Genomic DNA, 110,307 nt, shown 5'->3' on the forward strand with positions numbered 1-110,307 from the left:
GGTGAAAGCACACAAAAGACCAGATTTCGTGGTCTATGACGTGATTTTCACAGCCGTGAATTTGGTAGGGCCCTGCCCGTGGGCCTGCCCGTTTCCCTGTGTTTGAATTCCCTGCCATTATTCCCATCAGTACCCTGTCCAGTCTGTCTCCTCTTTCTAGAGGGTTGCATCCCACTTGGCCCCATGGGATTACCATCCACACTGAGGGGATCCTAGGCCCAGACTGGGGAGAGGGGGTGGAGCTGCACTTATGTGCAGAGCTATGGGTTAAAGCAATTCATCATGACAGACGGCAAGGCATGGTGGCCTGTAACTGCAGCTGGGGGAGCACTGCAGGTCCCTATCACCCAGCAGGGGTGGACTGAGCCCTCCAGGGCAGCTGCTAATGCGCCTCTGGAGACAGAGCCTGCAGTGACACTGGCTGGAAGGAGAAGTAAAGGGCTCCCCCATGCTCATGCTCCAGGGCAGAGCAGAGCAGCTCTGAGGAAGGCCATTTCTGTCCAGGAGACAGTGTGGCAGTTAGCTTCTTGTGGGGCGGGGGTGGTGCTATCACATAAGAATGGCCATACTGGGTCAGACCAAAGGTCCATCTAGCCCAGTGTCCTGTCTTCCAACAGTGGCCAGTGCCAGGTGCCCCGGAGGGAATGAACAGAACAGGGAATCATCAAATGATCCATCCCCTGTCGCTCGTTCCCAGCTTCTGGCAAACAGAGGCTAGGGACACCATCCCTGCCCATCCTGGCTAATAGCCATTGATGGACCTATCCTCTGTGAACTTATCCAGTTCTTTTTTGAACCCTGTTATAGTCTTGGCCTTCATAACATCCCTGGCAAAGAGTTCCACAGGTTGACAGTGCATTGTGTGAAGTACTTTCCTATGTTTGTTTTAAACCTGCTGCCTGTCAATTTCATTGGGCGACCCCTAGTTTGTGTGTGATGTGAATAGTAAATAACACTTCGCTATTCACCTTCTCCACCCTAGTCATGATTTTATAAACCTCTGTCATATCCCCACTTAGTCGTCTCTTTTCCAAGCTGAACGGCTCTAATGTTTGGAGTCTCTCCTCGTATGGAAGCTGTTTCATACCCTGATCATCTTTGCTGCCCTTCTTTGAACCTTTTCCAGTTCCACTGTATTGTTTTTGAGATGGGGTGATCACGTCTGCGTGCAGTATTCAAGGTGTGGGCATCCCATGGATTTAGATAGCGGCATTAGGATATTGTCTGTCTTCTTAGCTGTCCCTTTCCTAATAGTTTCTAAAGTATTCTTAGCCTTTTTGACCGCTGCTGCGCATTGAGCTGAAATTTTCAGAGAACTATTCACTGTGACCCCCAGATCTCTTTCCTGGGTGTTACCAGCTAATTTCAACCCCGTCACTATGTGTATGGTTGGGATTATGTTTCCAATGTGCATTTCTTTGCCATTTTGTTGCCCGGTCACCCAGGTTTCAGAGTAACAGCCGTGTTAGTCTGTATTCGCAAAAAGAACAGGAGGACTGGTGGCACCTTAGAGACTAACCCATTTATTTGAGCATGAGCTTTCGTGAGCTGCATCTGATGAAGTGAGCTGTAGCTCACGAAAGCTCATGCTCAAATAAATTGGTTAGTCTCTAAGGTGCCACAAGTCCTCCTTTTCTTTTCACCCAGTTTTGTGACTCTAACTCCTTGCACTCAGCTGTGGACTTAACTATCTTAAACAACTTTGTATCGTCTGCAAACTTTGCCACCTCCCTGTTCACCCCCTGTTCCAGCTCATTTATGACTATGTTGAACAGGACTGGTCCTGGTACAGACCCCTGGGACCTGCTATTTACCTCTCTCCAGTTACCGATCCAGGAGAGGACCTTCCCTCTCACCCCATGACTCCTTAGTTACCTTAAGAGCCTTTGGTGCGGGACCTTGTCAAAGGCTTTCTGAAAGTCCAAATAGTTCCTAAAAACATTACAGGAAATTCCTACTTCATCCCCATGCTATTCCCTGAGGCCCCAGTGCCAATCTGCACTATCCCCTGCGGGATCCGTAGCACACCGAGCAGCTGTGATGTGAAGTCAAAACGCCCCTTCGGCTTCTTGAGAAAGAACCGCTGGCCCATGTAGCCAGGAAGAGGCAGTGTGGCTTAGGGGTTGGAGCATGGGGAACTGGGAGTCAGGACCCTAGGATGTTCTTACTGTGTCCCCCCACCCCAAAAAAACCCTTCTCAGCCTCAGTTTCCCCACCTGCTCTGCTCCCCCCCGCGGGCTGTGAGACTTGGCTGGCTGTGTGCTAAGTGCTGGCAGTGCTGGGCTGAGGCAGATGAGCCAGTTATCCTGCCAGCCCCCAGCGAGGAGGATCGCACATGAGTCAGAGCCTGGCTCTTCCCTCTGCCAGCATGTGGGAGGGAGGAGAGGCAGCAGACAGGGCTTGGCTGGGGAGATGCACCTGAGGGAGGGTTTGGCTTGGACCGCCCATGGTTAATGTGTCATCAGGCGGGGCGGGCTGCCTCCAAGGGGCCCTGCGGCTAGGCTGGAGGCCAGGGAGCCCCACCAGAGAGTGAGGAGCGGAGCGTGGCTGGGCACAGGTAGGTCGGCTCTGCGCCAGGGGACAGAGTCAGGGATGTGGGGGGAAGGAGTCTGGCTCTGCATGGCAAGGGGAGCTGGGGGCTCCTGCAGCCAGTGATTCTGGGGGAGGAGAGTGCAGTCATTTCAGTCTGATTGCTGCGAGTGCAGAGGAGCAGCTGCCAGCTTGCGTGTGTGGGGGGGTGGGGGATAGTCCGGACCCTGGCACCAGTGGGTGCTTGTGTGTGGGGGGGGAGGGCGCCTGCATGTAAGATCTAGGGAGCAGTGGGGGGGTCAGTCTAGGGAGATGGGAGGGGCACCTGGGCATGTCTTGGCATGGGTGTAGACACGTGTCATCTGTGTCTCTGGTGCCAGGCTGGTGTCCCTGGCCCCAGCAGGCCCCGCATGGGAGCCCTGCGCAGGGCACTACTTCTGCAGGCGTTTCCTTCCCGCTCACCCTCCCTTGCTGACTTTTGCCTTGGAAGGAGCTGGCCCCTTGCTGGGCTCACCTGGTGGCTCCACAGGCCCCACCCCCAGTAGGACTCGCTGTGCTGTGCTCAGCACCGGCAGGGCTGGGGGTAGAGCCCCAACCGTGCCCTCTCCTCCCTGAGCACCCCCAGGGCAGGGAGGGTGTCTGGGAGCCGGTGTGACGTGGGCAGGACAGTGAGGGCAGCTCTGGCTGTGCAGGAGCCGGCCTGGGCCCAGCCCTCACCCCTGGCTGCCCGGCGGGCCTGGCTGGGAGGAGCAGGAGCCAGGCTGGGAGATGTCTGAGCAGGGACCCCCAGGCCCAGCTGCCCACCCAGTGCAGCTGGGAGCTGTGCACAGCAGACACAGCTCAGGGCCTGGAGGGACGAGCTTTCCAGCTTTGAATGAAACCTCCTGTAAAGCAAGTGCCTCATCCTGGGGGCATCCGGGGTCTCCCGGGACCCGCCAAGCTGCACATGGCCTCTCCGGTCCCCATCAGCCACACACAACCCTGGTCAACCGCCACTCAACCCTGGCCAGGACTGTCTGCTCCAGGGCCAGCAGCAAACCTCCTTTGGTCCCAGCTCCACTGCACCGCAGGCTCCAGTCACTGCTCCCAGTGCCTTGAAATCCAGATCCCCAGGCCAGGTGGGCACAAGTTGAGCATCGGGTTGGAGCCCTGCCCAGCACCAGCAAGAGACCTGCCCCAGCGCCGTTCCCAGAGCAGCCAGGCTGGGTGGAGGCACTTGACGGGAACCCCCCTGGCCTTGGGTAATTGTTAACCACTGACACCCATTGCCGGCCAGATGTGGTCCAGTGTCAGATGTTAGGGGGCTTATTCCTTCACTCACTTACTTCCCTGGTCCTCGCATGAACAGAGAACAACAATACCCAAAGTCCAAAGGTGCAAACAATTCAATGTTTATTGGGGTGAACTTCCAGCAAGAATGATTCCAGTTTCCTTCCTTAGTGTCCCCCTTCCCAGCTCTGACACCACAGAGCCTTACACCTGTGTCCCTGTTCCCATTCGCCCCTTAGCAAAACATGATTCCAATTTCCCCACCCCCATTCCGTTCCCATTCCCCTACCTCACTTCCTGATTGACTGCAGACTATGTAGTAAAACTTGAGTTCTGCTTAGCTATACCTTAACCAATCATTTTCCTGAAATTACCTAACCAGTCCTAACATATTGTAACATGATTAGCTAACCCATTATATCCCACCACCTTAATTAGTTTACACCCAGCAAAATTAATTATACAGCAGACAGGAACAATCACAGAACCAGACAGAGACCATGCAAATAAACAACAACAAAGTGGAAACTATAATGACAAAACAATACAGAAGTGAGGATTTCACAGCTACATCTATAAAGACATAAGGGTTTCCCAGCTGTGTCTACTGATAACAGAAAACTATCAAACTAAATGGTCCCCCGGCGCTGTGCTGCTCGCTGGCTATGCAGACCTTGTGTGGGGGGCTCTGTGCCCCCCCAGGCCCCTCATCTCCAGACCCTCCAGCACTGGGCCATCCCATGGCAGGTGTGCAGGAGGGGTCCCAAGACAGACATGGGGCAGGCAGTGTGGGGCAGCCGGCATGGGGCAGGGGTCCTGAGGCAGATGTGGGGCAGACATCCCAGAGCAGGTGGGGGGCACCGTGGGGTGGGTGTGGGGCCAGCAGACAGTGCCTGCAGCAGGGGAACAGCTGAGAGAGCTGAGGCTGGAAGGGCCGGGAAGGGCTATTCCTGGCCATGTGGGGAGCCAGGGAGTGAGGCCACTTCAGAGGCAGGGCAGACTCAGACAGGGGGATCAGGACTTGGCCAGGGGGTGTGGAGCTCAGGCTGGGGCTGGGCAATGGGGCTTAAATAGGAGGGATCATGGATCAGGCAGGGGGCTGGGTGGCCTTGGGCAGGGGGCTGGGGGGCAATGGGGCACAGGGCTCGGGGAGGGAGCTGGGGGGGCATGGGGCTCAGGCTGGGGGGGCCATGGGGCACAGAGCTTGGGCAGGAGGCTGGGTGGCCGTGGGGCTCGGGCTGGGGGGGCCATGGAGCACAGGACTTGGGCAGGAGGCTGGGTGGCCATAGGGCTCGGGCTGAGGGGGCCATGGAGCACAGGGCTCGGACAGGGGGCTGGGACACAGAGTCTCTGTCTCTGGCTGCCTCAATCGTTTAAACTCCTCAGTGATCTCGGGCACATGGGTCACGTGCCCTGCAATGCTGTGTCCTCTGCAGCCTCCATCACAACAGCCCCCCATGGACCGCCCCGTCCCTGGTAAAGGAGTGGTACTTACTAGTAGTACTTACTGTCCTTACTAGTGTCAATGCCACCACAGGAACATTTAATATGACCACAGTATAATTAAATTTAACATCCCTGTGGTGGGAAGAACACCTCAACAGCTCAGCACTGTGGCCTTTAATTTCAGAAAGGGGAACTACACAAAAATGAGGGGGTTAGTGAAAGAGAAATTAAAAGGTACAGTGACTAGAGTGAAATCCCTGCAAGCTGCATGGACACTTTTCAAAGACTCAACTTAAATGTACACTCCAAATTAAAAAACATAGTAAAAGAACCAAAAAAGAGCCACCGTGGTTAAATAACGAAGTAAAAGAAGCAGTGAGAGGCAAAAAGGCATTCTTTAAAAAGTGTAAGTTAAATCCTAGTGAGGAAAATAGAAAGGAGCATAAACTCCGGCAAAGGAAGTGTAAAAATATAATTATGAAGGCCAAAAAAGAATTTGAAGAACAGTTAGCCAAAGACTCAAAAACTAACAGCAAAATGTTTTTAAGAACACCAGAAGCAGGAAGCCTGGTAAACAACCAGTGGGCCACTGGACGATGGAGATGCTAAAGGAGTACTCAAAGATGATAAGGCCATTGCAGAGAAGCTAACTGAATTCTTTGCATCTGTCTTCATGGCTGAGGATGTGAGGGAGGTTCCCAAACCTGAGCCATTCTTTTTACATGACAGATCAGAGGAACTGTCGCAGACTGACATGTTGTTAGAGGAGGTTTTGGAACAAATGGATAAACTAAACAGTAATAAGTCACCAGGACCAGGTGGGATTCACCCAAGAGTTCTGAAGGAACTCAAATGTGAAATTGCAGAACTACTAACTGGTTTGTAACCTGTCCTTTAAATCAGCTTCTTTACCACATGACTGGAGGAGAGCTAATGTAATGCCAGTTTTTAAAAAGGGCTCCAGAGGTGATCCCAGCAATTACAGGCCTGCATGCCTCACTTCAGTACCAGGCAAAACTGGTTGAAACTATAGTAGAGAAGAGAACTGTCAGACACAGAGATGAACACCATTTGTTGGGGAAGAGTTAACATGGCCAGGGCCAGATTTCCACTTAGACATAATAGGCACGTGCCTAGGGCCACTGGCGTTCTAGGGTTGCCCCACCTCTGTAAAGTTGTGCAACACCAAGCATAGGTGCCAGCTTTCCCCGACGCCGATGGGTGCTCACCCCCCCACCCCAACTCCAGTCTTTCCCTGCCCTTGCTCTGCCCCCATTCCAACCTCTTCCCCAAAGTCCCTGCCCCAACTCCGCCCCCTCCCTGCCCCGATTGGACTCTTTCCCCAAATCCCTGCCTCAGCCCCGCCTCTTCCCCGAGCGTGCCACGTTCCCTCTCCTCCCCCCTCCCTTCCAGTGCTTGCCGTGCAAAACAGATGTTTCGCGGCGCAAGCGCTGGGAGCTAGGGAGAAAAAGTGGGCACTCGGTGTGCTTGGGGGAGGAGGCAAAGGTGGAGCAGAGGCAGAAGTGAGCTGGGGCGGGGGGAGCTGACGGTGGGTGCAGAGCACCCACCAATTTTTCCCCATGGGTGCTCCAGCCCTGGAGCACCCATGAGTCGGCAGCTATGACACGAAGGTCAGTTGTAGGCAGGGGGAGGGGATGCTACTGAAGATGCTGTACCTAGGGGTGCGTAAGGTGTAAATCTGGCCCTGAACACAGCTTTTATAAAGGGAAATCACGCCTCACCAATCTACTAGAATTCTTTGAGGGGGTCAACAAGCATGTGGACAAGGGGGATCCAGTGGATATAATGTACTTAGGTTTTCAGAAAGCCCTTGACAACGTCCATTACCAAAGGCTCTTAAGCAAAGTAAGCTGTCATGGGATAAGAGGGAAGGTTCTCTCATGGATCAGTAACTGGTTAAAGGACAGGAAACAAAGAGTAGGAATAAATGGTGTTTTCAGAATGGAGAGAGGTAAATAGTGGGGTCCCCCAGTGCTCTGAACTGGGACCTGTGCTGTTCATTGTGATGGGTTCCCCCCAGAATGCCACCTGGAACTGGGGTACCACTGAGCCCTCTGACCCACCAGCCTGGGCTCCCTCTCACACTGTGCTGCTGTGACAAGCTGCAAAGCCTTCCAGCCTGCACTTTCACCAGCATTCACACAGGTAGGGACACACCCAGCTGCAGTTACATGCAGGCTCTCTAACCACCAGCTTTCCAGCTTGGGACCCTGGAGCAGTACCGTCCTGCCCTGGTCCAATCTGGCCAGTATACGGGTTTAATACCAGTCCACCTCTCCCTCAGTGTAAAGAGGACCATGCACACTTGTGGAAACCAAGCTGAGATTTTCCCCAGACACCTTAGTCAAACACACACTGGTTTGGATTAAAACATAAAATAAGTTTATTAACTACAAGAAGATAGATTTTAAGTGATTATAAGTGATAGCAAACAGATCAAAGCAGATTACCTAGTAAATAAACAAAACCACAAACTGAGCTTAAGACACTGGATAGGTAGGAGATGAATTAGCAAATTCTCACCCTGAGTGAAAAGAATCTGCCATCTGTTTAAGGCACAAGCTGCCTTTGCTTTGCAAGCTTGGGTGTCCCAGGTTTTCATACACAGGCTAGAAATACCTTTAGCCTGGGACCATCACTTCCCCCAGTTCAGTCTTTGTTCCTGTGGTATTTCCAGGTGTGGTGTTGTAGGGAGAGTGAGGTACCATCATGATGTCATTGTCCCCCTTTTATATCTTCTTCCCACGCACTGGAAAGCTCTTTTGCTGTGACCCGGGTCAAATAGATCCCATTGTGCAGTGCTGTCTCCGAGAGGTTTCTATTGTACACAGTTCCTGGGGAATCCTTGTGCTTGTGCATTTCCTCCATGAGCCATTCACATTGTTTGGCCTTTTTACTGTTGTACCTGAAAGGCTGCTTGTGGGTGTTTTCAACCTCACAACAGGTTCCAGTAACACCTACAGAGCCCAACTTCATAACGTCACACACGACCGCTAGCACACACAATCCAACGAGATATTACTGTCTAACAGATCAAGACTTTTAGAATGATACCTCACAAGGCACACTGTGTGCAAAACACATCCTAATTATCTGACAGTGGAGAATAAGGGGGTGCCAGGATCTCACAACCATACTCATAAATGGTCTGGAAGAAGGGGTAAACAGTGAGGTGGCAAAATTTGCAAAAGATATGACACTACTCCAGATAGTTAAGCCCAAAGCAGACTGTGAAGAGCTACAAAGGAATCTCACAAAACTGGGTGAGTGGGCAACAAGATAGCGGATGAAATTCAGTGTTTATAAATGCAAAGTAATGCACATTGGAAAACATAATTCCAACTCTACATATAAAATGATGGGGTCTAAATTAGCTGTTACCACTCAAGAAAGAGATCTCGGAGTCACTGTGGATACTTCTCTGAAAATATCCACTCAGTGTACAGTGGCAGTCAAAAAAGCAAACAGGATGCTGGGAACCATTAGGAAAGGGATAGATAATAAGACAGAAAATATCATGTTGCCTCTATATAAATCCATGGTACGCTCACATCTTGAATACTGCATTGCCCCATCTCAAAAAAGAGATATTGGAATTGGAAAAGGTTCAGAAAAGGGCAACAAAAATGATCAGGGGTCTGGAACGGCTTCCGTATGAGGAGAGATTAATAAGACTGGGACTGTTCAGCTTGGAAAAGAGATGACTAAGGGGGGATAGGATAGAGGTCTATAAAATCATGAGTGGTATAGAGAAATTAAATAAGGAAGTGTGATTTACTCCTCCTTAAAACACAAAAACTAGGGGTCACCTAATGAAATTAATAGGCAGCAGGTTTAAAACAAAGGAAGCATTTTTTCACACAATGCACTATCAACCTGTGGAACTCCTTGCCAGAAGATGTTGTGAAGGCCAAGGGCTAGATTAGTGGTCACCAACCCGTCAATCGTGATCGACTGGTCGATCCTGGAGCCTCTGCCAGTCGATCGCGATCTCCAGGGTGCTAAAAGTCCGGCAGCACAGCGGGGCTCAGGCAGGCTACCTCCCTGCCCTGGCCCCACGCTGCTCCTGGAAGCAGCTGGCTGCTGGCATGTTTCTGTGGCCCTGTCAGCAGCCAGCCAGTGCCACACAGTAGGGCTCTCACTCATTTACTTCAGGGTTGCTTAGCTAAGGTGTGGATCCAAGAATTCGTTCCCATGTATGTGTGGTAGGGATGTATCACAATTAGGAGATGGGTAAGAAGTTACGGCACATAAAGCAAAGAGAATGTGGGCAGTTGGTAAGATTTGATGAACCAGCTGTGTGACTCAGTTTCCCCACTCCCCAGGTACTGCTGCCAGCCCCTGGGGGTGAAGCATTAATTCCTGCTCTGGGATAGGAGGTGTGAGCTGCTGGGATCTCTGGGAGATTCTGTTCGGGTTCCTGATCCCCCCTGGCAGTTTCAGCAGGACTTGGGATTCTCTGTCCTATGGGTGGCGTTGCCATGTGGCAGGATCCAGGCAGAGACAGCTGCCATGCCATGCCGAGGTTCCCTGGGTGTATGTGCGGCTGGCCGTGACTAGGCCAGGGAGGGTAGGATTTGCTCCGTCCTGCTAGTGCATGTCCCTGTCTGTCTCCAACAGCCCGAGGACGGCGTGGGACAGCTGCCCAGCCCCTGCCCCAGGCTGGGAGATGGACTACCAGGTGCGAGAGCGGTGGCTGCAGGAGGAGCGGGAGTATCTGCAGAGCATGGCGAAGCAGAGGGGCTCGCAGGAGCAGGGTAAGGGGGATGGGGCGCCCGCCGGGGGGGTGGGCACATGGCTTTCCCTGCACCCTGGGGGGGTGGGCACATGGCTTTCCCTGTACCCCAGGGGGGCAGGCATGTGGCTTTCCCTGCCCCTCAGTGTACCAGATATAGACTGACTACAGGGCTTATCTCTGAGCAATAGGTGCCAACTCCATGGGTGCTCCAGGGCTGGAGGACCCACGGGGAAAAGTTAGTGGGTGCCCTGCACCCACCGGCAGCCAAACTTCCCTTACCCCCACCCCAGCTCACCTCTGCCTCCTCCCAGCCTGCTGCATCCCCGCTCCTCCGCCAAGCACTTCCCACTGCTAAACAGCTGTTTCGTGGCATAACAAGCTGTGGGAGGGAGGGGGAGGAGCGGGAATGCTGCACGCTCAGGGGAGGAGGTGAGGAAGAGGTGGGGCCGGGGCGGGGATTTGGGGAAGGGGTTGGAATGGGTGCGGGACAGGGGGTGGAGTCAGGCGGAGCCGGGGCAGAGGGGGTCGAGCGCCTATGCTCTGAGCAAGGTACCCCCTGGCTGGGTTCATCACTGGGCCCTGCCATGCTTGGCCTGGTCTGGCTGAGGTTCCTTTACTAGGTATTTTGCACATAGCGCTGCCTAATGGCTGAACAGTGAAACACAGTGTGACATTCGATTCCCTCTGAGCCATTGGCAATTGTCTTCCAACAGTCGTGGAAGACGGCAGAGATTCCAGAGGACTGGAGGGGGGCAAATCTAGTTCCCATCTATAAAAAGGGAAATAAGGACAACCCAGGGAATTACAGACCAGTCAGCTTAACTTCTGTACCCGGAAAGATAATGGAGCAAACAATTAAGCCATCAATTTGCAAACATCTAGAAGATAATGAGGTGATAAATAACAGTCCGCATGGATTTGTCAAACCAATCTGAGAGCTTTCTTTGACAGGGTAACAAGCCTTGTGGATGGGGGGAAGTGGTAGACATGGTCTATCTTGACTTTAGTAAAGCTTTTGATACTGTCTCGCATGACCTGCTCATAAACAAACTAGGGAAATACAACCTAGGTGGAGCTACTATAAGGTGGGTGCAAAACTGATTGTAAAACCATTCTCAGAGAGTAGTTATCAGTGGTTCACAGTCATGCTGGAAGGGCATAACGAGTGGGGTCCTGCAGGGATCAGTTCTGGGTCCGGTTCTGTTCAATATCTTCATCAATGATTTAAATAATGGCATAGAGAGTACATGTGTAAAGTTTGCGGACGATACTAAGCTGGGAGGGGTTGCAAGTGCTTTGGAGAATAGGATTAAAATTCAAACTGATCTGGACAACCTGGAGAAATGGTCTGAAGTTAATAGGATGAAATTCAACAAGGACAGATGCAAAGTACTCCACTTAGGAAGAAACAATCAGTTGCACACATACAAAATGGGAAATGACAGTCTAGGAAGGAGTACTGCGGAAAGGGATCTGGGGGTCATAGCGGATCACAAGCTATATATGGGTCAACAGTATAACACTGTTTCAGAAAAAGAAAACATCATTCTGGGATGTATTAGCAGGAGTGTTGTAACCAAGACATGAGAAGTAATTCTTCCGCTCTACTCCACGCTGATTAGGCCTCAACTGTGTCTATTGTGTCCAGTTCTGGGCGCCACATTTCAGGAAGGGTGTGGACAAATTGGAGAAAGTTCAGAGAAGAGCAACAGAAATGATTAAAGGTCTACAAAACATGACATAAGAACGGCCATACTGGGTCAGACCAAGGGCCCATCTATCCCAGTGTCCTGTCTTCCCACAGTGGCCAATGCCAGGTGCCCCAGAGGGAATGAACAGAACAGGGAATCACCAAGTGATCCATCCTCTGTCGCTCATTCCCAGCTTCTGGCAAACGGAGTCTACGGACACCATCCCTGCCCATCCTGGCTAATAGCCATTGTTGGACCTATCCTCCATAAACTTATCTAGTTCTTTTTCGAATGCTGTTATGGTGTTGGGCTTCACAACATCCCCTGGCAAGGAGTTCCACAGGTTGACAGTGCGTTGTGTGAGCTATGAGGGAAGACTGAAAAAATTGGGTTTGTTTAGTCTGGGGAAGAGACTCACTCACTTTCACCAGGCTGGGGCAGGGGGGTTGGGGTACAGGAGGAGGTGCAGGGTGTGGGCTCTGGGAGGGAGTTTGGGTGCAGGAGGCAGTGCGGGCTCTGGGAGGGAGTTTGGGTGCGGGATGGGGTGAGGGGGTGTGGGCTCTGGGCTGGCAGTTTGGGAGGGGGTAAGGGGTGCAGGGTGCTGGGCTGGAGCAGAGAGGTGGGGTGTGGGAGGGAGTGAGGGGGGCACTTACCTTGGGCAGCACTTACCTTGGGCAGCTCCCAAAAGCGACCGGCACATCTCTCTGGCAGCGGCTCCTAGGTGAGGGGCCGGAGGTCTCCATGTGCTGCCCCTGCCCTCCGGCACTGCCCCCGCAGCTCCCATTGGCCGCAGTTCCCACCCAGTGGGAGCTGTGGAGTCAGCACTCAGGCTGGGGGCCACGTGTGGAGACCCCCTGCCCCCTCCCCTGCCCAGGCCGCAGGGATGCGCTGGCCACTTTTGGGAGCGCGGACCCAAGGTCCCCGCTCCTCCCCCTCCCTCCCATCAGCTGTTCCCTGGTGTGAAGGAGGCTCCGGGAGTGAGGGGAGGAGTTGATCAGCTGGGCCTGTGGACTCCCTGCAGACCCCCTGTGGACCCCCTGCAGTACCCCAGCTTGAGAAACACTGGTCTAGATAATACTTGGTCCTGCCATGAGGCAGGGGACCGGAGTAAGAGACCTCTCGAGGTTCCTCCAGTCCTGTGGTTCTGTGACCACCTCCTCTGAGTTCTCCATTTCCCACACCCTCACTGCAACGGACCCTGGGGATCCAAGCCCTGTGTTCAGTACAGCCAGGGGTTCGTCAGAGTGCGAGGGGGATGGGCACAGCGCCTCTGGCCCGGGAGCTGACAGAGTTGACAGGAGCTCTCAGCCCCCCACCGCAGGAGCTGGGCTGGAGGTGGGATCCAGGGACCACGTTTGCTGTAGCCCAAGGTTCGCAATTGCCAGGGTCTCCTGTCGTTCTGCTCGTGCGCTGCCTGGGGAGTTCCATGCTGATCAGTCTGTGAGGAGTCTCCGAATCATGCTGGGTTTCTAAGTGCACGGAGCGATCCCGTAACAACTGGGTCGTCTGGCTGCCCATAGGTTCAACGGCTGGCTGGGGTTGGTCTAAATCCTCGAGTCGTCATGGTGTTCTGCCTCCGCCATCTGTAGGGCTTGCTGGTTACTTGTTCTTTCCGACCCCGACGGCAGGTGCCGATGGTTTCTGTGGCGCCCTCCGGCCGGTCTCGATCCCACAGGCTCTGGGCACCGAGTTCTTTTTATTTTGTGATAGTTGGGGCTCTCCAGCCGTTTCCTTCATCCAGTTTGACATGAACGTGGCCACTAGCTTCTATCCCCGCAGGTCTCTGAGTGACGCCTTAGGCGCTGACTTCCCCTTTCTCCCCGGCCCCACCCCCACTCCACCCCTTCCGTCAGGTCCCTGCCCCGCCTCTTCCCATCCCTGCCCTGTCTCCATTCCAACCCCTCCCCCAAAGTCCCCACCCCAACTGCGCTCCCTCCCTGCCCCATTCCAACTCCTTCCCCAAATCCCTGCCCCGGCCCCGCCTCCTCCCCTGAGCACACCATGTGTCCCCCCCCGTGCCCCCCGGAGCGTGCTAACGCTGCCAGACAGCTGTTTGGCAGTGGCCTGGCAGGAAGCGCTGGGAGGTAGGTGGAGAAGCAGGGATGCAGTCCGCTCAGGGGAGGAGGAGGAGGTGGGGCGGGTGGTGAGGGGAGCTTGGCTGCCAGTGCGTGCAGAGCACCCACTAATTTTTCCCTGTAGGTGCTGCAGCCTCAGAGCACCCACGGAGTCAGCGCCTATGAATGACGCCTGTTGTAAAAGTGTCCACAAGCTCCTGTAGCTGTTTTATCTGATTTGGCTGCTCTCTTTGTGTCTGGGCACTTTGTGGGTAGGAACAGTATTTCCCAGTTGTCTTCCCATCAGGAGTTGTGCTGGACTGTATCCAGTAGCTGCTCTTGGTGTTTATCTGTAGCTCAGAAGAGCAAGGAAGGGATCTTCCTGCTGTGGGTTTTCTTGGCTGTCTGCACAGCTCTCTCAGCCTCTCCATTCGCTTGTGGGTAACGTGGGTTGCTAGTAATATGATCAAAGTCATATTTTGTTCCGAATGACTTAAATTCCACTGCAGTGAGTTGTGGTCCGTTGTCCATCACCAAAGTGAGCAAAAGTGCACTTCACTTTCTCGGTCTCACTGCAAAATGTTACGTCTTTCAAGTACATTATCCCTATGGACCTGGGAAACTAGTCCATGGTGACCCAGTAATGATGTCTTCTGAATCTGCATAAATCTGCAGCTAGTCCCTTCCCAGGTCTGTCTGGCAGAGGTGTTGTCATTAAGGGTTCTTTGTGTTGTGCTGGTCTCATTTCTCAAATGATCACATGCAGATATTTTGTTCTTAACGTCCTTGCTGATGGCCGGCCCCTGCACTGACTGGTTGGCCCTTTCATGGCATTTAGCTAACCCATGATGTCCTTCATGGAGGAGGTTTAGGATTTCCTCTCTCATTTCGTTTGGAGTTACAATGCAACCCCCTTTAATCATGAATCCATCTGACTCACTCAATTGTCCACACACCACAAAGGAGTCTCTTGTCACTTCCTTAGTGTCCTTTAAACACATAAGCTGGTCACTCCACTGTAACTTAGAACTTCCTGAAGTTGCGTGTCTGTCAGGGTTACTTTTTGTCTCTGAAGTCATCACTTTTCTCTCACTGGTCTGTATGGGTCCGCGGCATCCGTGTACCCCTCTAAGTCATCTTCCAGCTCATGGTTATTTGAGTGCGATGCTTGGCTCCAGGACAGAGTGTATGTACTACCAGATTGTTCCCAGGAACATATTGAGCAACTGGATTAAATCACATTAACCTTAGCAAGAGACATTGGCATGTCAGTGGTGCTTGATCTGGGTCTTTTCTGTTGATGAGGGTTACAAGTGTTGACTTGAATTTATGGGCTAGTTTATTACATCTCGCCACTGATCTGACCAGAAAATATTTAGGTTCTCATCCCAACTCAGGCTACAGGGTTAGAAAACACAGAAAGTTCAATGTCGTGAGATCACCCTCGGGTTGTGTGGCAAGGATACATATCCTGAGGACAATACCAAATTGATAAGATCTTTATTAAAATGAATGAAAAAAACAATAAACACTATTAAACACAGAGTCACAAAGAAGTAATGCAATTCTGTGACCCTGATGGTAACATCTCTATTCTAAAAGACTACTTAAACTAGCAAACTTACCACCTTCCCTGAAGTCCTGTAGTGGGAGACAGGACCAGCCTGGTCTCTGGCATGCCTGATGAATTCGATGGTCTGGGGATTAGGTTTGAGTGTTGAGTAGCGAGGCTGTGTTGCAAAGCTGAGCTGATAGCTTGATAGAAGATAGGAAAGAGCACCCTGTCCTGCATGGGTGTTTGCCCTCTTATAGGGTCCTGGTACTGCCTTAATCAAGGCCCAATCTACCATGCCCAAATCTTATTTCCTCACCCAGATCAATCTTTGGGTGCACTTACTCTATAGATTAACATATTATGACATATATTCATACGTGTGAGGATATAGATATTCAGGCCTGTCTGTAAAGGCCTAGACTCTAAGAATTTAGGTGTATTCTTATCACTTGGCTAGTGATAGAGAGGTATAAAAGAAAGAATCAAAATCACTGTCTGCCGGTGTAAGGGCCTTCTCTTACTGTGACAGTCTGAGGCCCTGTGCTTAGGCTCAGGCCTTAGGCTAAGCAGCAGAGGCAGCCATAAGCTGGGAAGCGACCGGTCACATCCTCACATTCCAAACTAGTCACATTGAAATAAGGTGCTATTGGGCTGTTAGGCACTATCAGGACAGGATTGTATTCCTATCACCTCCAGAGAAAGGGAAGTGCCTAGAAAATGTAAAAGGAAACTTAGTTTGATAGCATCCTGTCTGGCAAGAACTCACTTATCAATAGCTGGGATGTGAAATCCTCACTTCTGTATTGTTTTGTCATTATAGTTCCCACTTTGCTGTTGTTTGTCTGTATAATCTCTGTCTGGTTCTGTGATTGTTCCTGTCTGCTGTATAATTAATTTTGCTGGGTGTAAACTAATTGAGGTGGTGGGATATAATTGGTTACATAATCATGTTACAATATGTTAGGATTGGTTAGTTAAATTTCAGGAAAATGATTGGTTAAGGTATAGCTAAGCAGAACTCAAGTTTTACTATATAATCTGTAGTCAATGAGGAAGTGACTGGGTGTGGGTGGGGGTGGACATGGGCATGTGGGTGAGGGAGATGGGAACAGGGAATGGGGGTAAGAAAATTGGAATCATGTTTTGCTAAAGGGGGAAATGGGAACAGGGAATGGGAGTAAGGAAGCTGGAATCATGTTTGGCTAAGGGTAGTAATGGGAACAGGGACACAGGTGTAAGGCTCGGTGGTGTCAGAGCTGGGAAGGAGGATATTAAGGAAGGAAACTGGAATCATGCTTGCTGGAAGTTCACCCCAATAAACATCGAATTGTTTGCACCTTTGGACTTCGGGTATTGTTGCTCTCTGTTCATGCGAGAAGGACCAGGGAAGTAAGTGGGTGAAGGAATAAGCCCCCTAACACGTGTTAATATAAATTATCTCATGCCCAAAACCATTACCCTTGGCCTAACTTACTACTTCCATGTTCTGCTCTGTGCCCTGCAGTTACTGGTCTGTGTCGGTCTGTTCCAGACCTACGATAAACATACTCAGTTCTTTGTTTGGTTCCCCATTCAGTTCCCCAAGGTCAAGAGGAGCAACCGGTCAGCCATTTATCTATGCCAAAGGTTACAAACACTCATTCTGACTTGCTCTAGCTAATCATACGGGCCTGTAGGTTGCTTGCCTTACAGCCGACTATTATGAATAACCATGAATAATTATTACGAATAACATATACTGGAATTTGGCATAAACAAAACCCAAGAAAGTAATATGATCAATCAAACTAGTGAAGAAAACACATTATGCAATATAGCAAGCTAGCAAACTGGCCTTATGGGCTACGCAATCAGCTTATGGTCTGTTATGTGATCGTGATACATCTTGACTTTAGCAAAGCTTTTGATACGGTCTCCCACAGTATTCTTCCAGCAAGTTAAAAAAGTATGGATTGGATGAATGGACTATTAGGTGAATAGAAAGCTGGCTAGATCGTCGGGCTCAACGCGTAGTGATCAATGGCTCAATGTCTAGGGGGCCACTGGTATCAAGCGGAGTGCCCCAAGGGTCGGTCCTGGGGCCAGTTTTGTTCAACATCTTTATTAATGATCTGGATGAAGGGATGGATTGCACCCTCAGCAAGTTCACAGATGACACTAAGCTGTGGGGAGAGGTAGGGATAGGGTCCAGAGGGACCTAGACAAATTGGAGGATTGGGCCAAAAGAAATCTGATGAGGTTCAACAAGGACAAGTGCAGAGTCCTGCACATAGGACGGAAGAATCCCATGTACCACTACAGACTAGGGACCGAATGGCTCGGCAGCAGTTCTGCAGAAAAGGACCTGGGGATTACAGTGGATGAGAAGCTAGATATGAATCAGCAGTGTGCCTTTGTTGCCAATGTCAAAGTTTGACTCAGACTCACAATTTATCAGACCACTCTGTTTTATTAGCAAAGCTGCTCTGCTAATACATTTAGAAGTGAGCCCCCCGAGTGGGGCTTGTGTCTCTTAATTTATACAGTTTTTTGGAGAACAAGTTACAGAGAAGTTACAGACAAAAGAAGAAAAAGATTTTAGTCACCACCCTTCAAGATCCCTGAGACCAGTCACGTATCTTCAATTACCTGCCACCTTTAACAATCTCCTTTAACAGCTTCCAGTTAACCTAACTAATTGCCCTTCACACCTTCCATTTTGATGCCTGCTTCTTAGATGTGCTGGGTCTATCTTAATTGCTTCTCCATTCAAAAGCTAACTGTCCCTATGTGTGCTCCCTCAGATACTTTGTAACATGTTTTGGCCTGCCCTCTCATATACAATGTATCCAGCATGTCCCCTTATACAACGTTATACTTATACAATGTTATACTTCCACAATCCCCCCTTTTGGTCATGGCTACGCCCATGACCAATGACTTACTGGATTCCATACATCAATTGTTCTTTCTCATTACTTTCACTGGTGACATTTAACAACATTAGATTAGCACTCTGGTTAGGGGTAACCTGATGGATGGTGTGTCTTGTGCAGTTTTGGATACAACAAGAAATCAATTGAAAACACACAAAGATTATTTTTCAGAGTAGCAGCCGTGTTAGTCTGTATTCGCAAAAAGAAAAGGAGTACTTGTGGCACCTTAGAGACTAACCAATTTATTTGAGCATGAGCTTTCGTGAGCTACAGCTCACTTCATCAGATGCATATCGTGGAAACTGCAGCAGACTTTAATATACACACAGAGAATATGAAACAATACCTCCTCCCACCCCACTGTCCTGCTGGTAATAGCTTATCTAAAGTGATCATCAGGTGGGCCATTTCCAGCACAAATCCAGGTTTTCTCACCCTCCACCCCCCCACACAAATTCACTCTCCTGCTGGTGATAGCCCATCCAAAGTGACAACTCTTTACACAATGTGCATGACAATCAAGTTGGGCTATTTCCTGCACAAATCCAGGTTTTCTCACATCCCCTCCACCCCCATACACACACAAACTCACTCCAAATAGGATAGTCAGGATTCCTTGAAACAACCAGTTTCCCAGACTAGAGAAATTGAATAAGTTACTTATCCATTTCCACAAGGAACTTGGTTCTTCGTGGGGAAGGTATGCAATTTGCTCCAGATGGCTAGCACGATTTATTACCTCATTAGTATTATCAGGTATGTATACACAGCTTTCTGTTCCAATTAGAGCACAGGTCCCTCCTTTGGCTGCCAGTATTATATCTAATGCCCCACGGTTTTGGAGGGCCACTTGTCGGACCGCTCCCGTTTCTTTGGCTAGAGCTTTTAAGCTCTCTCCTGTTTCATTGGCCATGATCTCAACCACCGCTTGTAACCTTAAAAGCCTTTTTGTATGGGGGATTACCCCCCCCTACTGGGACTAAAGAAATGCCAACAGCTTCTTCCCAAGTTAGGGGGCTTATGTTATCCACATACCATTTAGCATCTGGCAAGTCCCTCCTTTTTCACCTGAAATTACGGAGGCAATTTCGCGAGAGGGATTGAAGCACCCGGAATTGTGGGAAAAGCTGAGCAGGATAACAGATACCTGACCAATTTGCTGGTAACACAGTGTAAGCATTTTCCCCACAAACCCAATGATGTCCCATTAAAGCTGGGAATGGTTGACTGCAACCCTTTGACATGTAAGAATTTACAAAGGAGGAATAGTATAACCCAAAGGGCACAGGATGATTTTCACTGGGAGAAGAGGTAGCATTCACATGACATTTGTAGATGGTGCTGTTTTTTTCAGGGAGGCTGTAGAGGGAGCAAGAGATTGAATCTTTGGTTTGATCCCAGGTTGAGAGGAAGTTTATCTTTCCATACCCGGTTTGCCACTCTCCAACCTTGTTTGAATAGTCCCATACGCCATGGGACACGATGTATTGGAGACAGCTGCTCCTCCCTAGATTCAGCCCTGTCCCATTACGCACCCAGTACCAGTGGCCCTTTCCTTTCACCACACTTATAAGTTTAGGAACATATGTTTTTCCCAGCCCCCAAGTGTCATTTTCCTTCCATGTCCTTTTAAGTGGATAGGGTTCTCCAGCAAGCTCTGAGGAATTCACAGGGATTGCCATGGTGGGGATACTAGCTTGTGAGTGAGCTGGGATGTGGCTGCAGACCCAGCAATTAGAAATATTCAGGATCTGGGCTATCTGCACTGTTGTTGGATGAAAGAATTGTCACTGTCACTCTGGATTCCCCAGACCCTCAGGACACAGGAGCTGAGGATTAAGCTTCTCAAAGGACACATGTTGGAAGCAGGACCCTTTCTGGTTCCGACAACCCCTTTCGAGGGAACCGCAGTCACAGTTTTACGTCCACCCGGCAGCAGGCGCTAGGCTCACTGCTGCTTCTTGTTTGTTGGGTCCTGCTGTCTGCTTACCCTCTGCTTCTGGCAACCCTTACGAGAGCGCAGATTGTAAGGTATTGCAGGCTGTTCCTCTTTGTCTTCTGGGGTTGAAGCTGGTTCGGCGTGGTTTTGCAGAGGTGCTTGGTCCCCGTGAGGTGGCGCTGGCTTACACTGTGAGGCGTGGATCCGTGCAGCGATGCCGGATAATTTCACTGCTGTCTGGGTGGTGAGCAGTACCTGGTACGGACCCTCCCACCGGGGTTCCAAGGCGGGCTTCTGAAGGTGGTGCCGCAGGCAGACCCACTCACCAGGCTCAGGAGTGTGACAGGCAGCAGAGGTGGGTTCCGTCGGCCAAGCTGCTCCCACCTGCCAATGGAAGGAGCTCACCGCTTGCATTAACCCTTTGCAGTACTGGAGGAGCATGCTGTGAGTTAGGTTTAGGTCTGGGGCTGGGGTAATAGTAGCCATTGTTCGCATAGGGCCTCCCATGATGATTTCAAATGGACTCAATTTGTGTCTCTGGGATGGGGATGACCGAATTTCCATAAGGGCCAGTGGTAAAGCAGCTGGCCAGTTTAACCCTGTGGAACTACAGATTTTTGCCAGCTTATTTTTAAGCACACCATTTCGCCTTTCAACTGCCCCTGCACTCTGTGGATGTTAAGGGCAGTGCAACAGGTGGGTGACACGTAATACCTGGTTTAGATGTTGAACAATTTTTCCAGTAAAATGTGTTCCCCGGTCACTAGACAAAGTGGCAGGAATTCCCTTGGTAGGGATAATGTGGTTTAACAGACATTTTGCAACCGACAATGAATCAGCTTTGCGACAGGGAAAGGCTTCAATCCAACCCGAAAACAGACATATTATAACTAAAATGAATTTATATTTCTGACACTTTGGCATTTGTACAAAATCAAGTTGCCAGTGTAGGAAAGGTGCTTGAGGCAAACCCCAGAACCCTTGTGTTACTTTTACAGATTTGCATACATTGTGGCTTTGACAAGTAACACAAGCGGCACAGTGGCGGGTTGCAAAGGAGCTGAAATGGGGAGCCCACCACCCCGCCTTACTCATAGCAGAGACCATCCCCTCCTTGCCGACATGCGAAACACCATGTAGCAGGGCGGCTAGAGACGGGTAGAATGAGGGGGGGCTACAAAGGTACCGGTGGGCGATCGCCAAAGGGAATCAGAATGCAAAGAGCAACCCAAAGCACTCCAGGAGTCTTTCTCTGTTTCTGGGACAGAATCCTGGAGCTGAGCGAGATGAGACAGGGATGGTGGCGTTACAGAGACAGAGAGGGGACCAAGAAACGCTTCTGGTGAAGGTTTTATAGTGGCGGCATGTTTTGCAGCAGCATCAGCAAGTGCATTACCTTTTGACACCTCGGTGTCTGCCGCTGAGTGGCCAGTACACTTAACAATTGCCAAGGCAGACGGTAGTAAAACTGCCTACAGGAGGGTGGCAATGTAGGGGCCATTCTTGATAGGGGTACCAGTAGAGGTAAGAAAACCTCGAGCCTGCCAGAGGGTGCCAAAGTCATGCACAACCCCAAAGGCATACCGAGAATCAGTAAAAATAGTGGCAGAGAGCCCCTTGGCTAGAAAGCAGGCACGGGTTAGAGCAATCAGTTCAGCCACCCGGGCAGAGGTCACAGAGGGTAAGGGCACAGCTTCTATGGTCTCCGAGAGAGAGACCACAGCGTACCCTGCAAGAAGGTGGCCTTGGTCATTTCTATAACAGGACCCATCAGTGAATAATACCAGGTCAGAGTTAGGGAGAGGTACATCTGAAAGGTCGGGGCGCGGGACAGTGATAGCGGAGACAGTTGCAGGGCAGTCATGGGGTTCACCATCACTAGGTAAAGGAAGGAGGGTAGCAGGGTTTAACCGGGAGCAGCGCTTAATAGTGATATGTGAGGCTGAAAGCAGCAGAAGTTCATACCTAGTGAGGCGAGCAGAGGAGAGGTGAGCCGTGTTGTGTTGCAGAAGGAGAGTTTCCACAGAATGGGAACCATGAGAGTGAGAGGAGAGCGGAGGACAAGGGACTCAGACATCTCAACCAGGCGCACTGCAGCAGCTACAGCGCGTAGGCAAGGGGGTAAACCCTGGGCTACAGGGTCCAAGGTTGCAGAAAAATAAGCCACCGGGCGATTTCTGTCACCGTGCTCCTGAGGAAGAACCCCAAGGGCACAAGCAGATTGTTCGTGACAGAAAAGGGTAAAAGGCTTGTCATAGTTAGGTAACCCTAAGGCAGGGGCAGAGGCTAAATTCTGCTTAAGGGAGATGAAAGCAGCATTTGCTTCAAGTGGCCATAGCATGGGGTTAGGTACAGAGGATCGAGTGAGTTCTTGGAGTGGTTTAGTCAGAGAAGCATATTGGGGAATCCATTGCCTACAGAACCCTGTCATGCCTAAGAATTTTCTCACCTGGCGTGGAGAGCAAGGCTGGGGAAAGCTAAGGATGGCTTGTACTCGGGCTGGAGATTGTGTACGGGAGCCCTGGGAGAGAAGGAAGCCTAGGTATGTGACTGAGGTTTGGCAGAGCTGCAATTTTGTGCGAGAAGCCTTATGACCCTTGTTCACTAAAGCTGTGAGAAGTGTTAGTGAATCAGTTTCTGAGGCAGACAGAGAGGGGGAGCACAGGAGTAAGTCGTCCACATATTGGATCAGTGTGGATCCTGATGGGAAAACCAGATCAGCGAGATCCCTGGCTAGGGCTTGAGAAAAATAGGATGGACTCTCTGTATACCCCTGGGGAAGGGTAGTCCATGTATATTGCTGACCCTTGTAGGAGAAGGCAAAGAGATACTGGGATTCAGAGTGAACTGGGACAGAGAAGAAAGCGGAGCACAAATCTACAACAGTAAAGTGGGTTGCATTTGTGGGAATAGACGCTAGTATTGTAGCAGGGTTAGGAACCACTGGAAAAGAAGGTATGACAATACGGTTAATAGCTCGAAGGTCTTGAACAAATCGCCACGATTTGCCATCAGCCTTTTGAACTGGGAGGATAGGGGTGTTACAGGGGCTGGAACAAGGGACAATAATTCCTTGTTCTTTTAATGCAGATATAACTGGAGCAATCCCAGCCTCTGCCTCAGGATTCAAAGGATACTGAGACAGGCGAGGCAGAGGTTTGGAATTGTCTACAGTAATCTGAACTGGGTCAGTATTTAATCGGCCCACTTCAGATGAGTGAGATGGCCATAGGGAGGAAGGAACCTGAGAGATTAGGTGCTCTAGGGACGGAGTTAAGGGACAGCCAGGGACCGGAGTGGAGAGGGAAGTTTCAGACAGCAGGGAGGCTACAGAATCACATAAGGAAGACTGAGGGATTTGCAGATAGACACCATCTGGGGAGCAGTAAATAGAACAGCCAAGTTTGCATAGCAAGTCCCGTCCCAGAAAGTTTGCAGGGGTGGAATCAGAGAGGAGGAATGCATGCTCCTCAGAGAGGGAACCAACCTGAACAGACAAAGGTTTTGAGAGGGGAAAAGAGGTAGGGATCCCTGTAATGCCAACAGCAGACACAGATTTTCCAGATCGGGGAACCTCAGGCAAGTCAGTGGTGCGGATTGTAGAAAGAGAAGCTCCAGTATCAACAAGGAAAGGGAGAGAGGGATCATTTACAGTCAGGACACATTCTCCAGTAGGGGACAGAGGTAATAAGGGAGCTAAAACTTTGTGAGGTTCCCCAGCATCCTGTCATTGTTGGGGTGAAAAATAGGGTTGGGGATCAGCTGGAGGAACCAGCGGGGGGTTCACTTGATTTCCCATACAATTATTAGGTCATCTTGGACACTCTTTTTTTCAGTGTCCAGGCTGTTTACAGTAGTTACAAACCCCAGTTAATCCAGCCCCCCGCCCCCTTCCGCAATCCCGTCCCTGTCCCCGGTGTGGTCTGCTTAGTCCTGAATAATGCTGTATCTGCAGAGCCATTAACTTTTGGGAGGACTGTTCCTCCTTTCCTTTTAAAGTGCGGTGGCAATGCTCTGCTACTGCCAGCAATTTGTCCATGGTTTCAGTCTCCCATCCCACACTTATTCGTTTTAACATGCTGCCTGTGGCAGGGAGAAGACCATCAACAAATGCATGTGCCAAGGCCCCCTGCCCATTTACATCGGGCTCTTGTATTCCTGAATGTTGTAGGAAAATATCAGTTAGCCGGGACCTATAGTCGCCTGGGCTTTCTCCTTGCCCTTGCTTACAGCAACGTATTGCTGTCCAGTTTGTTTTAGGAGACCACACTTTGGGAATGGCTTGATGCAGGCGCTTCCAAAGAGCCATACACTGGTCTCTGTATGCCGAATCTGGGCCAGTACTTTTTATGGTTGAGTGGCGTGCCTCAGCTGGCCAGTCTGCGGCAGCCAACCATTTTTCATAATAACTGGCAGGAGCTAACAATTTACACAGTTGGAGGAGATCTGTCTCAGAGGGTTCATAGGTTTCACAGATTAACAGAAACTCCTCAGCAAATTTGACAGAGTTTTCCTGTGGTTTGGGAAAACTTTTAACTATAGATAAAAGTTCTGTACGAGTCCAGGGCTTATAATCCCATATGGACTCACTTTCTCCCATCTTAAGGACTCGTAAGGGTGCCACAACAGTTTGATCAGAGTCTCTCATTAACCTCCCATCAGGTTCTCTTTTCCAAGAAGAGATGTCAAGAGAATCTTTGCAGTCTGCTTTGGATTTCTTCTTCATAATATTTTGCAGAGCTGCGAGGCCAAATGCGAGGCCAATGAGGGTATCTTCTTCACTTTCATTATCTGTAGTCACTGAAGATTTTTCCTTTTCTGATTTCTTATTTGCGCAGGAGTATGGTGGAGGTCGGGTTTGATCCGGATCATTGCACAGGACTGGGCAAAGGGGAGCACTCGGACTAGTGGTGGGAGAGACTGCATCCAATTGAACTGTTAGTTTTTTGATAGAATTTTTAAGAGAGATGAGTTTTGACTCAGTCCATCTACGATTTGCCTCTTCCCACCACTGCATGAAGCAGTCTACTTCTCCTCTCTCCAATTTGGTTTTTGGGAGGACGAGTTTGCTTTTTAAAGCGTCCACTCGATCCTTGTCCCAAGAACCTAACAGTGGCCACTGTAATTTGGGACACTGTTAGGTTCTCTAGAGCTAATTTGGACCATTTTTCAAGAAACCTACAAGAGTCCGGACCCCTCCTAAAATACATAAAATAAGCTGGAGTTCCCTTAGGGAACTGTTCTACTTTAGACTTCTGATTACCCATCCAGGAGGACTTCACACAGCACTCACACAAGAAGGAAATTCAGGCTCAGCAGAGCGGTACCTGGTGCGACACACAGAAAGGAGCTCACAGGCTACTGCCTCAACTGCCCTTGCTTTCACACCAGGGGTTATACCCAAGGCATGGTGCGGCTGCAGCTGTGCAGATTCCACTTATTCAGACCGTGGGGACGGGGACCCAGCCAGTCTCCGGACAGAGATGGCTCCCAGATTCACACACACCATGGGGAAGACGGATAGACACAAAGACAAGACAGTCCTCAAACCGGTTAAAGCACAAAAATAATAATTACCTGAGACGTCTGATTCCAGAAGCTGGATCCAAAGACCCCTACCCGAACAGAGTGGGAACCAACAAGTTCAATGGCGTAGACTGCGCTGCTGCTGTGTACCTTTCTGTCTTGTGGAGGATCGCTTGGACTAAGCGTCCAGGCGCCGGCTGCCACGATCGTCCTGCAAGGCAGTCAGGGATCACACAGCCTCAGTGAAGCCGCTTGCCATCTCGGTAGAACCTCCAAATTGTCAAAGTTTGACTCAGACTCACAATTTATCAGACCACTCTGTTTTATTAGCAAAGCTGCTCTGCTAATACATTTAGAAGTGAGCCCCCCGAGTGGGGCTTGTGTCTCTTAATTTATACAGTTTTTTGGAGAACAAGTTACAGAGAAGTTACAGACAAAAGAAGAAAAAGATTTTAGTCACCACCCTTCGAGATCCCTGAGACCAGTCACGTATCTTCAATTACCTGCCACCCTTAACAATCTCCTTTAACAGCTTCCAGTTAACTTAACTAATTGCCCTTCACATCTTCCATTCTGATGCCTGCTTCTTAGATGTGCTGGGTCTATCTTAATTGCTTCTCCATTCAAAAGCTAACTGTCCCTACATGTGCTCCCTCAGATACTTTGTAACATGTTTTGGCCTGCCCTCTCATATACAATGTATCCAGCATGTCCCCTTATACAACGTTATACTTATACAATGTTATACTTCCACACCAAGAAGACTGACAGCATAGTGGGCTGCATTAGTAGGAGCATTGCCTTCAGATCGAGGGAAGTAATCATTCCCCTCCATTTGGCACTGGTGAAGCCCCATCTGGAGTACTGTGTCCAGTTTTGGGCCCCACACTACAAGAAGGATGTGGACAAATTGGAAAATGTCCAGCGGAGGGCAACAAAAATGATCAGGGGTCTGGGGCACATGACTTATGAGGAGAGGCTGAAGAAACTGGGCTTGTTTAGTCTGCAAAAGAGAAGAGTGAGGGGGGATTTGATAGCAGCCTTCAACTACCTGAAAGGGGTTCCAAAGAGGATGGAGCTCGGCTGTTCTCAGTGGTGGCAGATGACAGAACAAGAACTAATGGTCTCAAGTTGCAGTGGGGGTGGTCTGGGTTGGATATTAGGAAAAACTTTTTCACTAGGAGGGTGGTGAAGCACTGGAATGGGTCACCTAGGGAGGTGGTGGAATCTCCAGCCTTAAAGGTTTTTAAGGCCCGGCTTGACAAAACCCTGGCTGGGATGATTTAGTTGGGGTTGGTCCTGCTTTGAGCAGGGGGTTGGACTAGATGACTGTAACAATGCTGGTTCTGGTAGGACCCAACTGAGAGTGCCAGTTCAGGACAAATTGGTTAAAGCAGGGCAGTTACAGCTCAAGGCTGGGGTTTTTCCACCTCTAAGGCAAACCAAACCAGCCAAACAGAGCAGACTTTTGTCTCACCCCACTGGCTAACCACAAGTCACACAAACAATTCCCTTAGACTCTCCAGTTTCCCAGTATCACCACCAGTGTCACTCGTTAAGGGGATAAATGGTTATGGAAACCAATACCCCAGTAAAAGGAAAAAGGTTCTCTCGATCTCAAGCCCCAGACCCAGGTCAATATACAAATCAGATCTTACCCACAGATCACGCTGTTGCCAATCCTTTAGAATCTAAAATCTAAAGGTTTATTCATAAAAGGAAAAGATAGAGATAGAGCTAGAATTGGATAAATGGAATCAATGACATACAGTGACGGCAAAGTTCTTGGCTCAGGCTTGCAGCAGTGATGGAATAAATTGCAGGTTCAAATCAAGTCTCTGGAGAACATCCCCAGCTGGGAGGGGTCATTCAGTTCTTTGTTCAATGTTTCAGTGTAGCCAAGTCCCTCCAGAGGTAGGAAGCAGGACTGAAGACCAGATGGACGAGCTGCAGCAGCTTTTTACAATCTCTTGCCATGTGGTCTTTCTTTCTGTGTCCCAAGGACAAGCTGCCCATCCCATGGCCTGGAAACACCTCAGAGTTCTGTCCCTAGGCAGGTCCCTGCGTACCTGGCTGAGTCCCCAGGCGCGTCAGCCTTCTCTGAATGGGTCCACTGTGTAGCTGATGGTCCTTAATGGGCCATCCAGCAGGCTAGGCAGAGCCGACACCAACTTGTCTGGGGTGTCCTCCAGAAGAATAGCATAAGTTTGAACTACAGACAGTATAGAGCCAGTATTCATAACTTCCACTATAAAAATGATACACACATATAGACAGCATAATCCTAACCAGCAAATCATAACCTTGTCTGAGTCACCTTATTTGACCCACTTTATACAAGATTTGGTGCCACTACAGGACCTTGTTTGCAACCATGTGCTATACTTTCCCAGTTCAAGTCAATAACGTCACAACTGGTCATCCCAAAAGATAAATCTGCAAAAGCAAAGTCTCCCAAAGGATAAATGTACTCAGTTTAGCACTTTCTTCAGCTAAAAGAATTTGCCAGAATTCGCTTGAGGTATCCAGCTTGGAGAATACCGTAACTTCTTTCACTCTGGGGAGGAAGCCATCCAGTGGTGGGAAGATTGATTTTTCTCTCTCAACTGCCTCATTAAGTGATCCACACAGATTCATATTTTTCCATTTTTCTTTATAACTGGAACCACTGGGGCACAACACACTGCTAGCTCAGCGATTTTTTGATTATGTCATGTGTTGCATTCTCTTTAACTCAGTGTCCATTTTACAAGTAATGGGATAGGAATCCTCTGAGGTGTATGTATGCTTTGCGGTTCAGCATTATCCCTTAAGCTTATTTGTGCTGGATCTCCTTGCAAAAGTCCAGTATCACCAAGTATTCCATCAAGTTTTTCCACCTGTCTCACTAGGCCCATCATGGCTGCCCCGCTGCAGCTGAGAAGGCTGATGGTTTTTGATCCTTTGATCACATGCACTCTGAATGAAAGGTTTGGTCTTTGTAAGTGGTTTATGTGGTCAACTGGCTCATGCAGTTCAGAATCCCTCCAGGGCTAGTCAGAGCTGTGTCAGGTGACTTCAGCTCCGGGAGGGGGTGGAGGTGATTGTAAGTCCCTTCTGAGATGACTGTGATGTCAGCTCCTGAGTCAGTTTTAAAATCAGTAGCCTTGCCATGAATATTCAGTTTCACGCTCCAGACAGGCCCTGTGTCATTGCAAATGATAGATCCCAGAAACAGTGGCTCTTGATTGTCTGTAATAGGAGTCAACTCCCTGACTGAATTGGTGCAGCAAACAGCTGCAAAATATCCACATTTCATGTATTTATTACACTGTGCGCCTCTGGCTGGATCTGCATCATCTCTTGGGTCATAACTTTTTTCATACCTTGCGTATGTCGGCTTGAATTTGTCCCTCTTGGCCTGGGAGTTCTCTCTTCTTGACTCAGGGCTATTAAAGTAATGCCTTTTAGAACTCATGTGTAATCTATTAACAGCTTCTAGGCTAGTGTCTTGTTTTTCAAGTTTGGCAAGTTGCTCTTTTTGGTTTTGCTGTCTCAATAGCTCAGAGTGCTTTGCTATTCGGGGTGCTGAAGGAATTAGCTGAAGAATTTTTTGGATTCTTTGACCATGGGATGGTGCTCCAAGAAGGAGGAGTGCTAGGCAGAGACGGGCTCCACCTAACGAAGAGAGGGAAGAGCATCTTCACAAGCAGGCCTAGTGAGGAGGGCTTTAAACTAGGTTCACCGGGGGAAGGAGACCAAAGGTAAGTGGGGACGTGGGATACCGGGAGGAAGCACAAGCAGGAGAGCATGAGAGGGGAGGGCTCCTGCCTCATACTGAGAAAGAGGGACGATCAGTGAGTTATCTCAAGTGCCTATACACAAATGCGCGAAGCCTGGGAAACAAGCAGGGAGAACTGGAAGTCCTGGCAAAGTCAAGGAATTATGATGCGATTGGAATAACAGAGACTTGGTGGGATAACTCACATGACTGGAGTACTGTCATGGATGGATATAAACTGTTCAGGAAGGACAGGCAGGGCAGAAAAGGTGGGGGAGTTGCATTATATGTAAGAGAGCAGTATGACTGCTCAGAGCTCCAGTATGAAACTGCAGAAAAACCTGAGAGTCTCTAGCAACAAGAGTGATGTAGTGGTGGGAGTCTGCTATAGACCACCGAACCAAGGGGATGAGGTGGATGAGGCTTTCTTCCGGCAACTAATGGAAGTTACTAGATCGCAGGCCCTGGTTCTCTTGGGAGACTTCAATCACCCTGATATCTACTGGGAGAGCAATACAGACAATCCAGGAAGTTTTTTGGAAAGTGTAGGGGACAATTTCCTGGTGCAAGTGCTGGAGGAACCAACTAAGGGTGGAGCTCTTCTTGACCTGCTGCTCCCATACTGGGAAGAATTAGCAGGGGAAGCAAAAGTGGATGGGAACCTGGGAGGCAGTGACCATGAGATGGTCGAGTTCAGGATCCTGACACAGGGAAGAAAGGAGAGCAGCAGAATACGGACCCTGGACTTCAGAAAAGCAGACTTTGACTCCCTCAGGGAACTGATGGGCAGGATCCCCTGGGAGAATAACATGAGGGGGAAAGGAGTCCAGGAGAGCTGGCTGTATTTTAAAGAATGCTGATGTGTTTTTTTGTTTGTCTCTCTCCTCCGGTTGTTGTTTTTTAATAAAAGAATTGTGTTGGTTTGAAAGCAAACTGAGCACTGCAAAGCAATAGGCAATTTTCTTAAACCTTCATAGTGCATCATCTGCATCAATCACAATCACCTCCTAGCATTACAAGCACTGCACTCCCGAGCATAGCAACAAATATCAGTGGCTATCAGCTTCAAATTGCTGCCTCAAGGCATCCCTGTTCCTTATGACCCCTGCTGCACCCCTCTAATAGCCCTGGTCTCTGGCTGTGCAAATTCAGCCTCCAGGTGCTGAGTCTCAGTGGTCCAGCCCTGAGTGAAGCTTTCACCCTTCTCTTCACAAATATTATGGTGCTTACAGCACGTGGCTATAAGCATAGGGATATTGTCATCAGCCAGGTCCAGCCTCGCATATAGGCAGCGCCAGCGGGCTTTTAAACTGCCAAAAGCACACTCAACAGTCATTCTGCACGTGCTCAGCCTGTTGCTGAACCGCTCCTTGCTGCTGTCAAAGTGCCCCATGTATGGCTTCATAAGTCACGACATTAAGGGGTAGGCGGGGTCTCCCAGGATCACAGTGGGCATTTCGACTTCCCCTACGGTGATCTTCTGGTCCAGGAAGAAAATCCCTGCTTGCAGCTTCCTGGACAGGCCAGTGTTCCGAAAGATGCATCATGCATCTTTCCGGACCAGCCTGCATTAATGTCTATGAAACACCCATGGTGATCCACAAGCGCCTGGAGAAGCATTGAAAAATACCCCTTCTGATTAATGTACTCTGTGGCTAGGTGGTCTGGTGCCAGAATTGGAATACACATCCCATCTATCGCCCCTCCACAGTTAGGAAAGCCCATTTGTGCAAAGCCATCCACAGAGTCATGCACGTTGCCCAGAGTCACAGTCTTTCGGAGCAGGATGCGATTAATGGCCCTGCACACTTTTGTCAACACACATCCAACGGTCGACTTTCCCACTCCGAACTGGTTAGTGACCGATCGGCAGCAGTCTGGAGTAGCCAGCTTCCACAGTGCAATTGCCACATGCTTCTCCAACGGCAGGGCAGCTCTCATTCTCATGCCTTTGCACCACAGGGCTGGGGCGAGCTCATCACGCAGTCCCATGAATGTGGCTTTCCTCATGTGAAGGTTCTGCAGCCACTGCTCGTCAATCCCAGACGTGCATCACGATGTGATCCCAAGCAGTGCTTGTTTCCTGAGCCCGAAAGCGCCGTTCCACTGTGCAATCTCCTGTCATAGCTACTACGTGTGGCGAGATCAATGTCGCACTCCTCTTGCCTTTGTAGTTTAAGGAATAACTCCACTGCCACTCGTGACGTGTTGGTCAGAGCGAGCAGCATCCTGGTCAGCAGTGCGGGATCCATTCCTGCAGCCCGAAAGAGGCAGAGTGCGCAGTACACAAACCATTGGAAGATGGCTCCAAATGCGATGGAAGCTCAGGGATTTCTGGCGTGCAAAACAATGCATCAGGTGGCATTGGGACAGGACCCAGGATGTCCCGCGACCCCCCTCCGCCTTCCCACAACTCTTAGCAGCAGAAGAGGAAGAGATGCTCTGTGGGATAGCTGCCCAGAGTGCACTGCTCTGAATACCTCTGCAAGTGCCGCACGTGTGAACACACAGGCAGCTGACAGTGTGAACACACAACAGCGGTTTCCCTTCAGCGCTCTCTGAGCGGTGCTGTAACTGCCGGCGAGGTCACTCTGCCAGTGTAGACATACCCTTTGCTCCTCAGGTGTTTCCAGGAGTCTTCTTGGGTGGGGAGTGAAGAACACCAGATGATGTCACTCCCTGCCTTATATAGTTTTTGCATATGGTGGGAACCCTTTGTTACAAAGCTTGGTTCTGAGACCAGTCTGTGGAAAAACACTGACATCCCGAGATGGAGTTCAGAGACATGTGGTCTCATCACGTGTCCTTGTCAAGTCATAGTAGCCATTACTCACAAGCTGTTTGGAGCATTCACAGGAAGGCTCCCCAGGAGGGAGATAAGCTTCTCCTAAGGCCTATTGTTTTTTCCTCATGGCCCAGTTGTCACAGAGTCCCCAGGCGATGCTCTGGAACTACTCCCTATGAAGTCAGTCAGGACTCTGGGGGAGCCTCCTCTCTATGAGCAGACTGTCTCCAGGGCAAGAAGCTTCCACAGCTTCGACCTTCCTGGGTCTGACCTCGGAGCACTCAGCATACGCTGCCCCTCCGTGTGCTTCCCACAGCGAGTCTGCCCGGGCGGGGCTCCTGGTGAAGCCAGAGGCCCTGCCCCCCGACTCTGCCGTCAGACGTGACTGTCAGCCAGCTGGGAAAACAGAAGGTTTATTAGTCGACAGGAACACAGCGTAGGGCAGAAGTTGTTAGCACAGAAATCAGTGACTTTCAGCCAAGTCCATCTTGGGAAGTCCCGGGCCAGGCGGCCTGGACTTCCCCTCTTCCAGTCCTCTCAAGCAGACTGCCTGCTTCCAGTGACCTGACCTCAGACCCCACATTGCTCCTCCTCCTTGTCTTTGTCTCGCTTCCTGGGCAAAGAGTCACCTGGTTGTCACCTGGTGGCATCCGCCTCCTGGGTCTCAGGTTACGAAGGGCACTGGTCATAGCATATGTGCAGGTAGCTGGAGCAGCCTCACCTGCCCCAGAGGTCTCAGCCAAAGTCACACGCCCCTATTCCCACCACCGAGGTACTGGTGCAGCACACAAGGAAACTGAGGCACATACAGTATTCATGCAAAACAGTAAAACTCATATAGGCTCAACAGTAAGACTCACATACAATATAACAAGGGAAAATCCCCATGTCGTCACACCCTTCCCCACCTGCTGTCTAGACTGAAAGCATCTTGTCTAGTGGGTGTTACCCAGGTGTAACTACATTTGAAGTACAGACACACAGTCAATATTCGTAACTTCAGATACAACAACGATACATGCTTAGAAACAGGATAATCATACTCAGCAAATCATAACTTTTCCAATGACACCTCACATGACTTACCTTGCATAAAATACTTCATAATTCTGTCATAATCCTATCCTAATAATATCAGTGTGAAGAATATGGGGCGCAGTGTCACAACTTCCTCATGGTAAGAACAGTACGATAGTGGAATAGACACCTAGGGAGGTGGAGGTTGTGGAAGCTCCTTCCCTGGAGGTTTCAAAAGGAGGCTGGAGCCGTCTGTCTGGGATGGTTTAAACACATCAAATCCTGTGTCTTGGCTGGGGGTCAGATAAGATGACCCTTGTGATCCCTTCTAACCCTTTGGTTCTATCTGACTATCTGTATGTACTGTGACAAAGTTCCTGCTCTCCCTTGGTGGGTCTTGCGCTTATTGGCGGATTTGCTCGCCTTGGAGCTTCACGGCAGCCCTCAGCGTGGCCGTTTTTCTGAACCCACAGTCCAGGTCGACTCCTCCTGTGTTTGACCAGGAGTTGGGAGGTTTGGGGGGATCCCGGGCCCGCCCTCTACTCCGGCTCCCAGCCCAGGGCCCTGTGGAATGCAGCTGTCTAGAGTGCCTCCTGGAACAGCTGTGTGACAGCTACAGCTCCCTGGGCTACTTCCCCATGGCCTCTTCCCAACACCTTCCTTATCCTCACCACAGGACCTTCCTCCTGGTGTCTGATAATGCTTGTACTCCTCAGTCCTCCAACAGCCCGCCTTCTCACTCTCAGCTCCTAGTGCCTCTTGCTCCCAGCTCCTCATACGCACATCACAAACTGAAATGAGCTCCTTTTTAAACCCAGGTGTCCTGATTAGCCTGCCTTAATTGATTCTAGCGGCTTCTTGATTGGCTGCAGGTGTTCTAATCAGCCTGTTTTAATTGTCTCCAGAAGGTTCCTGATTTTTCTGGAACCTTCCCTGTTACCTTACCCAGGGAAAAGGGACCTTCTTAGCCTGGAGCTAATACATCTGCCTTCTATTACTCTCCTATAGCCATCTGGCCCGACACTGTCACAGTACCTAAGGTTAAATCGCTCTTCAGTTGCAGCTGTTGGGAAAGGTTTTCTTCTATTAACAATAACCAGCCTGTCTCTGATATTTTCGTGTTTTGCATTTCCAAAGTCATAGTTTTCAGCCAGTGTCTGCAGAGGTCTTATAAACTAGTTAGCATTTCCCATTGGTTCTTGAACAATATTGTCAGACATATTGATGAACATAATTTGTTGAGGAAGAGTTAACATGGTTTTAGTAAAGGGAAATCACGCCTCACCGTTCTACTAGAATTCTTTGAAGGGGGTCAACAAGCATGTGGACCAAGGGGATCCAGTGGATATAGTGTACTGAGACTTTCAGAAAGCCTTTGACAAGGTCCCTCACCAAAGGCTCTTACACAAAGTAAACTGCCATGGGTTAAGAGGGAAGGTCTTCTCGTGGATTGGTAACTGGTTAAAAGATAGGAAACAAAGGGGAGGAATAAATGGTCAGTTTTCAGACTGGAGAGAGGTAAATAGTGGGGTCCTCTAGGGGTCTGGACTGGGCCCAGTTCTATTTAACATATTCATAAATGATCTGGAAAAAGGGGTAAACAGTGAGGTGGCAAAATTTGCATATGATACAAAACTACTCAAGATCGTTAAGTCCCAGGCAGACTGCGAAGAGCTACAAAGGGATCTCACAAAACTGGGTGACTGGGCAACAAAATGGCAGATGAAATTTGGTGTTGATAAATGTAAAGTAATGCACACTGAAAAACATAATCCCAACTCTATGTATAAAATGATGGGGTCTAAATTAGCTGTTACCATTCAAGATGCATGCATCTGATGAAGTGGGCTTTAGTCCATGAAAGCTTATGTTCAAATAAATTTGTTAGTCTCTGAGATGCCACAAGTCCTCCTGTTCTTTTTGCTGATAGACTAACACAGCTACCACTCTGAAACTTGTCACTCAAGAAAGAGATCTTGGAGTCACTGTGGATAGTTCTCTGAAAACATCCACTCAATGTGCAGCGGCAGCCTAAAAAGCAAACAGAATGTTTGGAATCATCAAGAAAGGGATAGATAATAAGACAGAAAATGTCATAATGCCACTGTATAAATCCATGGGATGCCCACATCTTGAATACTGCGTGCAGATGTGGTCGTCCCATCTCAAAAAAGATACATTGGCACTGGAAAAGGTTCAGAAAATGGCAACAAAAATTATTAAGTGAAGGGTTAATGTCTAGCTATTCCACCTGGAAGCAGGCGGGGCACACCCTGACTGTTTCCTAGGAGCAATGCACACATTGCTCTATCCAAGGACAAGGGCTAGATATAAACCCTAAGAACTTGATTGTTTGGACAGCAACTGTGGGAGGTTTCTTTAGCCTGGGCTCAAGGCCTGAGAACCAGGATTGTAGTAGATAGAGGATGGTAACTAAGCATATGAATCAACGTCATACATTCCTTTGTGTAGCAGTGTGTAATGCTTAGGGGGAGAAATATAATAAAAGGAGAAGGTGGAAGGCAGGGGGTGCAAAACAGCCCATCTCCGCTGACCAGCCTGTTTGCTTGCATAAAGCTGTGTTCTGTCTCATCACTAAACCGCAACAATTAAGTGTCTGGAACAGCTTCCATATGAGGAGAGATTAATAAGACTGGGACTTTTCAGCTTGGAAAAGGGACAGTTAAGGGGAAATATGATTGAGATCTATAAAATTATGACTGGTGTAGAGAAAGTAGATAAGGCAGTGTTTTTACTTCTTCTCATAGCACAAGAACTAGGATCCACCAAATGAAATTAATAGGCAGCAGGTTTAAAACAAACAAAAGGAAGTATTTCTTCACACAACGCACAGTCAACCTGTGGAACTCCTTTCCAGAAGATGTTGTGAAGGCCAAGACTATAACAGGTTCAAAAAAGAAACTAGATAAATTCATGGAGGATAGGTCCATCAATGACTGCTAGCCAGGATGGGCAGGGATGGCGTCCCTAGCCTCTGTTTGCCAGAAGCTGGGAATGAGCGACAGGGGATGGATCACTGGGCGATTCCCTGTTCTGTGCATTCCCTCTGGGGCACCTGGCACTGGCTACAGTCGGTAGACAGGATACTGGGCTAGATGGACTTTTGGTCTGCCCCAGTGTGGTCGTTCTTATGTTCTCTGGTGAAAACCTGTTGTTTCATAAATCAAACATTTATGAAATCAAAACATTTCTCTGAGGTAGAAAATAGGCAGCGAGCGTAGCCAGAACCCCTTCATAGTTCGTCCCTTTGTGACTGTCTTCAGTGAAGTCGAAGGACTGAATGATCTGCCCTGCTTGCTTGCTTCCCCATAGCATTCATTAAGGAGGATACCTGTATATCTCCACTTTCTTTGTGGAATTTGTTTGCAATTCAAAATCTTTCAAAATGCTGCCTCCTCTGTCCTTTGGGAAGGTTCTTCGTGTTCCCCATAAGAGCCTTTAACGCTCTGCTGGGTCTGGCTGAGGCTAGTTTTAAATAAGGTATTTTACACACGGTGCTACCTAGTGGCTGAGCACTATGTCGAGAAATTGCACAGTCAGTTACTTCACCACACTTTGGTTCATTATGAAATATCCTTGAGAGACCACGTTACCAAAGGCAGTCACGTTTATTACTATAGTGCAGGGAAAAGGTTGGACGTGATACTGGTCCTCGAGAAGGTGTCTCGTGCAGCAGTATCACGTACACCTTACGTAGAAGGGGGGTTCCCTGGTTACACATTTCGGCTGGAGTTATTTATACGATTGTCCAATTACACATCTCGCTACACGTCACTAAAATCCAACCCTCGGCACGTCCCAGTTCCCTGGCCTGTTGTTCTGGTCCTTCTTTATCTTTGTTTTGGATGCTAGTGTTACAGAGCCACAGAATCGGTGCTACAACCCCAGCTTTGGAACAGTCTCTGGGACAGTGGTCCCCAAATTTTTCAGGATTGTGTCCCCGCTTACCCCTGTCAGTGCCCCCACCCTGCGCCAGGAGTGGGGCCGCAGCTCCAACGGGGGCAGAGGGGGGCAGACAGTGGTAAGGGGGCCGAGGCTGGGGCTACAGCTGAGGGCAGGCCTGGGACGGGGAGCAGAGCCCTGGCTGGGGACCAAGGCCAGGGCGGGGCCAGGAGCGGAGCTGGGTGCTCCCTTCCCATCCCCTGTGGGGGTTGGCCCAGGCCCCAGCCAGGCCCCCCCATGGCCCTCCGTGCCCCCCTAGGGGAGCATGCCCCACAGTTTGGGGACCTCTGCTTTGGGAGGGGCCCTTCAGTGGGCCACACCCTCCGGGGTCTCACTTCCCCCAGGATGAGCCAAGCTGTCTCATCTCCTCCTGAGACTGGGCCCCTGGGGCTGCAGCCCCCTGCCCCACCCTGGGAGCCCTGGGCAGCGAGTCTGGGACAGGCCCTGGGGGAGACGTGTCCTCTCCTCAGGGATCACTGCCCCTCACCCAGTGTCTGCAGGGCCACTCGCCCAGCGCTGGGAAACCAGGCGGGTTTATTGGTCTCCTGGCGCACGGCCCAGGCAGCCCCCCGGGCGGCCCAGAGAACTGACGGTTACAGCCCAGCCCAGCTGCAGTGACCCCCATGGTTCGCACTCTGTCTGTCTCTCCATCCAACCTCCTTGGTCAGACTCCAGGTGAGAGCCCGACTCCTTGCAGCCCCCAGCTCTTAACCCCCCACTGCCCCAGGCCTTTGTTCCTGAGCTGGGGGATGCAGCTCGGCCCCCTGCGGAGGGGTGGGACCATCCATGGTGGTTGGTTGCCAGGTGTCCACGTCCCAGCCGTTGGATCTGCCCTTGTCTTCTCAAGAGCTGCATGGAGATGGGACCTAAGGGCCCAGGCCGCCAGGCGCCATCCACACCTGTGTCTTCACCCGCCCTGACAGCAAACAGTCCCTTCCCCCCACTGGGGAACAATGCAGCATACAGGGGAAACTGAGGCACACATCGGCTTCTTAAAAATATTACCAAACTCTTCCCCCCTTTGTCACAACTAGCTTCCAGGCACTGGCCTGTGAAGGTGCCTCCCTCGCTGGTGCTGAGACATAGAACAAATGGCTCTTGATTTTGGCAAGTTTCCTGGGCCAAATGCTGACTCAGCACCTGGCGGAGTGATGGGTCCCTGGCGTAAGCGGCCAGGGTGATGGTGCTGGCCAGAGCGTATCACTATTACCGTGTTTGTGCTCCGTGCACACCAATACCTGGCTGCATGGCGCGGCCCCTCTCCCTTAGTGATACGCTTTGCAGCTGTGCCAGCCAGTGCATGTGTGTATGCCAGGGTAGTGCTGCTTAGCGTGCCCTGGTGCCCGGCTGCCAGGCTGGTCCCAGCGAGCGCCCTGGGAAGGATAGGCCCGGGTCTGATAGGGCGGGCGCTGGGGGGGGATTGGTGGGCGCTGCGGGGTGATGGGCAGGACTCATGCGCTTCTCTCCCCACTGCCACAGGGAGGGCGCCGGAGAACGCCGGAGGTGGCGATAGCAGGGGGATCGCAGACCAGGCTGATGCCAATGGTGGACGAAGGCAGAGCAGGGCCCAGCCCATTGTCCCCGAACCCCTCGCTAGTGACGAGGCCCTGCAGGTGCCCCATGTCCCTAAGTCACCCAGGTAACCCTTCAGGCGGGGCAGAGACAGCTCAGGATGGCCCTGCCTTTCCTCTTGGGACATCCCAGCCAGCCCGTATCCCCCTGGCGCAAGGCCAGCCGCGGTGGGGGGCACATGCCAGCCCTGATCCATCTCTGGCAGGGGCAGTGTCTTGGGTTTCCAGGTGTCTGGTTATTGACTGGAACTCCCGGTCGAAAAGGGACGTTGGCGGCTCCAGTCAGCACTGCCGACTGGGCCGCTAAAAGTCCGATTGGCTGCAGCAGCCAGCTCCACGTGGCTCCCGGAAGCAGCCAGCATGTCTCTCTGGCTCCTAGGTGCAGGGGTGGCCACAGGGGCTCCGCGTGCTGCCCCTGCCCTGAGTGCCGTCTCTGCAGCTCCCATTGGCTGGGAACCTTGGCCAATGGGAGCTGCGAGGACAGCGCCTGCGGGCGAGGGACACGCGCAGAGCCCCCTGGCCGCCCCGGCGCTTAGGAGCTGGAGAGACATGCTGGCCACTTCCAGGAGCTGCCTGAAGTCAGCACCACCCGGCTGGAGCCCGCACCCCCTCCCTACCCTACCCCCTACCCCAGCCTGGAGCCCGCCTCCCCACCCCACGTCCCTGCCCCTGCCTGGAGCCCATCCCTCCTCCCCCGCCCCAGGCTGGAGACCCCTCCCACACTCTGAGCCCCTCATCCCCATCCAGAGCCCTCACCACCCCCACCCCCTTACCCTCTGCCCCAGCCTGGTGAAAATGAGCGAGTGAGGGAGGGACGGGGGATGGAGTGAGTGGGGCGCAGGGCCGCAGAGAAGGGGTGGGGGAAGGATGCTTGGTTTTCTGCAGTCAGTAGGTTGGCACCCCTAGCAGTGTCCCCAGCACAGAGGTGGGTGCGGTGGGGCTGGGGGCTGAGCCCTGGGGTCCTGCCGTGGCCCCTGCAGTGTTGCTAGGGGAGCAGCCAGTGTCCTGTCGCTGTGGCCAGGAGGATGCAGGATTGTGCTGGGACCTGCAGCTCTCGGGGGGCTCCCGCTGTGTGTACAGGGTTGTGGTGGGGATTGGGACAGCCCCGTCTAACCAGCCCCCCACCTCAGCAGGCCACTTCCCTGCACCTGGGCTGAGCGGGGTCTCAGGGCGTGGCCCGGTGGCTCTGCACGCTGGGGCCAACAGAAGGGACCGGTCCCACCTCTGGTCCGTCTCCCTCCTGTGCTCCCAGGGACCGCAGCCTGATTGCAGGGGCCGTGGAGCGCAATGACTTCCTGCGGCTCCTGGGCGAGGGCCAGGCAGACGCCATGGTGCAAAGCTTCATGCCCGCCTGGCACGGCCCGGGGCACACGGTGCTGGCCGAGGGCACTGATGGGGACGCCATGTACATCGTCGCTGGTGAGAGCCGGCCCCGCCCCGTGCGTGTGTGAGCCAGCCCAGCCTTGCCCCATGTGCGAGTGTGAGTGTGTGAGCCAGGCCCGCCCCGCCCCGTGCGTGTGTGAGCGTGTGAGCCAGCCCCGCCCCGCCCCGTGCGTGTGTGAGCGTGTGAGCCAGCCCCGCCCTGCCCCGTGCGTGTGTGAGTGTGTGAGCCAGGCCCGCCCCGCCCCGTGTGTGTGTGAGCGTGTGAGCCAGCCCCGCCCCGCCCCGCCCCGTGCGTGTGTGAGCGTGTGAGCCAGCCCCGCCCCGCCCCGTGCGTGTGTGAGCGTGTGAGCCAGCCCCGCCCCGCCCCGCCCCGTGTGTGTGTGAGCGTGTGAGCCAGCCCCGCCCTGCCCCGTGCGTGTGTGAGCGTGTGAGCCAGCCCCGCCCCGCCCCGCGTGTGTGAGCCAGCCCAGCCTTGCCCCATGTGCGAGTGTGCATGCACCAGCCCCGCCCCGCCCCGTGTGTGTGTGAGCGTGTGAGCCAGCCCCGCCCTGCCCCGTGCGTGTGTGAGCGTGTGAGCCAGCCCAACCCCATCCCGTGTGTGTGTGAGTGTGTGAGCCAGGCCCGCCCCGCCCCATGTGTGTGTGTGTGTGTGTGAGCCAGCCCCGCCCCGCCCCGTGCGTGTGTGAGCGTGTGAGCCAGCCCCACCCCGCCCCGCCCCGTGTGTGTGTGAGCGTGTGAGCCAGCCCCGCCCTGCCCCGTGCGTGTGTGAGCGTGTGAGCCAGCCCCGCCCCGCCCCGTGTGTGTGTGAGCGTGTGAGCCAGCCCCGCCCTGCCCCGTGCGTGTGTGAGCGTGTGAGCCAGCCCCGCCCCGCCCCGCCCCGCCCCGCGTGTGTGAGCCAGCCCCGCCCCGCCCCGTGCGTGTGTGAGCGTGTGAGCCAGCCCCGCCCCGCCCCGTGCGTGTGTGAGCGTGTGAGCCAGCCCCGCCCCGCCCCGTGCGTGTGTGAGCGTGTGAGCCAGCCCAACCCCATCCCATGTGTGTGTGAGTGTGTGAGCCAGGCCCGCCCCGCCCCATGTGTGTGTGTGAGTGTGTGAGCCAGCCCCGCCCTGCCCCGTGCGTGTGTGAGCGTGTGAGCCAGCCCCGCCCTGCCCCGTGCGTGTGTGAGCGTGTGAGCCAGCCCAACCCCATCCCGTGTGTGTGTGAGTGTGTGAGCCAGCCCCGCCCCGCCCCGTGTGTGTGTGAGCGTGTGAGCCAGCCCCGCCCTGCCCCGTGCGTGTGTGAGCGTGTGAGCCAGCCCCGCCCCGCCCCGCCCCGCCCCGCGTGTGTGAGCCAGCCCCGCCCCGCCCCGTGCGTGTGTGAGCGTGTGAGCCAGCCCCGCCCCGCCCCGTGCGTGTGTGAGCGTGTGAGCCAGCCCCACCCCGCCCCGTGCGTGTGTGAGCGTGTGAGCCAGCCCAACCCCATCCCGTGTGTGTGTGAGTGTGTGAGCCAGGCCCGCCCCGCCCCATGTGTGTGTGTGAGTGTGTGAGCCAGCCCCGCCCCGCCCCGTGCGTGTGTGAGCGTGTGAGCCAGCCCTGCCCCGCCCCGCCCCGTGTGTGTGAGCGTGTGAGCCAGCCCCGCCCTGCCCCGTGCGTGTGTGAGCGTGTGAGCCAGCCCCGCCCCGCCCCGTGTGTGTGTGAGCGTGTGAGCCAGCCCCGCCCTGCCCCGTGCGTGTGTGAGCGTGTGAGCCAGCCCCGCCCCGCCCCGCCCCGCCCCGCGTGTGTGAGCCAGCCCCGCCCCGCCCCGTGCGTGTGTGAGCGTGTGAGCCAGCCCCGCCCCGCCCCGTGCGTGTGTGAGCGTGTGAGCCAGCCCCGCCCTGCCCCGTGCGTGTGTGAGCGTGTGAGCCAGCCCCGCCCCGCCCCGTGTGTGTGTGAGCGTGTGAGCCAGCCCCGCCCTGCCCCGTGCGTGTGTGAGCGTGTGAGCCAGCCCCGCCCCGCCCCGCCCCGCCCCGCGTGTGTGAGCCAGCCCCGCCCCGCCCCGTGCGTGTGTGAGCGTGTGAGCCAGCCCCGCCCCGCCCCGCGTGTGTGTGAAGGAGTGTGGGTGCCCGGCCCCCCGGTGCGGGAACACGTGCGCTCCGTTCCCAAGCCCACCGTCCCGCGCTCCTGTCTGCAACCCGCACCCGACAGTCCTGCCCCGGGTGAGTTTCGCCGGGGGAAGGGGGGGAAGGGGCGGGTCCGTCTGTCCTGTTTCAGGTGCTTTCCTTTGCAGAGGGCGAGCTGAGTGTGACCCAGCGCGGGTGCCGCCTTCGCACGCTGCTCCCGGGGGATGTATTTGGGGAGCTGGCGATCCTGTACAACTGCAAACGCACGGCCACTGTCACAGGTGAGGGCTGGCGGCCGGCCCCGGCCCCCCACCCTGCCCCCCTCCAGCTCCCGCCCCGGCCCCGGCCCCACCTTGCTTCTGCCCTGGCTTCAGACCCTGCCCCCACCCCAGACCCTGCCCCTGGCCCCACCGCAGGCCCAGCTTCACCCCCTGCCCCTGCCCCGGACCCTGGGCTCTGCCCCAACCCCAGAGGGCTGCAAACAACAGAGCCACTGCCCCGCTCCGCCCCACTGCCCCCTGCCTCTCACCAGCACAGCTCTGGTGCTGCCCCACTGGATGCGGCTGCCTCCCTGGTGGTGGCAGGGCCGGGCAGGGCTGGGTCCCGTGTGAGCCTGGCTGAGGGGGCAGAGCCGGGACCCCTCCGACCCCAGACTAACCCTTCCCCACAGCGCTCACCCAGATCCGGCTCTGGGCCATCGACCGGCAGACCTACCGCACCATCGTCACCAGCCAGGCCAAACGCCGGCGGGCCGAGATCCTGGACTCCCTCAGAGAGTGAGTGGGGGCAGCCCCTCCGGGAGGGGAGGGGTGCGGGGGAGTGCCAATGGGGGGCAGGGCCCCTCAGGGATGGGACGGGGGGAGCACCCATGGGGGGCAGGCCCTTGGGCCGTTCAGAGACTCCATGGCTGCCCTGAGGCCAGGCTCTCCCATCCCCATCCCACCCCCCATCCTCCTGGAGCCAGGCCCTGACCCCTGGCCCCACCCTCCCGCCTCAGACCCCACTCTGTTCCCAGTGCTGGGGCTGCCCCCTCCCTGGGCTCAGCATCCTCCCCACCTTGCAGGTTCCATATCTCCCCGCCCCTCCCCCGGGCTCAGTGCCCCACTCTGTCCCTCTCCACGGGGTCAGCGCCCCATTCCTTCCCCCCACGCGGTCCTTTAGCCCCATAAGCTTCAAGGTCAGAAGGCCCATCCTGATCCTCCAGTCCGACCTGCCCACTGCAACCCCCAGAACTCTCCCCCTGGCCCCACAATAGGCCCAGAGCCTCTGGCTGAGTCACTGATGTGCTCAAATCAGGATTTAACGACTTCACGTGACAGAGACTCCACCATTCACAATAGTTCAAACCAGTGAGTGACTTGGGCCCCAGGCTGCAGAGGGAGGCGAGACCCCCCCAGGGTCCCTGCCAAGCTGACCCGGGGAAAATTCCTTCCCCGCCCTAAATCCAGGGATCAGTTAGACCCTGGGCACGTGGGTGAGACCCACTAGCCGGACACCTGGGAAAGAATTCTCTGCAGCAACTCAGAGCCCTTCCCCCCCAGTGCCCCATCACCGGCCGTTGGGGAGATTTGCTGCTAGCGGTCGCAGATCAGCTCCATGCCATCGTAGGCAGCCCCATCACACCACCCCCTCCATAAACTGATCACGCTGAGGCTGGAAGCCAGTTCGGGGTTTTGCCCCCACTGCTCCCCTTGGGCGGCTGCTCCAGAACTTCACTCCTCTGGTGGTGAGAAACCTCCATCTAATTGCAAGTCTGAACGTGCTGATGGCTAGTCTCTAGCCGTGTGTTCCTGTGCCCACCTGGGCACTTTGCTTCATTAACCTCTCTCCCAGCCCGGTGTTGATCCCTGGGGTGGATTTGGAGAGAGCAATCCCATCTCCCCTCGGCCTGCGTCTGGTCACGCTAAACAAGCCGAGCTCGTTGAGTCTCCTCCCGTAAGGCAGGTTCTCCATTCCTCCGATCAGCCTCGTCGCCCTTCTCTGCACCTCTTCCAGTCTGGATTCATCGTCCTTCCCCATGGCAGAGCAGCCCTGCCCACAGTGCTCCAGCTGAGGGGTCACTGGTGCCTCTTCCTGGTGTTGGGGTGATTCTCCCGCCTTCCCCCTTTGGTTCTTCCTGGCTGCAAGTCCTCTTGTCGTCTGTTCTCACTTGCAATCTCCTGCGAGTTGTCCTCTGTCCTCCTGGATCCTACCACTGACTCGCCCCCTCTTCTTGTGGGCCTCGCCACTCTGCACTTCTTCCTGGCCCCCTGCCTGCCGTGCCCCTGCTGAGCAGCAGTGGGGGCCGCCTGCTGAGGAAGGGGAAGTGTATCTTTGGATACTTGCTGGCTAGCCCAGTGAGGGGGTCTTTAAACTACGTTCAACAGGGCAGGAGAGAAAAGCCCCTTGATAAGCCCAGAGACCTGTGCCGGAGGGTCAGACTCTGGGGGAAGCATGGGCCATCACGGCAGGGACAAAGAGAGACAAGAGGACTAGAGAGGGGAAATCGATTGCACCTCTTAGATGTCTGTGTGCTAATGCACAAAGTGCAGGAAATAATCAGGCAGATCTGGACATACTAGTGACTGATCCCAATTCCGACACACCTGGCCGCCCAGAGACACTAGTTCCCCTGACTGCTGTACTGGGCCAGAAGGGCACAGCCTGGTCAGCAAGGACAGGCCGGGCAAAAGGGAGGGAGTGTTTGATGTTGCTGTCTGCACTTGCCCTGAGGCTGAGGCAGGAGTGGGAGGCAAAGCTGCTGAAAAACTCTGGATAAAGATTAAAGGGGTAAAAAACAAGGGTGATGTCATGGTAGGAATCACTGACCCCTGGGGCCAGGCGACGCCCCAGCCTGGGAACAGTCCCTGGGAGGGGCCTGCAGTGACCCAGACCCCCGGAGTCTCGCTCTTTCCCCAGGGTGAGCCACGTGGTCTCACCGCCTCCTGATACTGGGCCCCTGGGCCTGCAGCCCCCCTGCCCCACCCCGGGAGCCCTGGGCAGCGAGTCTGGGACAGACCCTGGGGGAGACGTGTCCTCTCCTCAGGGATCAGTGCCCCTCGCCCAGTGTCTGCAGGGCCATTCGCCCAGCGCTGGGAAACCAGGCGGGTTTATTGGTCTCCTGGCACACGGCCCAGGCAGCCCCTTGGGTGGCCCAGAGAACTGACAGTTATAGCCCAGCCCAGCTGGTTGCATTTTCCCTGACACCTCCGATCTGAGCCTGCTGGTTCGCGTAGTTCAGACCCTGGGCTGGTGAAGGAACCGGGCTGGAGTTTTGTCCTCAGGTGACCCAGGCATTCCCCACAAGGACGTCAGAGCTGGTGACCTGGAGAACCCCGACTACCAGCCCCCCGCCCTGCCTGTGGCTGCCCAGGGCTCTGAGCCATACGTGGGGCGAATGGCTCCCCCCCCTGGGCCCGTCGCCCCGGTCACAGCCCTGCAGCGTTCGATGGGGTGGTACCACACAGGGTGTGACAAGGGGCCTCTGCCCCAGAATCTCCCCGCCCCAGGAGGGTCTCCCCATTGGCCACCTCCCTTCGCTCCCCTGGGGGTCCGATGAGTCCGAGTCCCGGAGAGTCCAATGTGACACGTGCCTGGGGCCTGGAGTGGGAGCCCGTCTGCCCCCCCCATGCCCCCGAGGACCTGGCTGGGTGGGTGCTTCCCTCCGACGGGTCAGTCGCATCGTGCCTCTGGGAGCCGGAGCTCCAGGCTGCCTTGGGTGGGCCTCTGTGCCTTGGGCTTTCCCCAGCTCACCCCTCACGGGTTGTCTGGCCACTGTCCCACTCCCCCTTGGGCTTCTGCCCATGTAGGCCCTGTTTTCCTACAGACATCCCATCTCAGGGCTCTGAGACCCCTTGGAGGAGTCAACCCGCATCCTGCTCCCCCCTTTGGGTTTACGCCAGTCCCATTTCTGGGGCGCCTCCATGGTCCCTCTCCCAACACCCAGGCTTAGGCCAGTCCCCTTCGGGTCTCTCCATCCCTGGACTGACTTGCCCCAAAGGGATCTGCCCACCGGCCTGACGGCGCAGCCCCTGCGGCTTCCTGTCCACTACCCACGTTCTAGGCTCGTAGGGACTCATCTCCTGGAGTTGTTCTGATCCAGCTACATTACACAAATCCTCCAGCGCAGAGACCCCTGCCCCCACCCCATTTGTGGGGAGATCCTCCCAGCAGGGGGGCTTCCATGTAGGTCACCCCCAGGTCTTCGGCACACCCCAAAACCTTTTCCCATAAGCCTCAGGTGCCCATTCAGAGTTGAGCAGTGGAGCCCGGTTGAACTGTTCCTAGTCCCCAGAATTGGCTCTGTCCTTCTGGCGGCGGGACCGTGACTCGCTCCGGGTCTTGGCGGCACCGCGGCGGCGGCCGGATCGTGACTTGCTCCAGGTCTTCGGTGGCACCGCGGCGGTGGCGGGACCGTGACTCGCTCCGGGTCTTGGCGGCACCGCGGCGGCGGCCGGACCATGACTTGCTCCAGGTCTTCGGCGGCACCGTGGCGGCAGTGGGACCGTCACTCGCTCCGGGTCTTCAGTGGCACCACGGCGGCGGCCGGACCGTGACTCGCTCCGGGTCTTCAGTGGCACCACGGCGGCGGCCGGACCGTGACTCGCTCCGGGTCTTGGCAGCACCGCGGCGGCGGCCGGACCGTGACTCGCTCCGGGTCTTGGCGGCACCGCGGCGGCGGCCGGACCGTGACTCGCTCCGGGTCTTGGCGGCACCGCGGTGGTGGCCGGACCGTGACTCGCTCTGGGTCTTGGCGGCACCGCGGCGGCGGCCGGACCGTGACTCGCTCTGGGTCTTGGCGGCACCGCGGCGGCGGCCGGACCGTGACTCGCTCTGGGTCTTGGCGGCACCGCGGTGGTGGCCGGACCGTGACTCGCTCTGGGTCTTGGCGGCACCGCGGCAGCGGCGGCAGGACCGTCACTGCGGCTGCAGACACCCGGCGCGAGTCAGGGCCGGTCCCTGGAGCGCCGCTGGGCGAGTAGCTGCACCGCAGTGGGTGGCGCCTTTTCTTTGGATCGCTCCCCCGGTTCCCTCCACCTGGCTGCGCCCTGCTGCCGCCAGACCACTTTTAGCGTGGGGGTGCTGCAGCTGCACCTCGCCTTACCCCGTCCGTGCCCCCACTGCCCCTGGAGCTGGGGCCGGGAGCTGGGCCGTGGCTCCAGGAGGGGATGCGGACGGGGTAAAGGGGCTGAGGCTGGGGGCGGGGGGCGGAACCCCGGCACGGGAACAGCAGCCGGGGCTGGGAGCAGAGCCCTGCGTAACACCTAGGGGTGCTGCACCCTAGTTCCCGACCTATGGCTGCCTCCGTCATTCTCGTTTCCTTCTGGAACCCCACTTGGGCTGGGGTCCCATTGGCAGGGCGCTGGGTCCCCGGGCTGGGTCCCATTGGCAGGGCGCTGGGTCCCCGGGCTGGGTCCCATTGGCAGGGCGCTGGGTCCCCGGGCTGGGTCCCATTGGCAGGGCGCTGGGTCCCCGGGCTGGGTCCTGTTGGCAGGGCGCTGGGTCCCTGGGCTGGGTGCTGTTGGCAGGGCGCTGGGTCCCCGGGCTGGGTCCCGTTGGCAGGGCGCTGGGTCCCCGGGCTGGGTCCTGTTGGCAGGGCGCTGGGTCCCCGGGCTGGGTCCCATTGGCAGGGCGCTGGGTCCCCGGGCTGGGTCCCATTGGCAGGGCGCTGGGTCCCCGGGCTGGGTCCCGTTGGCAGGGCGCTGGGTCCCCGGGCTGGGTCCTGTTGGCAGGGCGCTGGGTCCCCGGGCTGGGTCCTGTTGGCAGGGCGCTGGGTCCCCGGGCTGGGTCCTGTTGGCAGGGCGCTGGGTCCCCGGGCTGGGTCCCGTTGGCAGGGCGCTGGGTCCCCGGGCTGGGTCCCGTTGGCAGGGCGCTGGGTCCCCGGGCTGGGTCCTGTTGGCAGGGCGCTGGGTCCCCGGGCTGGGTCCTGTTGGCAGGGCGCTGGGTCCCTGGGCTGGGTGCTGTTGGCAGGGCGCTGGGTCCCCGGGCTGGGTCCCATTGGCAGGGCGCTGGGTCCCCGGGCTGGGTCCTGTTGGCAGGGCGCTGGGTCCCTGGGCTGGGTGCTGTTGGCAGGGCGCTGGGTCCCCGGGCTGGGTCCCGTTGGCAGGGCGCTGGGTCCCCGGGCTGGGTCCTGTTGGCAGGGCGCTGGGTCCCCGGGCTGGGTCCTGTTGGCAGGGCGCTGGGTCCCTGGGCTGGGTGCTGTTGGCAGGGCGCTGGGTCCCCGGGCTGGGTCCCATTGGCAGGGCGCTGGGTCCCTGGGCTGGGTGCTGTTGGCAGTGGGTGCCAGTCCCCGGCTGGGTGCCGGCCAGGCCAGCATGCTGACGTGGCCCCGCTCTTCTCCCCAGGGCGCCATCGCTGCAAGGCCTGGCAGACGCTCAGCTCTCCAAGCTGCTGGACTGCATGGAGGAGGTAGGAGCCAGGGGCTGCGCAGTCCCACGGGCCGCACATGCTCCTCGCCTCCGGGGATGGGGCTGCCCCATGGCACTGACAGCAGCTTCCCGCCCCAGGGGCGGCACACGGGGATGGCTGGTTCCAGCCCTGGCTGTGGGCTGGGCCGGGTGTCAGGAACTGGTACATGGGAGGCTGCACTGGTTCCACGCTGGGCCCTGGGGCTGGCGACAAGCCTGGGCACAGGGGGGCGCAGGGCGAGGACCCCGTGCCCTGGCATAGGGCTGGGCCAATCCCTGGGTGCATCCCCCAGGGTCACCTGGGCACCTGCCCCGCCTTGTGGTGCCGGGCCTGTCCGTGTGTCCCTCCCATAGGGCCAGGCCTGTCTGTGTGTCCCCCCCCCGTGGGGCCGGACCCATCTGTGTGGGTCTCGGCCTGTCTGTGTGTCCCTCCCATGGGCCCAGGCCCATCTGTGTGTCCCTCCCACAGGGCTGGGGCTGTCTGTGTGTCTGTCCTGCGGGCCCGGGCCCATCCGGGTGTCCCTCCCATGGACCCAGGCCTGTCCGTGTGTCCCTTCCGGGGGGCCGGACCTGTCCGTGTGGGACTTGGCCTGTCTGTTTGTCTGTCCCATGGGGCTTGGCCTGTCTGTGTGTCTCTCTGCATAGGTAGGGTGCCAGGTGTCCGGTGTTCGGCCGGAAGGCCTGGTGGAAAAGGGAGCTGGCGGCTCCAGTCGGCACTGCTGACCGGTCCGTTTAAAGTCTGGTTGGTGGCGCAGCGGGGCTAAGGCAGCTCCCTGCCGGCCCTGGCTCCACGCGGCTCCTGGAAGCGCCGGCATGTCCCCCCTCTGGCTCCTAGATGCAGGGGTGATCAGGGAAGCTCCGTGCACTGCCCCCGCCCCGAGCACCAGCTCCGCTGCTCTCATTGGCCAGGAACGGCAGCCTGTGGGGCGGCGCCTGCAGGCAGAGTCAGTGGGCAGAGCCGCCTGGCCTCCCTCCACCGAGGAGCTGGATATGCCAGGCCGCTTCCAGGACCTGCGCAGAGCAAGGGCAGGCAGGGAGCCTCCCTGAGCCCCACTGTGCCACCGACTGGAGCCACCTGAGGTGAGCCCTGCCCGGCTGGAGCCCGCACTGCAAACCCCCTGCCCCAGGTTGGAGCCCACTCCTGGAGCCCGCACCCCCTCCTACGCCCCAACCCCAGCTCTGCGCCCCCTCCTACATCCCCACCCCAGAGCCTGCACCCCCAGCCAGAGCTCTCACCCCCTCCCACACCCCAGCCCTGAGCCCCCTCCCGCACCCAAACTCCCTAGGTCTGTCCATGTGTCCATCCTGCGATGATGGGTCTGTCCGTGTGTCCGTCCTGCAGTGCACATTCGCTCATGACGAGGTGATTGTTCGTGAACGGGACGAGGGGAATAACTTCTACATCATCCTGAGAGGAGAGGTGGGTCCAGCCCGCCCCGGGGCACTACACCACCCCTCCCCCCACCCTGCCCAGGGCACTATCCCTCCCCATCCCCGGCCTGTTGGGGCAACAGCTCACGCCCCCTCCCTCTGACCCCGCCCCAGACGTTCTTGGGAAGCAGAACATGGGGTGCAGCCCCCACCTGGCACTCAGGACGCCTGGGTTCGATTCCCCATTCAGCCGGGCTAATGGGCCCAGGGCCTTGTCTCCCAGCAGCCCCTCAACCCCGCCAGCCTGGGCAGATCACGGCCACACCTTCTTCTGGGGGCACCAGCAGGGGGCAGCCTGATGTGCACTGCACCCCGCCGCCTCCCCTGCCCCTCCAGCCCCCCCGAACTCGGTTCCTCTGCCAGCCCACGGGCCCCCTGCCCGCTCCCCTCCCCAACGTCCCAGAGCCCACCCCCTGGCTCAGCGGCCACACGGCTGGGATGGGGGGGGCAGTTCGGGGGCTGGGAGGTGACTCTGGGGAGCCTGGAGGTCGGGGTACAGGTATGGCTCCTCTGCCAGCCCATGGGCCCCCTGCCCCCACCCGTCCAGCCCCCCCAGGAGTGATGCCCCAGCCCCCATCTCCCTGCAGGTTCGGGTCAGCAGGCACGTGAATGGGCGGGAGGAGCCGATCCGGGTGCTGCGAGCCGGCGAGCACTTTGGGGAGCTGTCGCTGCTGCGGTAGGTGCCGCCCTGGAGCCCCTCGGCCCTGCCCAGCCGGCCCTGGCATGCGCACAGCAGGGGCCCACCCAGGCGCTCGCAGCCGGATGTGCAACACGCGCACACCAGGGGCCCACCCAGGCGCTCGCAGCCGGACGTGCAACACGTGCACACCAGTGGCCCACCCAGGCGCTCGCAGCCGGACGTGCAACACGCGCACACCAGGGGCCCGGCACACACACACACGTACACCGGGGCCCACCCAGGCGCTCACAGCCGGACGTGCAACACACGCACACCAGGGGCCCGGCACACACACGTGCACACCAGGGGCCCGGCACACACACACACGTACACCGGGGCCCACCCAGGTGCTCACAGCCGGACGTGCAACACGCCCACACCAGGGGCCCACCCAGGCGCTCGCAGCCGGACGTGCAACACGCGCACACCAGGGGCCCACCCAGACGCTCGCAGCCGGACGTGCAACACGCGCACACCAGGGGCCCGGCACACACACACACGTACACCGGGGCCCACCCAGGCGCTCGCAGCCGGACGTGCAACACGCGCACACCAGGGGCCCGGCACACACACACATGTACACCGGGGCCCACCCAGGCGCTCACAGCCGGACGTGCAACACACGCACACCAGGGGCCCGGCACACACACGCGCACACCAGGGGCCCACTCTGGCGCTCACAGCTGGACGTGCAACACACGCACACCAGGGGCCCGGCACACACACACGCGCACACCAGGGGCCTGGCACACACACACCCGCACACCAGGGGCCCACCCAGGCGCTCGCAGCCAGACGTGCAACACGCGCACACCAGGGGCCCACCCAGGCGCTCACAGCCGGACGTGCAACACACGCACACCAGGGGCCTGGCACACACACACGCGCACACCAGGGGCCCACCCAGGCGCTCGCAGCCGGACGTGCAACACGCGCACACCAGGGGCCCGGCACACACACACACGCACACCAGGGGCCCACCCAGACGCTCGCAGCCAGACGTGCAACACGCGCACACCAGGGGCCCACCCAGGCGCTCACAGCCGGACGTGCAACACACGCACACCAGGGGCCTGGCACACACACACGCGCACACCAGGGGCCCACCCAGGCGCTCACAGCCAGACGTGCAACACGCGCACACCAGGGGCCCACCCAGGCGCTCGCAGCCGGACGTGCAACACGCGCACACCAGGGGCCTGGCACACACACACGCGCACACCAGGGGCCAACCCAGGCGCTCACAGCCAGACGTCCAACACGCGCACACCAGGGGCCCACCCAGGCGCTCGCAGCCGGACGTGCAACACGCGCACACCAGGGGCCCACCCAGGCGCTCACAGCCGGACGTGCAACACACGCACACCAGGGGCCCACCCAGGCGCTCACAGCCGGACGTGCAACACACGCACACCAGGGGCCTGGCACACACACACGGACACCAGGGGCCCACCCAGGCGCTCACAGCCGGACGTGCAACACACTCACACCAGGGGCCCGGCACACACACACGCGCACACCAGGGGTCCAGCCAGGCGCTCACAGCCGGACGTGCAACACGCGCACACCAAGGGCCTGGCACACACACACGCACACCAGGGGCCCACCCAGGCGCTCACAGCCGGACGTGCAACACACTCACACCAGGGGCCCGGCACACACACGCGCGCACACCAGGGGCCCAGCCAGGCGCTCACAGCCGGACGTGCAACACGCGCACACCAGGGGCCCACCTAGGCGGTCACAGCCGGACGTGCAACACACGCACACCAGGGGCCTGGCACACACACACGCGCACACCAGGGGCCCGGCACACACACGTGCACACCAGGGGCCCGCCCAGGCGCTCACAGCCGGACGTGCAACACGCGCACACCAGGGGCCCGGCACACACACACGCGCACACCAGGGGCCCGGGACACGCACACACACACCGCAGGGCCCATGCGGGCGCTCGCAGCCTGATGTGCACACGCCATGTGTACACACTGCCTGGTGCTCTCCCCACCCCTTTCACACACACCCCGGCACAGGCAGGCCCCCCAGTGTTTCTGCTCCCCACTCCCACACGGGCACTCCCAGCCCACGCCTGGGGTGCAGACCCACAGTCCCCCGACTCCCTGTCCCCGTAGAGATGCCAAGTCTCCTGTCCCCACCTCGCACCCACACAGCCACCGCCGGCCTCCCTCACAACCTCTCTCCTCTCTGCAGCAACATCCGCCGGACGGCCACCTGCCGGGCGCACGGGGAGGTCGCCTGCATCACCATCACCAAGGAGTGAGTCAGCCCCAGGGGGTGGGAGCCCCACGCTAGGGGGCACTGTGGTGCAGAGGGGACTGACTTCAAGCCCTGCCCCGAGATGGCGCCACGGACATAGCTTGGCCCCCCTTCCTCCACAGGCCTGCTAGCCAGAGTAACTGGAGCCAGAGTAGGGGAGCCAGGACTCCTGGGTTCTCTCCCTGGCTCTGGGAGGGGAGTGGGGGCTGGTGGGTTAGAGCAGGGGGCTGGGAGCCAGGATTCCTGGGTTCTCTCCCTGGCTCTGGGAGGGGAGTGGGGGCTGGTGGGTTAGAGCAGGGGGCTGGGAGCCAGGACTCCTGGGTTCTCTCCCTGGCTCTGGGAGGGGAGTGGGGGCTGGTGGGTTAGAGCAGGGGGCTGGGAGCCAGGATTCCTGGGTTCTCTCCCTGGCTCTGGGAGGGGAGTGGGGGCTGGCGGGTATGAGTAGGGAGGGCTTGGAGCCAGGACTCTTGGGTTCAATTCCCAGCTGTGTGTGTGGGGGGGGAGTGATGGCTAGTGGTTAGAGTGGCAGGGGGTGGGGCTGGGAGCCAGGACTCCTGGGTTCTCTCCCCAGCGCTGCCACTGATTTGCTATGTGAGCTTGGAAAAGTCCCTTCATCTCTGCCCCTCCCTCCCCTTGTGTCTGGGTCAGGGGCTGCACTATGCCTTGGCTCACATGGGCAGAGGCTGTTCTGGGGGGCTGGGTCCTTCCACCGGTCCTGCCAACACCTCCTGTCTCCTCCATCCCTGCAGAGACTTCCAGGAGATCTGCCCCTTCTGCCCCACGCCCAGGCAGCTCTCAGAGCCGTGAGTGTAACACTGCCCCTCCATGGGGCCAGGGATCTCTGTGTGGCAAGGAGCAGCCAGGACCGTGGGGGGTGGGTGCCATGGGGAGGTGGGTGGCAGGGGGCCAGGAGGTGGGTGCCACACAGGAGCAGGGGGCCAGGGGGTGGGTGCCACGCAGGAGCAGGGTGGCAGGGGGCCAGGAGGCGGGTGCCATGCAGGAGCAGGGTGGCAGGGGGCCAGGGGGTAGGTGCCACGCAGGAGCAGGGGGGCAGGGGGCTAGGAGGCGGGTGCCACGCAGGAGCAGGGTGGCAGGGGGCTAGGAGGCGGGTGCCACGCAGGAGCAGGGTGGCAGGGGGCCAGGAGGCGGGTGCCATGCAGGAGCAGGGTGGCAGGGGGCCAGGGGGTAGGTGCCACGCAGGAGCAGGGGGGCAGGGGGCTAGGAGGCGGGTGCCACGCAGGAGCAGGGTGGCAGGGGGCTAGGAGGCGGGTGCCACGCAGGAGCAGGGTGGCAGGGGGCCAGGGGGCGGGTGCCACGCAGGAGCAGGGTGGCAGGGGGCCATGGGGGCGGGTGCCACGCAGGAACATGGTGGCCGTTGTCCTGGCCCAGGGGACTGACCCGCTGATTGTTTCGTTCTCTTCTCTCTGCCAGAGACGTGGCTATGCTGGAGGCTCCGTCCCTTCCTGAGCCTGGCCAGTGAGTCCCGGCCCCGGGGCCCCGCACAGACCCAACTGGCCCTTGAGGGATCCTTCCCGCTCCTCCAGGGTTTCCCTAGCACTGTCTCTCAGAGAGTCAGAAGTTTGGGGCTGGCAGGGACCTCGCGAGGGCACCACGTCCAGTGCCCCGTGCTGAGGCAGGGCCGGGTGAATGTGGACCAGCTCTGACAGGGGTTTGTCCAATGTGTTCTTAACTCTCCAGTGCCGGGATCCCACGGCCTCCCTTGGGAGCGGGTCCCAGAGCTTCACTCCCCAGCCACTGGACAGTTCTCCTAGGCGCGATCCTCAATCTCCCTGCTGCAGATTTAGCCCATTGCTTCTCATCCTATCTGCCGGGGACGTGGAGAACGAGTGATCACCACCCTCTGTAGAACAGCCCTGAGCAGATCTGAAGACTGTTATCAGGTCCCCCCTCAGTCCCTTCTCTCAAGACTAAACAGGCCCAGGCTTTGTAACCGTTCCTCACAGGTCAGCTTCTCTGAACCTCTTTGTGATGGGTTTGGGCCCCTTAGGAGGCCCCCTGATGTACTGAGATATCCTTGAGTCTACCGGTTCTGCCAGCCTCGGCCCCCTTAACCTGTCCTGCTGAGCCCGGCTATGAAAGCCTCCCCTAACGCACACAGGCAGGGCCACCCCAGCTGCAGGTCAGCTCTGGGAAGACTCAGCTTCAGGGACGTGCTCCAGTGGTCTGGTGCGCGCTCCTTTTGAGGGTACAAACACAAAGGTTTACGAAATGCAGCCCTCCCTCAGTGTGGAGAGAGGTGTGCACACTTCTGCCCTCCCCCCAGTTAGAAATGACAGAAACTGGGTTTAATAAACAAAGCCAATGTTATAAACCCTAAAAGGCAGATGCTAAGTGGTACAAGGGGTACACACAGAACAAAGCAGATTACTGACCAAAAGAAAACAAACACAAAGGAAGCTAGTTTCACTAAAGAAATTGGGAACAAATAACATTTCTCCCCCTAGATATTGTTGCAGGCGGGTTGCAAAGTTTCTGTGGTTCAGAGTTCCAGTGATATTCCTTTTCAGACGGGACTCGTCTCAATCTGGACTCCCCCCGCCTCCCCTTCACCCGTCTGTCTTCTTGGGCAGACAGGCCATGGCGAGGAAGAGTCCCATTTGCCTTCCTCCCCACCCTTCAATAGCATTTACATAAGGCGGGAATCCTTTGTTTCCCAAACTTGACCCCCCTTCCCTTCCCGTGGAAAGTTACCAGAAGTCCCAGATAATGTTTAGTGTCGGGTGACAAGACCATCTGCCTCTGTAGGATCACAGCGCCCATGAGTCACTGGCAGCGTGGAGCGTCCCCAGGAAGGCCGAGCCTTTCACAGCCCATCGGCCTCGCTGATGGGCCAGCCGCCCTGTCTAGCCTTTCCATGGGTGTACCTGAGGTGTTAGCAGTGGGCATCACCCGAAGCAGCCTAGCTGAAAGAGATACATAGTCACTATTCCTAACTTCAGATACAGAACTGGTACAGATTGGATAATTCTCCCAGTCCTGATCCCCCCTGCCCTGACCCCCGCCCACCCTGAGGCTCCCCTGCCCCCATCCCCACCTCTGCCCAGCCCTGATCCCCCCTCCCTCCCCCCCCCCCCAGCAGGCACTCAGGTGTTTCTGTTCCAGCACAGTGCAAGGTACAGGTGCCTTCTGACAAACCCGCTGCCCCTGGCAGCAGCACCCGGTCCCTTCCCAGGGCTTCCCAGGGCCCTGCCCATGAAAGGTGGGGCTGGCCCAGCACTGGCTCAGCTGTGGCCAGGTGCGGAAAGGGATCAGGCTGGCCTGGCAGCGCTGGGGCAGGTTGGGGCAGTAGCTGCCCCCTGGGAGCAGGAATGGGGAAGCAAGCCAGCCGGAACCCCCCAGGAGGCTCCCCCAGGTGAGGGGAAGTAATGGGGGGTTGGGGTGAGAAGCTGTGGCTGCCGCAGGGCAGTTTGGGGGTACTGCCAATGGGGGACTGGGGAAGGCCCTGCACCCCAGGACAGCTGTGCAGGGAAGGGTTTGGAGCTAGAGGAAAGACTAGCTGGGGTGGAGGGTCCTGCACGGTCCCGGGGGGCAGGGGACTGGAAAGGGGGCTGGCTGGCTTTGGGATCTTGCCCCGAGAGCTTCCATGTATAAGTCAGACCCAGTGGCTTATGGACCCTGCCTGGTTCTTAGACACCCCCAATGTCTGCTTGCGGGACCCTTACCTGCCCCAGCCCCTCATGGCTGTCCTGCCTTGCCCCTGTATCCCCATCCTGCTGCCCCCCCCATGTCCTCCCTTCCCACACTCCCCACCTTCTCCTCCCCCCCGCCCTGCCGGCAACTGCTCAGACCACTGCAAAATGGTGGCCCCATTGTGCCCAAGATACGCTGGCGGGTAGGGATAGGGTCCAGAGTGACCTAGACAAATCAGAGGATTGGGCCAAAAGAAATCTGATGAGGTTCAACAAGGACAAGTGCAGAGTCCTGCACTTAGGACGGAAGAACCCAATGCACAGCTACAGACTAGGGACCGAATGGCTAGGCAGCAGTTCTGCAGAAAAGGACCTAGGGGTGACAGTGGACGAGAAGCTGGATATGAGTCAGCAGTGTGCCCTTGTTGCCAAGTCGGCCAATGGCATTTTGGGCTGTATAAGTAGGGCATTGCCAGCAGATCGAGGGATGTGATCGTTCCCCTCTATTCGACATTGGTGAGGCCTCATCTGGAGTACGGTGTCTAGTTTTGGGCCCCACACTACAAGAAGGATGTGGAAAACTTGGAAAGAGTCCAGCGGAGGGCAACAAAAATGATTAGGGGACTGGAGCACGACTTATGAGGAGAGGCTGAGGGAACTGGGATTGTTTAGTCTGCAGAAGAGAAGAATGAGGGGGGATTTGATAGCTGCTTTCAACTCCCTGAAAGGGGGTTCCAAAGAGGATGGTTCTAGACTGTTCTCAATGGTAGCAGATGACAGAACGAGGAGTAATGGTCTCAAGTTGCAGTGGGGGAGGTTTAGGTTGGATATTAGGAAAAACTTTTTCACTAATCGGGTGGTGAAACACTGGAATGGGTTCCCTAGGGAGGTGGTGGAATCTCCTTCCTTAGAGGTTTTTAAGGTCAGGCTTGACAAAGCCCTGGCTGGAATGATTTAGTTGGGGCTGGTCCTGCTTTGAGCAGGGGGTTGGACTAGATGACCTCCTGAGGTCCCTTCCAGCCCTGATCTTCTGTGACTCATGATGCTATGAAGGGTGGGCCTGTGGCCTCAGGCCCCCTGAGAACAATGGGGGACGTTTTTCACAGGGCAGAAAGCCAAGAACCCTAGATTCCCTTGAGCCGTTTCCCCTTGATGGGAGGGAAGGAGTCTGTGACTCAGGGCCGCCGCTGAGTGTGTGGGGCGGGTTGGGGTCCCAGCCGTAGGGGGCAGGTGCTCAAGCTCCCAGAGACCCCCCCAGCTGCCATTCCCCGCGGCTGGGCAGGCAGGAGCTGGTGGCCTGGCTGGGTCCGGTGCTTGGCACGTTGTGCGTTGGGCTCGTCGGGCTCATCGGGGCAGCTGGGGGCCGGTTCTGGTTCTCATCATGCCCTAGTGCCCTTTTCCCGGGCGGCCTCTCCCTGGCCCCTAGGGTAGGTGGGCCAAGGTGGGGTGGGGTCATGGTGGGACAGGCGCCGTCCATGTGTCCGACCTCTCACCGTGGGTCGCTCCCCCACAGCGCCCCGGGCCCCGAGACAGCCCTGGCCCCGCTGCGGCTCCAGGACCTGGCGGCTGTGCGCTACGAGGACGGGCAGCACCATGGCCTCCCTGTGGTCTTGGGCACCGGCGGCTTTGGCAGAGTTGAGCTGGTGAGAAGAAGCAGCCCCTCCCGCCAAGCACCAGTCCTGGGGGGCAGAGCTGCGGGGGGGCAGAGCCCTCACCCTACCAGCCTGCCTTGCCCAGCCTGGAGGCGAGACCCCAGTGCCTGGCCCCCTCACGCCCTGCTTGCCCCCAGGTGCGCGGGCGGGGGCAGCTCTTTGCCCTCAAGCGGATCCGCAAGGACCACGTGGTGCGGAGGCGGCAGCAGGGACACGTGCGCATGGAGAAGTGGGTGCTGGAGCGGAGCCACTGCCCCTTCATCGTGGGGTAGGCGCTGCCCGGGGCCCTGGGCTGGGGGCAGAGCACGGGGGGGCAGCGAGTGCCGTGATGCCCCCGGGCGGAGGGGCACTGGTGGGTTGCTAGGGGTGGGGGCTGCCCCTGGGGGTGGGGAGCACTCGGGGAGTTGCTCTTGGGGGCACTGGTGGGGTTGCTCAGGGGGGGCTGCCCCCAGGAGTGGGGGGGCACTGGTGGGGTTGCTCCGGGGGGCTGTCCCCGGGAGTGGGGGGCACTGGGAGGATTGCTGGGGAGGCACTGGCAGGGATGCTGTGGCGGGGAGGGGGTTGGAGGCTCCAGTTTAACCCCTTCTCACCCTCTCCCCTAGGCTCTTTGGCACCTTCAAGGACAGCCAGTACGTCTACATGCTGCTGGAGTTCTGCCAGGGGGGCGAGCTGTGGACCAAGCTGCGCGAGGTGTACGGAGTGGGGGGCTGGCGGGGGACCAGGGGGGCTGTGCGGCAGGCTGGCAGATGGAGTAGGCACGGCTGGTGGCAGTGCGGGTGTGGCTGTGGCAGACATGGGGGGGTGCGGGGTGGGCGGAGAGCGGGCTGGCAGGTGGTGTGGGCGGGGCCATGGCAGAGTGGCTGGGGACGGGCGGGGCCATGGCAGAGTGGCTGAGGGCGAGTGGGGCTGGCATGGGGTTGCTGGGGGCGGGCGGGGCCATGGCAGGACGGCTGGGGGCGGGCAGGGCTGGCGTGGGGTTGCTGGGGGCAGGCGGGGCCGTGGCGGGGGCTGGGGGCGGGCGGTGCTGGGGCGGGGTTGCTGAGGGTGGGCGGGGCCGTGGCAGGCTTGCTGGAGGGTAGGGGGCAGCGCTGACAGGCGGTGCGGGCAGGGTTGCTGTGTGGCTGGCTGGCTGGCAGGTGGTGTGGGCGGGGCCATGGCAGGGGGGCTGAGGACGAGTGGGGCTGGCATGGGGTTGCTGGGGGCGAGTGGGGCGTGGCAGGGGGGCTGAGGGTGAGCGGGGCTGGCATGGGGTTGCTGGGGGCGAGCGGGGTGTGGCAGGGGAGCTGGGGGTGAGTGGGGCTGGCATGGGGTTGCTGGGGGCGGGCGGGGCCGTGGCAGGGTGGCTGGGGGCGAGCAGGGCCGGGGCGGGGTTGCTGGGGGCGGCCGGGGCAATGGTTGGGTTGCTGGAGCGTGGGGGGGCAGTGCTGACAGGCGGTGCGGGCAGGGTTGTTGTGTGGCTGACTGGCAGGTGGTGTGGGCGGGACCATGGCAAGGGGGCTGAGGGCGAGCGGGGCTGGGGCGGGGTTGCTAGGGGCGGGCGGGGCCATGGCAGGGGGGCTGAGGGCAAGCGGGGCTGGGGCGGTGTTGATGAGGGCAGGCGGGGCCGTGGCAGGGGGGCTGGAGGGTAGAGGGCAGTGCTGACAGGCGGTGCGGGCAGGGTTGCTGTGTGGTGGGCTGGCAGCTGGCGCGGGCGGCTGGGGGCTAGGAAGGGCTCAGGCTGGGGACTGTGCCTGTGGGGGCCGTGCCGGCCAAGGGCACAGGGTGGGCGTGTGGGCACTGAGCTGTCCTGCCCCCCAGGCGCTGCCTCGAGGAGGAGGTGGCTGTGTTCTGCTCGGCCTGCGTGGTGGAGGGACTCGACTACCTGCACGGCAACGGGATCATCTACCGGGACCTCAAGCCCGAGAACCTGATGCTGGACAAGCAGGGCTACATCAAACTGGTACTTGGGGGCAGCACTGGGGCACTAGCGGGGGAGATGCCCGGGTCGGCCCTGCTAATCCTGGCACTGGGCTGAGGCCTGGGGCTCAGCCCCTCCTGGAGGCTCTGGTGGGGCGAAGGGCAGGACCCGGAGCTCAGGGAGGACCCGTTCCCAGCCGGGTGGGTGCCAGGGAGGGCTGGACGCTGCCAAAGCAGAGGTAGGGCTTTTGGGCCAGTCAGGCCCTCCCTGTTCCCTGGGCCTGCACTGTGCCCTCCTGAAGGGGAGGAGGGGGAGCTGGATGGCACCATGCCAGTGCCATGGAACGCCGGCTCCCTGTGCGGTGGCCGGAACAGCGAACAGGCGCCAGGCTGCACACGGACCGGGTGTAACGGGGCTGCCCGTGGGAGCCAGCTGAGGTCAGTCAGTCAGGATGAACTGCAAACAGAACAGGGCGGACAAACCCCAAACGCTGGTGGATATTCCACTACTTAGAGTTACCCAGCCAGCCCAAACCAGCTTCTCCAGCACCTCCCTGGGTACTCAGACATCCAAACAACGCAGTGCCCTTAAAGTGCCCAGCCGCAGGCCTCCATCCAGACACACACGTCAAACATAGGATGCTAAATTCTGAAAATCTTATTTCATCACAGAAAAGAAAAGATTCTCGTGACCCCAAAGGACCATGCCCCAGACCCAGGTCAAATGATAACTCAGATCTTACCCCAAATACACGCTTACCGTCAATCCTTAGTAACTAAACTAAAATCTATTAAAAATGAAAAGAGGGAGAGTTGGTGGAAAGATCAATATACAGACTTCAGTTCAGTTCTTGAGGTTCAGATACAGAGCAGAGATGGTGAGTCTGTAGTTGCCAAAAGTCCTTTTAGAAATAGTCCACGGGTTACAGTCCAATGTCCATGTTCAGGGTGACTCCCGTCAGTGACTGGGGAACTCAATCCTTATGGCTCAGGGTTTCCGCTTCTTGAAACCCAAAGCAGATCGGAGATGAAGAAGGATCGTGTCCCAGGGTTTTATACATTCCCTGCAGCCTTTTGGCCTGAGAAAACAATCGGCTTCACTTTCCTTCTCCTAAACATCCTGGCAATTAGCCCAGGGTCATTTATCCATTAAACAGTTCAGATACCGGTTACCACAACCTTCAAAGAGCCATATAGACAGTAATACTATGTCACTCCAGTGTCTTCCTAAATGTTAATATTCCTCTTTTGATCTTTGAATCAAAGCCATGGTAATAGACAAGACTTGTTTGCTGACATCAGGAGACCTGAGCACACAGCTCCCCTTCTCTCTCTCACAATGCCGGCTGCATTTCACAGCTCTGTTCATTTACAGATTCTTCTAACCAGTCTTTACAGTCCCGCCCTGGGTCAGGTCAGTCTGGGAGTTCATTAACTCTTTCTGGCCCTGTGTCACCTTTCAATGAGATATTATATTACACTCCTAATGTTACATCGGGAACAACAGGAACAGTCCCCAAGCATTGCCCAGCCCCATGGGGCCCTCTCCAGGCTCTGGCTGGGCACCTGGTGCCAGGGCAATGCACAGGACGGGGCGTCTAGGCTGGGCAGGAGGGAGACGAGGCAGGAGAGGGGAACGGGACTGCAGTTGAACATGAGGAGATGTGATGGGGGGGCAATTGGGGGCTAATGCTATTCCCCCCGGTCATCCCAAGATCAGAACCAGGGATGGCTGGTGAATTGGAAAGGTGCCAGATGGAGCTGTGGTCAAAGGAAGTGCCCTTGGTGCATGGCACTAACCTGTGGAACTCCCTGCCACATGACCATGGAGGCCTAAGAGGAGCAGGATTCAGGGAAGGGAAAGCCCTTCTGTCAGGGCTCTACAGGGCCTTGCTACAACCCCAAGCTGGGAACAGTCTCTGGGGGGGCTCTTCAGTGGGCCACATCCCTACAGGTCCCACTCTTCCCCTGAGGTGAGCGACACGGCCTCACCTCCTCCTTAGACTGGGCTCTGTGGCTGCAGCCCCCCTGCCCCACCCTTGGAGCTCCAGGCAGTGAGTCCAGCTGGGACAGACCCTGGGGGAGACGTGTCCTCTCCTCAGGGATCAGTGCCCCTCGCCCAGTGTCTGCGGGGACACTCCCCCAGCGCTGTGAAACCAGGCCGGTTTATTGGTCACCTAACACACGGCCCTGGCAGCCCCTCGGGCGGCCCAGAGAACTGACGGTTACAGCCCAGCCCAGCTGCAGTGACCCCCTTGGTTCATGCTCAGGCTGGCTGGCTCCCTTCCTCAGTCAGCTCCTGGTGAGAGCCCCCAACTTCCTGCAGAGCCCCCCTGAGCCCTCCTCCCACCTCCCAGGCCTTGCTCTCAAGTGGGTGCCTCTACCCAGCTCCCGGGGGTTGACAGGTTGGATCACAGAAACCCCTTGGGCCTGCCAACTGATGTTCCAAGACTACTTCTGCCCCTGCTTTCCCTGCCAGCCTGGGACTCCAGCACCCTGCCTGGCTGAGCCAGACACGCCCGTCTGCTCCAGCACAGACCCAGGGTCTGAGCCACGCGCCCCAAAGCAGCAGACTTAGCTGAAAGCAATTTAAGAAATGTTCCTGTGTTTAACACTCAGATGCTCAACTCCCAATGGGGTCCAAATCCCAAATAAATCTGTTTTACCCTGTATAAAGCTTATACAGGGTAAACTCATAAATTGTCCGCCCTCTGTAACACTGACAGAGAGAGATGCACGGCTGTTTGCCCCCCCCCAGGTATTAATACATACTCTGGGTAAATTAATAAGTAAAAAGTGATTTTATTAAATACAGAAAGTAGGATTTAAGTGGTTCCAAGTAGTAACAGACAAACAAAGTGAATTATCAAGCAAAGTAAAATAAAACACACAAGTCTATGTCTAAGAAAACTGAATACAGATAAAATCCTCACTCAGTAAACTTCCTTTTACAGACTAGCCTCCTTCTAGTCTGGGTCCAGCAATCACTCACACCCCCTGTAGTTACTGTCCTTTATTCCAGTCTCTTTCAGGTATACTTGGGGGTAGAGAGTCTCTCTCTTTAGCCAGCTGAAGACAAAATGGAGGGGTCTTCCACGAGCTTAAATAAACTTTCTTTTGTGGGTGGAGACCTCCTCCTCTCTCCTATGCAAAGTCTAGCTCCACGATGGAGTTCTGGAGTCACTTGGGCAAGTCATGTCCATGCAGGACTCAGAACTTACCTGGAGCATCCATTGCCCACAAGGTATCTTGAATGTCTCCAGGAAGACTTATGTGGATTGGAGCCTTCCGACGTCCATTGTTTGTTAAATGCTTCTTGATTGGGCACTTAATCTGCACATTCCTTTCTCAAGAAGCTGACCAAATGCTTTACAAAGGCTACTTGAAAGTCAAGCCAGTACACAGCCAATATTCCTAACTTCGAATACAAAATGGATACATGCATACAACTAGGAGGAATAGATTCAGTAGCTCATAACCTTTACAGAGATGTTACATGGCATATGTAGCATAAAACATATTCTAGTTATGTCATATATACATTCCTAAGCATATTTCCATAGAGCCTTATGGGGGGCACTGTCATGGGGGAAATCCCCCAAATCAGTGAGCTGCCATGGCCTGTTTCTGCCCCCTTGCTGAGCTGGGTCTGTTTCAAGCAGCCCCTTAATGCCTCCTTGCCGCAGCCAGCCGGCGCGGCGACCCCCAGCCCAGGTCTCTAGGCCCGGCTGGCCCGGCGGGGGGCTCTGCTGGCTCACGCCTGCCCATTGGCAGGTGGATTTCGGCTTTGCCAAGGAGCTGGCGCGGGGGGAGAAGACCTACTCGTTCTGTGGGACCCCCGAGTACCTGGCGCCTGAGATCCTGCGGCATGAGGGCCACGACTTCGCCGTCGACTTCTGGATGATGGGCATCCTCATCTTCGAGATGCTGGTGGGCCGGTGAGGGACCCCGCGAGCCATCCTTCCCCTGCCTGGGACCTCTGAGGTGCCCCCCGGGGGTCAGCCCCTGCCCCCACCTGTGCCTGGGTGACCTGCAGCCCCCCCCGGGGGTCACCCCCTGTCCCCCGAGCCTCAGATGCCCCACAGGGGTTAACCCACCTGCCCCCACCTGAGTAGCAGGGGTCACTTCCCCAGGAGTGGCCCATCAGGGGTGGGCAGAGGTGGGGGTATTCCTCTGGAACAGCCCAGCCCATGGGGGAGGGGGAATGGCCTGCTGGGTGGGGGAAGGGGAGAGTGTAGGGGTCCTGGGAGTGGCCTGCTGGGTGGGGGAGCGGGAGAGTGTAGGGGGATCCCCGGGGGGGTCCCAGGAGTGGCCTGCCGGGAGGGGGAGCAGAGAGTGTAGGGGTGTCATGGCGTGATGGGGAGTCAGGGCCCTGCACCCCCACTTTCTACGATTCACCATGACTCTCAGCCAACCGGTAGAACAAAAGGTTTATTAGAGATGACAGGAACACAGTCCGGACCAGAGCTTATAGGCATAAACAGGACCCCTTCGTCAGGTCCTTCTGAATCATAGAATATCAGGGTTGGAAGGGACCCCTGAAGGTCATCTAGTCCAACCCCCTGCTCGAAGCAGGACCAATTCCCAGTTAAATCATCCCAGCCAGGGCTTTGTCAAGCCTGACCTTAAAAACCTCTAAGGAAGGAGATTCTACCACCTCCCTAGGTAACGCATTCCAGTGTTTCACCACCCTCCTAGTGAAAAAGTTTTTCTTAATATCCAACCTAAACCTCCCCCACTGCAACTTGAGACCATTACTCCTTGTCCTGTCCTCTTCTACCACTGAGAACAGTCTAGAACCATCGTCTCTGGAACCACCTCTCAGGTAGTTGAAAGCAGCTATCGAATCCCCCCTCACTCTTCTCTTCTGCAGACTAAATAACCCCAGTTCCCTCAGCCTCTCCTCATAAGTCATGTGTTCTAGACCCTTAATCATTTTTGTTGCCCTTCGCTGGACTCTCTCCAATTTATCCACATCCTTCTTGAAGTGTGGGGCCCAAAACTGGACACAGTACTCCAGATGAGGCCTCACCAATGTCGAATAAGAGGGGAACGATCACATCCCTCGATCTGCTGGCAATGCCCCTACTTATACATCCCAAAATGCCATTGGCCTTCTTGGCAACAAGGGCACACTGCTGACTCATATCCAGCTTCTCGTCCACTGTCACCCCTAGGTCCTTTTCCGCAGAACTGCTGCCTAGCCATTCGGTCCCTAGTCTGTAGCGGTGCATGGGATTCTTCCATCCTAAGTGCAGGACCCTGCACTTATTGAACCTCATCAGATTTCTTTTGGCCCAATCCTCCAATTTGTCTAGGTCCTTCTGTATCCTTCCCTCCCCTCCAGCGTATCTACCACTCCTCCCAGTTTAGTATCATCCGCATTCTGGGGGGCAGGGAGATTAGTCCCCAGCTCTGGGGGTTCCCTCCTCTTCCCCAGCCTACTCCAAAAACAAAACCCCTCCAGCCGACTCCCCCAGCTCCTCCCCCAGCCTTTGTCCAGTTTCCCAGGTCACCTGGACCCAACCCCCCTCCCGGCTCAGGTGACAGCCAGTGAAGTCACCCCCTGCTATCTCATCACCGGTCAGACAGTGGCAGTAAACTCCCCTGCCACATTCCCAGGTCAATCCGCCCCACTCAGTCCCTGCTGCGTCCCATCTCTCCCCCCTTCGAGACTGAACTGAGCGGGGTCACTCTGACCAGTGACCTGGGGAAGTTCGGGGCCCCCTCTCCGGGACAGCGCATCCGCTATCAGGTTGGCCCTTCCCTTCACGTGGACCACGTCCATGTCGTAATCCTGCAGGAGCAGGCTCCATCTCAGGAGCTTGGCGTTGGCTCCTTTCATCTGGGGCAACCAGGTCAGGGGAGAGTGGTCGGTGTAGACGGTGAAGTGTCGCCCGAAGAGATAGGGCTCTAGTTTCTTAAGGGCCCACACCATGGCCAGGCACTCCTTCTCAATGGCTGCGTAGTGTTGCTCCCGGGGTAGCAACTTCTTGCTCAGGTACACGATGGGGTGTCTCTCCCCTTTTCATCCTCCTGCATTAACACTGCCCCCAGTCCCGTGTCGGAGGCGTCGGTGAACACCACAAAGGGCTTGTCAAAGTCTGGGTTTGCCAGAACTGGGCCACTGACCAGAGCCTCCTTCAGCACCCAGAAAGCCTCCTGGCACTGCTCGGTCCAGACCATCTTGTCTGGCTTCCCCTTCTTGCATAGCTCAGTGATGGGGGTGGCGATGGCGCTAAAGTGAGGCACAAACCTTGGATAGTACCCAGCATCCCAATAAAGGCTTGGACCTGCTTTTTGGTGTGGGGAGCGGGCCAGTCTCTGATCACCTCCACCTTGGCTGGTTCCGGCTTTAGGCAGTCGCTCCCCAACCAGTGGGCCAGGTAAGATACTTTGGCCATCCCCACCTTGCACTTCTCCGCTTTTACAGTCAGCCCAGCCCCCTGGAGTTGGTCCAGCACTTGTCTAACCTGGGACACATGGTCCTCCCCGGTCTGGCTAAAGACACAGATGTCATCAATATACGCCACGGCAAAACTCTCCATCCCCCTCAGGAGCTGGTCCACTAGGCGCTGGAAGGTGGCCGGCCCTCCCTTGAGGCCGAAAGGCAGGGTCAGGAACTCATAGAGCCCCAGAGGGGTAATAAAGGCCGATTTCAGCCGGGCATCTGCATCCAGCGGCACTTGCCAGTAGCCCTTTGTAAGGTCCATGGTGGTAAGGTACCGAGCTCCTCCCAGCTTGTCTAGGAGCTCGTCTGGTCTGGGCATGGGGTAGGCATCAGATACAGTGATGGCATTGAGCTTCCGATAGTCCACACAGAACCGGACCGACCCATCCTTTTTGGGGACCAGCACCACCGGCGAGGCCCAAGGGCTGGCCGATGGCTGGATCACCCCCAAAGCCAGCATGTCCCAGACCTCTCTTTCCAGGTCCTGAGCAGTTTTCCCTGTGACTCAGAAGGGGGAGCATCTTATCGGCGGGTGCGACCCTGTCTGCACCCGGTGGACAGTCAGATTAGGGCATCCAGGCTGGTTGGAAAACAGCTGTCAGTAGGGATGCAGCACCCCCCTGACCTCAGCTTGCTGGGCAGGGGTTAGCTGATCCGAGAGGGGAATTGTTTCCAGGGGGGAACCAGCTCTGGTCCCAGGTAATAGGTCTACTAAAGGGTCATCTCCCTGCTCCTCCCAATGTCCACACACGGCCAACACCACATTCCCCCTGGCATAATATGGCTTCATCATATTCACATGGTACACCCGGCGGTGGTGCGCCCGGTTCGACAGCTCCACCACATAGTTTACCTCCTTGAGCTGCTTGACGACCTTGAAAGGGCCCTCCCAGGCGGCCTATAGTTTGTTCTTTCTCACGGGGATGAGAACCATCACCTGATCCCCGGTGGCGTAGGCACGGGCCCGTGCCGTGCGGTCATACCAGACCTTCTGCTTCCTCTGGGCTCTGGCCAGATTCTCCCTGGCCAGGCCCATGAGTTCAGCCAGTCTCTCTCGGAAGATCAGGACATACTCCACCACTGACTCTCCATCGGGAGTGGCCTTCCCCTCCCACTCGTCTCTCATCAGGTCCAGGGGGCCCCTCACCCTCCTTCCATATAACAGTTTGAAAGGTGAAAATCCGGTAGACTCCTGGGGCACCTCCCTGTACGCGAACAGCAGGTGAGGTAAGTACTTGTCCCAGTCCTGCGGGTGCTGGTTCATAAAGGTTTTCAGCATCATCTTTAGCATCCCGTTAAACCTCTCCACCAGCCCATTGGACTGGGGGTGATAAGCTGAGGCCCAGTCGTGCCGGACCCCACATTTCTCCCACAAGCACCAGAGCAGGGCCGACATGAAGTTGGAGCCTTGGTCTGTCAAGACTTCCTTGGGGAACCCCACTCGGCTCAAAATGGTCAGGAGCGCGTCGGCCACGGTGTCGGCTTCAATGGAAGCTAAGGGCACTGCCTCGGGGTAGCGGGTGGCAAAATCTACCACCCCCAGAATGTATTTCTTCCCCGACCGGGTCGTCTTGCTGAGAGGCCCCACGATGTCCATGGCCACCTTCTGGAAAGGCTCCTCTATGATGGGCAAAGGTCTCAAAGCCGCTTTCCCCTTGTCCCGGGCCTTCCCCACCCTCTGACAGGGGTCACAGGATCGGCAATACTGCCGGACCGTGGTAAAGACCCCGGGCCAGTAAAAGTTCTGTAGCAACCTCTGCCGGGTGCGCCGGATTCCCTGGTGCCCTGCGAGGGGGATGTCATGGGCCAGGTACAGGAGCCTGCGGCGATACTTCTGGGGGACCACCAGCTGCCTCCTGATCCCACAGGACTCTACTTCCCTTGTGGGAGCCCATTCTCGGTACAGGAACCCCTTCTCCCACAGGAACCTCTCCTGGCAGCCTCTCCTCATGGTCCGTCCCACACTGAGGTCGGCCATGTCCCTGAGCTTCCGCAAGGAGGGATCTTTCCTCAACTCGGCCTGGAACTCAGCGGCTGGGGCAGGGACGGGGCCCGGTTCCCCCTTAGTGGCCAGGTCTGTGGCCTCAGCCTCTCTGAGCCGTGCCCCTCGGCGCTCCCTCCCCACCAGGGTAGGGTCCTGCATCTCCGGTGTGGTACCCTCCTTGCCGGCTCTGGCTACGGGTCACAACCAGGGCGGTCTGGGGCTTGCTTGGCCAGTCCTCTAGGTCTCCCCCCATCAAAACCTCAGTGGGCAAATGGTGGTGTACCCCCACATCCTTGGGGCCCTCCTTGGCCCCCCATTTCAGGTGTACCCTTGCCACGGGCACCTTAAGTGGGGTCCCGCCCACCCCTGTCAGGGTCAGGTAGGTGTTGGGCACCACCCGATCTGGGGCCACCACCTTGGACCGGGCCAGCGTCACCTCCGCGCCCGTATCCCAGTATCCATTGACCTTCCTCCCATCCACCTCCAGGGGAACAAGGCACTCTCTCCGAAGTCAGGGCCCTGCACCCCCACTTCCTGTGATTCACCACGACTCTCAGCCAGCCAGTAGAACAGAAGGTTTATTAGGGATGATGGGAATACAGTCCAGACCAGAGCTTGTAGGCATAAACAGGACCCCTTAGGCCCTTTTGGGGGGTGGGGGGCAGGGAGATTAGACCCCAGCCTTGGGGCTCTCTCCTCTTCCCCAGCCAACTCCCCAAACTGGAAACCCCTCCAGCCGACTCCCCCAGCCTCCCCCCAGCTCCTCTCCCAGCCTTTGTTCAGTTTCCTGGGCAGAAGGTGTCACCTGGACCCAACCCCCTCCTGGCTCAGGTAACAGGCTCAGGTATCCTCCCTCAAGGGAAGTCTCCCATCCCCAGTGAAACTCCCCTGCAACATCCCCAGGTCAAATCCTCCCCATTCCCTGCTGCGTCACAAGGGGGGGTCCCGGGAGCGGCCTGTCGTGTGGAGGAGGGGAGAGTGTCAGGGCGTCCCCGGGGGGGTCCCAGGAGCTGCCTGCCGAGTGGGGGAGGGGAGAGTGTGAGGGTGTCCCCGGGGGGGAGGTCCCCGGGAGCAGCCTGCTGGTTGGAGGAGGGGAGAGTGTCAGGGCGTCCCCGGGGGGGAGGTCCCCGGGAGCAGCCTGCTGGGTGGAGGAGGGAGTGTCGGGGCGTCCCTGGGGGGGGTCCCTGGGAGCGGCCTGTCGGGCGGAGGAGGGGAGAGTGTTGGGGCGTCCCTGGGGGTGTCCCGGGAGCGGCCTGCCAGGTGGAGGAGGGGAGAGTGTCGGGGTGTCCCCGGGGGGGGGTCCCCGGGAGCGGCCTGCTGGTTGGAGGAGGGGAGAGTGTCAGGGCGTCCCCGGGGGGGGCGGGTGTGTGATGCCCCCCGTCTCTCGCCAGGCCCCCGTTCCACAGCTCCGATCCCCAGAAGATCTACAGCAAGATCCTGGACGGGGTGTTCTCGTTCCCGGCCTACATGAGTGAGGCCGCCTGCTCCCTGGTCTCCAAGCTGTGTCGGTAGGTGGGCCGGGCGCGGGCTGCAGCTCCCTGGCACCGCCGCATGCCCACGGCTGCCGGGTGGGCATGGTGGGTGCTGGCCAGCCCACAAGGCCGGCTATAGGGCTCCAGGGCCTGACCCAGGGGGGTGAGGGGGGCACTGGGCTGGAGACTCCCTACCCTCCCGGTGAGCTCGTTGCTGAGCTGCGGGCGAAGGGCTCTCCCTGCCGGAGCTGTGCCATGGCCCGTGCTGTGTGAAGCTGCCTGGCAAGGGCAGAGCTGGGGGGGCTGCGGGGAGGGGGAGGGGCAATGTCAGGGCCCCCACTGAGCCTGTTCTCCGCACCCCCGCAGGCACCGGCCCGGGCAGCGCTTGGGCAACACCCGCACCGGCATCCACGGCATCAGGAAACACCGGTAGGAGAGAAGCCAAGGGAGAAGGGGAGCCCACACAGCCAGGGCTCCCCCCTCCGGCCCCGCCCCCAGCAGCGCCCCCTGCTGGGGCTTCCCTCCTCCGGCCCCGCCCCCAGCAGCGCCCCCTGCTGGGGCTTCCCTCCTCCGGCCCCGCCCCCAGCAGCGCCCCCTGCTGGGGCTTCCCTCCTCTGGCCCCGCCCCCAGCAGCGCCCCCTGCTGGGGCTTCCCTCCTCCAGCCCCGCCCCCAGCAGCGCCCCCTGTTGGGGCTTCCCTCCTCCGGCCCCGCCCCCAGCAGCGCCCCCTGCTGGGGCTTCCCTCCTCCGGCTGGGAGAGGTGGGGCTGGAGGAGCTGGGATGCCCTGTGGCCGGCGCTTCTGCCCCACTGACGCTGTCCTTGCTCCCAGGTGGTTTGGCTCGGTGAAGTGGAAGCGTCTGGCCCTGCGGCAGATCGATGCTCCCACCCTGGCGCTGATGAAGCAGGTGTGGGGGCTGCGGGTGGACCCCGGGTGAGGCTGGGGCAGGCCTGGGCTTGGTGGTCCAGTGTTCAGGGGTGATGGGCTGAGTCCTTGGCGCGGGACTGGGGGGGAGGGGGCTGCCAATGCTCTGCCTCCATAGGGCCCCACAGCTCCCAGCATGCCATGCTGCACTGTGCCCCCCCCATGAGCTGCATCACTCTGCCCACAGAATGGAGGCAACCTGGCATAGCATCCCCCTCACCCAAGCATGCCAGCCAGAGACCCTGCAACACAGGGGCAGGGAGGTCCCTCCAAGGTGGCACAGTCCAGACCAAGCAGCCCCCTGCTGTGGGGCAGCCCCTGGCTGCGGGAGCCTCATGCTGGGGCCAGAGCCGGGGGGGTGTCATGGGGCAGGTGGCAAGCCAAGGAGGGAGGACCCAGGCCAAGCCCCGTGTGGGGCAGGAGGCAGCTGCAGCCGTGACCCGGAGCTGGAGGAGACTGAGCCCCACACCGTCTCTCCACAGGGCCCGCCCTACGCCAACTTCAAGCGCTTCTCGGTAGACTGGACGCCGGCCGAGGAGGAGTTCTCGGGCTGGGACGAGGATTTCTGAGCAGCCATGGGGCCCAGGCCAGCAGCACCACCAGGACTGGGGGATGGGGGGACGCTCTGCTAGTGGCTGCTGCCCTGTTGCTGAGCTGGGCACGTGCCCCCTGCCCGTGGGAGGACGGGGCCCTGGTCTGCTGTTAGCCCTGGGCTGGCCCCTCCTGGGCACGGGGCCCCAGCCTGGCAGACCCCGCTGGTGGGGAGCAGAGGGCCCTGGGCCTGCACAGGCCTGTTCCTGAAAGCGGCTGCATGAGGGTGGGAGCTGCCCCGGGCCTGGCCCCCTGGGCTGTGGGCAATAAAGGCCCCTGTGTGACTCCATGCAGCCTGGTCCCGGTCCCTGCCGCGCTGCCCGTGGGCAGGGAGGGGGCCCCTGCGGTGCCCGGGCAGGGGAACAAGGCTGGAGCAGCAATTCCGGCGTGAGCTGCTCCCGGGGCCCCGCGGCTCTGGCTGGTGCTCACGTGTGCCTGGCTCTGGCAACGGTGGCTTCTCCTGCTGGCTCTGCCCGGCAGCGCCGGCCCCACTCCCCAGCAGCGCCTCCCCACCTGCCCCAGGGACCCAAGCTGGCTCTGCCCCGGCAGGACTGAGGGGCAGCCCTGGGGGGGCTGCAAGGTGCAGGGGGGGTTCACCCCACGCCTGGAGCCCCCGCCGCAGAGCCGCGCCACGCTCAGGGCAGGCTGGGTGCTGGCCTTGCAGTTCTCTCCCGGGGGCTGCGTCTGGGCTGAGTCGGGCACCCCCGGGCAACGCGGCTCGCCCTGGTGAGGAGCGGCCCACGGCACCAGGGTGGCTGGGGGGGCAGCCAGGCTGAGAAGCGAGGCGGGGCCCAGGGTACAAAACACAGTGACTCTTCTTTATTAATACATGAAATAGATGCCCGAGCAGAGCTGGCCCGTGCCAGGGTAGGGCACCACCGCCCGCAGAGCTGGCCACGGGCCCCTCCCCCACATGGCTCCCTCAGCGGCAGGGCTGCCCGCCGGCTCTTCTCTGGTGTCGTCTGTGCAGGGCCGGGGCCCCCCAGTCCTGCGTGCCCCACGGGCGCCCTCCGGCCCTGGCATGTGGGTGGCTGGGGTCTCTGCCCGGGGCGGTGAGGGGCTGAGGTGGTGAGCAGGAGCTGTGCAGCAGGGGCATGGCAGGCAGGTGCCCCTCAGGGCAGGCAGCAGGGCAGGAATGGGCGCGACAGGATGATAAATAACAGGGAGGTGCCGGTCGATGTGGGTCGGGGAGGGGCCTGGCTTCAGGGGAGGGGGATCCCCACCCCGGGCCTGGGGCATCCCTGCAGGATTTACAGCCCGGAGCGTCCCTGGAGCCCCCCGCAGCAGCTGGCCGGCCTGCAGGAGACGCGTCCGTGGCTGGCCCTTGAGGAGCCCTGGCCATGAGCCCCCTGGGCCCCTCAGCCGGGTGGGCTGGGGGGTAGCTGGGAGCAGCGAGGGACCCGGGGGCCGCTCTGGGCAGGGCCTGGGAACCAGGAGCCCTCCAGCTTATTAAGGGCAGGGCTGCCCTGCTCGGGGGCGGGGGGGGCGCTGGGCTGGGCTCCACGGGGCACTCGCTGCCTCCTGAGCCCCTGCTGCAGCACATGGGGGTGGGCTGCCGGCCTGGGCTCCCCTCTCCCCATGCCCAGGGGGCCAGGCCAGGCCAGCTGCGGTGGGGGGTCCCCCTGCCCCCGGCTCTGACGGGGCACAGCCTTTGCAGCCCCGAGGGCGAGGGTGCTGCGGGGCCGGCCCAGGATGCAACGCGCCCGGAGCCCAGCTGGGCCCCTGCCCCGTGCCCAGGGGCAGCGTCACAGTGGGGTAGGGACTAGCCGGCCTCATCCCCTGGGCTGGGGTACAGCAGCACCCCGCTGAAGACGGTGAGCGGCTCGTCGGAGGAGTGGGCCAGCTGGCCCGTCACCAGGTCCACGCAGAGCGTCTCGCCGGCCTCCAGCTGCAGCAGCAGGTTGAAGACACCCAGGGAGCCCGGGCTGGGCTGGTTCTCGGCCACCGGCTTGTTCTCCAGGCCCTCGGGCTGGTAGCCGCCCGAGTCGCTGCGGGCGATGCCCTGGTTGGAGCGCGACAGCACGGCCTCGACCTTCTCGCTCCGGTGCCCCGTCAGCACGGCGCTGATGAAGTACCGCCCGGACACGGGCACAGTGAAGACACCTGGGAGGGGGCAGCCCGTCAGCGGGGCAGGAGCGTCCCCCCAGGGGGTCTCATCGCCCCAGGGCACTGCCCCTGGGGCCTGGGGGGGGGTGAGCACGCGATGAGCCCCTGCCAGCCCTGCCCTGGGCTCCCCACACAGAGCTCTGCCGGTGCCCCCAATCCCTCCCCACAGCCCCCTGCTGCCCCAGCCCTGGGCTCCCCTCCCCCAGCCCTGCCAGTGCCCCCAATCCCGCCCCACGGCCCCTGCTACCCCATCCCTGAGCTCCCCTCCCCCAGCCCTGCCAGTGCCTCCAATCCCACCCCACAGCCCCCTGCTACCCCAGCCCTGGGCTCCCCTCCCCCAGCCCTGCCAGTGCCTCCAATCCCGCCCCACAGCCCCCGGCTACCCCATCCCTGAGCTCCCCTCCCCCAGCCCTGCCAGTGCCCCCAATCCCACCCCACAGCCCCCTGCTACCCCATCCCTGAGCTCCCCTCCCCCAGCCCTGCCAGTGCCCCCAATCCCGCCCCACAGCCCCCTGCTACCCCAGCCCTGGGCTCCCCTCCCCCAGCCCTGCCAGTGCCCCCAATCCCACCCCACAGCCCCCGGCTACCCCAGCCCTGGGGTCCCCCCCAAGCTCAGCCAGGGCCCCCAATCCCGCCCCACGGCCCCGGCTACCCCATCCCTGAGCTCCCCTCCCCCAGCCCTGCCAGTGCCCCCAATCCCGCCCCACAGCCCCCGGCTACCCCAGCCCTGGGGTCCCCCCCAAGCTCAGCCAGGGCCCCTGAAGCCCCCCCAGCCCCAGCTCTGCCAGTAACACTAAATTCCGCCCCCCCCAGCCCCTTGCTGCTCCCCCCTCCTGAGCCCGAGGGGAGACCCCCTGGCCTGGGGCTGACGTGGACAGTCACTGCCGATGAGCAGGACGCCCCAAACCAGCGCGGCAGCCCCCTGCTCTCTAGCTCACCCACACCAGCTGGGTACGAGGCACTGTGGAGGGCTGGCTATGGGGAGCTCCCACCATGGGGCTGGCCGTGGGGCACTGCTCACCGGTGTAGGGGTCGTAGGCGTCCCCGTCGTTCACCAGCAGCCTGTCGAAGGGGATGGTACCGGGCTCCACGTGCCGGGACGTCAGCGCGGCCGAGAAGGCGACTCTGGGCACCACGGCCGCCTCGCCCACCGGGCCTGGCACAGAGAGACGGGGTCGGCACAGTGCCATTAGGACCCCCCGTTCCCAGCCTCCTCCCTGCCCCCAGGCAGGTCTGTGTCCCCCACAGCTCCTCGCCCATCACCCGATGCCCAGGGCCCCCAGCCAGTCACCCCCCCAGCTCTCCCTGCCCCCCGTGCCTGGGTCCCCCAGCCCACCCCCAGCTCCTCACCCATTCCCCCGTGCCCGGGGCCCCCAGCCCACCCCCACCTCCATGCCATGCCCAGGGGCCCCCAGCCCATCAGACCCCAGCTCTCCCTGTCCCCCACACCCAGGGGCCCCTATCCCACCCCCAGCTTTCCCCCACCCCCAGGGCCCCCATACCACCACACGCCCGGCTCTCCCCACCCCCTGGCCCACCCCCCCGTCCCTCCCCACAGCCAACCTCACCTTGCTCGCCAGGGAGCCCTGGAAGAGAAGGGAGAGGAGACGAGAGGTGAGCGCAGGGTGCTGGGTTTGGCAGGGCCTGGGAGGTAGCGGGGCGGGGGGGAGCTGTGCAGTGGGGCAGGGGGGTAGCAGGGCAGAGGGAGCTGTGCAGTGGGGCAGGGGGTAGCAGGGCAGAGGGAGCTGTGCAGTGGGTCAGGGGGGTAGCAGGGCAGGGGGAGCTGTGCAGTGGGTCAGGGGGTAGCAGGGCAGAGGGAGCTGTGCAGTGGGGCAGGGGGGTAGCAGGGCGGGGGGAGCTGTGCAGTGGGATGGGGGATAGCAGGGCAGGGGGAGCTGTGCAGTGGGGCAGGGGGGTAGCAGGGCGGGGGGAGCTGTGCAGTGGGGGGGTAGCAGGGCGGGGGAGCTGTGCAGTGGGATGGGGGTAGCAGGGCGGGGGAGCTGTGCAGTGGGGCAGGGGGGTAGCAGGGCAGGGGGAGCTGTGCAGTGGGGCAGGGGGGTAGCAGGGCAGGGGGAGCTGTGCAGTGGGGCAGGGGGGTAGCAGGGCGGGGGAGCTGTGCAGTGGGGGGGTAGCAGGGTGGGGGGAGCTGTGCAGTGGGATGGGGGTAGCAGGGCGGGGGAGCTGTGCAGTGGGACAGGGGGGTAGCAGAGCGGGGGGAGCTGTGCCTGCACCGGGGTGGGGGATACAGGGTGAGCACCCAGGAAAGGGGCCCCTGGGGTGGCCGGGGCGTTGGCTCATGGCCAGGTTCTGGTTCCCCGGGTGCCGCCTGGCCTGGGCCGGGTTCTCCTCTATGGGGAGCAGGGGCCACAGGCCCCAGGGCAGCACACGAGGGGCAGCACAGCCCTGGCTCAGGGTCTGTGACCCCCTAGGAGCTCGGCCCATTGCTGGGGGCCATTGGGGCATTGCCTCCCCTGGCCCCCCATCGAAAGCGGCTGTGCCAGGCCGGGTTTCCTCATGGCTCAGGCTGGTCCCTTGGTGGCGCAGGCGGGTGGGAGGCCGACACCCGTGCGGGTGGGCGCCTGGGGCGGGCAGGGGTCAGGCCCTGTGGCACCCGCGTGAGGCTGTAGCTGTAACCAGAGCCGTGGGGCCCGCGAGGTGGGGAGGGAGCGGAGGGGCAGCCGTGGGCAGCGGCTGAGTTTGTGCCATGACCCTGCGATGGACCCAGCCACTCCCCTCCCCGTGGGGCAGGGCTGCTCCTCACCTGGGGGTCCCATGGGACCTTGTTCTCCGTCCTTGCCTGAGGGCCCTGCTGGCCCTGAGGGACCCGGTCTTCCCATGGGGCCTTCGGGTCCAGGTGGGCCGGGGGGTCCTGAAACAGAACCCAGAGAGTTAGAGCTGCCCCCCTGGGCCAGTAGGAGCCTCCACCCCCACCTCCCTGAGCGTCCCCCCCCGATATCGGAGCCCTTGATCCCACCCCAATCCACCCCCTGGAACCAGCCAGTCCCCACCAAGGGGCAATCGGAGCCATGGCCAGTCCTCATCCCTGTGCTGTCCCAGCTCCCCACATGGTGCCTCGTCTCTTGCCCCACCACGGTGTCCTGCCTCCATGCCCAGCGGTGCCTGGGGGCCCTGCCCCCCGGTGCCCTGCCCCCTGATGCCCTGCCCCCATACCCAGTGGTGCCCAGGGGCCCTGCCCCCCAATGCCCTGCCCCCCATGCCTAGCAGCGCCCGGGAGCCCTGCCCCCTGATGCCCTGCCCCCCCTACCCGGTGGTGCCTGGGGGCCCTGCCCCCAGTGCCCTGCCCCCCATGCCCAGCAGCACTCGGGGGTCCTGCCCCCCAATGCCCTGCCCCCCATGCCCAGCAGCGCCCAGGGGCCCTGCCCCCCATACCCGGCGGTGCCCGGGGGCCGTACCTGCCAGGTCCAGGTGCGTGAGGTTGTGCACCTCGCCCTGCAGGCGCAGCAGGGAGGCGTTGAGGGTGCTCAGGCGGGGGTGGACGGTGCCCAGGCGGGCGTCCTGCAGCTTGTCGAGCAGGGCGCCGTGGGTGCGCAGGGTGCCGTTCACCTCCTGCAGGCAGCCCCACAGCCCGGTCACGTGCTTGCTCAGCCCCTCCTTGACCTTGCGCAGGCTGCCGGAGACGGCGTCCAGCCGCTCGCAGACGCCCTCCAGCTTGGCCAGCCGCTGCTCCAGGCCGCCGGCCGCACGCCGGCACTCCCCGGCCTCGCCCCGCAGCGTGCCCCCCAGCTGGTGCAGCTGGTGCGTCACCCCCTCCAGCCGCTCCTCGCTCTCAGCCGCGCGCTCCGTGGCCTCGGCCTGCACCTTGTTGATCTCGGCGATGATGCGGTCCTTGGTGGAGCCCAGCTCGTGGAGGTCGGTCTGGTGCTTGTCCACGGTGCTCTGCAGCCCGCGCAGCGTGTCGTTCAGGGAGCTGAAGCTCAGGATCACCTCGGACAGCTCGCCCTGCAGCGACTTCAGGTCCACGGCCGACGTGCCCCCGAAGACGCTGAAGCCGTCCAGGGGCTTGTGGGCCTCCACGGGCTCCCGGCCCTGCTCCGGCTTCCTGGGCAGCAGCGGGCAAGCCCCAGTGCAGGCCGCCACCTCCCCGCGCAGCCGGCCCACCTCCTCCTGCAGGGCAGCGCAGGCCCGGCTGCAGCCGCGCTGCTCGGCCTGCCCCGTGCCGCTCAGCGCCCCCAGCTCGGCCTCCAGCCGGCCCAGCCGCGCCCCCGTGCGGTTGAAGTAGAGCGCCAGGTCCTTGGCGCTAGGGTCGGTGGCGCTGCCCGCTGCGCCCAGCCGCTGGCTCTCCAGCTTCTTGATCTCGGCCGCCAGGCGCCCTAGCGACTCCCCGTTTGCCCCCACCAGCTCCCGCAGCTTCTTCCCCTCGGCCTGCAGGGCCCGCACGGAGCCGGCCAGCCCGTCCCTGGAGCTGCTGAGCTGGTGCAGGCCAGAGCCCAGGCTCCGCAGCTGCACGTCGTTATCCTGCACCCGGCGCGCCAGCTCACTGAGGATGTCGCTGGTCTGTGAGTCCCGGCTGCCCAGGGAGGGGGCCTGGGGCGTGGGGCAGGGCTGGCTGCACCCCACGCCCGGGCCCTGCTGCTCTGTTGCCACAGCCACACTCTGAGCCACGCTGTCCTTCAGCGTCTCCACGTCGCGGCTCAGGTTGGCCAGGGCCCGCTGCACGTGGGCCTGGAAGCCGCTCAGCTGGCCGGCCACGTTGGCGAGCTCCCCCTCGGCCCCACTGAGCCGCCGGCTCAGCTCCCCTGCCAGGTGGCCATGCAGGTGGGGCAGCTGCTGGGCGTGGTGCTCCTCCAGGCGGCGCTGGGTGGCGTTCAGACGCCCCTCCATCTCCACCAGCCGGCCCTCCAGCGCCCGCCCCGCCCCTGCCGGCTCCAGACCAGCCAGCTCGTGGTCCAGGCGCCCATTGAGGATGGCGAAGGAGCCAGAGACGCGGTCCAGCCCCCGCTCCAGGTCAGCCACCCTGCCGCGCAGCTCATCCAGCTGGGAGCAGCAGTCCTTGGGCAGGCGCCCTGCCAGGCCGCTCACGTGCCGCTGGATGCTCTCCACCGCCTCCCGGTTGCGCTGGTCCACGGAGCTGATCAGTTTCTCCAGGCCCCGCATGCGCTCGCGGTCCTCGGCCTGCTGCCGCCGCAGGCCCTCGCTGCCCTCCAGGCAGGTGGCGCAGGACTCCTGCACCCGCCGCTCCACCTCCTGCAGGAGCAGTGCCCCTCCTGGCGGGGCCCCCGGCCCCTGCCCGGGCCCCTGCCCGTTGCTGAGATTGGTCAGCTCGGCGTCGTGGCTGGAGATGCGGTTGTCCAGGCGCTGCAGATGCCTCTGGATCTCGTTGAGGGTCTCCTTCATCTCGGGCTGGGCGGCCGCGTCGGCCGGCTGCTTCCCGTTCAGCGACAGCTCCACCGCCTTGTGCCCCTCCTGCAGCAGCTTCTCCGTGGTGGCCTGCAGGTCCTGCAGCTGCTTGCTCAGGCTCTGCACCTTCTCCTCCAGCTGCTTCACCTTCTCTGCCTCTCCCCGGCCTGCAGAGCAGAGCGCTGTGAGCGGGGCTCCCCCGAGCCGGGCACGGCCCCGGGCAGCCCTCCCCGCCCCGCCCCGCCTCGCCTCGCCCTGCCCCGCCTCGCCCCCGGCCCGCCCCGCCTCGCCCCGCCCCACCCCTCCCCGCCTCGCCTCGCCTCGTCCCGCCCCTCCCCTCCCCGCCCCACCCCACCCCGCCTCGCCCTGCCCCGCCCCGCCCCGCCTCTCCCCGGCCCACCCCTCTCCGCCTCGCCCCGCCCCGCCTCGCCTCGTCCCGCCCCTCCCCTCCCTGCCCCACCCCGCCCCGCCCCGCCCCACCCCGCCTCGCCCTGCCCCGCCCCGCCTCTCCCCGGCCCACCCCACCCCGCCTCGCCCCGCCCTGCCCCGCCCCGCCTCTCCCCGGCCTGCAGAGCAGAGCACTGTGAGCGGGGCTCCCCCGAGCCGGGCACGGCCCCGGGCAGCCCTCCCCGCCCCGCCCCGCCTCGCCTCGCCCTGCCCCGCCTCGCCCCCGGCCCGCCCCTCCCCTCCCTGCCCCACCCCACCCCACCCCGCCTCGCCCCGCCCTGCCCCGCCCCGCCTCTCCCCGGCCTGCAGAGCAGAGCACTGTGAGCGGGGCTCCCCCGAGCCGGGCACGGCCCCGGGCAGCCCTCCTCGCCCCGCCCCGCCTCGCCCTGCCCCGCCTCGCCCCCGGCCCGCCCCGCCTCGCCCCGCCCCACCCCTCCCCGCCTCGCCTTGCCCCGCCCCGCCTCGCCTTGTCCCGCCCCTCCCCTCCCTGCCCCACCCCACCCCACCCCGCCTCGCCCCGCCCCGCCCCGCCTCTCCCCGGCCTGCAGAGCAGAGCACTGTGAGCGGGGCTCCCCCGAGCCGGGCACGGCCCCGGGCAGCCCTCCCCGCCCCGCCCCGCCTCGCCTCGCCCTGCCCCGCCTCGCCCCCGGCCCGCCCCGCCACGCCCCGCCCCACCCCTCCCCGCCTCGCCCCGCCCCGCCTCGCCTTGTCCCGCCCCTCCCCTCCCTGCCCCACCCCACCCCGCCTCGCCCCGCCTCGCCCCGCCCTGCCCCACCCCGCCTCTCCCCGGCCTGCAGAGCAGAGCACTGTGAGCGGGGCTCCCCCGAGCCGGGCACGGCCCCGGGCAGCCCTCCCCGCCCCGCCTAACCTCGCCCCGCCTCGCCTCGCCCCGCCCCACCTCGCCCCGCCCTGCCCCGCCCCGCCCCCAGCCCACCTCGCCCCACCCCGCCCTGCCCCGCCTCGCCTCGCCCCGCCCCGCCTCGCTCCCGGCCTGCAGAGCAGAGCACTGTGAGCTGGCTCCCCCGAGCTGGGCACGGCCCCAGGCAGCCCTCCCCGCCCCGCCTCGCCCCACCCCGGCTCGCCTCGCCCCGCCTCGCCTCGCCCCGCCCCGCCTCGCCCCCGGCCTGCAGAGCAGAGCGCTCTGAGCGGGGCTCCCTGGCCACCACCTCTGGCTGAGCTGAGGCTCTGGATCCCTAGTTCTGGCCCCCAAGCTGGGCCAAGGCTTTTCCCTTCGGGGTGCAGTTGCCCCAGGTGGCCACCAGCCGCTCTCAGCTGTATCCCATGGAGATGGGGGGTCCCAGCATGCAACGGGGCCTGGCGCTCAGGCAAGAGGGAGCGTTGTGTGCTGGGAGCGGAGGTCGAGGCCAGCTCGGTCTGGAGGGCAAAGGGAGGGGGCGCTGGGGAGCAGGGGCAGCCGAGAGACTCTGCAACTCTGCCCCCAAACAGGACCCCCCACACCTTCCGTCTCTGGGCCTCATTCCCGCCCCAGCTCCCCACACCTCACCTCTCCCCGCACAAACCTGGCTCTCCCCCCCAATCCCCAAGCCATTGGTACCTTCTCCGCCCAGGCCGCTCAGGGGGTTCCCAAAGCCGGAAAGTGTGGGGCGGCCGGGCTTGGGGCGCGGGCGGGTGGTGGTGAGAGGGGGGCCCTGGGCTGGCCCCTCCAGGCAGTCGTCACCCGAGTAGCCATGGCAGCATTTCCACTCCATGTCCGACACGGTCTTATAGGCCACCTTGTAGCGGGGCCTCAGGTAACTGCGATACCTGCAGGGCGAGGGAGAGTGGGTGAGACACCGGCGCTGCCCACCGGGGGGCGCCACCCCTGCCCTGTGCGGATAGTGTAGTTGTAGGGTTTCCTGTTTGTATTTTGTATAACTTAGAATGAAGGCGAAGGGATGATCATGTCGTATGTATTCAGTGTATTGTTCTATGCTACCATTTGACTGCATTCTGCTGGCCACCCTGACTGGACAGCAGGAAGGAACGACCCTGGGTCATTGGAAAAAACACCTCGGACAGGCTGCCTGTGTCTGAACTGATGTCGAGGCAGGAAAAGACCAGAATGGTCCCTATGGCTGAGTCTGGTCACCTTTTGTTTTAGGAGAAGTTTTCCTACATAAGGGCTTGTTTCTTTTCTGCATTGCAAACGAAGTTGCGTAAGGTTCGTTTGTAATCCCTTTAGTAACCATATAACCCTTTCTAAAATGTTATCCTGTCTGAAATTCTCTGTAAAATCGTTTGGTGTGAGTGAAGGCTGTGTGCATGGGCAAGGAGGAGTGTGGAATCATAGAATCATAGAATATCAGGGTTGGAAGGGACCCCAGAAGGTCATCTAGTCCAACCCCCTGCTCAAAGCAGGACCAATTCCCAGTTAAATCATCCCAGCCAGGGCTTTGTCAAGCCTGACCTTAAAAACCTCTAAGGAAGGAGATTCTACCACCTCCCTAGGTAACGCATTCCAGTGCTTCACCACCCTCCTAGTGAAAAAGTTTTTCCTAATATCCAATCTAAACCTCCCCCACTGCAACTTGAGACCATTACTCCTCGTTCTGTCATCTGCTACCACTGAGAACAGTCTAGATCCATCCTCTCTGGAACCCCCTTTCAGGTAGTTGAAAGCAGCTATCAAATCCCCCCTCATTCTTCTCTTCTGCAGGCTAAACAATCCCAGTTCCCTCAGCCTCTCCTCATAACTCATGTGTTCCAGTCCCCTAATCATTTTTGTTGCCCAATTTATCCACATCCTTCTTGTAGTGTGGGGCCCAAAACTGGACACAGTACTCCAGATGAGGCCTCACCAATGTCGAATAGAGGGGGACGATCACGTCCCTCGATCTGCTGGCAATGCCCCTACTTATACATCCCAAAATGCCATTGGCCTTCTTGGCAACAAGGGCACACTGCTGACTCATATCCAGCTTCTCATCCACTATCACCCCTAGGTCCTTTTCCGCAGAACTGCTGCCTAGCCATTTGGTCCCTAGTCTGTAGCAGTGCATGGGATTCTTCCGTCCTAAGTGCAGGACTCTGCACTTGTCCTTGTTGAACCTCATGAGATTTCTTTTGGCCCAATCCTCCAATTTGTCTAGGGCCCCCTGTATCCTATCCCTACCCTCCAGCGTATCTACCACTCCTCCCAGTTTAGTGTCATCTGCAAACTTGCTGAGGGTGCAATCCACACCATCCTCCAGATCATTTATGAAGATATTGAACAAAACCGGCCCCAGGACTGACCCCTGGGGCACTCCACTTGATACCGGCTGCCAACTAGACATGGGACCATTGATCACTACCCGTTGAGCCTGACAATCTAGCCAACTTTCTAGTCCATTCATCCAGCCCATACTTCTTTAACTTGCTGGCAAGAATACTGTGGGAGACCGTGTCAAAAGCTTTGCTAAAGTCAAGGAACAACACGTCCACTGCTTTCCCTTCATCCACAGAGCCAGTTATCTTGTCATAGAAGGCAATTAGATTAGTCAGGCATGACTTGCCCTTGGTGAATCCACACCTCACAATGGAAGCCTCACAAATGTCCAGATGGTCAAGAAGAAGTGAGAAACTTGGAGAAACAATCACAAAACATCCATTGTTGTTGATGCTCAATGAGTTAGCAGCACTGATGACCTCGGAGGCGAGGCAACAAATAAGAGAGAACAGCAGAAAACCCCACAATTAACACCACTTAAGGACTAACAATTACAGAATGACATTGCAGAATGACAAAATCCACAGACTAAAGTGGGAATTTACAAGTATAATGCTGGGGTGTTTTGCCATAAGACTCTGGGTTCAGTCCTGTGAAACCTCGGAGCATCGGGTCACGACCGACAGAGCCCAGCTCCTCACTCAAGCTCGGTCTAACTGGCCATTAGATTGACTTGTTTTACGACAGCCTGGTAAATGGAAGAGCATCTGCAGGACTTGTGTGTGTGTGATTCAACGCACATGCTAACGGTTGTATTTTCGATAAACGCGGCGTCTTGCCTTTCCCTGAAAAAGATCCCGTGTGCCTCTTCTAAGCAAGCTCATAGCAGGTCAGACACCAGCATTGCCCTGGGCTACTTCATAGATCCCCAGGCCAGAAGGGCCCAGTGCGATGGACTGGTCTGACCCCCAGCCTCGCAGGGCCCAGGACTGCCCCCGGAGCAGAGACGGTAGAGAAACAGCCGTTCTGGATTTATAATGAGCCGGTGAGGGAGAATCCAGCCCGGCCCCGTGAATTGCTCCCGAGGCTAGTGACTCTCACTGTTAATAACTGACACCTTTTTGCCAGTTGGAATTGGTGCAGTGTCAGCTTCTTGCCACTGGCTCTTGTCCAACCTTCCTCTGCCAGCCTGACGAGCCCTTAGCTCAGGGGGGCCAACCCGGAGCTCCAGAGCCGCACGCGGCTCTTCAGAGGTTACTACGGGGCTCCTTGTACAGGCCCCGACTCTGGGGCTGGAGCGACAGGCGCCCACTTTCCAGTTTGCCGGGGGCGCTCACTGCTCAACCCTGGCTCTGCCCCAGGCCCTGCCCCCACTCCACCCCTTCCGCTGAGCCGGCCGTGCCCTCGCTCCTCCCCCAGAGCCTCCTGCGCATGCAAAACAGCTGATCACGGTAGGCGAGAGGCATGGCGGGAGGGGGAAGCGCTGGGGGCTGGAGGAGGGGAGCAGCTGATGGGCTGCTGATGTATTACTGTGGCTCTTTGGCGATGTATATTGGGAATTCTGGCTCCTTCTCAGGCTCAGGTTGCCCACCCCTGCCCTATAGGGTCTCCAACCCTCCTGGTTTGGCCGGGAGTCTCCCGGAATCAGGCTCCATCTCCCAGAGGCTACTGAAGCCAAACCGAGAGATTTTAGGCTGCTAAAAGCCCGGCAGTGCAGTGGGGCTCCCGGCATGTCCAGCAGCAGCTCCTAGGCAAAGACAGGGCCAGGGGGTCTCCGCGTGCTGCCCCCGTCCCGAGCGCTGACTCCACAGTTCCCACTGGCCAGGAACAGGGAACCACAGTCAGTGGGAGCTGTGGGAGCGGTGCTGGCAGGCAGGGGCAGCACGCAGAGCCACCTGGCCGCCCCTGAGCCTAGGAGCCGCCGCCGGACAAGCCAGTCACTTCCGGGAGCCACCCGAGGTAAGCACCGTCCATCAGGAGCCCACACCCCTCTCCCCCTCTTGCATCCCAACCGCCCTTCCATCAGCCCCTCCTGCACCCAAACTCCCTCCCGGAGCCCACAACCCACACTCACACCCCAATCCCCTGCAGCTCAGCCCAGAGCCCCCTCCCGCACCCCAAACCCCAGACCAGTGAAAGTGAGGGAGGGTGAGGGAAAGCAAGTGACGGAGGGAGGGGGAATGGAGTGAGCGGGATGGGGGCCTCAGAGAAAGGGCGGGGCAGGGGTGGGACCTTGGGGAAGTGGGTGGGGCAAGGGTGTTTGGGTTTGTGGGATTAGACAGTTGGCAACCCTATGAGCCCATGGTGCAATATTTGTTCCCATGTAGGTTCTTACAGCCTGGGGTCAAGTCCCCACTGAACCTTCCTTTTGAGAACATAAGTCCAGCAGAGGTAGGGTTGCCAACTTTCTAATTGCAGAAAACTGAACACACTTGCCCCACCCTCTGCCCTGCTCCTTCCATGAGGCCACGCCCCTTCTCCAAGGTCATGCCCCCCCGCTCACTCCATCCTCCCTCCCTCCGTCACTTGCTCTCCCCCACCCTCGCTCACTCACTCATTTTCACCGGGCTAGGGCAGGGTGTGACGAAGTGGGACTGTTCTTAATGTTTCCTCTGAATAGTGTGGGGGTGCCTCAGTTTCCCTTAGGCAGTTCTTAAGTCTCTAGGGGGTGGGGTAAGGGTGTATGATCATTGCAGAGCCCTAGAGGGCAGGTGTGTGCAGGGATCGGGACACAGAGAATGGCCGACACCCTGTTTCCTGGCAACTGATGGCCTGGGCCCTTCCCCCCTGCAAGGTGAGAGCTAAAGGGTTGGAGAACAAAGGAATCAGGTGCCCTCCTGGCCCGGGAAAGGGACAAAGCCCAGAGGAGGAGGGGCTGGAGGGGGTTTCAGTTTGGGGCTGGCTGGGACATGGAGTGAAGGGCAGACGGGGTTGTCTGGCTCACTGCCCCCCAAAATGGACCCAGCTGAGGGGTCCTGTTCTCTATACTACAAGCTCTGTGTTAGACCATGTTCCTGTTGTCTAATAAACCTTCTGTTTTACTGGCTGGCTGAGAGTCCCGTCTGACTGCGGAGTTGGGGGGCAGGACCCTCTGGCTTCCCCAGGACCCCGCCTGGGGGGACTCGCTGTGGGAAGCGCACGGAGGGGCAGAGGATGCTGAATGCTCTGAGGTCAGACCCAGGAAGGTGGAAGCTGTGTGAGCTGTGTGTCCTGCAGACAGGCTGCTCCCAGAGAGGAGACTTCCCCAGAGTCCTGCCTGGCTTCATGGGGAGCAGTTCCAGAGCATCGTCCGGGGACTCCGTGACTCAGGGCGTTGGGGTGCGGGCAGGGGATGAGCTCTCCGGCTGGGGGTGTGGGCTCAGGAGTGGGGCCAGGGATGAGGGGTTTGGGGTGCAGGAGGGGGCTCAGGGCTAGGGCAGGGCATTGGGGTGCGGGCGGGGGATGAGTGCTCCGGCTGGGGGTGTGGACTCGGGGGTGGGGCCAGGGCTGAGGGGTTTGGGGTGCAGGAGGGGGCTCAGGGCTAGGGCAGGGCGTTGGGGTGCGGGCGGGGGATGAGTGCTCCGGCTGGGGGTGTGGACTCGGGGGTGGGGCCAGGGCTGAGGGGTTTGGGGTGCAGAAGGGGGCTCAGGGCTAGGGCAGGGCGTTGGGGTGCAGGTAGGGGATGAGTGCTCCGGCTGGGGGTGTGGACTCGGGGGTGGGGCCAGGGCTGAAGGGTTTGGGGTGCAGAAGGGGGCTCAGGGCTAGGGCAGGGCATTGGGGTGCGGGCGGGGGATGAGTGCTCCGGCTGGGGGTGTGGGCTCGGGGGTGGGGCCAGGGATGAGGGGTTTGGGGTGCAGGAGGGGGCTCAGGGCTAGGGCAGGGCGTTGGGGTGCGGGCGGGGGATGAGTGCTCCGGCTGGGGGTGTGGGCTCGGGGGTGGGGCCAGGGATGAGGGGTTTGGGGTGCAGGAGGGGGCTCAGGGCTAGAGCAGGGCGTTGGGGTGCGGGCGGGGGATGAGTGCTCCGGCTGGGGGTGTGGACTCGGGGGTGGGGCCAGGGATGAGGGGTTTGGGGTGCAGGAGGGGGCTCAGGGCTAGGGCAGGGCATTGGGGTGCAGGTAGGGGATGAGTGCTCCGGCTGGGGGTGTGGACTCGGGGGTGGGGCCAGGGCTGAAGGGTTTGGGGTGCAGGAGGGGGCTCAGGACTGGAGCAGGGAGGTCGGGTGTGGGAGGCGGTTCGCCTAGGAGCTGGAGGAACATGCTGGCCACTTCCGGGAGCCGCGCAGAGCCGGGTAGGGAGCCTGCCAGCCCCGCACCAACCAGAGCCACCAGAGCCCCGTTTTGACCCCGTGTTCTGGTCAAAACCGGGATGCTGGACAACCCTAGGCAGAGCTGCAGCAGCGTGAGCCCTCGGGAATGGAGGCTCTGAACACAACGCTTTGGGACAATGCTGCTTTTAACCAGTTGCCTTTCAATGACACAAGCCCGGAATCGGTTCCCTCACCCTGGCAAATCTTTTTTTAACTTTCCCGATTTGTTTGGGAGTTTACGTTTAACACAGCCCTGCTCTGTCTTGGCTTTGTGTCTGCGGCTGCCTGCTGGCACAGCCGGTTCCTGGGCGGTGCGGGGCTGACCGGGTTCTCCTGGAGTCGCTCGTTCTCAGCCAGGTTTTCTAACCCTCTGATCGTTCTCCGGGCTCTTCCCAGACCCGCCTTGATCTGTGGGCACCAGGCCTGGACACAGGACCCCAGCAGCGGGCACACTGGTGCCCCATACATAGGGAGGCCACAGGGCTCACCCTGGAGGAAGGGTGAGATCCCTGGGGGACTTGGCCCATGGGAGGGTGTGATGTTATGAGTGTAATATAATAGCTCATGGAAAGGTGACAGGGCCAGAAAGAGTTAATGAACTCCCAGACTGACCTGACGCAGGGCCGGACTGTAAAGACTGGTTAGGAGGATCTGTAAATGAACAGAGCTGTGAAATGCAGCCGGCATTGTGAGAGAGAGAAGGGGAGCTGTGTGCTCAGGTCTTGTGATGTCAGCAAACAAGTCTTGTCTGTTGCTATAGCTTTGATTCAAAGATCAAAAGAGGAATATTAACATTTAGGAAGACACTGGAGTGACATAGTATTATTGTCTATATGGCTCTTTGAAGGTTGTGGTAACCGGTATCTGAACTGTTAATGGATAAATGACCCTGGGCTAATTGCCAGGATGTTTGGGAGAAGGAAAGTGAAGCCGATTGTTTTCTCAGGCCAAAAGGCTGCAGGGAATGTATAAAACCCTGGGACACGATCCTTCTTCATCTCCGATCTGCTTTGGGTTTCAAGAAGGGGAAACCCTGAGCCATAAGGATTGAGATCCCCAGTCACTGACTGGAGTCACCCTGAACATGGACATTGGACTGTAACCCGTGGACTATTTCTAAAAGGACTTTTGGCAACTACAGACTCACCATCTCTGCTCTGTATCTGAACCTCAAGAACTGAACTCAAGTCTGTCTGTATATTGATCTTTCAACCAACTCTCTCTCTTTTCTTTTTTAATAGATTTTAGTTTAGTTACTAAGGATTGACGGTAAGCGTGTATTTGGGGTAAGATCTGAGTTATCGTTTGACCTGGGTCTGGGGCTTGGTCCTTTGGGGTCAGGAGAATCTTTTCTTTTCTATGATGAAATAAGATTTTCAGAATTTAGCATCCTATGCTTGACGTGTGTGTCTGGATGGAGGCCTGCGGCTGGGCACTTTAAGGGCACTGCGTTGTTTGGACGTCTGAGTACCCAGGGAGGTGCTGGAGAAGCTGGTTTGGGCTGGCTGGGTAAATCGAAGGAGTGGAATATCCACCAGTGGTTGGGGTTTGTCCGTCCCGGTCTGTTTGCAGTTCACCCTGATGGAGTGACCTCAGCTGGCTCCCACGGGCAGCCCCGTCACAGAGGGCTCCTCCCAGAGGCCAACCCTGTGGGGCTGTGACCGGGGCAAACTGGAGCCATGGAAATATGGCAGGTTCTGGTTCCTCTGGGACCGGGCCAGGGCTGCTGTCTCTGGAACCGTTCCCAGCCTTTCCCGCTAGGGGGCGCCCTGTACCTTCCCTTGGGGCCCTGGACGGGGCCAGCGTGCTCCATCTGCAGCTGCTCTCTCTGGGTCCCTGCTCTGCCCGCTGCCCCCGGGGCAGGCGATGCCAGGCCGCCAGGCCTCGTTCCCTCCATGGAGACCATGACCCCAGCTCCCCCCGCCCCGCAGCCAGGCACCAGCAATGCACCAAACCCCACACCTCTCCCACCCCTGGGATTTCACCCCCCCACGCCCAGGACCCCTCTCCTTTCCCTTCCCAGTGCCAGTCCTCCCATCTCCTGCCAGCCCCCCACTGCACTCAGAGGTCACTGTGCTTCTGTCCACTGGCAGCTCCCTGCCCCCAGCCCAGGTAGCATGAGGCTCCCCTCTCCCCACATTGCAGCACAAGGCCCACCCCAGAACGTCTATATCTTGGCCAGGACAGAGCCAGGCACAGGGGCTATGCACACAAGGCCCCGCTGGTTCCCGACCCGCAGCCCCCTGCTCGCCCAGCCCTGGGCTCCCCCCAGCCTGCCAGTGCCCCTCACTCCCGACCCTCCGCTCCCGGGTCTCTTGCCCCCACACTCACGTCACCATGCGTGGGCACTGGAGCTGTCCCCACCCGCAGGGCTGGTAGTCGGGTTTGACGAAGGTGTCCACGCCGTCCTCCACCATGCAGCTCACCGTGCGCGTCACCACGTAGGCGCACCAGTTCCTGCAGCAGGAGTGAGAATCAGGCCCAGCAAGCACAAGGCGCCTCCCCTGCCCCCCACGTGCAGCGACCCCCCGGCCTGGTGCAGCGAGCCCCCTACCTCCCACCCTGGTGCAGCGAGCCCCCCGGCCTGGTGCAGCGAGCCCCCTACTCCTCGCCCTGGTGCAGCGACCCCCCGGCCTGGTGCAGCGACCCCCCGGCCTGGTGCAGCGAGCCCCCCGGCCTGGTGCAGTGAGCCCCCTACCTCCCACCCTGGTGCAGCGAGCCCCCCGGCCTGGTGCAGCGAGCCCCCCGGCCTGGTGCAGTGAGCCCCCTACCTCCCACCCTGGTGCAGCGAGCCCCCCGGCCTGGTGCAGTGAGCCCCCTACCTCCCACCTTGGTGCAGCAAGCCCCCTGGCCTGGTGCAGCGAGCCCCCCCTGCAGCAAGGGCCCCGCCCCGCTGGGAGCAGCCGGTCACAGCTCACTGCTAATGGGACAACGAGCCTGTTAAAGAGGCTCCCCCCCACTCCTTTTGATCTCTGCCCTGTCCGGTGCCCCTGGCAGCAGCCAGCCCCTTTGATCACAGAGGGGGAACCAGCAGGGTCACGAGCAGGGTAACTCAGGGGAGGACCACGTTTGTGGCTTCTGGGGCAGGACGTGCCATGGCTCCCCTGAGCCTCCCAGGAACTTGGGGCAAAGGTAAATTCTGCCCCCACCCCCAGCCTCTCCAGCCCAGAGTCGTCTCCGCTGGGCGGGTGGCTGCCAGGCCCCCCACTGCACTGTGGGGTGGCTATAGGATTGTCTGCCCCACTGGGGCTATTACAGGAGGGACCCCACTGGCTGGGGGGCTGGGGCAGGTCTAGCCCTGGCAGCAGGGGGCGTTTGGGCGGCTGTGCCAGGGGCCCATGAGGTGATTCCCATGGGACACCCCCCAGTGCAGCTGAGACCCTATTGGTTCAGGTACACCCCCGCCCCAGCCAGCCCCATCTCCTTGTGGGTTTGACGGGGCCCAGCCTTTTCCCAGGCAACTCCCCGCTCCCAGCCTGGGGTCTCCCCTGAGCCCCTTCCTCTGCTCCCTGCAGCCCCACCCGGGCTCTGAGCTCCCCGGGGCCAGCGTGGGGCCCAGCCTGCAGCCACCAGCTCTCTGCACCAGTCTGGCTGCAGCACGTCCCTGGGCCCCGGGCTGGGATGGTTAATCATTGCGGGGCTGGGGGGGCTGGGCCAGCTTGCAGGGGTGTGACGAAGCGGGACTGTTCTTAATGTTTCCTCTGAATAGTGTGGGGGTGCCTCAGTTTCCCCATGCAGTTCTTAAGTCTCTAGGGGGTGGGATAAGGGTGTATGGTCCTTGCAGAGCCCTGGAGGGCAGGTGTGTGCAGGGGTCTGGACACAGAGAATGGCCGACACCCTGTTTCCTGGCCACTGATGGCCTGGCCCTTCCCCCCTGCAAGGTGAGAGCTAAAGGGTTGGAGAACAAAGGAATCAGGTGCCCTCCTGGCCCCAGAAAGGAACAAAGCCCAGAGGAGGAGGGGCTGGAGAGTGTTTAAGTTTGGGGCTGGCTGGGACATGGAGTGAAGTGCAGATGGGGTTGTCTGGCTCACTGCCCCCCAAAATGGACCCAGCTGAGGGGTCCCGTTCTCTGCACCTGCAAGCTCTGTGTTAGACCATGTTCCTGTCGTCTAATAAACCTTCTGTTTTACTGGCTGGCTGAGAGTCACGTCTGACTGCAGAGTTGGGGGGCAGGACCCTCTGGCTTCCCCACAACCCCGTCAGGGCGGACTCGCTGGGGGGAAGCGCACGGAGGGGCAGAGGAGGCTGAATGCTCCGAGGTCAGACCCAGGAAGGGGGAAGGCGGGTGAGCTGTGTGTCCTGCACATGATGGCACATGATGTGGGGGGGCGGAATAAACAAGGGGAAATAGTTTTACTTTGTGTAATGACCCATCCACTCCCAGAGTCCTGCCTGGCTTCGCATGGAGCCGCTCCAGAGCATCGCCCGGGGACTCCGTGACAGGGGTGCATGAGTGGGGGGAAACATGGAGCTGCCCCATGGGCCCTGGCTGCCATGAAAACAGGGGGAGCCTGCCCATTCCCCGCATAGCTCCGGGGGTGTAGCCCCCCCCACCATGCTGCAGGGAGAACCCCGCCCTGTGCTGGCAGTTCGGTGGGGGGGGGGGCCTTTCTGCTGAGCAAACACAGACCCAGACTGGGGTCAGGGAGGGGGTGCTCAGCAGGGGGCGGGCGGGGGGGGCTGTGCTGAAGGGAGCGGGGGGCTCAGGGGGCAGGCTGGGGGGCTGTGCTGCAGGGAGGTGGCGATCAGCGGGGGGCAGGCTGGGGGCTGTGCTGCAGGGAGGGGGGGCTCAGTGGGGGGGCAGGCTGGGGGGCTATGCTGCAGGGAGGGGGGGCTCAGCAGGGGGCAGACTGGGGGGGCTGTGCTGCAGGGAGGGGGACTCAGGGGGGCAGGCTGGGGGGCTGTGCTGCAGGGAGGGGGGGCTCAGCAGGGGGCAGACTGGGGGGGCTGTGCTGCAGGGAGGGGGCGCTCAGCGGGGGGCAGGCTGGGGGGCTGTGCTGCAGGGAGGGAGGACTCGGGGGGGGGCGAGCTGGGGAGGCTGTGCTGCGGGGGGGCTCAAGGGGGGCCCTCTGCACTCCCAGCTGGCTGTCGCTCCTGGCTGGTTCCCAGCCTCCCTCCCAAACGCCTGCTCTGGGACACAAGCCGCCTCCCTTTCTGTCCCGAGTGTGGGGCTGAACCGCCCCGCTGTCTGCTCTAGGGCCCAGGGGCTCTGCCCCCCTGCAGCTGGGACTCCTCCACAGGGGGTGCCTGGCCCCATGGCGCGTCATACAGGGCAATGCCAGGCCCCTGCGCGAGGCACGGACCTGGCTGGGGGTCCCTGCGTCGCCGGGTGGGGACGTCCCTGCCCCAGAGAGCAGCCCTTGGGGCCGCGATGCCCCCAGGGCGTGGGCGGCGCTGTCCTCGGCCCAGTCCCCTCTGGCAGGACACTGGCATCGAACGGGCCAGGCCGAGCCATGGGGCCAGGCCAGGCTGGGGAGTGAGGGGGGGCCTGTCCATGTCCTGTGGGTCACTAAGCCCCTCCCAACCCCTCCTCCTGTCACAGCTTTGCTGGGGGCTCGCCAGCTGCTCCCTGCCCCAGAGCCCCCCATAGGAGCACTGGGCACTGCACCCCCATCCCCCTGCCAGCCCCTGGGGCGTCTGGCTGGCCCCACCCCCTCCCCTGGCTGGGGGGGACTGGGTCCCGCTCTGCCCCGCCCGGCTGAGGCTGCTCCTGGGGGGCTGGCAGGGGTTGCCCGCTGTGGCTGGCACCTCCCGTTTGCTGGGAACACGGTGCCCAGGCCGGTGCCCAGCGAGGCCGCGTGTCCCTCCCCCGGGCAGCTGCACCGGCCCCAATGCGGACATGGCTCCAGCTCAGCGGAGACTGAGCCACGGCCAGGGGCAGCTGCCCCCTGCCCGGGAGTGCCCCTCCCCTGCCCCCGCAGTGCCCCCTGCCCCCCGACAGCGCCCCCTGCCCCCGACAGCGCCTCCCCCTGCCCCCGACAGCGCCCCTGCCCCCCTCAGCGCCCCCTGTCCCCGACAGTGCCCCCTCTCCCTCTGTCAGTGCCACCCCCTGTCCTCCCAACAGTGTCCCCTTATCCCCCCGACAGTGCCCCCCCGCCCAATGGTGCCCCTTGTCCCCCTTGATACAGTCCCCCCACAGCGCCTCCCCTGCCCCCTTGCCAGTGCCCCGCTCCCCGGGCACATGCTCCATCTGGCTGCAGCTCCGCAATCCCTGGGCCCCTCTCGCTCGCGGCTGGCGTGGGGCCAGGCCAGGCTCACTCGGCGCTTCACCATCGTCCCCGCCCCAAGCAGCAGGGCCCAGCGGGGGTGCAGGGGCCTGGCCTGTGGGGTGGGGGCCAGTTGGTCTGCTCGAGAGCCCCCCCAGCGCCCCAGTCAACGCACTGCAGCCCTGGGGACCCCCCGGCCGGGTGCCACATCTCCCAGAGCACCCCCACCTCACCAGACACACGCCCTGGGCACACACCCGCTGCAAGGAATTAGCACAGCTGAGCCCCCGTCTCCCTCCCCCGAGCCCCCAGCCTCCCTCCCAGCTCCCCCTCCCCATCCTCCCGCTGCCCCCCACTCCTCTGTGTCCCCTGGCTCCCCCAACCCACCCTCTCCTCCCTCCCGCCTGCTCCCCCACCTCCGTCCCCCCAGCCCCCTTCTCCACTCCCCCTTCCCCCTGCTCCCCAACCCTCTGTGCCCGCTGGCTCCCCCATGTCCCAACCCCCTGCCACCGCCAACTCCTCCCTCCCACCACCCCGGTCGGAGGCTTTCCATGTGCCTCACACACAGGAATCTGCGCATGTCCCGGGTCAGTGTCCCTCCCCCATTCTGGGCCTGGGGACACTGAGGCACGGAGCAGGGCCGGGACCCACCTGAGACCACCCAGCGAGGCGGAGCTATGCCCAGGGGCTGCAGACAGATGCCCCCAAGACGCGCCGCCCACAGCCACGGCAGATGCCTGCAGCAGCTGGGCCGAACCCCACAAAATGAGCCACCGGGAGACTGGTCCCCCTGCCCTAGGGGATCCCCAGGGTGTCCCCTCCAGCCCAGCACCTCCCTGGGACTCTCCTCATCTCCATGGGGCGGGGGAGCCCCCCGAGTGCCCTTCCAGCTCTCCGTGCTGGGACCTCTTGTCCAAGGCCAGATGGGGTTCCCCAGGGTGCCCCTCGGCGCCCACAGCCACCCTCACACTCCCTGCCCCGGCACGGCCCCTTACCTGTGCCGGCTGGCGGCCCGGGCGCCGGGCTGGGCCTGCGGGCTCCCCTGGGCAGCGGGGGCCGGGCCCTGGCTCAGCGGCGCGGCCCCCCCGGTGTAGAGGCTGTAGCGGGGCGGGTAGTTGGCGGCCCAGGCCACCCCGGCCAGGAGGCAGCAGAGGCTGCCCCAGAGGCGCGCCATGGCCGTGTGGGCGCGAAGGCGTCGGGCCGTCCCGCTCAGCCGCTCGCTCGTGGCTCCCCGCGCCGTCCACACGGCCCGCCCCAGCCGGGCTGCTCCCCTCACTGGGGCTGGCCTCCCCTCCGCCCGCCCCTGCAGCTGTCAGCCCCGCCCGCCCCCACTTCCTGCCCCCCGGCCCCCCCGGCCTGGCTCAGCGCCCCCCTGCCCCCAGGGCCACCTGGGCCCTTTCTTCCTGCAGCTCCTGCGAGGGGCTTCTCTGCAACTCCAGTTCCTGCTCCCCCCGCCCCCCCGCCGGCCCCCTCCCCCGCCCGGCCGCAATCACATCTGCTTCTCGTTAGGCCCGGACGCCAACACGGACAGGGGAGAAAACACAGAAAACGGGAAAAGCAAGAGAGGCCGGGCAGGGGGCCAGGGGCCGCGCAGCAGCCAGGACGGCAAGCGCTACCGCGTGGGGTCCCTGCCGGGCGCTGGCCCAGCCCCGCTGCGGCGCCCCCGGCCCCGCCACGGCACCCCCGGCTCTCCCACGGCACCCCCGGCCCCGCCACGGCACCCCCGGCCTTGCCCTGGCACCCCCAGCCCCGCCATGGCACCCCCGGCTCTCCCACGGCACCCCCGGCCCCACCACGGCACCCCCGGCCCCGCCACGGCACCCCCGGCCTTGCCCTGGCACCCCCAGCCCCGCCACAGCACCCCCGGCTCTCCCACGGCACCCCCGGCCCCACCACGGCACCCCCGGCCTTGCCCTGGCACCCCCGGCCCCGCCACGGCACCCCCGGCTCTCCCACGGCACCCCCGGCCCCGCCACGGCACCCCCGGCCCCACCACGGCACCCCCGGCCCCGCCACGGCACCCCCGGCCTTGCCCTGGCACCCCCAGCCCTGCCACGGCACCCCCGGCTCTCCCACGGCACCCCCGTACCCACCACGGCACCCCCAGCCCCGCCATGGCACCCCCGGCTCTCCCACGGCACCCCTGGCCCCACCACGGCACCCCCGGCCCCGCCACGGCACCCCCGGCCCCACCACTGCACCCCCGGCCCCACCACGGCACCCCCAGCCCCGCCATGGCACCCCCGGCTCTCCCACGGCACCCCCGGCCCCACCACGGCACCCCCGGCCCCGCCACGGCACCCCCGGCCCCACCACTGCACCCCCGGCCCCACCACGGCACCCCAAGCCCCACCACGGCACCCCCAGCCCCGCCATGGCACCCCCGGCTCTCCCACGGCACCCCCGGCCCCACCACGGCACCCCCAGCCCCACCACGGCACCCCCAGCCCCGCCATGGCACCCCCGGCTCTCCCACGGCACCCCCGGCCCCACCACGGCACCCCCGGCCCCGCCACGACACCCCCAGCCTTGCCCTGGCACCCCCAGCCCCGCCACGGCACCCCCGGCCCCACCACTGCACCCCCGGCCCCACCACGGCACCCCCAGCCCCGCCACAGCACCCCCAGCCCCACCACGGCACCCCCGGCCCCACCACTGCACCCCCGGCCCCACCACGGCACCCCCAGCCCCGCCATGGCACCCCCGGCTCTCCCACGGCACCCCCGGCCCCGCCACGGCACCCCCGGCCCCACCACTGCACCCCTGGCCCCACCACGGCACCCCCGGCCCCACCACGGCACCCCCAGCCTTGCCCTGGCACCCCCAGCCCCACCACGGCACCCCCGGCCCCACCACGGCACCCCCAGCCCCGCCACAGCACCCCCAGCCCCACCACGGCACCCCCAGCCCCGCCACGGCACCCCCGGCCCCACCACTGCACCCCCGGCCCCACCACGGCACCCCCAGCCCTGCTACGGCACCCCCGGCTCTCCCACGGCACCCCCGGCCCCACCACGGCACCCCCAGCCTTGCCCTGGCACCCCCAGCCCCACCACGGCACCCCCAGCCCCGCCATGGCACCCCCGGCCCCACCACTGCACCCCCGGCCCCACCACGGCACCCCCAGCCCTGCCACAGCACCCCCAGCCCTGCTACGGCACCCCCGGCCCCGCCACGGCACCCCCAGCCCCGCCACAGCACTCTCAGCCCCGCCACGGCACCCCCAGCCCTGCTACGGCACCCCCAGCCCCACCACAGCACCCCCGGCCCCGCCACGGCACCCCCGGCCCCACCACGGCACCCCCAGCCCCGCCACGGCACCCCCGCCCCCACCATGGCACCCCCAGCCCTGCTACAGCATCCCCAGCCTTGTCCTGGCACCCCCAGCCCCGGCACGGCACCCCCGGCTCTCCCACGGCACCCCCAGCCCCACCACGGCACCCCCAGCCCCGCCATGGCACCCCCGGCCCTGCTACAGCACCCCCAGCCCCGCAACGGCACCCCCAGCCCCGCCACGGCACCCCCAGCCTTGGCCTGGCACCCCCAGCCCCACCACGGCACCCCCGGTTCTGCCACGGCACCCCCAGCCCTTCTACAGCACCCCCGGCCCCACCATGGCACCCCCAGCCCCGCCACGGCACCCCCGGCTCTGCCACGGCACCCCCAGCCCTGCTACAGCACCCCCAGCCCCGCCATGGCACCCCCGGTTCTGCCACGGCACCCCCACCCCTGCTACAGCACCCCCGGCCCCACCATGGCACCCCCAGCCCCACCACGGCACCCCCGGCCCCGCCACGGCACCCCCAGCCTTGCCCTGGCACCCCCAGCCCCACCACGGCACCCCCAGCCCTGCTACGGCACCCCCAGCCTTGCCCTGGCACCCCCAGCCCCGCCCCAGCACCCCCAGCCCCACCACGGCACCCCCAGCCCCGCCACGGCACCCCCGGCCCTGCCCTGGCACCCCCGGCTCTGCCACGGCACCCCCAGCCCCGCCACGGCACCCCCGGCCCTGCCCTGGCACCCCCGGCTCTGCCACGGCACCCTCAGCCCCGCCACGGCACCCCCGGCCCTGCCCCGGCACCCCCGGCTCTGCCACGGCACCCTCAGCCCCGCCACGGCACCCCCGGCCCTGCCCCGGCACCCCACACCTCGTGCCACTGCTGGGCTACAGGCCCTGCCATTCAGTCCTTTGGCACCCTGGGCGGCCTGGGGCGTGCGGCCTGGGGCAGACTGTGGCCCAGCAGAGAGGGCTGCAGCCCAGCCCCGGCGTGTGGCTGGTGCCGGCCCGTTCCCAGCCCGGCACTGGTCACCTCTGACCCCAGGCTCCTGAGACCCCCCCAACACACACACACAGGGTGCCTGGCTGAGTGGGGGGCTGGGACCGGGGTGGGCTCTCTGACCCGGCCCCCAGCTACGTCCCCACTTCCAGCCCCGTCACAGCTGGGCAGCCCCATGGGCAGCACCGTGGGGTGGGGGTGGGTGGAAATACACAGCTGTGCCCGCACTGGGCCCCAGAGCCACCCCCCGACCTCTGGGGCAGTGTGTGCAGATCCCTGCACGGCCCCCCGCCCCCCAGATACGCACTCCTCCCCCCACATACCCTATGGATACGCACACCCAGATACGCACTCCTCCCCCCACAGACCCTATGGATACACACACCCAGATACGCACTCCTCCCCCCACGTACCCTATGGATACACACACCCAGATACGCACTCCTCCCCCCACAGACCCTATGGATACGCACACCCAGATACGCACTCCTCCCCCCACAGACCCTATGGATACGCACTCCCAGATACGCACTCCTCCCCCCACAGACCCTATGGATACACACACCCAGATACGCACTCCTCCCCCCACAGACCCTATGGATACACACACCAGATACGCACTCCTCCCCCCACAGACCCTATGGATACGCACACCCAGATACGCACTCCTCCCCCCACGTACCCTATGGATACGCACACCCAGATACGCACTCCTCCCCCCACAGACCCTATGGATACACACTCCCAGATACGCACTCCTCCCCCAACGTACCCTATGGATACGCACACCCAGATACGCACTCCTCCACCCACAGACCCTATGGATACACACTCCCAGATACGCACTCCTCCCCCCACAGACCCTATGGATACACACACCCAGATACGCACTCCTCCCCCCACGTACCCTATGGATACACACTCCCAGATACGCACTCCTCCCCCCACGTACCCTATGGATACGCACACCCAGATACGCACTCCTCCCCCCACAGACCCTATGGATACACACTCCCAGATACGCACTCCTCCCCCAACGTACCCTATGGATACGCACACCCAGATACGCACTCCTCCACCCACAGACCCTATGGATACACACTCCCAGATACGCACTCCTCCCCCCACAGACCCTATGGATACGCACACCCAGATACGCACTCCTCCCCCCACGTACCCTATGGATACGCACACCCAGATACGCACTCCTCCCCCCACAGACCCTATGGATACACACTCCCAGATACGCACTCCTCCCCCCACAGACCCTATGGATACGCACACCCAGATACGCACTCCTCCCCCCACGTACCCTATGGATACGCACACCCAGATACGCACTCCTCCCCCCACTGACCCTATGGATACGCACACTCAGATACGCACTCCTCCCCCCACACACCCTATGGATACACACACCCAGATACGCACTCCTCCCCACACACACCCTATGGATACGCACTCCCAGATACGCACTCCTCCCCCCACACACCCTATGGATACACACACCCAGATACGCACTCCTCCCCCCACACACCCTATGGATACACACACCCAGATACGCACTCCTCCCCCCACTGACCCTATGGATACGCACACCCAGATACGCACTCCTCCCCCCACGTACCCTATGGATACGCACACCCAGATACGCACTCCTCCCCCCACTGACCCTATGGATACGCACACTCAGATACGCACTCCTCCCCACACACACCCTATGGATACACACACCCAGATACGCACTCCTCCCCCCCCACACCCTATGGATACGCACTCCCAGATACGCACTCCTCCCCCCACACACCCTATGGATACACACACCCAGATACGCACTCCTCCCCCCACAGACCCTATGGATACACACTCCCAGATACGCACTCCTCCCCCCACAGACCCTATGGATACACACACCCAGATACGCACTCCTCCCCCCACATACCCTATGGATACGCACACCCAGATACGCACTCCTCCCCCCACACACCGTATGGATACGCACACCCAGATACGCACTCCTCCCCCCACGTACCCTATGGATACACACACCCAGATACGCACTCCTCCCCCCACACACCCTATGGATACACACTCCCAGATACGCACTCCTCCCCCCACAGACCCTATGGATACACACTCCCAGATACGCACTCCTCCCCCCACAGACCCTATGGATACACACACCCAGATACGCACTCCTCCCCCCACACACCCTATGGATACACACTCCCAGATACGCACTCCTCCCCCCACAGACCCTATGGATACACACTCCCAGATACGCACTCCTCCCCCCACACACCCTATGGATACACACACCCAGATACGCACTCCTCCCCCCACACACCCTATGGATACACACTCCCAGATACGCACTCCTCCCCCCACAGACCCTATGGATACACACACCCAGATACGCACTCCTCCCCCCACAGACCCTATGGATACACACACCCAGATACGCACTCCTCCCCCCACAGACCCTATGGATACGCACACCCAGATGCGCACTCCTCCCCCCACACACCGTATGGATACGCACACCCAGATACGCACTCCTCCCCCCACGTACCCTATGGATACGCACACCCAGATACGCACTCCTCCCCCCACTGACCCTATGGATACGCACACTCAGATACGCACTCCTCCCCACACACACCCTATGGATACACACACCCAGATACGCACTCCTCCCCCCACACACCCTATGGATACGCACTCCCAGATACGCACTCCTCCCCCAACACACCCTATGGATACGCACTCCCAGATACGCACTCCTCCCCCCACAGACCCTATGGATACACACACCCAGATACGCACTCCTCCCCCCACGTACCCTATGGATACGCACTCCCAGATACGCACTCCTCCCCCCACACACCGTATGGATACGCACACCCAGATACGCACTCCTCCCCCCACAGACCCTATGGATACGCACACCCAGATACGCACTCCTCCCCCCCACACCCTATGGATACGCACACCCAGATACGCACTCCTCCCCCCACGTACCCTATGGATACGCACTCCCAGATACGCACTCCTCCCCCCACAGACCCTATGGATACACACACCCAGATACGCACTCCTCCCCCCACTGACCCTATGGATACGCACACTCAGATACGCACTCCTCCCCCCACACACCCTATGGATACACACTCCCAGATACGCACTCCTCCCCCCACAGACCCTATGGATACACACACCCAGATACGCACTCCTCCCCCCACATACCCTATGGATACGCACACCCAGATACGCACTCCTCCCCCCACACACCGTATGGATACGCACACCCAGATACGCACTCCTCCCCCCACAGACCCTATGGATACGCACACCCAGATACGCACTCCTCCCCCCACGTACCCTATGGATCCGCACACCCAGATACGCACTCCTCCCCCCACAGACCCTATGGATACGCACACCCAGATACGCACTCCTCCCCCCACGTACCCTATGGATACGCACACCCAGATACGCACTCCTCCCCCCACAGACCCTATGGATACACACACCCAGATACGCACTCCTCCCCCCCCACACCCTATGGATACGCATACCCAGATACGCACTCCTCCCCCTACGTACCCTATGGATACACACACCCAGATACGCACTCCTCCCCCCACAGACCCTATGGATACACACACCCAGATACGCACTCCTCCCCCCCCCACACCCTATGGATACGCACACCCAGATACGCACTCCTCCCCCCACGTACCCTATGGATACACACACCCAGATACGCACTCCTCCTCCCACGTACCCTATGGATACACACACCCAGATACGCACTCCTCCCCCCACGTACACTATAGATACACACACCCAGATACGCACTCCTCCCCCCACAGACCCTATGGATACGCACACCCAGATACGCACTCCTCCCCCCACGTACCCTATGGATACACACACCCAGATACGCACTCCTCCTCCCACGTACCCTATGGATACACACACCCAGATACGCACTCCTCCCCCCACAGACCCTATGGATACACACACCCAGATACGCACTCCTCCCTCCACTGTCCCTATGGATACGCACACTCAGATACGCACTCCTCCCCCCACACACCCTATGGATACACACTCCCAGATACGCACTCCTCCCCCCACTGACCCTATGGATACGCACACTCAGATACGCACTCCTCCCCCCACGTACCCTATGGATACGCACTCCCAGATACGCACTCCTCCCCCCACACACCCTATGGATACACACACCCAGATATGCACTCCTCCCCCCACACACCCTATGGATACACACACCGAGATACACACTCCTCTCCCCACATACCCTATGGATACACACACCCAGATACGCACTCCTCCCCCCACATACCCTATGGATCCACACACCCAGATACGCACTCCTCCCCCCACGTACCCTATGGATCCACACACCCAGATACGCACTCCTCCCCCCACACACCCTATGGATACGCACACCCAGATACGCACTCCTCCCCCCACAGACCCTATGGATACGCACACCCAGATACGCACTCCTCCCCCCACGTACCCTATGGATACGCACACCCAGATACGCACTCCTCCCCCCACACACCCTATGGATACGCACACCCAGATACACACTCCTCCCCCCCCCACACCCTATGGATACACATACCCAGATACGCACTCCTCCCCCCACAGACCCTATGGATACACACACCCAGATATGCACTCCTCCCTGCACGTACCCTATGGATACGCACACCCAGATACACACTCCTCCCCCCACGTACCCTATGGATACGCACACCCAGATACGCACTCCTCCCCCCACGTGCCCTATGGATACACACACCCAGATACGCACTCCTCCCCCCACGTACCCTATGGATCCACACACCCAGATACGCACTCCTCCCCCCACACACCCTATGGATACGCACACCCAGATACGCACTCCTCCCCCCACACACCCTATGGATACGCACACCCAGATACGCACTCCTCCCCCCACAGACCCTATGGATACGCACACCCAGATACGCACTCCTCCCCCCACGTACCCTATGGATACGCACACCCAGATACGCACTCCTCCCCCCCCACACCCTATGGATACGCACACCCAGATACGCACTCCTCCCCCCCCACACCCTATGGATACGCATACCCAGATACGCACTCCTCCCCCCACAGACCCTATGGATACGCACACCCAGATACGCACTCCTCCCCCCACGTACCCTATGGATACGCACACCCAGATACGCACTCCTCCCCCCACGTACCCTATGGATACACACACCCAGATACGCACTCCTCCCCCCACAGACCCTATGGATACGCACACCCAGATACGCACTCCTCCCCCAACACACCCTATGGATACACACACCCAGATACGCACTCCTCCCCCCACAGACCCTATGGATACACACACCCAGATACACAGACAGGGACACCCACACACAGAGTGATACCCCCCCTACACACACGCACGCACGCACAATGATATATGTGAATGATCACTGGGAATTGTTTAAGAACACTTTACTAGATTCCCAAAATGCAAGGAACAAGGCCATATTGGTTAAAAAATGCCAACCTAGGTTAGCAGGGAAGTGTGGGGGGGGTGTTACTAGTAATGAGTATAAATCAGAAGCCAGGTTTCAGAGGAGCAGCCGTATTAGTCTGTATCCGCAAAAAGAACAGGAGGACTTGTGTCACGGAGTCCCCGGGCGATGCTCTGGGACTGCTCCCCATGAAGCCAGGCAGGACTCTGGGGAAGTCTCCTCTCGGGGAGTAGCCTGTCTGCAGGACACACAGCTCCCCTGGCTCCACCTTCCTGGGTCTGACCTCGGAGCATTCAGCATCCTCTGCCCCTCCGTGCGCTTCCCCCAGTGAGTCCACCCAGGCGGGGTCCTCGGGAAGCCAGAGGGTCCTGCCCCCCAACTCCGCAGTCAGACGGGACTCTCAGCCAGCCAGTAAAACAGAGGTTTATTAGACGACAGGAACACGGTCTAACACAGAGCTTGCAGGTGCAGAGAACGGGACCCCTCAGCTGGGTCCATTTTGGGGGGCAGGGAGCCAGACAACCATGTCTGCACTTCACTCCATGTCCCGGCCAGCCCCAAATTGAAACTCTCCCGCTCCCTCCTCCTCTGGGCTTTGTCCCTTTCCCGGGCCAGGAGGTCACCTGATTCCTTTGTTCTCCAACCCTTTAGCTCTCACCTTGTAGAGGGGAAGGGCCCAGGCCATCAGCTGCCAGGAAACAGGGTGTCGGCCATTCTCTGTGTCCAGACCCCTGCACACACCTGCCCTCTAGGGCTCTGCAAGGATCATACACCCTTATCCCACTGCATAGGGGAAACTGAGGCACCCCCACACAATTCAGAGGAAACATTAAGAACAGTCCCACTTCGTCACAACTTGTGGCACCTGAAACCTGCCATTATGCAAGGCACTGAATTTAGCCCTATGGAGTGGAAATCCATCAACTTCATGCATTTTTTAAATTTGCTAGTCTCTAAGGTGCCACAAGTACTCCTGTTCTCTAATCAGAAGCTAGGCATTGTAGAAAATTGATAAGGGAAGCAAAGGGACACAATGAAAAATCTACATCCAACAGAAATAAGGAAAACAAGAAGGAATTTTTAAAGTATATTAGAAACAAAAAGAATCCTAATAATGGTATTGGTCCATTACTGGATGGAACTGGTAGAATTGTCAACAGAAATGCAGGAAAGGTAGAAGTGTTCAACAAATATTTCTGTTCTGTATTTGGGAAGAAAATAGTTTATCGGGTCACATCGTATGATAACACTCCTCCCGGTCCGCTCGCATGTCAGGAGGGTGTTAAAAAGAGGTCTGGATAACTTACATACCAGAGCTTTGGGGGAAGCCTCCGGAACAGAGCAACTATGGAGTGAGCCATCCAGCGTTCCCTTCTGGCAGTCAGAGCATTAGGGTCGCCAAGAGCATGGGGCTGCCTCCGTGACCATCCTGGCTAATAGCCATTGAGGGACCGATCCTCCAGGATCTTATCTGGTTCCTTTGTGAACCCTGTTATACTTTTAAAATTACCACGGCCCACAATGAATGGATTAAAAACTGACTAACTGATAGGTCTCAAAATGTAATTGTAAACATTGCTATTTGACATTTTTATCAATGACCTGGAAGAAAACATAAACTCATCCCTGGTAAAGTCGGCAGACACCACAAACCCTGGGGGAGTAGGGAATTAAAAACGGGACAGGTCACTGATACAGCACGATCTGGGGCAGTTGGGAACCTGGGGCCAAGCACAGAGTGTGTGGTTTGGTAAGACTAAACTTAAATGCCCATCTAGTTACAAGGAACGCAGCCAGACTCACAGGCTGGGGGACTCAATCCTGGGCAGCAGAGACCCTGACAAATATCAGCTGAGCTCCCAGTGCTAGCAGTGTGGCCGAAAGGGCTAATACCCTCCTGGGATTCAACACAGAGGGAATCTCGAGCAGGAGCAGAGAGGTGATTTGACCTCTGAATTCGGCCCTGGTGCGAGAGAAGCTGGACTCCTGTGTCCAGGGCTGGTGCCCACAATTCTGGGAGGATGTTTATCAATTGGAGGGGGTCAGAGAACAGCCCCGAGAATGATTCAAGGGTTAGAAAACCTGCCTGATAGCAACAGACTCGAGGAGCTCAGTCTGTTTAGCTTCCAAAGAGACCTAGGGGGTGGCTGGGGCCAGGCTGTGGGCACCTAGGTAGGGACAGTGTTTGGGACTGGGCCCGTCCGGCTGGCAGCTGAGGCCGGACAGATCCAGACCGGCAACAAGAGCTTGATGTTTAGCAGGGAGGGAGAGTAACTGACCACTGAACCATCTCCCGGGGGCTCCCCCTCGCAGACAGGGTTCACACGAAGCTGCCAACTCGGGAGCCTGGGGATTGTTCTGGGCGCTGCTATCCAGGGGGTCGGACCAGACGAGTACAACGGGCCCTTTTGGGCTGGAGATCTCAGCCCCCCTGCCCCCTGCCCAGACGGGTGCCCAGGTGCACACAGCCCCCCACCCCCTCCACCCACATGGGCTCATTGCTGACCTGGAGTGGGGGTGGGGGCAGCATTTGCAGATGACTCCTCGGCTCCCTGCGCTCATCCTGGGCAGCTCCAAGCCGCAGCAGCCAGGGGCCCCGGGAGGGGCTCAGGGATGGGAGGGACCGGGTGCCTGGAGCCCCCCAGGGCAGGAGCCACCTGCAGGAAGCAGCCTGGCGGAGCCCTGCCACTCTCCCCACCCGGCCCAGCCTGGGGTCAGCAGTTCCGCTTCCCCGGCCACTCCTGCGGCAGGAAGCCCAGGGGAAGCCCAGCTGGCCGGAGCATCCTGAGCCATACAGGGGCCCCGGGGAGCTGGCCCTCTGCCCCACAGGCCTGGCTCCCGCCCTCCTGGGTGGGGCTCACAGGGCTGCAGAGCCCCCTCCCCATGCTGCGGCCAGGAGCTGCAGGGCCTGTGCCCCCAGGCCTGCGCCCCCCGGCTCACCATTAGCCTGGCCCAAGGACAACAGGGCCCCCGCTCCGGCAGTGTGCGTGTCGGCTGGGCTCATGGCTGGGGGGTGGCAGGAAAGGCCCTTTGACAGACACACAGATGGAGCCAGACGGGGCCAGTAATGATCTCCCTGATGCTGCAAAGTAACATGGAGCCCACCAAGCCCCCCCATGGGCCCATCCCAGCCCAACCCCTGCTCAGCACAGCTGCCCCAATGGGCCATGGAGGGGGGGCCTAGTGCTCCCTGGAGGAGGGGTTGGTGCACCCAGGGAGGGTGGTTGGTGTCTGGCCAAGGGGCTGTTTATCAGGGCTAGACAAATAAGCCTGAGCAGGGAACTTGCCAGGGTTTTCCCACCCCACGACCCCCAGCACCCCCCACCCAGCAGATCCCCCGTGTCACCCCCCCAAGCAAGATCCCCACGTTATGCCCCATCAGTGGCCTGGGGTCACTGAGCCCCCATGACACACACCTGCCCCATCACGCGCCAGCCCCTGACATGGCCCATCTCCGTGCCCTGGGCCAAGGCTGAGCTCAGCTTGTCATGTTCCCGCCCCGTCATGGTGAGAACGGGGGGCGGGGGGCTGAGATCCAGGACTCTTGGGGGTGAAGGGGGGCATTTAGTGGTTAGAGCAGGGGAGGCTGGGAGCTCGGACGCCTGGGTTCTATCCCCGGCTCTGGGAGCGTAGTGGGGAGGGTGGCTAGTGGTTAGAGCGGGGGAGGCTGGGAGCTCGGACGCCTGGGTTCTATCCCCGGCTCTGGGAGCGTAGTGGGGAGGGTGTCTAGTGGTTAGAGCGGGGAGGGAAGGGGCTGGGAGCCCGGACGCCTGGGTTCTATCCCCGGCTCTGCTGCTGGTACAGTTCATGGCTGGTCCCTGCTCTATGTCTGATTCCCGCAGGGACGGTGCCCCCGATGTGCAGCCAGCGCCCTGAGTTACCACTTAGTGCCAGGTGCTGCCCGTCACGAGGCCCCCCCGTGCCCAAGGCCGGACACTCGTCCCCTGCCTGCCGGGCTCCCCCTTCCCCCTCCCCGGAGCCTCACAACAGCCCGGCTGGATCCCGTGACCTGCCCCCACCCCAGGCTTCCCCAGGAACTGGGTCCCCACAGCCGGGAATGGGGCCAGGCTCAGACCCCCAGAGCCTCCTTTGCGCACACGCAGCCTGGGTGTCCCTGCCCGCCGGACCTGCCGGTCCAGGGCAGAGCCACCTCCAGCCCCACAAAGGCCCCTTTGTCTGGGCAGGCTCCCCCCCGCCCGGCTCTGACCCCTCGCGCTACCAGCCCAGATGCCCGCAGTGAGGGGCCCCCCAACCCCACCAGGCAGCGGGGCTCTGCACTGGGGAGACAGCCAGCCAGGGGGGGCCCCTATGACCCCTCCATGGTCTCTAGCCGCAGCCCGCACAGAGCCCTGTGACCCCCCACTGTGTGTGTGTGTCCTAGGTGTACGTGTGGGTGTAACTGGGTGTAACCACACCTGGGTGTGTGCGAACAGTGAGCGTGCCCCTCCCCCACTCCCTCCCGCATGGGCTCCTGGCTGGGAGTTACAGAAAGGGCCGGCCCAGCGTGGGGTGCGGGGGGGAGGGGCCGGCCCAGCGTGGGGTGCGGGGGGGAGGGGGCCGGCCCAGTGTGGGGTGCGGGGGGAGGGGCCGACCCAGCGTGGGGTGCGGGGGGGGAGGGGCCGGCCCAGTGTGGGGAGCAGGGGGGAGCGGCCGGCTCAGCGTGGGGAGCAGGGGGGAGGGGCCGGCCCAGCGTGGGGTGCGGGGGGGAGGGGGCCGGCCCAGTGTGGGGGGAGGGGCCGACCCAGTGTGGGGAGCAGGGGGAAGGGGCTGGCCCAGTGTGGGGAGCAGGGGGGAGGGGCCGGCCCAGCGTGGGGTGCGGGGAGGAGGGGGCCGGCCCAGTGTGAGGGGAGGGGCCGACCCAGCGTGGGGAGCAGGGGGAAGGGGCTGGCCCAGTGTGGGGTGCGGGGGGAGGGGCCGACCCAGCGTGGGGTGCGGGGGGGAGGGGCCGACCCAGCGTGGGGAGCAGGGGGAAGGGGCTGGCCCAGTGCGGGGTGCGGGGGGAGGGGCCGGCCCAGTGTGGGGTGCGGGGGGAAGGGGCTGGCCCAGTGTGGGGAGCAGGGGGGAGGGGCCGGCCCAGTGTGGGGTGCGGGGGGAAGGGGCTGGCCCAGCGTGGGGAGCAGGGAGAGGGGGCCGGCCCAGTGTGGGGAGAGGGGCCGACCCAGCGTGGGGAGCAGGGGGAAGGGGCCGGCCCAGCGTGGGGAGTGGGGGGAGGGGCCGGCCCAGCGTGGGGAGCGGGGGGAGGGGCCGGCCCAGCGTGGGGAGCAGGGGGAAGGGGCTGGCCCAGTGTGGGGTGCGGGGGGAGGGGCCGACCCAGCGTGGGGTGCGGGGGGGAGGGGCCGACCCAGCGTGGGGAGCAGGGGGAAGGGGCTGGCCCAGTGTGGGGTGCGGGGGGAGGGGCCGGCCCAGCGTGGGGAGCGGGGGGAGGGGCCGGCCCAGCGTGGGGAGTGGGGGGAGGGGCCGGCCCAGTGTGGGGTGCGGGGGGAAGGGGCTGGCCCAGTGTGGGGAGCGGGGGGAGGGGCCGGCCCAGCGTGGGGAGCGGGGGGAGGGGCCGGCCCAGCGTGGGGAGCAGGGGGAAGGGGCTGGCCCAGTGTGTGGTGCGGGGGGAGGGGCCGGCCCAGTGTGGGGTGCGGGGGGAAGGGGCTGGCCCAGTGTGGGGAGAGGGGCCGACCCAGCGTGGGGAGCAGGGGGAAGGGGCCGGCCCAGTGTGGGGAGTGGGGGGAGGGGCCGGCCCAGCGTGGGGAGCGGGGGGAGGGGCCGGCCCAGCGTGGGGAGAGGGGCCGACCCAGCGTGGGGAGCAGGGGGAAGGGGCCGGCCCAGTGTGGGGAGTGGGGGGAGGGGCCGGCCCAGCGTGGGGAGCGGGGGGGAGGGGCTGGCCCAGTGTGGGGTGCGGGGGGAAGGGGCCGGCCCAGTGTGGGGAGCAGGGGGGAGGGGCCGGCCCAGTGTGGGGTGCGGGGGGAAGGGGCTGGCCCAGCGTGGGGAGCGGGGGGAAGGGGCCGGCCCAGTGTGGGGTGCGGGGGGAGGGGCCGGCCCAGTGCGGGGAGTGGGGGGAGGGGCTGGCCCAGCGTGGGGTGCGGGGGGAGGGGCCGGCCCAGCGGGGGGAGCGTGGGGAGGGGCCCTCAGAACAGCCTGTCTGGTCCCAGGAGCTCAGGGTAGGGCCAGGCTCCCAACCCATGCGGGGCGAAGAGCTGGGGCTGGATGGCTGGGGGGGTGGAGCAGTGCAGGGCCCCCCCCCCCCCCGGGCTGGAGCACAGCCCTGGCCTCGTCTCCCATCCCTGGGGGATCTGGGCAGCCCCCCTGCGAGTCCCCCCGATGCCTAGCTGGAAAGGGCCGGCCCAGTGTGGGGAGCAGGGGGAGGGGGCCAGCCCAGTGTGGGGAGAGGGGAGAGGGGCCGACCCAGCGTGGGGAGCGGGGGGAAGGGGCCGGCCCAGTGTGGGGTGCGGGGGGAGGGGCCGGCCCAGTGTGGGGAGTGGGGGGAGGGGCCGGCCCAGCGTGGGGAGCGGGGGGAAGGGGCCGGCCCAGTGTGGGGTGCGGGGGGAGGGGCCGGCCCAGTGTGGGGAGTGGGGGGAGGGGCCGGCCCAGCGTGGGGAGCGGGGGGAAGGGGCCGGCCCAGTGTGGGGTGCGGGGGGAGGGGCCGGCCCAGTGTGGGGAGCACGGGGGAGGGGGGTCCTGCGAGTCCCCCCGATGCCCAGCTGGGGGGCTCCGAGGGCTCCTGCGTCGGGGAGGTGCCGGGAGGGCCAGCAGCCACGCTGCGCTTTCACACGACTCGCAGCTCCCCGGGGAACTGGCCACGTCGGTAAAACCCAAAAGCAGCTATTTGGAGACAGCTAAATATAGCAACTCCGAGCGGGCCGCCAAGCCCAGCTCCAGGGCTGAGCGCTGGGCGGGGGGGCCGGCGGGACAGTGACGGGGGGAGGGCTTGGAGAGCAGGGCCTGCGGGCCGGGAGCGAGGGGCACAGGCCGAGCCAGGCGGGGGGGCCCAGGGCTGGGGTAGCGGGGGGCTGCGGGCCGGGAGCGAGGGGCACAGGCCGACCCAGGCGGGGGGGCCCAGGGCTTGGAGAGCAGGGGCTGCGGGCCGGGAGCGAGGGGCACAGGCCGAGCCAGGCGGGGGGGCCAGGGCTGGGGTAGCGGGGGGCTGCGGGCCGGGAGCGAGGGGCACAGGCCGAGCCAGGCGGGGGGGCCAGGGCTGGGGTAGCGGGGGGCTGCGGGCCGGGAGCGAGGGGCACAGGCCGAGCCAGGCGGGGGGGCCAGGGCTGGGGTAGCGGGGGGCTGCGGGCCGGGAGCGAGGGGCACAGGCC

General features: G+C 60.4%; 2 protein-coding genes across 3 annotated transcripts; one reads left to right on the forward strand and one right to left on the reverse strand.

Annotated features, from left to right (window-relative positions):
* Positions 1-2,416: 2,416 nt before the first annotated feature.
* Positions 2,417-71,916, forward strand: LOC311518129 (cGMP-dependent protein kinase 1-like). Of its 2 annotated transcripts, none has more exons than XM_084623610.1 (21): positions 2,417-2,557; positions 9,886-10,022; positions 38,688-38,847; positions 40,032-40,198; positions 42,404-42,517; positions 42,907-43,012; positions 48,560-48,623; positions 49,965-50,042; positions 50,641-50,729; positions 52,944-53,009; positions 53,759-53,812; positions 54,441-54,485; positions 58,173-58,302; positions 58,449-58,579; positions 58,914-59,003; positions 60,109-60,250; positions 63,982-64,145; positions 70,034-70,150; positions 70,481-70,543; positions 70,944-71,045; positions 71,519-71,916. In XM_084623610.1, exons 2-21 carry the CDS (start codon positions 9,935-9,937, stop codon positions 71,553-71,555), a joined length of 2,007 nt encoding a protein of 668 aa, XP_084479736.1. In that variant the 5' UTR covers positions 2,417-2,557; positions 9,886-9,934; the 3' UTR covers positions 71,556-71,916. The 2 variants fall into 2 exon arrangements, with proteins under 2 accessions (XP_084479736.1, XP_084479735.1); XM_084623609.1 differs by having other exon boundaries at positions 70,944-71,019.
* A 508-nt stretch (positions 71,917-72,424) lies between these two features.
* On the reverse strand, positions 72,425-94,469 carry EMILIN1 (elastin microfibril interfacer 1). The gene is made up of 8 exons (XM_084623608.1): positions 94,173-94,469; positions 89,303-89,428; positions 81,094-81,302; positions 77,147-79,258; positions 76,495-76,602; positions 75,302-75,319; positions 74,755-74,889; positions 72,425-73,730 (listed from the first exon to the last, which is right to left on the reverse strand). Exons 1-8 carry the CDS (start codon positions 94,349-94,351, stop codon positions 73,390-73,392), a joined length of 3,228 nt encoding a protein of 1,075 aa, XP_084479734.1. The 5' UTR covers positions 94,352-94,469; the 3' UTR covers positions 72,425-73,389.
* Between the last annotated feature and the right edge of the window lie 15,838 nt (positions 94,470-110,307).

This window comes from Lepidochelys olivacea (genome assembly GCF_965140295.1).
Source record: "Lepidochelys olivacea isolate rLepOli2 genome assembly, chromosome: 3".
Taxonomy (NCBI): domain Eukaryota; kingdom Metazoa; phylum Chordata; order Testudines; family Cheloniidae; genus Lepidochelys; species Lepidochelys olivacea.

Coding starts and splice junctions, on each gene's coding strand:
- LOC311518129 (XM_084623609.1), top strand. CDS start 9,935: ATGGACTACCAGGTGCGAGAGCGGTGGCTGCAGGAGGAGCGGGAGTAT. Junction 40,199..42,403: donor CGCCATGTACATCGTCGCTG/GTGAGAGCCGGC, acceptor TTTCCTTTGCAG/AGGGCGAGCTGAGTGTGACC. Junction 71,020..71,518: donor CCCTGGCGCTGATGAAGCAG/GTGTGGGGGCTG, acceptor GTCTCTCCACAG/GGCCCGCCCTACGCCAACTT.
- EMILIN1 (XM_084623608.1), bottom strand. CDS start 94,351: ATGGCGCGCCTCTGGGGCAGCCTCTGCTGCCTCCTGGCCGGGGTGGCC. Junction 79,259..81,093: donor GAGCGGCCTGGGCGGAGAAG/GTACCAATGGCT, acceptor TCTGCTCTGCAG/GCCGGGGAGAGGCAGAGAAG. Junction 73,731..74,754: donor CGCCTACGACCCCTACACCG/GTGAGCAGTGCC, acceptor GCCCCCTCCCAG/GTGTCTTCACTGTGCCCGTG.